The sequence below is a fragment of the Chrysemys picta genome, chromosome 7 (genome assembly GCF_011386835.1).
Source record: "Chrysemys picta bellii isolate R12L10 chromosome 7, ASM1138683v2, whole genome shotgun sequence".
NCBI classification, from domain to species: Eukaryota; Metazoa; Chordata; order Testudines; family Emydidae; genus Chrysemys; species Chrysemys picta.
The window spans coordinates 48,581,543-48,725,311 of record NC_088797.1 but is presented as its reverse complement, the minus strand read 5'-3'; the positions used below and the strand labels follow the sequence as shown (position 1 = coordinate 48,725,311).

Sequence of the window (143,769 nt, the reverse complement as noted above, 5' to 3'; positions counted from 1 at the left end):
GGAATTGGCATGAGACACTGCCAGCCTCTCACTTCTCCTGGCAAGGCAGAGTGGTAAAGTGGTAAAGTGGTAAAAAGTTTCCTAGCAAGTTGGCTTTGAGGTTTGCATCAGTGCAGGCCAGGCTTTTCAGCTCCAGACCAGCCTCCTATGGGAAGGTCGGGCTGGGGGTGGCACTGCTGGCTCCGGGTTGGTCACCTCAGGCTCATCTGCATAAATGGAGGCTGGAGCATTGACTCAAAGTATGTCTACACTGCACACAAAGCCTGGGCTCTGACTCAGGATTGAACCCAAACCCCCCTTCCCTCCACACACACAAATCAGCCTGACTTGAGTCACCAAACATTCAGGACCCAGGTTATAGGACCGTGATGGAGTGTTGGTCGGAACTCAAGTCCCACTGTCACTTGGGTCCATGCCCTATCATTTTGCAGTGGGGATGCAGCTGAAGCCGCAGACCCAAGTCAGAAGGTCTGTGTAGTGCAGTATGGACATGTTAGCATGCCTGTGAGACCCCAGTCCAGGTTTACAGTGCAGTGCAGACATTCAACACAGGCTTGAAAATACCAAGTTCACAAGTTCAACAGATCCAGGTTTACAATGCAGTTGCAGACATACACTCAAAGCATGCTCTTACAAATCTGTCAGACTGTGAATGCAGCCTGAAGGGACTTTGTTTCCCCATCTGTAAAATGAAAATAATGATGCTGACTTCCTTTGAAAAGTACTTTAAGGTGTGGTGAAAAATACTAGATAAGAGCTAGGCATTATTATTATTATTTTATTATGAAAGCAGAAGAGAGGCAGCACAGTTTATCTGTTAGTGAGGAACTAGGAGCCACTGGGACTGAGGTTTTTTTTTTTTTTTTTTTTTTTTAAGCAGTTCTGCCACTGACTCAATGTGTAGCCTTGGGTTCACCACTTAACATCTTGGTTCTCTTACTCCTTGCTTCCCTCTCCTCTATAAAATATGTCTAATGAGCCTTGCCCTCATCACAGGGAGAGTCTGAGGCTGTATTCATTAATGTACATGGGACACTTTGACATCCTTGGACAAAAAGTGTCCAGGAAAGGAAATTCTGAGAGTGTAACATGAAAAGGGAAAACCTTAGCCCAACAAGGGGCAAGACACAACACTGTCCCGCTGTTGTTGGCTCCACCTGTGCTATCCATGGGATATATGAAGAGCCCCTTTGGGATATGGGGAGATTCTCACAGAGCCACAGGAGAAAGCAGGCTTGGAACTAGAGTGAGAGTTGGTTGGACTGCCTTCCACCAGAGACATGAGGGGCAGGGCGAAACTTGGTGGTAGAAACCTGCTTTGCCGGTGGGGATGTTGCTGAGACAAAGCTCTCATCTTGAAAGGCTGTTCACTGTGTTCACTGTGTTCAATGCTCTGGATTTTAGGACAAGTGACTGTGACATTTGATGTTTCTTCTTAAACCCCCGGCTCTTGGAGTTACGTGATTTCCTGAGAATTGCAGCTTTCATTTAAAGAAAAATGAGTTTCTAGGCTGTATGGTCATGGAGGAAAGCTTGAAAACATGACCTGAGTGCACCATAAAGGTGCAGAAAAATCCCTTGATGTACTATCTCTTCATTTGGGCAGGTCTGACTCATGATCTGGGAATGCTTGGGCCTGGAATGCTGAATTTGGCTACTCCTACTAACACCTTAGATTATTAAACACTGGGACTGACAGCTGATCTGCTGTTCAATAGTTTATTATTTGTATTCCTATAATTTGGGCCCATTCGTTTGTCCTGCTTCTACCTCTGCTCTTTGCCATTTCTCTCTGCGTTGTGCCTACCTTCCCGTAGCCATGTTATTTGTCCCTGAACCCAACCCTTTTTCTTTGCCACATTATCTCTCTCATCCTCTCTGTTCTGCTTTCCTCACTGCCCCTCTTCCACCTATATTTTTCCTCCCTCTGCGGTGCTGCCTTCCCTCTCCTCTATCTACGCCCCTTTCTCTGCTCTGCTGCCTCTCTTCTCCATACCTCTCTCACTCTCTGCCTTTGTCTCCCACTGCCTCATTCTTCCTTCTCCCAAGGGCTTCTTTCCCAGGAGAAGCTAAGTTGAATTGATCTGCCTTTAATTACCTGATGTGTTCATTGCCTGTGTTTGCTTTTTAAATAGGCTTGCCTGTGAGTCTCTCTGGAGGGGGAGGATGTGGAAGGAGGAGAGGTGGCATATAGATGGGCTGGCAGCAGCAGCCAAAAATGCAGCTTCCTCTAAAACAAAAAACACCTGCTAGTAACACCTGTGCTTGTAAATGTTTGCTGCCTTCCTTGGTCAGACCCCAATGCCCGAGAATGAACGTGTCTATTCCATGGCACCAATCCTGAGATGTTTGAAAGCCTCTAACTAGCACTGTTGTCTACCACACTGTACTCAGGCAGGTAAACACAAGCCAAGAGGCAGGCACCCCTTAAACAGGGATGCGGGCACAGCGTGAGCGTTCATCTCATCTCCACTGCTTCTGCCTCAATAGATGGGTGTCCTGGCATCAGCCCTGTGGGTAGGCATGTAGGATGAAGATGTGGAAGAGGCCAGGCAACCAGACTTCACAACGTTCGAGAACCTTTCACCCAAGGGTTTCAAAGCACTCGGCCAGAATGAATGATTTTAAGCCTTGTGACCTCTGCTGTGAGATGGGCAAGTATCATTCTTTTCATCTGGCAGCTGGAGGAGAAACCAAGATACAGAGGGGGAGTGACTCGCCTGTGGTCACAGCAGCAGCATCAGGAATAGAGCCCAGGTCTGCATTCCCCCCTCCCAAGAAAGAAAGTGATATGAAAAAGGAGTGCATTGTGAGGGGCAATGGACCAAAGTAAGTACAGTGCTAAAGAATCCCCCTACCCCCAAGCTGGTTTTGATTTAGCACCATCAACTAGACACAAGAATCTGAAAGGAGTAAACACCAAGAAGGCAGAGAAATTGTCCAAGGTCATCCCAGGAGGGGTAACCAGGAGAAATGACAATGACCTATGGGATGGCAGCGGCGGATGCTCCCATCCTTTTCTATACTTTAAAGGAAATAGTTTACTTTAAGAAGGAAACATGGAGTACCTGTCCCCCTCCCCTCCCACACATAGATGGAGGTGGAGGGAAGGCTTGGGGATAACAGCTGGATACGAGCTCCAGGCTCCAGAGACTCAGCCAATAGAAATCCACTGCTCTCTTTAGACACCCAGTGTGGCTTCTTAAGCTTTAGGCAGCGGAGCATGTATGGAATGAGCTGGCCATTCACTAATACCAATCATGCTGATTTCTGTTGCTTTACTGTGCCATGGTCCATGCCAAACTTTGCTGGGAAGAACACAACACAAATTGGTGCTTGTGGCAGAAGGGGCAGAGACAAGGGGGGGCAGGTGTACAGTGTGTGTGAAGGAGAGAGGTATTATCGCTGCTTTGACCTAATCAGCCATAGAACGAGGAGGGAACCACAAGGTAAAAAAAACAAAACAAAAGCAGATGCTAGAAAGTGCAGGGGAGCATTTCCAATTTGCATCAGACACAGGAGGAGCTGGTCAGCTGTGTCCTGTGTGCAGTGATTTTATTATTTCCACCGCAGTGTCCAGCTAATGGGATTTGCAGCCATATTAAATGAATATGGATTTGGACCCTGCTGAGTCTGGTGTGTGTGCACACAAACTCGCATCTCTGGATTTATTGTTTCCACTGTGTTTTAAGGGTACGTTTCAGACTGAAGAAATGCTCTGTCTTTCACCGTCTCTCTTACTCTGCCTGTCTATCTCCTCTGTCTGCCTCTCGAACATTTCTCTCCTTAAAGGCCTTGATCCTTACCTGTTGTATCCATCTGTTCTCTCCCTCATCATACACTTAGACTGCCAGCTTTTTGGAGAGAGGACCATCTTTTTGCTGTGTATGTGTATAGCACCAAGCACAGTAGGGCTGTGATGCCCAACTGGAGTCTCTAAGTGCTATTGCAGTATAAATAATAATTCTGCCGTTCTGCATGTGATGCACAGCAGGGAGCGCAACGTTGCTCAGCACCATCACAAGCATGAGCTGAATCTACTCCGAGATGGAAAGGAGGAATGCTGGGGTCTGGCGATGGTAAGTCTGGAGCACCTTTGCATTCCCACGTCCTTACGCTGAAGAATGCATGACAAAGGGTACGTCTATACTTACCTCCGGGTTCGGCGGTAAGCAATCGATCTTCTGGGATCGATTTATCGCATCTTGTCTAGACGTGATAAATCGATCCCGGAAGTGCTCGCCGTCGACGTTGGCACTCCTGCTCCGCGAGAGGAGTATGCAGAGTCAACGAGGGAGCCTGCCTGCCACGTGTGGACCCGCGGTAAGTACCTTGTAGTTCGAACTAAGGTACTTCGACTTCAGCTACGTTATTCACGTGACTTAGCTGAAGTTGCATATCTTAGTTCAAACTGGGGGGTTAGTGTGGACCAGCCCAAAGAGGAGGAGGCATATGGCCAAATAGTGGGTGTATCGGAGGAGATGTGGTGTTCATCATGGAAATGCAGTACTGAGCTGGATCCCAATTCAGGAAAGCATCTTTATTCAGGAAAGCACTAAAGCATGTGCTTAAGTTCCTTTGAAGTCAGAAGAGCTTCTTCTAGGCACTCAGTGATGAGTAAGACCCAGAGAGGAGTTCAATCATTTTTGTAGTAACATGTGGCATTTGAAGCACAAAACATTTTAAAGGGGTACCCAACATCGATCGCCCATCACATGCCTTTTCTACATGCCTGACCGATCATAGTGCAATGGTGCAATCACTGGCTAGAGCTCAATTCACCAGCGGTCTTTTGTGTTGGCTTCATTTTACACGAGCCGTTCCCCAGCTTTGATGGCACTAGTGGTTAGTCTCTCATGGGCTGTATAAACCCCACCCTAGAATGGAAGGGGTTAAGGAGCAGCTGTAGGCCCAGCCAACTCCCTCCCTCCACACCTGCAGAGCCTGCTCTGGCTGGAAGGGGAACTTGAAAGGGGGGAGCCAGACTGCTCAGAAGGGGACAGACAGGGGAGGAAGAGAGACCTACACTCACAGCTCCTGAAGAAGAGCGCTGTAGAAGCCTTTCACTGGGAGGAAGACTGCCTGCAGAGCCTCAATGAGCTGGCAGTTCAGTTATTTTTTGCTCCCCCTTACTACCTTGTATCAGACTTTAAGACATATGCAGGGGGGGGGGGGGATGGGACGTGGCCCAGGGAGGCAGCCTCTAGGTTGTTTGATACTGTTGCTTCTTACAGGGCCCTGGGCCAGAGCCTACTGGAGTGGAAGGGCCTGGGCTCCCCTGCCATCTGCCCTTGTTACAGATACAACAAAACCCCTTACTTCTACCCCTCAGGAATAAGGAGAGGGTAGAGATTCTAAAAATATCGCAGCTGGGACGCGCCACCCAGAGGGGTCAGTAGATGGACTGAAGCTCCTTTCAGTCATGAGGGCATGGGAGCCAGTGTATATTCCTTGGGACTCTGTTACCCTGAGGAGGGGCTGGCCTAAATTGGTCACCTGGCCAGAGGACCAAGTTGTCACCCACCAAAATGTGGACCATCACAGGGGTAGTAACTGGCAGTGAGACACTGGAGGCAGGGCAAGTGGAGACCCCGTAACCTAACATCTAGGTGCTGCTGCCAGTGAGCCCAGTCCTTATCACAAAGCCTTGTTTCACCCACTCCCTTGTTCTCCATGTGGGGAAAACTAAATCTAAACAAAGCATCAGCTGGACTTTGTGTCCCTGAGGAGATGTTCCTCGTACAGGTCCAAGGGCGGGGGGTGAAGTTCATTGCTCTGGCTGCAGACAGGTGCTACATTTCTGAAAGAATTCCACTGATGGTATTACCTATGCCATTGTGACCCCACACAATTGTATTACTTCTGTGATGGACTGTCCTAGAAGATCCCTTACGTATTGCTGGTGCATCAGGAGCAGGGTGTGTTTGCCTGCCTGCCAGCTGGTGTTAATGGGATGGAGCCTACAGAACAACTTCACCAAGGCCAGGACTATTCACTAGTTTCTGGATACAATTCTAGGTGTTGACATTGCCTTACAAAGACCTATGTGCTGTGTGCCCTGGCTGCATCTGCCTGTGCACTGGGAATAGCTGGAGCAAACATGATAGAAGTCTCTCCACAGGAATGTATGGATGCAAGGGGCATTGTCACATCAAAAGTGCCACATACCAACCAATTTGTGGAGGAGCAGTACTGCTGTCATTGGGGATGAAGGGTGGTCTTTTGGTTAAGACACTAGTTTGGCATGCAAGACTTCTAGCTTCTGGTCTCAGCTCTACCCCAGACTTACCCTGGGTGAATCATGAAGTCTCTCTGTGCCTCATTTCTCTGTCTCGAAAATAGATTAATTGATTCCAAGGCCAGAAGGGACCACTGTGATCATCTAATCTGCCCGCCTGTGTAACCCCGACCAGACACCTGCCAAAAAATAAGTCCTAGGACAGATCCATTTTGCTTGGTTTGTTTTTTTTTTAAATTCAATCTTGATTTAAAAATTGTCAGTGATGGAGAATCTTCCACAACCTCTGATGGTTAATTACTCTCACGGTTAAACATGTATGCCTTATTTCCAGTCTGAATGTATCTAGCTTCAGCTTCCAGCCACTGGATCATGCTTTACATTTCTCTGCTAGACCGAAGAGCCCATTATTAAATATTGGTTCTCCACGCAAATACATATACACTGTGATCAAGTCACCCCTTAACCTTCTCTTTATTAAGCTAAATAGATTGAGCTCCTTGAGTCTATCAGTATATGGTAGGTTTTCTCATCCTTTGATCATTCTTATGGCTCTTCTCTGAACCCTCTCCAATTTATCAATGTCCTTCTTGAATTGTAGACACCAGAACTGAACACAGAATTCCAGCAGTGCCAAATAATCTTTCAGCTCCTACTCAAAATTCCCCTGTTTATACATCCCAGGACTGCATTAGCCCTTTAGGCCACAGCGTGTCACTGGGAGCTCGTGTTCAGCTGATTATTCACCATAACCTCAACCTTTTCCAGAGTCACCACTTCCCAGGCTGGAGGCCCCCATCATGTAAGTATGTCTATGTTCATTGTTCCTAGATGTATACATTTAGCCATATTAAACCATTTGCTTGCATTTGAGGCTGACTGTACTGGCCCACATCAGAGGTGTTGTGTGAATGACCCCATTAGTCTTTCTGAAGTGTTCAGATATGGTGATGGTGAGAGGAATAAGTACAGCTTGGGGATGACCACTTGCCCTTCTTCCCATTGGTGGGCGGTAATGGGTTTCCTTTTAACTTCTGACAGATCAGTGAATGTTACTGGGCTTGCAGGACTTGTCTCTACATGTTTGTCACCATGCTTATCACAGTGTCACTCCCTTTCACCCCACTACCAACATACGAAGGCTGTTTCCTCTGACAGCTGCTTTCCATGCTGGCTCCCTGGAGACCAGTGATACCTCTGTGCTACTGTATGTAGCTCATCTCCCATTACCAGAGTATCCCTGCTCTCCAGAAATGCTTTACTCCTTTCTGGTCATTTTGCCTATTGTGCACTGAAAAAAGCAATGTGTGAGCCAAACGTGCAATGATGTTTGGTTACTAAAATGTGTGTCTGCATTATTCTTCTCATTGGACATGGGAGAGCAAAGGCAAGGAGTCCTTGGCTTAAGTTACAATGGGGTACCTTTGGCTTAGATATTGGAGAGAATTTATTTTCAGTCACAGCTGTTCCAGGTGAGGTTGGAAAACCCCAGGTGCTTGGTGCAGGGCATTGCCACAAAGTGATTTGAACTCAGTCACCCAGAACACACTGAGAAACTTAGATCAGAGGTCATGGTAACAAGTGGTTGATTAGTGATGATTTCAGCAAGGGGCATTTGAACGGGGCCACACAGCTGTAGCACAAATGGAACATGTTTGCCACATTTCGTACCAAGTTGGAGCTGGTTCAGGGCAGGTGTTGTCCTTCTTGGTGATGAGCTGCTGCAATCAAGCCTGGAAGGCACAAATGCACGGATCACCGGCCAGGTCAGTGGCTCACAGGATGTGGCAGAATCTTCTAGCTCCTCACAGGTGGAAGTAGCTATTTTTGGCCACTGTGGCTCAGGGGAGAGGTTTGGAGTGGAGGGAACAGCTACCCATAATGCCCCTGTGGGTGTGGTGTGAGAGAAGGACCTGAGCCATTTCAAGGCATTTCCTGAATGATCAAACCTGAAGCCTCTTGGGTGTGGGAGAGGCGTATCTTGTGATCAAGGGCATCTGATGCTGCTTGATTGATTCACTTACAAATGAGACAGAGCGGATGTTTGTGAGGTCTCTAGCACTCAGTGATAGTTTCTTTAGCACAGGTTGGGCTGGTGCATGTTATAGGGTTGGGGTTAATGTTCCCTTGTCAAAGGAGAAATTGACGGGATCACTAGTCCATAGGTGTTCTTTTTTTCTCAACACAGGAAGGGCAGGGGCCAGAATCACAGGTGGAGACCTTGACTGCCATCCGTGCTTCTTTGACTACTTCTGTAGTAGATCCTGGACAGAGAAGTCTGGCAGCACCATGGTAAGCTCTCCATGCTTCTGTGGACCTACTGATGCTTGTGAGGAAGACAGTCCCTTGTGCTTGTTGGATACTGGGGATAATTGAACACTGAGTGTTGCTGTATTTCTGACTGTACAGGAGTTTGTGGGAAGCAGGTAGCATCAAACTTCTCTTCTTTTTCTTCTTCCACAGCATTTATTTGTAGTGATAGCCACAAAAATCTCCTGTGACACTGGATACACTAATAAAAAGAGAGAGTTTGTCTTCCACTTTGTTCTTCCTCTGACATATCCAGAATTCAGATGTTGTGGGCTCTGATTTGGATCTTTGGCAGCACAACACAGGAATTAGATAACTTGTTCTCCTTCCTAATACAATTAGATAATTCCGTGCTGTTTCACCAACCTCTTCTCATAGCTCTGAGTCTGTGTGTCTGGGATGAGTTTAATTCCTGGCCGCCCACATATTCCTCTTAAGTTGTCATTCTACCCTGTCATTTTATCAGACTTGCCACCTGAGTCTCTGACTGCAGTGGCATGCACTTAGTCTGACTTTCAAACTGAGCCGCCTCCGGCATTGCTGCTTTCACACAATTTTTCTGATGACTTACAGATGATCTCATGGACTTTAGGGGAGAGTAAAAGGGTGGCTAAGCCTCTAAAAGCTCCTGGCCCTGGCTGATTATATTTAACCTTAAAGGAATCCTTCTGTGCTGGATTTGCCTTTATCACTGGGACCAGATATTTTACCAGAGACTAGAGCTACTCTGCTTCCAAATTACCCAAAATGTATGCTGATAAACTCCAAAGGGAAGGGGAACACGCATCTAGTTTGTCCTGGTTAGTTCAGTGTAAATTTCATTCCAACACACCCAGTGGTGGTGTCCATGGCTGACCCTCTGTGTGTGCAGTGTCAGTAGAAGACAACTTGCCAAGTTCCAGGTGGTTATCAAAGATAGAAGCATTAGTGTGAGATTTCCCCACAAGGGTGCTGTTCTAGCTGGGCATGAAAATGAATTGATTCTGGTGTTGCAAAAAGCACACACCCAGACTAAAAAGGAATGATGGTAACTCTTTGGTCAGTTGTATACACTTGCATGTCCTCAAGGGGGTTTATTTCATAGGGAAACTAAAAATCTCGAAAGAGAGCTCTGAGAGGTCTCTGCAAGCTTTGATGCTATTGACCACAAGGTGTTGTTGACTTACCTGCAGAACCTGTGGGGATGAAAGGAATCACATTGCAGTGGCTCTCCTTTTCCTTCCTGCTGGGCAGGATTTGGCAATGGCTCATCTGCCACGACAGTTCTCTCGCAGGTTGCCCAGGGCTGGCTCACCTCTGCTGTTTAACCTGAACGCAGGGCTGTTGAAGGAGATGGTTACACAGCATGAACTGTGGAGCTGCTACTTAATTGATAGGAGTAAAATTTACAAACGTACCTAAAAGGTGCAGGTGCCTAAATCCCACTGACTCGGTCCTGGACAGTGCTGTCTGTTGCTTTCCCAAAGTGTGGCTATAATAGGAGCTTCTTCCAAGCCGACTGTAGCTCGTTTCAGACAAGACAGAGCCTCGGGCATGCTAATCCATGTGGGAAGCATTGGAGGGTGTGGTATTGTTCCCCCTATATAGCCTACAAGGGGCTTTATTAGCAAGGATATTAATTTATTAGTTCTTTTTGATCCTTGACTTCACCAGGTGGGCAGGAATGTCCTCTTCCACCTGTACCTGGCAAGGACACTGCCCCTTTCCTCTGCAATGCAGCCCTCACCACAATTACCCAGGCCTTTATGACCTGAAGTTGGGATTGTCATCATGTATGCTTCAGATGGGGCTATCTTTGAAGGCCTCTCAAGAGATTCTGGTAGTGCAGTGCTCTGTATATGGCATTAGCTTTTGAGGGCAATTCAAGGCATTGGATTTAGTGTGTAAAGCTGTAAAGGACCATCTTTCACCCAGTTTGCCTCCCTGATAGTTGAGATTAGCCAGGGCACTTGTCCTAGTGGGTCTGCTGGCAAGGCATTCTGGGGTGTGTAGATAAATCTCTGATAATTTTCATATGACTTTACATTGTGCCTCTTCATATAACCTTGTGGTGGGTCTACCCACGTGTGACCTCTGTTTTCATGGGACTTTGTATCAAAGCCTCATTTAGAAACTTTGCATTGCCCTTGGTATAATATTATAGCCCCTAAGGATAGAATAAGATAGAAGAAAAATTTCTTTTTGCTAGCAGTAGAACAATAGCTCTCCGCCCCCCCCCCCCCCCCGTTAATCAATTGCCCTGTTGAATGAATGAGGTGTGGATGAGCAAGGCATGGAAGGCAGCACCTCCAGACAGCCTCAACTGTTGGAGAGGGGCTGGGAGCCAGACCCAAGGACAATAAAACGTGTCAAGTGGGCTCATTAAAGACAAGCAGACATACCAACGGCCTCGGGGGTTAGAAGCAAGCACCTTCTTTTGGAAACACCCTCTTTGCAGCATTGGGACAACACTCAAAAGAAAGCAGCACAAAGGACCAATGGACACAGACACAGAGTTTGAATCTGGTATAGATGTGCATAAGAGGAAAGCTGCTATAAAAGTGAGGTGTCTTGCAGAGGACCCCAGGTCTCGTCTTGTCAACATGGGAGCATCGATCCGGATCGGCAGAAGCCCGGCTCCACCCCCTCCCCCATCTAACTCACCTGGCCAGTGAAGTTAAGGGGAGCAACTAATAGGTAACAACAAGACGGAGTGTGTTTGTGTGTGTGTGTGAGTGTAAGTGTAATATATTATATGCATATGATACAGTGTTAAGAAATACATGTATTACTAATAAATGTGACGTTTTGTCTTATTCCCCCTGAAAAGATCCTGTGCAGTACTTTAAGTACAACAGGTGGAGCATCCACGACTCCAGTATTTCCTCCCATCATTGGTCCATGAAACTCTGAGGTTACTGATATTCAGGGTGCAGTCAAAGGCTCATGCCTCTGTGCAGGCTTTTGCCTGAGAGGAGAGTTTGGGCAGACCAAGGCTTGCCATGATGTTTGGGATTTTTGGAGGTTTGGGGTGGGGAGGGCTGACTTTGATAAGACTGCTGGCTCATAAAGTGATGCTTTTTAAAATGCTTGTACGTAACCCCTGAAAACACTTCATTTCTCGCTTGGCCCAAACCAGGAAACATGGCGATCTCATGAGAGAGTCTGATATCGCAAGATTTCTCGCCCAGCTTCCAGATCAAACAGATTGAGAGAAGCAGCCAAACCTCCTTATCCAAGCCAAACTTCTAAACTGTCTGAGGCTCACACATGGCTAATTAGAACTGGTTGCTTTGTGCCAAGTTGGAATGGATCGGACCTCCTTGCTATATCTTGAAGTTTCCTGACTTGCTGATTCCCTTACATGTTACCATCTCAGTTCTCCTTAAGGCAAATCCGGATGAAACTATCGGGTGACCTTTGCCTATTTTATCACTATTTCCAAAGCAAAGTGCAAACCCACACAGCTGCTCAGGGAGCAGTCACAGTTGCACAGTTTGGTTCCAAGTTAGAGCTAGTTATGTGCTAGCATGCCTAGCAAATTCACATGGCTTCCTGTTGTTGGATAAGCTATTATCTAGACTACCACCTAGTATAACCTCCTTCCTGGTGACCTTTTGCAAAACAGTGTCACTAGCTATTTAAAGAATTTTTACAGAATTGTTGTGGCTGGGAAAGATGCCAGACTGACAGCTGTAGAGATTTAAGCCCTCTCTGTATTCACTGAACAGGTACAGCACATGCCAAAGCACCATAAGCTCCTATTTCACCTACACACATAACACTGTGCCTCAGTCCTGACCTGGGCAGGCCATTTTTAAAGGGGAGAGGGGAGTACATTCACTGTCTATTGATGTTACTGGCCTCATTGCCAGCAAGTGTGGAAATTTGTGCTTACTGTCTGTTCTATGATGTGGGGATATCCTGGGGTGACACTGGCTCTTTAAGATGGAAGAGGCCAATGCACCTGTGACTGGTCAGCTGACTCCAACTGGGCTTAAAAGAGGGCACATGGACCATAGTGGGGAAGAGACTGGGTGGGCTGGAGACCTGCCTAAGAGCACAGTCTGGAGAATTGAGAAAAGAGGCAGGGAGGGCTGCCTGGGAGAGACAGGGAAACTGCAGAGAGAGGGAAACTCTGCCGGTCCGATCTGGGGATAGGGAGGAATTGGCTAGGAGACCAGTGGAAGGGCTAGCCTGCCGACCTCCCTTCGCTGGAGAGCCAGTGGCAGGAGACTGAAAAGAACTGAATCATTGGATTGTGTTTGTGTAGAAGAGGCATGAGACTGGTTGCTCTCAGGTGGTTGGCCTGGAGAATGGGGCCCTGGAACATGGGCAGTAAGGTGCTGTGAACTCATGGGGTGACCCAGAAGTGATGTCCTTGGAGAGGGAGATAGAAAATAGCAGGACTTGTATATGTTTTACAGTGGGAAGTGCAGGACATGGTATTACTGTGGGGACCCTATGGACTATTGTATCGATAAACAAATAAACCATGGCCAGAGGTGGGCTTTTGTATTGAACAGTGAGAGACTGTGCTCTTTTTATGGCTAGACTGAAACAAAACTGAGGCAGGCACACTTGTTGGGCCGCACCTAGTGTTGGAGGGTGCCTCAGGAGGGCCCACCTTGTCTTTGGGTACCTTTCCAGCAGGACCAGGATAGAGACCATCAGTTTCACATAATGAGCATCTATCAGCAACTTTATCATAATGCTGATCTGAGCTGAATTAAATACCCCTATAGCTGAAAGATTTGGTATTCCAATCCTCTAAGCCATGCAGCCACTGCTGAGGCTTTTACAGCATTCTCTGGTTGTCTCTTACTGTCGTGGAAATCCTTACATCTATTAATTAGCCAATTCTTGCAAAACATGGCTGGATACTGTAATCAGCAGGATTAGGCTGGCTTTAGCCAATAGATCAGCATGTCCTGCTCGGCTTTTGAGACGGTAATTTGTTGTTGCGTGCTTTTGGGCTTGCAAAATGCTGAAGAAGTCACAGCTGACCTCTTGCCTTTTTTCTGAGGGAGGATTGTTCAGGGGACGCAGCGCTCTCTCTCTTTCCCTCTGTTTTTCATATTTCATGTGGAATTAGTGTTCACAAACGGGAGGAATGAGCAGCAGTTGCTAAGGTCAAGTAGGCATTGTGCAAGCTTCCCTCACTCTTCTGTGCCAATGCAATTCAGTCTCACCTGCAGCGCATTCTGCTTTGCCAAACCTGGACTTCCACACCATTATGTTAAGGCCCCTCAAGCCTGATCAGCTATATCTCAGGCCTGGAATAGCAGGGGTCTTCAGCCAGCTCTGCCTTGGTTCTGGCTTGGGACACCCCCTCCTATCCCAGTCTTTGTGCTTCTGCAAGCTTCTGCCAGGACACTCCAGTCTTGGGCTCCAGCACCCTGGTCCAGCATGGACCCCATAAAGCTCTGCCAATGCACCTTAGTTTTGACCTAGAGCAACCCTTGCTCTTTTAGTCTTGGATTTCTCTTAGGAGGAGACTGACAATTGTGTAATGGTTCTGTGATATGAACCAACACTCAGTCTGGACTACAGTAGATTGAGCAAATCAGAGTTGTTTTCACGTGTGACCAAAGACAGATTTGAACCCAGGGCTGCAAATCAGAGTTGTTTTCACGTGTGACCAAAGACAGATTTGAACCCAGGGCTGCAGAATGGGAACTCAAAAGGGACACTCTTACTAATGCCATCTTCCATTCATCTGTAATTCACTGTTAGCCAGGTGAAAACCAGTAGTGGAAACATATTTGAAGGTTTCACGATGGGGTGACCATTACTTGGCTGCAATTACATTAAAATGTGCCAGAAAAGACAGACCCTGCCTACGGATCATTTATTGTTGTTTTCTAGCTGCGCTTGTCTGGCTCAGCCTTGTCACCCTTCTCTGATGTCTGACTGTAACCAGATAAAATGCAGAAAGGGACTGTGAAAATGGGGGTTTGTTGCAGCCATGATGAAGGGGCAACTTAAGCAGTGTTGTACAGTATAAAATAGCTCATCCACTGTGATGGTACTGCAGGCTTTCTAACAACTGCACCTAATACTTTAATATTTATATTATGATTGGGCACAGTATCCCAGTCAGGATCTGGGACCTATCGTATGGCTGATATACAGACACATTCAAAGACAGGAATAACATCCAGATAGATACAAACCAAACAGTTTAGTTCTGGCTTAAAGTGCTAGGGAATAATATACTAATTTAACTTGTATTTACATATTTTACTTTATCCATCTAGAAATAGCCCAAAGTGCTTTACAAACTGTACAGAAGGATTACTTGCTCTCTTATCTGTCAGTCCATCTGTTTGTCTATTTTAGGTATTTGTTGAGTTCTCATCATTTTCTCAGGATATATGGAATCACAATCTGGTTTAAAGAGAAGGCATTTATTAAAGCAAGCTACAGCCACAAGCAAACAACCTTGCACATAGCTTTAGTTCCAGCTTAGTGTCTTTTGTTTACCAGGGATTACAGGCTACCTGGAACTCTATACAGCATATAGACAGCTAGTGGCTGAATAGCATACTGCAACAAAACATCTATCATTACAACACCTAAATACTAAGTGCTCCATGGGTTGCAAACTGAGAGATTAGGAGGAACCAGCGGAAACAAGGAGGGAGGGAGGGAGAGATGAGAGGTTGGGGAAGGAAAGAGACTAGGAGAGGGAGAAATGAATAGAGGTATTGGGTAGACACAGTAAGGAGGGGGTGAGGGAGATGGAAGGAGACATTGTGGTAAATAACAGACATGAAAACTCTTCAGAGGTAAAAACGACCCTGAGAGAAACAGCAAAAAGAGATAAAAGCAAAGAAAGTAAGTGACTGTCCTTTAGTGCTTTGCAGGAAGCAGCTGGTTGGAAAGTTATAAAGACTTTGCCAACATGTGGCCCACCTCTGATAACTTTCAGTTTCCCATTACTACTGAGGTGCTGGAAAAAATCTGTACCGGCTGATTTCCCCTAGGGTTACCATACGTCCGTTTTTTCCCGGACATGTCCGGCTTTTTGGTAATCAAACCCCCGTCTGGGGGGAATTGCCAAAAAGCCGAACATGTCTGGGAAAAATACCGCCGGCTGGGCACTTCCCCTCCTGCGGCTGCTGTGCTCCCTACCTTGACACTTTTGCTCTGTTTAAAGCCGAGCTGCCCGAGCGCTACCGGCTTCGGGCAGCTCCCATGCTTCCAGACCCTGAGCTGCTGGCTGGGCACTTCCCCTCCCAGGCTCCGGCTGCTGTGCTCCTCCCCTGACTCTTCGAGCTGCCCGAGCGCTACCGGCTTCAGGCAGCCCCCTTGCCTCCGGACTCTGAGCCGCCGGCCGGGCACTTCCCCTCCCGGGCTCCGGGGGCGCAGGCATGGGGGCTGCCTGAAGCTGGTAGCGCTCGGGCAGCTCGGCGCTTACAGAGCCCAGGAGTTCAGGGAGCACAGCAGCCGCTGGAGCCCGGGAGGGGAAGTGCCCAGCCGGGGGCGCAGGGTCCGGAGGCATGGGGGCTGACCGAAGCCCGAGCGCTACCGGCTTCACAGTTTGCCGGGCAGCCTCCAGACCCTGTGCCCCCAGCTGGGCGCTTCCCCTCCCGGGCTCCAGCTGTGCTGGGGAAGCGCCGGCCGGGGGCACAGGGTCTGGGAGCTGCCCGGCAAACCGTGAAGCCAGTAGCGCTCGGGCAGCCCTTTTCACGTGGCTGGGAGGGAGGAAGGGGAATGCAGGGCACTCAGGGGAGGAGGCGGAGTTAGGGCGGGGACTTTGGGGAAGGGGTGGGGTTGGGGCAGGGCTGGGGGTGGGAAAGGGGTGGGGCCAGGGCCACGTGGAGTGTCCTCTTTTTTTATTTTTTAAATATGGTAACCCTAATTTTCCCCCCCCCCCCATTTCCTTGATTTCTCCTTTGTTGGCGCACTCAGGGTTCTGGGGCAGTTTCACTCAAGGGGTCTACAGCCATTCAGGTGGGGGGGCTTGTAAGTTTACTAGCTGCTCTCATCAAAGCTGTTTCTTCTGCATTCAATGCAGGTTCCTGCAACGGGGCGTCCTAAATGGCAAAGCAAAAAAAAAACCTGCGGCGTGGCCGGAGCACGGGTGCAGGGGGACCGGCTGGGGGCGGGGAGGAGGGGGAGAGAGCGGGCAGGAGAGAAAGAGAAGGGGGCGGCCAGGGTTACAGCAGGGGCGCTGCCACGCGGCCCCTCCCGCTGCGCCGCCTCCTGCCGCGAGGGCTCCGCTCCGGTTGGTGGGGAGGGAAGGAAGAGGACTGTCCTGCAGGGCGCTCTGGTTCTCCGCTCCGCCGCCTCCTACAGGGCGGCCGATGCTGCCTCGAACAATCTGCCGCCCCAAGCACCAGCTTGCTCAGCTGGTGCCTGGAGCCGACCCTGCTGACTTGCATCAACTGTTTGTGTTTCTAGTAGTAGTAGTAACAGTGGCTCCTGGAGGCCTCACTCAAGATCAGGGCCCTGGTGTGTGGGGCACTATACATACAGAGAGGGAGAGAGTCCCTGCTTCAAAAATGTTATGGTCCTAATCAACCAGCATCTTCATCCCCTTTTACAGCTGGGTAAATGAGACAGAGAAAAAGATGGTGTGACTACAGTGCCCGCGTAGTTAGTCTTGCTAACACAATCACACTTCCACTGGCAGTGTAGGTGTATTCTAAATGACTTACTCACCATCACACAGAAAGTGTGTAGAAGACCTGGGAATTGCACCCCCCTCATTGTCACCTGTGTCACTTAAACCACAAGACTATCCTTCCTCTCAACATGTTTTAGAACCTCCTAAATGCACAAAACTGCAGAAATGTGTAGTCTGTCTAAGCTTTCTGGGGGAGGAGGCATCAAAACATCCTATTTTCATACTGTTTCCAACAGCCCCTCCTTAATTTATTCAACTAAAGGCCCCGTGAAGGGTGGGGATGGCAGGGGGAGCTGCAAAAAAAAAGAGAGAAAGAAAAAAAGGCAGGTTGGATGGATTCTGGCAGACATGCCTGTCTGCTACCTGCTGGGAGGCTCTGCCCTCTGCATCCGCGCTGTGGGTATGCTACCTCCTGAACCTTATGGTACATGGCTCGCTCTCCTACTCAGATGTTACTGAGCCTTTGCTGCTGAAGCAAAGGATGGGTGGATTTCCCTTGCAAAAAGAAATCAAAACAGAGTCTGTGACATGACCATTAACTGGCTCAATGGCTCAGTCCAGCTCTTCGTACAGAGGCTGTTATTGCAGTGGTTAGCACCTATTAGCCCCCTTTCTAGGAGCCTGAACAGAGGGGCTGAGGACTGAATGGCATTGCTGTGTCAGTGCCCATGCTGTACCTGTCCTGGGGGCAAACAGAAGAGCTGTCACTCCAGCACCTTCCACCCTGCACTCAACTCACTGATGTGTTTAGCCTTTTGTGGGCCTCTCCTGGATTACGCTTCCAGGTACTGTGAGGGATTGAACTGCTGAACCTGCCCGAAGGACTTCTCTTGTGCTGTTACTCACTTGCCCCGGAGTGAGAAATAGGGGGAGAATGCCAGCCTTGGCATGCCAGAAACCCAGCACAACCAGTTCTCCTCAGGACACAAGGTGAAGCTTTGCTTCTTCAGTAGAAATCAACAGGGGATAGGAAGCAATTACCTTAACTGGGGGTTGATCTGGAAGACACCAAAACAAACACCCCTATCAAAAGAACCCTGCAATATTTACTGGCTACAAGTAGTAAGAGACTTGGATTTATGTCCCTTCAGAAAGATATCCCCTCTGCCAGAACCAGGCCCCTTAACACAATGCTGGGGCATTGGCTCAACCGTGAGGGAAGAGCGCCACCTACAGAATTCCCATACCTGCAGCTCTTTCTCCCCACTCGGCTAGAGGTCTCCCATCCCAGTACTGACCAGGCCAAAGCCTGCTTCCTTAATGCTGTCTGGTAACATCATAGCCCAAGGTGGTGTGGCTGTAGCCTGTAAACAGAGCTAACAACTATTAAAGGGGTCAGTAGGCAGGCAGCCCAAACCTACAAAAATACACCCTCCACTCCCTAGTCCTCTCATGGAATGCACACACACTCTTTCTCCTTCTGTTACTGCTTTATGCAGTTAAGTCTTCGTGGTCTTTGGATCTCTCTTCTGCTATTATTGTCATGGGACTGGGGTTTAGTACTTCCAAATCATCTTCCAGACACTGACTCTCCAGCTCTCCAGAAGGTACAAAGTCCCATAGATCTCTGTGACCAAACCCATTGATCTGACAGGGACTCGGATAAACCTGCCGCAGAAAGTTAAAGCAATGGAAAGCTGGATTCAGAAGGCAAGATCTCGGTGACAGGAACAGGGAGCTGACTGGGACTCAGACAAATCCAGCCATGCTGAGTGACTGAGCATCCATTCCATGCCCAACTGCCTGCTTAAAGAGACAGAGACAAGAGATCCCCACACAGCATCTAGCATGACAGCAGCATCTGTTAGGAGATTAGTGCTGGAAGGAGAAATACCCAATCAAAGCGATATTATGCTGCCACTGGGGGAGTGGGAACGTATGCAGGGAGGCAGCCACAGTCACAGCAAACAGTTCTGGAGGAAGGAAATGAAAAGCACAAGGGAGGGGGGAGAAAAAGGGGGAAGGGGAAGAAAAGCAAGAACACATGCACAGGTGTGGGGCTATGGGGATGGTATCCAGTACCAGGGGAGGGAACCAGTCCCAGTCCCAGTGATGCTGAGTCTAATCATTTCAAAAAGGGGATGAAAACAGGGCAAAGAGCAGGATCGGCTGAAAGCTCCCAGTACACATGGCAGCTGGATTGCTCTAGATCCTGCTGGAGGGGCAGATGAAGAAATGATGGCAAAAGCTGCTGGGATATCTATGACATGTTGATGGATTTATACCTTCACTTAATAGACAGTGCTTAGAATGAAAAGAGGATTTGTGATTGGCCAATCTGTCACCATCATCCATCAGCCCAGCAAAGAAACTATCCATAGTGGGGCAGGGAAGGGGTTAAACCTCTTTACTCAGGTAAGGCAGGAGGTGATCCTGGCTGGCATAATAATGAGGACTGCATGAGCTATCAGGGTGGGAGAGAAGGGCTTTCAGCTGTGGCTAGTTAAGAGAAGTTCCTGCTCTAAAGGAAAATTAACTTACTTGTTTTACAGATAGATTCTTGTATTCTTTTTCCTTTATGGCTTTGCCTGGGGACCATCTGTCCTTGGGCATCTGTCAGTGACCCTCTTCCAGAAATTTGTAAGGAAACTCATATTAAAGAAGATCTTGGTGTTCAAAGGGAACCCTCTGCATGACCCGTCCTGCTGAGTCCATGAGGGTGCCGTATAGGACGCCAGCAACCACTTCCTCCCCGGGGGCAACTTCACCAGGTTTGCCGACTGGTGGTTCATCCACAGAGCCTGACTCAACTGTGTTCCCCTCAACGGAGCCATCCGCCACGGCAACCGGGACAAGCGCTGCAGAAAGTGCGTCTATGCAAATGAGACCCTGCCCCACGTCCTGTGTGGATGCAAACAGCGCTCCAGAGCCTGGCGGCACCACCACAATGCCATCCAGAACAGGCTGATGAAAGCCATCCCGCCGTCCCTGGGGAAGATCACCCTCGACTCCGCCATCCCCAGGACAGACAACAGACTGCGACCTGACATCGTTGTGACAGACGCAGAAAAGAAGAAGGTCCTCATCGTAGACGTCACAGACTACATGTCGGAAAATACACCACTGGCACAATTAGCTCCCTTGTTGGCATGCTCAATTCAAAGGTTGAGGCTTGTGAATGTGCCACGGAGCAAAGGTTGCCTGTGGCTTAAGGGACTGGGCTGAGACTAAGAAGAACTAGATGTAATGCCCAACTCTGCCACAGACTTGGTGTGTGACTCTGTCCAAGTCACTTAATCTCTCTGTGCCTCAGTACCCCATCTGTAAATTGGAAGAATAATCCCTCCACTGTGTTTAGACTGCAAGGTCTTTGGGGCAGGGATTGCATCTTGCCACGTGTGTACGATATCTAGTGTGATGGCGTCACAACTCTGGCTGGGACCTCTATTGCAGTATCTATTAGGCCCTTTGTTTTCAGTTTTCATTTTGTTTAAAACTTCCTGCGAATGTATCAGTGTTTATTACAAAAATGAGTGAAAATCAGTGCAAAAAATTAACTTCACAATTTTCTGGGTAAATATTGGGGTTAATACTGGGGGATGGGAGGACAGAAAAAAAGCAACACATAGAGAAAAGTCAGAGTAGGGAAAGTAAAGGCAGTTTAATGCTGCTGTTTATTTCATGAATTGTACATTAACAGTTCATACACATGCATGCCCATATGAGTACGTGTATGTATCTTCCACTGTATTGCTGTGCTTTAACAGACCGTCTTGCCATTTACTCTTAGACTAATTTATTAGTAACATAAACACATCTGCCTAATGTAATGGATTGGATTTTCTTAATCTAATCAGTATTTGCATGTACTTGAGTGGTCCAAAATTCAGGTGAAAATCAATTAACTCCTCCCCTCACCCCCCACCCCCAAGAATAGCTTTTGTAAAATCCAGGCATTTTTCAGTAAAAACTGGAAACAAACATTGAGTATAAATGATAATACACCGTTGGGTCGATTCCTTCTATGAGAGCAGAGAGGCAGTGATGGAGCATGTTGTACTGTTGTGTGGATAAACGGAGAACTTCACAGTCCAGCTGGCACCTTTCACCCACACTAGACTCACACAAAATGTGATTGCTTTTGGCAATGCTATTAACCACTTAGGCCCCATCACATGCTTATGGTTCCTCTGGCAATTGTAGCCCACCTTTCATCTTTAACACTATGAAGTCACCTTTCCCCACCTCTCTGTTTAATCTCACCACCACTATCACTGTCTGTTCCTACCAGTTGCTTGTTGTAATCATCTCTAGCAGTCATCAGGTTAGAAGCCAGCACCAGGAGAGACCTTCATCATATTTCTTCCTTGGAGCACTGGTTCTGTGGATAAACACAGGACATGGCCTAAGCTAAGTGATGCCTTTGAGAGGAATGTATAGAGAATAAAACTCAGTGCCGCTTGCACTGCATGGTGATGGAATTCCTGCTCCGGTTCCTTCTAGCTGAAGAGGGGAAATTTACCCATTATGATGAGGTAGAGGAAAATGATGATGCTGGAAGCAGGAAGATGGGGCCTCATTCAGCTTTGATATGACTTCATGGCTCTCAGCGGAGTTAGATCAGGGATGATTTGGGGCTCATTAACGCTGATGCAGAGGTCATCAAGCAGGTGACTTCAACATTTCATAAAAGCCTGATCGCATTGAGGTCCTTTGGCTGTTGTAACAGGAGGACACGTACTGCAGAGCTAGCTGTCTCATAAGGACATAAGCGCTTTAGTTCTGGGCCTCAGCTTTCACGTTCAGGAAGAAAACTGATTCTGAGTACTTCAGCATGGCAGCTTCAGCACAGTGAGGCCAGAAATATGGGGTGACTTCTTTTAAAATGCAGTGTAAGTTAATACAGAGCAAAGAACCAAGGTGGCTGAGATTTCATTGGCCATGTAAAGTGAACCTTGAGATACAGGTTTCAATGTATGATGTGTACCTTATCCACATCAAATTCTTCTTCTAGCCGCTTGTCTGTCTCAGGCTGTTGCTTGAGGGAAACCCCACAGTTTAAGGTGCCTTTGCTGCTAAAATATAGCTATATCAAAGAAGATGAGATTAGGACAAAACTCTGGATCTGAGGAAGGTGATGGGTGGAGGGGAGGTTGTGTCCTAGATTACTAGGAACCTGGAATCAAGATGACTGGCTGATGGCTCTTCACTTGGTAGAACTGATTAAACATGTTGGTCCAGAATAAGCTGGGTCTTGCATAAAATTACGGGTGGATTTCTTTGGGAGCCTCTCTGTTATTCCAGAGTCCTGGTCCAGAATTTGGAAGAAATCTTTCCAGGGCATTATAAGGAGGTTTTCCAAACCATCCCTCCAAACCTGTGGGAGCTATCTAATCATTCACTAGGTTGTTAGCAGAGGTCTGTGGGCTCTGAATTGGAACAGAAGGTTTAGTAAGTCACCCAGGCGGTGCACTGGCAGAATTGGGAGAACAAATGTGGGTCCAGAACTGGAATAGGGACAGGAGTTTGTACTTCAGCAGCTGTGAGTGGGAAGTTCTCAGAGTGACATCCCGGAGTGTTCATGTCTCTGACTCACACTATTAGTCCTTTATTTTCATGGGCACAGAAATCATAAGGGTTTTTTTAGGGAAAATTGTCTGCTTCTGGAATAACTGTACAGTTTCCACAGTAGAGGAAGGGGAAGATAATTTAGCTCCCTGAGTTATTTAAATCCAGTATTAATTGTTTCCTCAAAGCCATAGTACCTTCAGCTGGAAATATTTGGAATAGAAGCATTGATAGGTAGAGCTGGGCCAAACTTTTCAGCCAAAACATTTTTCCACTGAAAAATTTGGGTCAACCAAAATATATCGTGAACTTGTGTCAAATTCATCAAATTATTTGGGGGGGGGGAAATCAAACAAGAGTGTATTGATATTTTTGAAACAAAATGTTTTGATATTTTGACTCAAAATGACAGTTTTAAAATTTGGTTCAATTTCATTTTTAAAAGTTCACAAAAACTAAAACAGCTCAAAATCAAAATGAACCATTTCACTGAGAGTCAAAGAAAATGTTTTGTTTATACTCAAACAAATATTTTTGGTTCAGCAATTGCACCCCAAAAATCTGTTGTTTGCCCAGCTCTACAGCTGTGTCACAATGCCCCCGTGGTCCATCTGGACTAGGATTTTGTTTCTGAAAGCAACTGCCTCTGGAAGCTATGGAGAAAGGTGCTAGCCTCTCTCCTCGCCCAAAGTCACCGTTACACATAAAACAGAATCAGAACCCTTTGGGGGAGAAACTGAAGAAAAAAACTGGAAGTTTGTGAGGTTCATGCATGTCCCTACTGTAGTTAAGGTGAATGTTAACATACGAAAGGGAGGGCTAAGAGAAGCAGTGAGGAGGAGGGAAGCTACAGAGTGCTCTGTTTGTTTCGAAGGCTGTTTGGGTCCCTAACTTTGGGCAACTAGAAAAAGTTTCTATCCTTTCCCCTCCTGATGCTTGCCTGGAAAATGTCAACTGTTCTTGAGGTCCCTTAAGGCCAGATTTTTAATGCTATTAACTGCCTACAGCAGCAGATAGGTACCTACGCACTTTTGAAACCCCCATTAGTCTCTTAGGCCAGGTCTACACTATCAATTTACATTGGAATAACAACATTGCTCAGGGGTGTGTAAAATCCATTCCCCTGAGCAACATAGCTATAATGATCTAATCCCCGGTGTAGACAGCTCCATGTTGATGGGAGGGCTTCTCCCGTTGACAAAGCTGCCGCTGCCCGTGGAAGTGGATTAACTACACCGAAGGGAAAAGCTCTCCCATCAGCAAAGTAGTGTCTTCACTGAAGCGCTACAGCGGCGCAACTGGACCGGTGAGGCATTGTAAGTGTAGACCTGCCCCAGTCTCTCTGTGCCTCAATTCCCCATCTGTAAAATGGGAATTATAGCACTTTCTTTGCTCACAGGAGTGTTGTAAGGATAACTGCATTAAAGGGTGTGAGGTACTCAAACGCAATGATAATAGGGACCTTATAATGTAACATAGGTAGATAGGATTAAAAGGGATAAGCAACTGGATCTGGTTTTCTAATGCAGTAAATTCAGCTGTGTTTCCTCTGAAGCCTTGATACCGTCCCCAGCCGGGGGAGAGTTGCCATGCTAGGCTGTCTCTTTAAACATCTGGCCGACTGCTGATCAGTTTCCCTGCTAATGGTATCTGACTTGTGATTTCTGAAGCTGAGCAGAGGTCACTGGCTGCAGACGGCCATACCAGTCAGGATGCTGGCACCGAGTCCTCCCTTCACACACCACTGGGAGATTTACCAAGATTGAGGATGCGATTCCATTTTCAAGTCTCAGCTGGTGCAAAACTAGTAACTCACTGCGTGGCATCTGGAAAACATACATTTGCAGGTGCTGCTTATGGGACGTAGCTGTAGTCTGCTCTCTGTGGGCTTCCAGGAGAATCCAGTGCTGGATTTCCTTGTGACTCTCCCTACCAGGGGAGATGGGTATTCATCTTGCTTTCTCCCTCTCTGTGATGCCTTCCAACTGCCTGGCTGGCTTCAGGTTGCTCATCTGTTTTCATGTCTCTGAACAAGAAATAACAAAAGCAGTGCATTTGTTGAAGGCATCTTTCGGTGAGGAGTAGAGCACTTCTGGAGTCCTATGCTGTATTCGACAACCGATAACACAATCTCAGCATCCCGTTGTTGTTGTAACGACCAGTCCCTTTCACACATGGTCCACATGATGGCAAAATGAGAATTTCATTGCTCTGGCAACTGTCCTTTCAAGGAGAGTGCTGGGTTTGCTTGGGCTGCAAAACCCACAAGCCAAAACACGCTCATGTCATGTGCATTACATCCGTGGGTTGCTGAATGCAAGCTGCCTGTCACTGTAAGATCCTGTAGTTTCATGCTCTTGCCCTCCTAGTGTATTAGTGGGTTTTGTTGCTGAAAGCTGTTAAACAGCCATATGACCTTGCTTCAGACAAAATCCCATGACCATAATAAATTGTGATTTCTACAGGAGAGCCAGGCAGCATACCATCCTCTACTGTCTAGAAAGGGGCCTTCTACTAACCCCAGCTGAAAGAGATCTCCTTTAACTCAAATGTCAAAGGCCTATGTTTTAGATGTGACAGAGCAGTGTCCTAGTCTTGCTTCCCCAGAGGTGTGTGAGACTTATCTAGTTACTGTATCCAGCCTCCAGACATGAAGTCTTTACAGTATCACCCAGTGATATAAAATGGAGCATCCTCATCCTGGTGTCACGCTGGTGCTGCAACATGTGAGGCTAAAACCCTCTGAATTCGAGCTGTTTGTCTAGATGGGATGCTTGATATTAGTGGGGCTTGTGTGTGGAGAATGGCTGTTGGACTGAGCCTTTAGTGCAGCTTCATGAGCAGTGCTTTGTTTGTAATTAAAGAGATGCTCAAGCAATTTTTTTTACTTTAATATCTGACCTGCCAGACCTGAAGGTGTTGCGGCTTAGCCCTGGCACAAATGAAACACTGATTGTGAGGCAATGCCAGTATGCAACACACCAAAACAGCACCTCCTTTGTGACTGCTCCCCTCTGCCACGAGCACCATTGCAAGTTTGCTCTCTATAGGACCTTTTTCCCCTGCATGCCCTTCTGTGGCTGGCCCTTCAAATTTAGCAGAGTGAAGCTGCTTCAGCCCTAAAATGGCTGCTGCTTGCTTCATCTGCCTCCTGAAGCTGGTAAGTGCCCTTATTCCCCGTTATGCTTTCTCCTCCTTATTCCTCGGGAGATGGCACTTCTCATCACTTCTGGCGCTTTTTGGGCTTGTATCAGACACAACATAGGCCACAAAGCAACTTTCCTAGGCGTACAACAGCCCTCAGGCTCCTGTGTTAATGTGAATATGAGGGACATGAATTTTCTCAACTGAGGGAAAGGTTCATTCATCAAAGATGGTATGATCCGGAGCATGCGGCTGGATGTGGGGATGAGCTAAACCTGTGTTAAAACTGATGTAGCCACAGGGTAACTGCAGCTGCCTCAATTTCGGGCAGAAGACCTTTTTTACACTGGCATCATGAAAGCTTGGTCTTTTCCATTTGCAGGGAGAAGTAATGTCCTTTGTATGTGGGGAAAAAATGACGTCCCATGTGTGGGAATGAACCTCAGCCAGCCATACATATCAGTCCCTTTTTCCACTGGCAGAGTAAATCTATTCAACTGCTATCCCCAACTCCCATCCCCAGCATCAGAATGTTGAGAAAGGAAACCTGATGTAGAGTTTCAAGGCCATTTTGAAGTATTTAGGAATCAATGGGAGTTAGGGACCTAAATCCATTTGAGGCTCAGGGCCTCAGTTACTGTAGTGGGAGCCAGAAGCTTGAATTTCAATTCCCAGTTCTTCCACAGAATTTCTGTGTGACTTTGGGCAGGCCACTTGATCTTCCTGTGCCTCATTTTCCCCATCTGCAGCCTGGAGAAAACAACACTGTCTCTAGGGTTACCATACGTCCGTATTTCCCCAGACATGTCCGGCTTTTTAGTTGTTAATTGCCGTCCAGGAGGATTTTTTAAATATATAAAAATGTCCGGAAAATACGGACGTATGATAACCCTACCCACTGCCTCCTCTCCTCTTGGTGTGTCAGCTCGCTCAGCCTGTGGATTGCAACCCCCCAGTGCTGCTGCAACCCTGTGCCCCACGGCTAGGAGCGGTGGCGTCTCTGCAGCCAGCTGCTGGTGCGGGATACCCGCGGCCGCTTCTCCCTCCTCCGAGCATCCCCCGTGGCTCTGGCAGAGCCTCAGTCTCCCCCCTCCGTCCCGGCTGTGCAAGGAGCCCCGCCGCCTGCGATCCGTGCAGCCAGAGCTGCCTCCCCACTGGCGGAGCCGCTGCCCGGGGGCGGGTCCCAGCGCAGGGGAAAGTTTCTCAGCATGCGGCAGCGGCTCCCGGGAGCCCGAGCTCCCCCACCTGGGAAGGGCCCGCGCTGCAGCACCTCCCGCAGCCTGAGCTGCTGCAGCCTCACCGGGTCCGGCTGGGAGTGGGGTGGAGACTCCCCTGAGGGAGGTGAAGGGTGGGGGACTCTGAGGTGGGGGGGATTCTGAGGGTAGGGGGCTATGGGAGGGGGTGGGGGGCTCTGAGGCAGGGGCTGTGGAGAGTGGGGGGGGCTGCGGAGGGCAGGCTCTCAGGAGAGGGGACACTGAGGCAGGAGAAGGCTGAGGATGGGCCTTGTGGAGAGCGGGTGGCTCTGGGGTGAGGCCTGGGGGGTCTGGCAGGCAGGCAGGAGGCGGTTCTGGGGTGAGACCTGGGGAGTCGGGCAGGCGGGAGGAAGCGGCTCTGAGGTGAGGCCTGGGGGTTCCGGCAGGCGGCCGGGAGGCAGCTCTGGGGTAGGGTTACCATACGTCCAGATTTTCCCGGACATGTCCAGCTTTTTGGTCCTCAAATCCCCGTCCTGGAGGAATTTCCAAAAAACCGGACATGTCCGGGAAAATAGGGAGGCATGGTAAGGGGACTGCCTCCTCCCCGGGCTCCAACTTTCCCAGCTCCTGCTGCTCTCCACCGCAGCGGGGGCCGAAGCAACTTCCCCAGTGCAGCAGCAGCCGGGAGGCGGGAGGGAGGAGGGGGAATGCGGGGTGCTCAGGGGAAGGGGCAGAGTTGGGGCGGGGACTTTGGGGAAGGGGCGGAGTTGGGCCGGGGCCGGGGTGGGGAGGGGTGGGGTTGGGGCAGGGTCAAGGGCGGAGTTGGGGCGGGGTCAGGGGCCCGTGGTGTGTTCTCTTTTTGCAGTATTGAAATATGGTAACCCTAACTGTCTCTGACTCACAGAAGTGTTACAAGGCTAACCTTACTTAATGTTTATATAAAGTGCTATTTACTCCTTAAACACAAGGTTCTCAAGATGTGCAACGCATCATTATTTTTGTTGATTCTTTAGCTATAAGAAAAATCTCAGTACCAGCAAGCAACAGAAAGGTATTTCCCGGCTATGAATGTGATGTAGAGAGAGGACAACATTTTGCAGCTGTTATGGTATCTCATAACTGAGATCTATATGGTAGTCCCTCAGTTGCATTATAGCTGCAAAATATGACTCTTGAAGTATTAGAAATGCCAAAGAGCTTGGATGTAAATAACAAGCCTGTATAATGTAGACTCTATAAAGGCATGGCTGAGCTGTTCCTTTGAAAGCTCTTCCTGACCTGCTGCTCACAAATCGGGAAGAATTAGTAGGGGAAGCAAAAGTGGATGGGAACCTGGGAGGTAGTGACCATGAGATGGTCGAGTTCAGGATCCTGACACAAGGAAGAAAGGAGAGCAGCAGAATACAGACCCTGGACTTCAGAAAAGCAGACTTTGACTTCCTCAGGGAACAGATGGGCAGGATCCCCTGGGAGAATAACATGAAGGGCAAAGGGGTCCAGGAGAGCTGGCTGTATTTTAAAGAATCCTTATTGAGGTTGCAGGAACAAACAATCCCGATATGTAGAAAGAATAGTAAATATGGCAGGCAACCAGCAAAAAAGAAGCTTACAAGAAGTGGAAGATTGGACAAATGACCAAGGAGGAGTATAAATATATTGCTCAGGCATGCAGGAGTGAAATCAGGAAGACCAAATCACACTTGGAGTTGCAGCTAGCAAGAGATGTTAAGAGTAACAAGAAGGGTTTCTTCAGGTATGTTAGCAACAAAAAGAAAGTCAAGGAAAGTGTGGGCCCCTTACTGCATGAGGGAGGCAACCTAGTGACAGAGGATGTGGAAAAAGCTAATGTACTCAATGCTTTTTTTGCCTCTGTCTTCATGAACAAAGCCAGCTCCCAGACTACTGCACTGGGCAGCAGAGCATGGGGAGGAGGTGACCAGCCCTCTGTGGAGAAAGAAGTGGTTCGGGACTATTTAGAAAAACTGGATGAACACAAGTCCGTGGGGCCGGATGCACTGCATCCGAGGGTGCTAAAGGAGTTGGCGGATGTGATTGCAGAGCCATTGGCCATTATCTTTAAAAACTCATGGCGATCGGGGGAGGTCCCGGATGACTGGACAAAGGCTAATGTAGTGCCCATCTTTAAAAAAGGGAAGAAGGAGGATCCTGGGAAGTACAGGCCAGTCAGCCTCACCTCAGTCCCTGGAAAAATCATGGAGCAGGTCTTCAAGGAATCAATTCTTTAGCACTTAGAGGAGAGGAAAGTGATCAGGAACAGTCAGCATGGATTCACCAAAGGCAAGTCATGCCTGACTAACCTAATTGCCTTCTATAAGGAGATAACTGGGTCTGTGGATGAGGGGAAAGCAGTGGATGTGTTATTCCTTGACTTTAGCAAAGCTTTTGATACGGTCTCCCACAGTATTCTTGCTGGCAAGTTAAGGAAGTATGGGCTGGATGAATGGACTATAAGGTGGATAGAAAACTGGCTAGATCGTCGGGCTCAACGGGTAGTGATCAATGGCTCCATGTCTAGTTGGCAGCCGGTTTCAAGTGGAGTCCGCAAGGGTTGGTCCTGGGGCCGGTTTTGTTCACTATCTTCATTAATGATCTGGAGGATGGCGTGGACTGCACTCTCAGCAAGTTTATAGATGACACTAAACTGGGAGGAGTGGTAGATACGCTGGAGGGTAGGGATAGGATACAGAGGGACTGTAGTGAGGCGGTGGGATACAGCCTCCCCTAGCACCAACGTGGGTGGAGCCAGTGGGTCCTGCGCCCGCCCCCCAGAGATCACGGCGCAGGACAGGAAGTAGAAAAGCCCCGCTGCAAAGCTCACTTGAAAGCCAGCCGCCGGAGAGGCCAGATGCCTGTGGCCTAGCTCTGGGTTGGGGAACGCCGGCAGGCCGCGGCCGATCCGAGGACTGGCCGAGTCAGCCGAGCCTACCCCTCGCCAGCTATCCCGAGGAGCAGCCGAACCTACCTCTCGCCAGCTACCCTGAGGAGCAGCCAAGCCTACCCTTCGCGAGTTACCTGGAGGAACCGATGGTGCTGTAAACCGCCGAGGATGCCAGCCAAACCCAGGTACCTTACGAAGGGGAGTCCGGAAGTAGCCCAGGGGCAGCCGACCCTGGCCTGGCCGCAGCAGGGCCAGAACCAATGTCAGTATGTTGCGGTCAGGATCCCCACTGACACAGCAGCGAGTCTTCTGCCCTGGGCTGGGACGCAGTGGAGCAGGTGGGCCTGACTCCCCGCTGCCACCCAACTCACGGGTGGCAGTCTCCCCCTCGCACCAGATGCTCAGAAGCCTGAGCTCCTGACTGTGTGTTTGCTGCCCCGCCCTGACCTAGGGCCAAGGCTCATATTGAACCATTGGCTCAGCCCCTGCTTAAGGGCCCGAGCTCCTGACTGTTTGTTTACTGGCCAGCCCTGACCCAGGGCTTGGGTCCAGAGTGAACTATTGCGAGGCGGTGGGATACCCACAGCCCCGCGAAGGGATGAGCCTCGGTCGAGCCCTTCTACAGGGACCTAGACAAATTAGAGGATTGGGCCAAAAGAAACCTGATGAGGTTCAACAAGGACAAGTGCAGAGTCCTGCACTTAGGATGGAAGAATCCCATGCACTGCTACAGACTAGGAACCGAATGGCTAGGCAGCAGTTCTGCAGAAAAGGACCTGGGGGTTACAGTGGACGAGAAGCTGGATGTGAGTCAACAGTGTGCCCTTGTTGCCAAAAAGGCTAACGGCATTTTGGGCTGTATAAGTAGGGGCATTGCCAGCAGATCGAGGGTCGTGATCATTCCCCTCTATTCGACATTGGTGAGGCCTCATCTGGAGTACTGTGTCCAGTTTTGGGCCCCACACTACAAGAAGGATGTGGAAAAATTGGAAAGAGTCCAGCGGAGGGCAACGAAAATGATTAGGGGGCTGGAGCACATGACTTATGGGGAGAGGCTGAGGGAACTGGGATTCTTTAATCTGCAGAAGAGAAGAACGAGGGGGGATTTGATAGCTGCTTTCAACTACCTGAAAGGGGGTTCCAAAGAGGATGGATCTAGACTGTTCTCAGTGGTACCAGATGACAGAACAAGGAGTAATGGTCTCAAATTGCAGTGGGGGAGGTTTAGGTTGGCTATTAGGAAAAACTTTTTCACTAGGAGGGTGGTGAAGCACTGGAATGGGTTACCTAGGGAGGTGGTGGAATCTCCTTCCGAGAGGTTTTTAAGGTCGGGCTTGACAAAGCCCTGGCTGGGATGATTTAGTTGGTGTTGGTCCTGCTTTGAGCAGGGGGTTGGACTAGATGACCTCCTGAGGTCCCTTCCAACCCTGATATTCTATGATTCTGTGAATGCCATCTTCAGTTTTCACCTCACTGGAGTAAATAGCTGGTTGTTGTGTGTGTGTGTGTGTTTCAGAAGCATTAAAAGGTTAATTTTTACTGTGCTCAGCTACGAGAGTATTTTCTCCACAGAGGCTGAGCGATGCTTGAGGTAGAATTCCACACCGGTAACGGAAAGCTGCATCTCACCTGCTTCGTGAGGTTGGGTTTCTTTTAGCAATATTAGGCTGAAGTTTGTTGATGTGTAGGCAGTATTGCCAGCATCTAAACACAGTGAGTCAGGCCCCCTGAAATCATGACATTTGCTTAAAAATCATGACATTTTACAAAAATAATACATTTGGGGTCTTTTTATTCTCCTTCTGGCTTTTGAGCTGAAGGGTTACACTTGAGTCACATTTCCAAGCTTTTCTTAGCAACCACAAGGCTAGAAAGGTACTCTTGATTTTTAATGAAAGCTGAGATCCTCACCCCCTTACAAAACTCTATGAGCTGGGGCTTTAATGAAAGCATCAGATATTCTGAGATTTGCACTAAAATTGCGAGAGTTGGCAATACTGTGTTAGGAGTCTTTTATTTGGATTTTCTCTCATTTTTCCCTAATAAACCTGCTTGTAATTAAGACACTGGGAAGTGGACATTAGCAATTATTAAATTGGTGTCAGTCACTCAGGGGGTAAAGCTGGGCGAGTCATTGGAGTTTTTTTTTTGTTTTTGATTATTGGGTGGTGGGGGGTTTGGTTCAACCAGCACTCTGAAAAATCAGAGGAAAATGTTTGGAATTTGTAGCAAAGAGCATGTGTCCACCTGTCTCCCTTTAGCCTAATCGTTAGGGCATTTGTCTAGGATGTTAGAAGCTCCAGTTTGAATCCCTACTTTGGGGCAAGGATATGAACTCAGCTTTTCCCCCTGAGTATCCTATCCCCCAGGCTATAGTTACTCCGGGGTGGGTTACTCTCAGTCTCTCCTGTTGAAGCTGTTCTACTTTGTATAAATACTAGTAGGAGGAGACCAAAGCCCTGAGGTAAGTGGGGAAATGGGATCCTGGGAGGAAGCACAAGCAGGAGAGTGCAAGAGGGGAGGACTCCTGTCTCATGCTGAGAAAGAGGGACGATCATTGAGTTATCTTAAGTGCCTATACACAAATGCAAGAAGCCTGGGAAACAAGCAGGGAGAACTGGAAGTTCTGGCACAGTCAGGGAACTATGATGTGATTGGAATAACAGAGACTTGGTGGGATAACTCACATGACTGGAGTACTGTCATGGATGGATATAAACTGTTCAGGAAGGACAGGCAGGGCAGAAAAGGTGGGGGAGTTGCGTTGTATGTAAGAGAGGAGTATGACTGCTCAGAGCTCCGGTATGATACTGCAGAAAAACCTGAGAGTCTCTGGATAAAGTTGAGAAGTGGGAGCAACAAGGGTGATGTCGTGGTTGGAGTCTGCTATAGACCACCAGACCAGGGGGATGAGGTGGATGAGGCTTTCTTCTGGCAACTAGCAGAAGTTGCTAGATCGCAGGCCCTGGTTCTCATGGGAGACTTTAATCACCCTGATATCTGCTGGGAGAGCAATACAGCGGTGCACAGGCAATCCAGGAAATTTTTGGAAAGCGTAGGGGACAATTTCCTGGTGCAAGTGCTGGAGGAACCAACTAGGGGCAAAGCTTTTCTTGACCTGCTGCTCACAAACAGGGAAGAACTAGTAGGGGAAGCAAAAGTGGATGGGAACCTGGGAGGCAGTGACCATGAGATGGTCGAGTTCAGGATCCTGACACAAGGAAGAAAGGAGAGCAGCAGAATATGGACCCTAGACTTCAGAAAAGCAGACTTTGACTCCCTCAGGGAACAGATGGGCAGGATCCCCTGGGAGAATAACATGAAGGGCAAAGGGGTCCAGGAGAGCTGGCTGTATTTTAAAGAATCCTTATTGAGATTGCAGGAACAAACCATCCCGATGTGTAGAAAGAATAGTAAATATGGCAGGCGACCAGCTTGGCTAAACAGTGAAATCCTTGTTGATCTTAAACGCAAAAAAGAGGCTTATAAGAAGTGGAAGATTGGACAAATGACCAGGGAGGAGTATAAAAATATTGCTCAGGCGTGCAGGAGTGAAATCAGGAAGGCCAAATCACACTTGGAGTTGCAGTTAGCAAGAGATGTTAAGAGTAACAAGAAGGGTTTCTTCAGGTATGTTAGCAACAAGAAGAAAATCAAGGAAAGTGTGGGCCCCTTACTGAATGAGGGAGGCAACCTAGTGACCGAGGATGTGGAAAAAGCTAATGTACTCAATGATTTTTTTGCCTCTGTCTTCACGCACAAGGTCAGCTCCCAGATTGCTGCACTGGGCAGTACAGCATGGGGAGAAGGTGACCAGCCCTCTGTGGAGAAAGAAGTGGTTCGGGACTATTTAGAAAAACTGGACGTGCACAAGTCCATGGGGCCGGATGCGCTGCATCCGAGGGTGCTAAAGGAGTTGGCGGGTGAGATTGCAGAGCCATTAGCCATTATTTTTGAAAACTCATGGCGATCGGGGGAGGTCCCAGATGGCTGGAAAAAGGCTAATGTAGTGCCCATCTTTAAAAAAGGGAAGAAGGAGGATCCGGGGAACTACAGGCCAGTCAGCCTCACCTCAGTCCCTGGAAAAATTATGGAGCAGGTCCTCAAGGAATCAATTATGAAACATTTAGAGGAAAGGAAAGTGATCAGGAACAGTCAGCATGGATTCACGAAGGGGAAGTCGTGCCTGACTAACCTAATTGCCTTCTATGATGAGATAACTGGCTCTGTGGATGAGGGGAAAGCAGTGGATGTGTTATTTCTTGACTTTAGCAAAGCTTTTGATACTGTCTCCCACAGTATTCTTGCCACCAAGTTAAAGAAGTATGGGCTGGATGAATGGACTGTAAGGTGGATAGAAAGCTGGCTAGATCGTCGGGCTCAACGGGTAGTGATCAATGGCTCCATGTCTAGTTGGCAGCCGGTTTCAAGTGGAGTGCCCCAAGGGTCGGTCCTGGGGCCGGTTTTGTTTAATATCTTTATTAATGATCTGGAGGATGGTGTGGACTGCACTCTCAGCAAGTTTGCAGATGACACTAAACTAGGAGGCGTGGTAGATACACTAGAGGGTAGGGATCGGATACAGAGGGACCTAGACAAATTAGAGGATTGGGCAGAAAAAACCTGATGAGGTTCAACAAGGACAAGTGCAGAGTCCTGCACTTAGGACGGAAGAATCCCATGCACTGCTACAGACTAGGGACCGAATGGCTAGGTAGCAGTTCTGCTGAAAAGGACCTAGGGGTCACAGTGGACGAGAAGCTGGATATGAGTCAACAGTGTGCTCTTGTTGCCAAGAAGGCTAATGGCATTTTGGGCTGTATAAGTAGGGGCATTGCCAGCAGATCGAGGAACGTGATCGTTCCCCTTTATTCGACATTGGTGAGGCCTCATCTGGAATACTGTGTCCAGTTTTGGGCCCCACACTACAAGAAGGATGTGGAAAAATTGGAAAGAGTCCAGCGGAGGGCAACAAAAATGATTAGGGGTCTGGAGCACATGACTTATGAGGAGAGGCTGAGAGAACTGGGATTGTTTAGTCTCCAGAAGAGAAGAATGAGGGGGGATTTGATAGCAGCCTTCAACTACCTGAAGGGGAGTTCCAAAGAGGATGGAGCTCGGCTGTTCTCAGTGGTGGCAGAGGACAGAACAAGGAGCAATGGTCTCAAGTTGCGGTGGGGGAGGTCCAGGTTGGATATCAGGAAAAACTATTTCACTAGGAGGGTGGTGAAACACTGGAATGCGTTACCTAGGGAGGTGGTGGAGTCTCCTTCCTTGGAGGTTTTTAAGGCCCGGCTTGACAAAGCCCTGGCTGGGATGATTTAGCTGGGAATTGGTCCTGCTTTGAGCAGGGGGTTGGACTAGATGACCTCTTGAGGTCCCTTCCAACTCTGATATTCTATGATTCTATGATTCTAGTAGCTGAACTCCTGTGCTGTTGAATGGGTGTAATTCATAAAGTCAAAATGGTTGAGAACATAAAAACTGGAAAGTAACAGATTATGAATTCCAGCGATGATTGAACCTGGGGATGCTCTAAACTAAAAGAGCTCTCAGTCATGCACATAGCTGCTTCCGTCACTTCACACTGACCCCCCAGACATCATAGGCTTCGAAGTGACAGAGTGATAATCCTGGAGTATTATTTTATAGATTCATTGAGCCAAAGTGATTGAGGCACTCAACTGGGAGATAGGAGATGTGGATTCAAAGTCCTCCTCTGACACAAACAAAGAAGCTTGGGGTTGGTCAAAACTGTGTTTTTTGGTGAATAAACTATCTGTCTGAAAAGATTTGCCCAGCTCTACCCAGCTCCCCCTCCCCTCGAAAGAGAACCCTGTCCCTGCCTTTCCTACCTCAAGAAGCAGAAACAAGAGACAGATCGCAGGTCACAAGTTAGTTCCCTATCTCTGAGACCAATCATTCCCCTCCTAGTTAAAGGTGTCTTAAAGGTTAAAGGGGCGCTGGATGAGCTCACACAAAAGTTTTGTCTGTGACTGGCCTTGAATGATCCCCTGTGGCCACCTTGCTTTGAAGCTTTAAGGGCTTCTTTGTGGTCAAAGTCTAGAGGCTATTACCATAAGCAGTGCCCTCCCCTCCACCCCAAGGAATGGACAAAACTACACAGAAAGTGGTTCGCTGTTCAAAAAGCAATGGGAGAAAGTGTTGCTGCATCACAGGTTTATTTAAATCTAAAGAACATGTCACAAGAGAACCATGAGCTTTATGGTGCCCATGCAAGGAGAATGCTTCATGTTCTCATTCCATGTAGGTTTGACACCTTCAGCACTTGGTGACATGAGTTAATTGCACAGGGATCAGGAGATAAAGCAGTAATTGAAATGCGAGGTACCATGGAACATACAGCTTTCTCTCTACAGTCTGATCTTTGCTGCTAGCCCTGTCCAGCCCTCCAGATCACAGATGCTGGGTGCCTACTTTACAACACCCTGTTGCATGCAGTGAAGGGCATCAGTGGCTGTGCAAAGCACTCAGCAATTTCTCCATTGCAGGCTCTGTTAGACAGGATGGAGAGATTAAAGTTAAAACACGAGGCAGGACAAGCACAGAATCATTTTAGCATGATCAAACCAATATGGCAGTGGGTGCTTCTTGGAATGTGTGTGTGGGAGAGTTATACACTTATTTTATTTCTATCAATAATAATGACTAATAAACTAGCACGCCTGTAGACTGGTGATTAGGATCACCAGTCTACAGGCGTGCTAGTTTATTAGTCATTATTATTGATAGAAATAAAATCCTAATCACCAGTTGGGGACAGTCAGCCACATCCAGCAGATTTTCTGTCCCTCTCTTCAGGGCTATTTATTGTCTCCACAAAGAAAGAAAGAAAAAAGTGCAAAAGTAACACAAATAACTAGCTGGCAAAGGGTTAAGACTGGGACCCCCTGGCAGCTACCGAGCAGGGCCTGCCCCAACTTTGGGAAGGATCCACTTGCCTGCAGCCTCCTGCTCTGCTTACAGCAGCATATACAGCATATTTCACTCTGGATTCTCCCCTTCCCGGGGCTGGGCCCACCTTTCTACAGTCCATCTGTAGGCCATCTGTGGGCCAGTCATGAGGTACTATTCAGGTGCATCTGCTGATTCCCAGAATCTGCCCACTGGGCTGGGCTCTACAGCGGAGTCAGCTGGTCCCTGCTCCCATTTCCTGTGCCCCAGATTGCCCTGTTACAGCTCCCCTCCTCAAATCCCAAATCTCTTTACAAATATTAATTAATTCTCACAACTTCCCTGTGTGTGACTGTGCCATTTTACAGATGGGGAAACTGAGGTACTGGGCAGTGCCACAGCCAAGAATGGAACACACATTTCCTGTCTCCCAATACACTCCATTAACCACTAAACCTCACTCATGTTGTTTTACTACTAATATGAATTTGGATGGCAGTAGTGCCTAGGGTCTGCTGATCAAGGATCAGGTCCCCCATTGTTCTAGGCGCTGTACACACACATAATGAAAAGACAGTCCCTGCTCTAAGAGTTCACAGTAGAATATTTGGGCTACAGGGTTGGATGGAGTTCTAGCTATTTCAGAGTCTAGAAGCGTATAAGTAAAGCTTGTGTTTATTTAAGAAGGGTGGCACTGGATTCCATTTGTCTTCCAAACTCCTTTGACATTGAGCAGTTTGGTATCTAAGCTCTTGGGTGTTCAGTCATTTATCAGGCTAGGGTGGTACAAGAAATGCAGCCGACAGACCCAAATGCATCCTTGCAGTTCTACAGTGCACGTGTTCCGATCAGATAGAACGTTGGGCCATACCTCTGTATTAAAGTTGAAGGCGGCTGGAATTGAGCCATGGCTTTGGGGTGAAAGTGGCCTTCATCATTAGAGTGACCAAGTTTTCTCACTACGGAACTGAGTCAGAAAATTTCAGATACGTTGTTGGACTAGTACAAGTAAGAACATAATGTGTGATTTCTCATTCAGAGAATCTGCAGGAACTTTGCTAGCCAGTTGTCCCTTTTATTCTGTGAGCATGGGAAAGTCAGAAGCAAATGATCCTCAGAGCTGGTGCAAAGTCCCTGGCAAGTGAAGTTAAATTTATTTCTCATGTTCTATCTTGAAACATTCCAAGTATGGAGTACCTGGTGCCCAGTCACCAGTTGGAGCAATTAAGGGCTCCTCCTCCTGCGGAGATAAATATCAGAACGACCGCTACTCACTTATTGGATGCTGAAATGAAGTCTGTTCTTCAAAGCCCAAACTTAGCCGAATACGAAAAGGCTAAACTTTACAGTGCCTTGCTTCAAAGGTACCTAATGTACGTGAAGCAGAGTGATGCAGATAAAAGGAAAATAAGTCTGTTTCTTCCAGTACAGGAACAGAGTGTGACTGCCAAACCCCCAGAAACACCAAAGACCTCAGACTCTGTTGCTCAGGAGGTGTTGGATAACATGAATAAGTGTTATAAGAAAAATGCATTAGTATTGCTAAATAAGCTGGGCCAGGATAAAAATCTCTCTTCATGGAACGATAAAGGGGCTTTTGTGTACAAAGGCTCGGTCTCGGTGGTTAATAGTTCTAACATGCTCGACTTAGCCAGGGCCATCACTCAGACGCGCTCTGTTCCTAGAGGGACACGTATCTAAAGGATGGGATGTGTTTATGAATGCCATATCGGAACTGAACGTACCATCTTCCGTCATGGGCAACGCGGCCAACAGAGATCTTTTGGAATGCCTGAAGGCCTCGACCGCCGACACCAGGGTTGATCAAGAAACACTAACCCCTTTTTTGCCATCTAAAAAAATGAAAATTGGCTAAAAGACCCGAATGGCTCAGTGTGTAGTTTTTCATGTTCTAAAAAATAATAATAATAATTTAAAACTGGTAATGTTTTGCTTTAAATAAAACATTTCTATACTTTTTTTTTAAATGTATCTACATGTACTTTTTCTGAATTGGTCTTTTTTTTTTTTTTTTTTTTAAAGAACAAAAACCCACCAAACATCAATTGGATGTGAAATTTAAACCCCTCACCTGGGGTGCTTTATTGGGTAACGTGGCTATGAAAATTGTTACAAGATACACGTCTGGGTTTGTTGAAACATGTGTTGAGCAAGGCTAGGCATGTCTGAGAATTTACATTTAATATTTTTTTACAAAATTAATCACCATCCGGTCGTTTTGCACTAAGTCATTAGAATAAAATTTTAAAATCTGGTTAAAAGATAAACCCTTGCTACAGTGATGTAAGAAAAACACACAGTGATAGCCGCAGGCGACGGAGCGGAGGGTCTTGTAATTGTCTAGTGTGAAATGCAATGTCGGTGGCATTTTTGTTTAAAAATTTCATAATGCTTCTAGGAAACTGTTCAGGGGGATGCCTGTATGAGTCAAAAAACTCTCCACGGTTCCGATCCGCCAGATACAAGGCAAGCCAGTGTTCACCTGGTTGGTTGTGTGGATGCGTGTTGACCACCAAACCTAGGGGTCCCTGGGACAACTTGCTGCCAGGGAGCCAACCGCAGGGGAACACATCTAAGAAATTCTTTATTGTGTAAGGGTCTGCTGATAAGACACGTGAGAGCTGCATGGTGTCCATATTCACATGTAGTCAAACAGAACGTTTCTCCTCTGATTTATCTCTATGATGTTGTCAAAAACCCATACACGATCATATTGACGGTGACTGTCAAAGCCTTCCCAAAACGTATTTCTGCTCTCAGGTTCCTGGTTTAAATTAGGGAATAGTGATCAGCGCATTCCTGGTCAGGAGGCTGGTCAAAGGCAAACAAGGCCTCTATGGCCTGGTCTACACTAGCAGGTTATGTCGAATTTAGCAGTGCTAAATCGAATTAACTCTGCACCCGTCCACACAACAAAGCTATTTAGTTCGACATAGAGGTCTCCTAAATTCGACTTCTGTACTCCTCCCCAACGAGGGGAGTAGCGCTAAATTCGACATGGCCATGTCGAATTAGGGTAGGTGTGGATGGAAATCGACGCTAATAGCTCCGGGAGCTATTCCACAGTGCACCACTCTGTTGACGCTCTGGACAGCAGTCCGAGCTCGGATGCTCTGACCAGACACACAGGAAAAGCCCCGGGAAAATTTGAATTCCTTTTCCTGTCTGGGCAGTTTGAATCTCATTTCCTGTTTGGACATCGTGGCGAGCTCAGCAGCACTGGCAACGATGCAGAGCTCTCCAGCAGAGATGGCCATGCAATCTCAGAATAGAAAGAGGGCCCCGGCATGGACTGATCGGGAAGTCTTGGATCTGATCGCTGTGTGGGGCGATGAGTCCGTGCTTTCCGAGCTGCAATCCAAAAGACGGAATGCAAAGATCTACGAGAAGATCTCCAAAGCCATGACAGAGAGAGGATACAGCCGGGATGCAACGCAGTGCCGCGTGAAAATCAAGGAGCTGAGACAAGGCTACCAGAAGACCAAAGAGGCAAACGGATGCTCCGGATCCCATCCCCAGACATCCCGTTTCTACGAGGCACTGCATTCCATCCTAGGTGCGGCCGCCACCACTACCCCACCACTGACCGTGGACTCTGAGGATGGGATATTGTCCACGCCCGCTTCCTCTGAGATGGTAGTGGACGGGGAAGAAGAGGAAGGAGATGAGGAGGACGAGGCAGTCGACAGCGCTTACAACGCTGATTTCCCAGACAGCCAGGATCTCTTCATCACCCTCACAGAGATCCCCTACCAACCGTCCCCAGCCGTTAACCCGGACCCAGAATCAGGGGAAGGATCAGCCGGTAAGTGGTTTAAACATGTAAACATTTATTTATAAAAGAATATAAATATTAACTGTGGCTTTTTCATGATTAGATTGTCCTAGGCACTTAAATTTCTAGTCTTTGGCAGTGCAACTGCTGCAAAAAAATCTAACAATGTCCGGTAAATCTTGATTGGTTTGCCCTAGGCGCTGTACTGTTTAGCCCTTGCCAGTGCAGCTACAGTAAAATTCGGTCAATATATCCGGGGATAGAGCAGAAATCCTCATGGGACATCTCCATGAAGCTCTCCTGGAGGTAATTGGAAAGCCTTTGCATGAGGTTCCTTGTTGTGTCCTCCGTAGTAGGAAACGTTTCCGCGCCAGGCTACCATCAAGTACTCCGGGATCATTGCCTTGCACAGCATGGCGGCATACGGCCCTGGTCTTTGGAGGCTTTCCCGAAGCATGCGTTCTTTCTCGCTGTCAGAAATACGCATCAGAGTGATGTCGCTCATGGTGACCTGCTTTGAATTAGGGCAATGTTAGTATTGGGACTGCTTCCCTGTTCCTTTACAGAACTGTAACCGCCGGTTTACAGCCATGCGGTGGAGGCAGGAGAGGGGCAGCATAGAGGGATCTTTCCCGGGGACAGCCGCGAGGGGGTGGGACAGGGGCAGAGTTAATGCTTGCTGGATTGCTGGCAGCAGGAACTGGCCAACGCTAGGAGCATTGCTTTGAACGTGAAAGTAGGGCAGTGCTATTATGAAAGTTTTAAGCTGCCACATGTCTACGGCTTACCATGTCAGCCCGCTACCCAAATTCTGCTGTGCTGTTCCGATTCTGTGATCTGCACTGCAGGACCCCAGGGACTGAATGCGAAGGCCGAAAATTCGACTTTGTCCTGAGTGCGCATGTGATAGGTGCTGTGAATGGTCTTTTTCACAGAGAAAGACTATTTTCTTTGTTCACCCAAAAATTTATCTTTCTGAGGAATTCACTCCCTTTTTCCCATCCCACAGCTGTGGCTGTCTCCCGACCTACCCTGTCATCAGACTCCCAGAGGCTGTCGCAGATTAGGAGTAGACAGAAAAGGACACGGGACGACATGTTCTCAGAACTTATGGGCTGCTCCCGAGCCGAGTCAACACTGCAGAGTCAGTGGAGGGAGAACTTGTCCCAAATGCACCGATCACACATGGAACGGGAGGAGAGGTGGCGGCAGGAAGACCAGCAGGCGACTCAAACACTGCTTGGACTAATGAGGGAGCAAACGGACACGCTTCGGCGCCTTGTGGATGTTCTGCAGGACCGGAGGCAGGAGGACAGAGCCCCGCTGCAGTCTATCTGTAACCACCGTCCCCCGCCACAAAGTCCCATACCCCCCTCACCGAAAGTACCAAGAAGGAGGGGCTGCAGAGCCCATGAAAACTGTCACTCTACCCCTGCAGACTGCTCAAGTGGCAGAAGGCTGTCATTCCCCAAAATTTGATAAGTCCTTTCCTTCCCCCATCACCCAAGCCCCCATCCCAGTTTCATTGTCCATTTGCTAATAAAAAATACGTTTCTGTTAATTGCTGTTTCCATCATGTTTTTTTAGAGGACAGTCTGTTTTAAGGGGGGGAAAGGTGGTTGGTACAGACACGGGGGCAGGTTCAGCAGCAGGTCACACACACAGTGCAGTCACTAGGCACCCTGGTCAGTCTGGGAGGTGGTTTTCATTGTCTGTGGGGGCGGGGGCATGAGACTTTGTGGCGGGGGAGGGCGGTTACAGATCTTATGCAGCGGTCCTTATCCTGGATCACAGAGCCACGCAGCAGGGAATCTGTAACCGTCCTCCCCCTGCCACAAAGTCACATAGCCCCCACACACAGAGTCCCGAACAGGTGGTGTGGCAGGCTCCGTTCAAACAATCAGTCCGCCAGTGCGGACCACTGTAGAAGAAGGAGCCTGGCATTCCTCGAGTTTAGAAGTGTCCTTTGCATGAGTACACTACACCCGCTCCCCACCACAGTCTGCGTCCCAGTTTCAACACTTTACTGCGAAAACAGTAATAAATAAAACGTTGTTCATTAACAAATTTTCAGTGATTTTATTTTTAAACATGTGTTGGAAGGGGGGGGGAAGGGGGTGAACGGGGTATGAAACTGGAGAGGATTGTGAACAGTCACTGGGTAAAGAAACGGGGGCAGGTTCAGCTTCTCTGTAAACCAACAAAATTGTCACAGGTTACCCTGCTCACTCAGGAACCTAGCTTTCAAAGCCTCCCGGATGCACAGCGTGTCCCGCTGGGCTCTTCTAATCGCACGGCTGTCTGGCTGGGCATAATCAGCAGCCAGGCAATTTGCCTCAACCTCCCACCCCGCCATAAAGGTCTCCCCCTTGCTCTCACAGAGATTGTGGAGCACACAGCAAGCTGCAATAACAATGGGGATATTGGTTTCGCTGAGATCGGAGCGAGTCAATAAGCTTCTCCATCTCCCCTTGAGACGTCCAAAAGCACACTCCACCACCATTCTGCACTTGCTCAGACGGTAGTTGAAGAGTTCCTTTTCACTGTCCAGGGCACCAGTATAGGGCTTCATGAGCCATGGCATTAGCGGGTAGGCTGGGTCCCCGAGGATCACTATAGGCATCTCCACATCCCCAACAGTTATTTTGTGGTCCGGGAAGTAAGTACCTTCCTGCAGCCGTCTAAACAGACCAGAGTTCCTGAAAACACGAGCGTCATGAACCTTGCCCGGCCATCCGACGTAGATGTTGGTAAAACGTCCCCTGTGGTCCACCAGTGCTTGCAGCACCATGGAAAAGTAGCCCTTTCGATTAATGTACTGGCTGGCCTGGTGGTCCGGTCCCAAGATAGGGATGTGAGTTCCATCTATGGCCCCACCGCAGTTTGGGAATCCCATAGCTGCGAAGCCATCTATGATCACCTCCACATTTCCCAGGGTCACTACCTTTGACAGCAGTACATCAACGATTGCCTTGGCTACTTGCATCACAACAACCCCCACGGTAGATTTGCCCACGCCAAAGTGGTTCGCGACTGACCGGTAGCTGTCTGGCGTGGCAAGTTTCCAGAAGGCTATGGCCACTCGCTTCTGGACAGTCAGGGCTGCTCGCATCCGGGTGTCCTTGTGCTTCAGGGCAGGGGACAGCAACTCACAAAGTTCAAGGAAAGTTCCCCTCCGCATGCGAAAGTTTCTCAGCCACTGGGATTCATCCCAGACCTGCAGCACTATGCGGTCCCACCAGTCAGTGCTTGTTTCACGTGCCCAGAATCGCCGTTCCACGGCATCAACATGACCCATTACCACCATGATGTCCACGGCGCGGGGTCCCGTGCTTTGTGACAGGTCTGTGCCACTCTCAGACTTCATGTCCTCATCGCGCTGCCGTAGCCTCCTCGCCTGATTTCTCACCATCTGCCTCTGGAAAAGGTGGCTGATAAGGTGCGAGGTGTTGACAACGGCCATAACTGCAGCGATGGTCGCAGCGGGCTCCATGCTCACAGTGCTGTGGCGCCCACGCTGTCACTTAGCAGAAAAGTGCACGAACTGATTGCCCGCCGGCGCTTTCAGGGAGGGAGGGCGGGAGTGACGGTTGGATGACGACAGTTACCCAAAACCACCCTCGACACATTTTTTCCCCCGGCAGGCATTAGGGGCTCGACCCAGAATTCCAATGGGCAGCGGGGACTGCGGGAACTGTGGGATAGCTGCCCACAGTGCACCGCTTCCAATGTCGATGCTTGCCCCGTTAGTGTGGACTCACACAGTCGAATTACTGTCCTTAGTGTGGAAACACACGTTCGACTTTGTAATATCGATTCCACATATTCGATTTAAGTGACATCGAAGTACTCTCGTAGTGTAGACATACCCTAAATAAATCCATGGTACGCTCAGATCTTGAATACTGTGTGCAGATATGGCCGCCCCATCTCAAAAAAGATATTGGAATTGGAAAAGGTTCAGAAAAGGGCAACAAAAATTATTAGCGGTATAGAACAGCTTCCGTATGAGGAGAGATTAATAAGATTGGGACTTTTCAGCTTGGAAAAGAGACGACTAAGGGGAGATATGATTGAGGTCTATAAAATCATGACTGGTGTAGAGAAAGTAGATAAGGAAGTGTTGTTTACTACTTCTCATAAAACAAGAACTAGGGGTCACCTAATGAAATTAATAGGAAGCAGGTTTAAAACAAATAAAAGGAAGTATTTCTTTACACAACGCACAGTCAACCTGTGGAACTCCTTGCCAGAGAATGTTGTGAAGGCCAAGACCATAACAGGGTTCAAAAAAGAACCAGATGAATTCATGGAGGATAGGTCCATCAATGGCTATTAGTCAGGATGGGCAGGAATGGTGTCCCTAGCCTCTGTTTGCCAGAAGCTGGGAATGAGCGACCAGGGATGGATCACTTGATGATTACCTGTTCTGTTTATTCCCTCTGGGGCACCTTGCACTGGCCACTGTCGGAAGACAGGATACTAGGCTAGATGGATCTTTGGTCTGACCCAGTAGGGCTGTTCTTATGTAAGGTGTAACCCTGTGCAAACTACTCATGGTCGATTAACAGAGAACGATCTTTCATGTGTTTGACAGCCATCTGTACCAGATTCATGTATTCTCTCACGCAGCATCCAGCCTCAAAGGTTGAAGAGGCTTGGTTGGTATCTGTTCACCATCCACATACAAGGCCACAAAATTAGTATCGTAATGTTTAAAATGAAAGGGGTTTTTAGCATAACTTCCACTAAAGGCATCATTATCCACAAACCCTAGGACAAGCATTTTGGATAACTATCCCAAGAACAGGTTCTCCTGGTTACTGACCCTGCTGCCCGTGGGAATGCTAAACACTTTCATTTCCACACAGTCCACGGGGTATTTGGCATTAGCGGTAAGCAGGGCCTCCACATTCCCCAGACAGACACCTGGGGTCACCCGTACTTTCTTCACAAAAAGGGACGTTGAGCCAATGCGCAGTTTAAAGCCTTCGACTGTACTGCCCATTAAACAGACGGCGTCTTTACTGCATGTCAGTTTAATTTTCACATCCACACTGTTCAACAAAAGTTTTTCTTGAAAAAAAAAAAGAGGTTGCTGTGTAGATGACCCAACAACTCTATCATCCTGCTCAGGGCTGTCAGCTTTGCCTGCCTCACAAACCCTAGATTCCTGCCATCCAGCTCTGTTTATTTGTTTTGTCTGGCAGTGTCTTTATAAAGCAGGCTGGAGGAAAATTGCGTGGCGAGGGTGTCGTTGCTGTAATTGAGCACCGATTCTATAAAGGCCCTGTAAGGGTCATAGTTGTTGCTTTGGCTTACAAGGCAGTCTCCCAGCCTGACATCCAACTGGCTAACAATAGAGGCCACGGGGTAATTCACCAGGCCCACCTCGGCGTCCCCGGCGAGTTCAGTTCCACCTCCTTTTACAATCTTGCAACATAGGTACAGTAGCGTGTTGTTTAAATCCATATAATCTATGCCATTTCCTGCTATAAAACAGTCGATGGGGGCAGTCTCCGTAATGGACGAGAGAGGCGGCACCTCAATGTAGATGCTTTTCTCAATGTTGGTCTGCGTAGGGGCCAGGGCCGGCTCCAGGCACCAGCGGAGCAAGCTCGTGCTTGGGGCGGCAGATTCCAAGGGGTGGCATTCCATCTAATCCTTTTTTTTTTTTTTTTTTTTTGCACTTCACCGCTTTGGCCGCCCCTGCAGGTTTTTTCTTTTTGGTTTGCTGTTCCCGCCGCCATGTAGGGGGCGGCAGCGTGGAGGAGGGGAGCCCGCGTCCTTTCCTGCCTGCCGACCGGAGTGGCACGGAGCCCTCCTGGCAGGAGGCGCGGCGGGAGGGGCCACCTGGCAAGCGCCCAGCTTAAGGAAGCCCTGGCCGCCCCCCTTCTCTCTCTCCCCCCCGCTAGCCGGGGTGTGCACTCCACTGCCCGGGATCTGCAGGGCTGGGAGTCCCCCTGCATCCACACTCCCGCCGCCCACAGGTATTTTGTTTTTGTTTTTTCTTTCCTTCACCGCTCTAGCTGGCCAGTTTGTTTTCCCCCCGCTTCCCTGATCCGGCCAGGGCAGGTTTGTTTCCCGCCCCCTACCCATTTCGCCGCTCCGGACGGCCGGTTTGTCCCCCCCCACCTTTGCTATTCCGGCCTGCCGGTTTGTTCTTCCCCCCTCCCCCCTGTCACTCTGGCTGGCCGGTTTGTTCTCCTCCCCCCCCGCCGCTCCGGCCAGGGGCAGGTTTGTTTTCCTCCTCCCCGCTCCCCCCCCTTTGCTGCTCTGGCTGGCCCGGCGTTTTTTGCTTGGGGCGGCAAAAAAGCCAGAGCCGGCCCTGGTAGGGGCTATTTGGAACAAGTCGAGTTTGGATTTGGTGCAATCTTCAGACCCACAGTGAACAAAAGCCATGTTGATTAAAATATATCTCTTTTACCACGTAGAGAGTATCTCCTCTTTTGCCCAGGCTTCCTCTTGGACTTTCCCTTATGGCCGGCCCTGCACATCAAAGCCCTTCTTTTAACGGGTTTCGGGGGACCCGTGCGTCGCGGGTATGATGCATTTCTCTTTCTCTTCCTCCTTTTAATGTACATCATCCCCGATCCCTCCTGTGCAGCTGGATTCCCCACCTTCTCCAGAACTGCGTGGGGGACGTGGCCTGCCATTGCACATCCACATCTGAAACAATGGTCTTGTTTCTTTTAAAATGTATGAGAGCTGGTTTGTGTAAAGCATAAGTGTCCTGGTCTGAAAGTCAAGTTTTTACCTGTCTTCTATTTAAAGTTTTACTATGCTTTTTGGCTGCTTGAAAAAGAGGGTTCACCCCGCCAAAGCTCCCAGTTTCCTTGCGGTTTAATATATTTTCTTTAACAGAGCTGTCTGCATAGACATGACTGTTACCTGTACCATCTCTTACTAACACAACCATAGAGGGGACACATTCATATTGACAAATTTAAATAAGTTGTATTAATCACCTGGTTTAACACGACCTTTTACAGCTGCCTGTGAAAATGGACTCCATGACCCCTACCATTAGGGAGTCTGAGCTGGTTCATTCTTCCATTTTGTCCTTTTCTGGATTTTCCTCTTGAGATCTATGTGCAAAAACCGCTGATGCATGATAGATTTACTCCCACAGGACTACTTATGTACAAGTTCTCAAAGGCCTCTAGAAAGGCATCTTCAAGCTGTCGAGAGATTTTCAGAAAAGAAACAGTGTAAGATCCCCACTGCGTGTTTTTAGATTTACGCAACCCTGGGTTGGTTCCTAACCCCATTACACCCCATCCTCGACTGTCACTTCTTAATCGTTCATTCACCTGAGTGACATCTTTTCCATTCACCTTGTCCATGGTGACTCCCATGAGCCGTGGTCGCCTTCCTCCACAGGGGTGGATAATGAGAGGCCATCATGGTCGTCGATCTGCCTCATGAATGCTTGGGTTTCAAGATTGGGTTCCAGCATATCCATCAATGGCTGGGCCAAAGGGCTTCTCATGGCCTCTCCTTCCTCAGAACTGTCACTGATGTAGCACTTCCTCCAGGGGTCAAAGACCCTGAGAGCTAAAACAAAGTCCGAAGATCTCTTAGGGGTGGTGAAGGAGTCCATCTTTTCTCTCAGCGTTTCCACGATTTCTAAAACACACATTCTTGGAATGAAATGGCCTCTTCCACACGGTGCTGTAACTTCTGGGGGCAGTGCTGCACTCTGATTTGTAGAGGGTGGTAGGGGGAGCTCTTAGAAGGGTCACACAACTCGCTTCTGAGCGGGTTACCCCACCCTGCAACTCCCCCTAATTGGTCAAATCCACTCTCCAGGCTGTCCTACAGGGGGTGAAACCCATCCTGATTGGTAGAAGGCAGTGGGAGGAGTTCTTAGAGGGGTCACATGACACCTTTTGCTTCCAGTCATGTGTCCATCTTGACCCCAGACGTAGTACCCCGAGGGGGCAGGTCTTGGGGTGAAACGTGGGTGGTGCCTGAGGATGTCAGGGGTCGGGACCTATATTTGATTGATGGTAGGCCCCTTATACTACCAGCGTGAGTGGCAGTCTTTGCTGTATAGCAGAGGTAGCTGGATCTCTTGGCACATCTACTTGGGATATCTGCAGAGTTGCCCCTCGTTATTCCTGGGGCACAGTACCTACATTTTGCTCTTCAGCAGCTGTCTGCCTCTGTCTGTACAGTGCCTAGTGGGACCCCATCTCGCTTGGGGTCCCTAGATGTTACCATAGTTCACATAATAACAATGAACTATGCTTCTCAGACTAAGCAGGGCCCGAGAGGGCGTGCAGTACTAGCAGGGCTTGGGAAAGGGGCTGCAGTAGTGGGTGTTGAGGGAGGTCTGGAGGCTGGCATGCATAGGATTGCTTACAAGGCACAGAGGTAGAGCGCTCGTACACTTTGCTTGTTCTTGTTCCGCAAACCTGCTGTCTCAAAGGTCAGTTAAATGTCTTGCTCTACAGTGGCTAGCTGAGTTTATTTAAGCTTTATAGTGAATTCCAGGCCTTGTCTGATATTGAAAAGCATTACTCCAGATTTAAAACCTGCCTCAGCTAAAGTCAGATTGGCATGTCCCTGTTGTGATTCTTCCCGGGAGGGCTGAGACTGGCATAGCTGGGTGCTCCTCCACAGCGGTCATGCCTGCCCCACTTCCTATAATGCCTCTGGTTGAGACTAGCTAAGTGTGCCCTCTTAGCCAGAGCATCTGTCCCATTCACTGCAGCACCTCCTACTGGAAGAAGCTGGGAATGCAGTGGGGTGAGCTTCCTCACTGTAAATACACCTTAATTCTCTGAAATGACTCCTTCGGGGTAGACACCGGGCACAGAGCAGCTGGGAGCTCTCCTACAGCCCTCCTCACCATGCCTTCTGGAAGGAGAATCTGAGCAGGTGCAACTGGCATTTCCCCTTACATCTTGTGCTCTTAAATCATTCTCGACAGTGCCTCCTCCTGGAGAGTATAAGAGTGGAACAGTAGGGCACTCCTGTGTCGCTATTCCCCCTAAACCATGCCTGAGAACACCATCGGCTGGGAGGGACTGGAGCTTGAATAGCTGCAAGTACCTTACTTTAACATGTTTTCAATGCTGACCATCACCTGCTGAACTCTCTTGGTTTCTGAAGTAGCTGGGGTGACCCCTGTACTCTCATCCTCACTGGCACTCAGTCCCACATCTGCATCTTACTATGGAATGGGTAAATATTTTTTGTTAAGATGGCGCAGTGGGATACGTCTAATACTGTCCCCTAGGCCATCCAAGTGCCTTAGTGGAGGACATGCCCATTCTCAGGAACCCAAAGGGTTAAGTATGCATGGTTTCATCCCCTCCTGTGGGAAAAGAACAAGCCCCTCCTCTTTATCAATCCTTTTGGTGCTGTCTTCTTTTTTTAATCATCTCAGACTTTGAACGCCTGCTCCAAAGAGTGTGTGTGTCTCTCTCTCTTCCTCTTCATCTTCAGCAGCTGCCAGGTCCGGAGGCCTAATCAATGCAAGTTATTGATAGCAAATCAATTAACTCAGACAAAGGATCAAAATGAAGGCGCTTTCACTAAATTAATAAGTGATCCTAAGTCTTTTAACAGAGTGTTTCAGATAAGGAAAGCTCAGTCTTCTGGGACAGCAGCCTCCAGTCCTCTGTTTCCAAAGGCAATAGCAGCAGAGAGCGCTCTGCCTTAACAGTATATTTTTTCCTTCTTAAATGGCACTTTCTCAATAGAAAGTGCTTAAAATGTGACAGCGGAGCGGATGCCAGGCAGCAGGGCCTAGCTGAAAAGAGCGGATTTATTTGTACAAGCTAGCCAAGGCCTTGATCAGCTGACTCAGGAAAGATCAGTTATTTCAAAGGCCAGATATGTACAAGATACACCCAACATCAAAACAAACTCAATATTGATTTTCATAGTGAGTGTATGCGAGACCTGGCTTATATTGGTGGTGATGTATATCCTGGCAATTTCAGTTTCATCTACCCTGTGTCAGTTTATGTTGAGAGTACCTGGGAGTTCCTCCACAGCCAGCACTGCTGCCCCACTCTCTACAGTGCCTCCTGCTAAGAAAGGGTAGGACTGGAGTAGCTGGACATGTCTAGCAAAGCTAGTGCTCTTACCCCGTTCTTTATAGTGCCTCCTACTGGGAGAGGTTGGGACTGGATTAACTGGGAAATTCCTACATCTAGTATTCGTGCGTCATTCTTTACAGCAGTGGTCCCCAACCTTTCTCGTCTGGCAGGCGCCAGACAACAAGCCACCGCGGACCGTGACCAGCGGACGACCATCTGCCGAAATGCCGCCGAGAAGCGGCAACGTCAATAGGCGTCGCCACCAAAATGCCGCCGACAAGCAGCGTCATCCAGAGGCGTCCCCGCTGAAATGCCACGGCGATGCCTCTGGATGCTGCTGTTTGTTGGCGGCATTTCGGCGGATGCTCGTTCGCTGGCCAGTACGCGGGCACACATAGATGCCCCGGTGGGTGCCATGGCGCCCGCGGCCACCGTGTTGGGGACCACTGCTCTACAGCATCTCCTGTTTCCATTTTTTAACCTGATGACTTGGCCAAAGGAATTCCAAGTATAGCTTCTATACGGGGGAGGGAGAGTTTTACATCAGTTGTCGTATATGTAACTGATGCTGGCCCTTCCCTCTTATTTTCCTACCTGATAAGTAAGGGCAGGTTTCTATTCTTTGAAATGCCAGAAACTTTCCTGTGGTGACAATAATCAACAGAGATGCATATGGAGCCAAGAAGTGAATCACATACAAATACAGTATAGGGCTTATTCAAGATGAAACATGATTCAGGGTCAACCCATGATTCCCTCCTGTAATGCCCTGGATAGATCCCCTCCCTGCTCTTGACTAGGACTTTAGAACAATCAAAGTTCAGACCATTCCCAAAGAATCCATCTTAGGTTTTACTGACACTCAGAGGATGCTGGGACATAACCTCAAGATCTTTATTTAGCACTTTGCAAGCCTCTGTCTACAGGCATGCCATAAACCTGATGGGGTTTATATTAATGTTGAGCCTTAGCTTGTTATTAAATTAAATCTCCCAAAAACCTGAGGCACAATCTCTCCTGCTGTCCAATATCCCTGTTTTGCCACTCATGCCTCCCACTGAACTTTACCTGGCATGTCCCACCCTGACCCCATCTTCTGATCTCTGCCCTTCTATGCCATGTAGTTCCTTCCAGAAACCCCTCTTTCTTCATAAGAACGGCCATACTGGATCAGTCTAATGGTCCATCTAGCCCAGTATCCTGTCTTCCGACAGTGGCCACTACCAGATGTTTCAGAAGGAGTGAACAGAACAGGGCAATTTATTGAGTGATCCATCCCCTGTTGTCCTGTTCCAGCTTTTAGCAGTCAGAGATTTAGGGACACCCAGAGCATGGGGTTGTGTCCCTGACCATCTTGACTAATAGCCATTGATGGCCTGTCCTCTCTGAACTTATCTAATTCTTTTTTAAACGCACTTATACTTTTGGCCTTCACAACATCCCCTGGCAATGAATTCCATGTGCTGACTGTGTGCTGTGTTAAGAAATACTTCCTTTTGTTTCTTTTTAACCTGCTGCCTATTAATTTCTTTGGGTCACTCCTGGTTCTTGTGTTATGTGAAGGGATAAATAACACTTCCTTATTTACTTTTTCCACACCAGTCATGATTTTGTAGTCCTCTATCATATCCCCCCTTAGTTGTCTCTTTTCCAACCTGAACAATCCAAGCATTTATAATCTCTCCTCATATGGAGTATTCTGAGATCCTTTGTAACTCTTTGCAGTCTGCTTTGAGTACTATCTTGGGTAATTTTGTATCAACTGCAAACTTTGCCGCCTGACTGTTTCCCCCCTTTTTCCAGATCATTTATGAATATGTTGTACAGCAGTTGTCCCAGGATAGATCCTTGGGGGACCCTGCTATTTACCTCTCCACTGTGAAAACTGACTATTTATTCCTACCCTTTGTTTCCAAGCTTTTAACCAGTTACTGATCCATGAGAGGACCTTCCCTCTTATCCAATCACTCCTTACTTTGCTTAAGAGCTTTTAGTGAGAGACCTTGTCAAATGCTTTCTGAAAGTCCAACTACAATATGTAAATTGGATTACCCTTGTCCACATGCTTATTGACCCCCTCAGGAATTCTATTAGATTGTTGAGGCATGATTTCCTTTTACAAAAGCCATGTTGACTCTTCCCCAACAAATAGTGTTAATCTATGTGTCTGATAATTCTGTTCTTTATAGTTTCAACCAGTTTGCCTGGTACTGAAATTAGGCTTACAGGCCTGTAATTGACAGGTTCACCTCTGGAGCCTTTTTAAAAAATTGGTGTAATCTTAGCTACCCTCAAGTCATCTGGTATCGGGGTCGATTTAAGTGATAGGTTACATACCAGCGTTAGTAGTTCTGCAATTTCATATTTGAGTTCCTTCAGAACTCTTGAATGAATCCCATCTGATCATGGTGCCTTATTACTCTATTATTTATCAATCTGTTCCAAAACCTCCTCTATTGATACCTCAATCTGAGACAGTTCCTCAGATTTGTCACCTAAAAACAGTGTCTCAGGTGTATAAATCTCCCTCATATCCTCTGCATTGAAGACCAATGCAAAGAATTCATTTAGCTTCTCTGTAATGACCTTGTCTTCCTTGAGTGCTCCCTTAGTACCTTGATTATCCAGTGGCCCCACTGATTGTTTGGCAGGCTTCCTGCTTCTGGTGTACTTAGAAAAAAAATTTCCTATTAGATTTTCTGTCTTTTGCTATTTGCTCTTCAAATTCTTTTTTGGCCTGCCTAATTATATTTTTACACTTGACTTGCCAGAGTTTATGCTCCTTTTTATTTTCCTCAGTGGGATTTGACTTCCAGTTTTTAAAGGATGCCTTTTTATCTCTAACCTCCTCTTTTATTCTGCTGTTTAGCCAGGGTGGCGTTTGTTTGGTCCTCTTGCTGTTTTTTGGGGTATACATATAGTTTGAGCCTCTATTATGGTGTTTTAAAAAAAGTTTCCATGCAGCTTGCAGGCATTTCACTCTTGTGAATGTTCCTTTTAATTTCCATTTAAGTAGCTTCTTCATTTTTTTTTAGTTCCCCTTTTTGAAGTTAAATAATACTGTGGTGGGTGTCTTTGGTATTTCCCCCCTTGTAACAATATTTAAATTTAATTACATTATGGTGACTATTACTGAGTGGTTCAGCTATATTCACCTCTTGAGACCAGATCCTGTGCACTACTTAGGACTAAATCAAGAATTGCCTCTCCCCTTGGGGGTTCTAGGACTAGCTGCTCCAAGAGGTAGTCATTAACAGTGTCTAGAGATTTTAGCTCAGCATCCCTCCTGAAGTGACATGTTCCCAATCAATATGGGGACAGTTGAAATTTTCCATTATTACTGGGTTTTCTGTTTTTGTTTCTCCAATCTCCCTGAGCATTTCACCATCACCATCCTGGTCAGGTGGTCAATAGTATATTCCTACTGCTATGCTCTATTATTCAAGCATGGAATTTCTATCCATGGCGAATCTATGGTACTGTTTGATTCATTTAAGATTTTTACTATATTTGACTGTATGTTTTCTTTCACATATAGTGCCACTCCTCCATCCGCGCAAACTACTATCATTCCTATATATTGTGTACCCTGGTATTACTGTGTCCCATTGATTATCATTATTTCACCAAGTTTCTGTGATGCCTATTATATCAATATCCTCATTTAATACCAGGCACTTAAGTTTATCCATTTTAGTATTTAGACTTCTAGCATTTATATACAAGCATTTATAAAATTTGTCAATATTTAGTTGTCTGCTTTCATGTGATGTAATTGAATGGGACTCTTTTTCGTTTGACAGTTTCTCTTCAGTTCCAACCTGTACTTTATCAATTTCTATCCTCTCCTCTTTACTAGGATATAGAGTATCCCCTTCAATAAATCCTCCCCTCAGGGACGTGTCTGTCTGCAGTGCGTGCTCCTCTGCACCTGTCAGCTTTCCCTTACCCCTTAGTTAAAAAAACCCTCTATGACCCATTCAATTTTACATGCCAGCCATCTGGTTCCATTCTGATTTAGTGGAGCCCATCCTTCCTGTACAGGCTCCTCCTTTTCCAAAGGTTCCCCAGTTCCTAATAAACCTAAACCCCTACTCCCTATACCATCATCTTATCCACGCATTGAGACCCTGCCTGTCTAATTGGCCCTGCCCTGCACCTGGAACTGGAAGCATTTCACAGAATGTTATCAAGGACGTCCTGGACTTAAATCTCTTACGAAGCAGCCTAAATTTGGCCTCCAGGACCGATCTCCCATTTTTCCCCTATGTCATTGGTACCTACATGTACCACAACAATCAGCTCCTCCCCAGCACTGCATATGAGTCTATCTAGATGTCTCGAGAGATCCGCAACCTTTGCAACCAGCACGCAATTCACAATGTGGTTCTCCCAGTTATTAGAAACCCAACTATCTATATTTCTAATAATTGAATCCCCCATTACTATTACCTGTCTCTTCCTAATAACTGGGGTCTCCTTCCCAGGAGGGGTATCGCCAGTGTGAGAGGATACCATAACATCTGGAAGGAGGGTCCCAACTATGGGATCGTTTCTCTCTGCTCCACCTTGATGTTCTCTTTCCCTGAGACTTTCATCCTCCCATAGAGCACAGAGGCTGGGGACTGATTTTTATTGCCCTGGAGCACTGTGCTTCTCAGCCAGGGTGTCTAGGGTGGGGGCTTGCTTGAGCCAAATTTGTATTTAGGGTTTGTCATAGGCTGGTTGGTGCTCTAAGGGAAGGTGGGCCCAGCCTCACCTGTAATGAACAGCTACCCTCCCAGCTGGTCCTGATGGGCTGGGGATCAGATGGCCCTGTTTGTTAGACCAAGCTGGGAAGGGTCATGGGATGCCTGCAAAGAGCTGTCTGAACTCACTTGAGAGAGTGGCAGAGGGATGATTGTTCCTTGTGATGGGCCCTGAAGCAAGAGGGTGGTAGGCCGGGGCAAAGGCCAGTTCTGAGGCAGGTGGTTCTGGGAATAAGGATCCAGCCTATGGAGAACCAGAGTGAGGGAAGGATTCTGGGCAAGAAGCCCTGAGTGTCAGCAGCCCAGGTAGGACCTAGGCCTCCAGGGAGAAAGTCCAAAGGGATATCGCTCTACATGTGAGTGGGATGGAAGGGTACCCTGGAGACCTTGAAGTTTGTTACCACAGATGGTCCTCCACTGGGACCAGAATTGACCCGGTCTCAAACCAAAGCAGCAGTGGTGAGGAGCTGCCAGGTGTAGAGAAGCTTTGGCACAAAGCCCTGATACAAGGGTGATTGAAGATCTCAGGGAGGGTTGCCAGCAGCAGAGAGTTTTGACTATTTGTTTTGGAACTGGGATATTGTGGGAAGACCTGGAGGGAAACTGAGGCAGGCAGAGTAATGCCATGGTGGGCCACAAGCGGGTGCTGCAGAGCTGACCCTGCCATGGGGCTCCACTGTGTCTTCTGTGTCCTGACCTGAGGATGGTGCTGCACTGGCCAAGGGGAATTCCGGAAATGTTCTGCCTCATGGAAACAGAATCCCACTTGTGGCTTTTTGCATCCCTACGGTTACACTCCCCCAAGATGCAGCACGCTATCCCTGTGTAACCGGCGCATAGAGCCATCACCATGCCCCCTTTGGGGTGTCTGACACTCTGGAGGGGAGCACTTCTTCAATATCTAGGGGAGTCAATGGATACTGACCCCTGCCTTGTGACGGGGGTGCCAACTTTCCTAACCCTGACCCTGCCACATGAGTCTAGCCAGGAAATAAAAGTCAGTCTCTTGACAGCACTGCTGTGTGCAAGGCCTTCCTTTTGGGGGGGCTGCTGTGTGCCAGAGGCTATACAGAGGAGCAAAGGGTACAGGGAGCTTTCTTGATTTCTTCCCATGCATCTGGGTAGCGGCTGGACACTGCTACCATCTACCCAAAGAGAGAGTGTTGTGCCACCTGAACAGTCCTTTGTACTGTCCAAAGCACCTGACAGAAGAGCTGCATAACTCCACCATCCATTCCAGGTGGGCAGGTTCCTTCTATGGTTGGGTCTGGAGTCTGCTCATGAACAGAGTAACATTTGCAGAGCCAGTCCATAGGTGATCGCCTTCTGCGAAAATGCCAAAGTGTTATACAGCCAGGCAGCTGGTGGCCAGCTAATGTCCTACTCACCAGTCTGGTTTGAGATGGGTGCTGAGTCTGAGAAGAGCTGGTTTAGCACGCATAGACCACTGTCTGTCTTTATTATAACTGCAGCATGACAAAGTGGAGGAGTGATCCTCTCGCTCTGAACTCTGGGGTCTGTGCCAGGTTGCACGAGCAATGGCGTGATGTTACCGATGTTTGAGAATTTGTTTCTGTGCCTACCCATTGTATCGGGAATTATAGTCACTGCTGTGCTGTCGCTTGCCTTCTCCAGGAAAAGTTTGCAGTGCAGGACTGTGATCCACCTTCTCTTTCTACCACTACTGCTTTCAGTTTCACCCACAAAAGCCTCCACTAGTTGTAGTTCTCTGCAGCTGCATGTCCAGAATAACTGTTTAACCTCGAAATCGTCACCAAAAGGATTGGATGTCATAAAACCCTGGAAAAGGGTCTTCTGTCCCCTTTCCCCTCTCCTGTACCTCTCTTTTCTTTTCCTGGGATATATGAAAAGCTGCAACTAGCAAATCAAAATCTATTTGATTTTTGTACTCCCTTGATAACCGGGCAGCTGATGTCTATCAGCCATCTGAGGCTTATCTGCTGCCTCCAGTCTCACTGCTATAGCAATTGGTTCCTACGGGGACGGCGCTGGGTTATAGAGTGAGACTGATATCCTGGGCAGGCTCTTGCTTTTGAACTGCATCCATTGTCTGGCTGAGCTAGAGACGTTCCTGAGCAAGCAGCTCAGTGTTCCCCCTCCCAGCGCTGGGCCCATGTGTCACTGCTCCGCTCTGATTACTGTGGGATTGGGATGAGGAAAGAAATCAGAGGGATGTATTTTTAATTTTGAGCTGATCTTGGAAATCAACACCACAGGCTGGAGCCAAGGATAATGTGTTGTTATTATTAGCATTTCTTTGCTGCCTAAAGGCCCAAGTGAGATCTTGGCCTTCGTGCTAGGCACTGTACCCACGCATAGTCAGGGAAGGTCTCTTTCCTGAAGAACTGAGGGTATGTCCACACAGGGATAAAAGACCTGTGGCAGGCTGTGGCTGGTCTGAGTCAGCTGACTTGGGCTTGCGGGGCTTGGGCTGCAGAACTAAAAATCACTGTGTGGATGTTCAGGGTCAGGCTCTGGAACCCTCCACTCTCACAGGGTCCAGCCCAAGCATCTACACAGTGATTTTTCAGCCCCCGAGCCCAAGCCTCGTGAGTCCGAGTCAGCTGATCCAGGTCAGCCATGGGTTTTTTTAATCCCTGTGTAGACACAGCCTTAGAGTCCAAATAGTCAAAGGGCAGCAGGAGAAGTGGAGACACAAGGAGATGAAATGCCTTGCTTTGGGTCACATAGAAGGTTGATGGCAGAGTCAAGAATAGAGGGCAATGCTTGTTCTAGTCACTGAACTGCAATGCTCTCTCCATTCAGCGCTGCTCCATCCTGACTCGCATAACCCACTGCATAAGGCCTGCCCTGAGAGGTGCATGCCTGCCTGCTATGGTGAATTGTGCCTCTGACTATGGTAGGCTTTGTGATGTGGGGTGCAGTGAACTGGCATAAGAACATAAGAATGGCCATACTGGGTCGGGCCAATGGTCCATCTAGAACAGTATCCTGCCTTCCAACAGTGGCTGGTACCAGATGCTTCAGAGAAAGTGAACAGAACAGGGCAATTATTGAGTGAGCCATCTGTATTTGTCCAGTCCCAGCTTCTGGCAGTTGAAGGTTTAGGGGCACCCAGAGCACGGGTTTGCATCCCTGACCATCTTGGCTAATAGCCATTGATGAGCCTGTCCTCCATGAATTTATCTAATTCTTTTCTGAACCCAGTTATACTTTTGGTCTTCACAACCTCCCCTGGCAAAGAGTTCCACAGGTTGACTGTGTGTTGTGTGAAGAAATACTTCCTTATGTCTATTTTAAAGCTGCTGCCTATTAATTTCATTGGGTGACCCCTAGTTCTTGTGTTATGTAAAGGCGTAAATAACATTTCCTTATTCACTTTCTCCACACTATTCATGATTGTGTAGACCAGTCGTTCCCAAACTTGTTCCGCTGCTTGTGCAGGGAAAGCCCCTGGCGGGCCGGGCCGGTTTGTTTACCTGCTGCTTCTGCAGGGTTCAGCTGATCGCGGCTCCCAGTGGCCGCGTTTCGCTGCTCCAGGCCAATGGGAGCTGCTGGAAGCAGCGCGGGCCAAAGGACCTACTGGCTGCCGCTTCCAGCAGCTCCCATTGGCCTGGAGCAGTGAACCGTAGCCAGTGGTAGCCGTGATCGGCCGAACCTGCGGACGCGGCTGGTAAACAAACCGGCCCGGCCTGCCAGGGGCTTTCCCTGCACAAGCAGCGGAACAAGTTTGGGAACGACTGGTGTAGACCTCTATCATATTTCCCTCCCCAGTCGTCTCTTTTCCAGGCTGAACATTCCCAGTCTTTTTAATCTTTCCTCATATGGAAGCTGTTCCATACCCATGATCATTTTTGTTGCCCTTCTCTGTACTTTTTCCAGTTCTAATATATCTCTTTTGAGGTGGGGCGACCAGAACTGCACACCATTTTCAAGGTGTGGGTGCAGCATGTATTTTTATAGTGGCATTATGCTTTCTTCTTGGTAGTCCATCGAATCCGATGATGACAAATCTGTGCAGATCATCAGTTGTTGGTCTTATGATGTGCCCTCTGGTGACTGTACAAGCCAATTCTAGAGGTGCACATTTTGCTGCAGATGGTGCATGGGAAGTTCGCAGTCAGTGGATTGTGCGCTGCTGATGCTCTGTGACGTCGTTCGCATGCCTCTTGTAGACGCTGGCAGCGGTCTTCCTCAAAGGCGATGCAGGTATTTCTGACTTTTGCACGCCACTGTGTTCTGTCGCTGGTGGCATCCTCAAGGTCCCTAGGTTTGATACTGCTGTAGTGCAGATTGGCTTTGATGGTGTCCTTGTAACGTTTCCATGGACGACCTATATGCCGGATGCCCTGGGAGAGCTCACCATACAGAAGCTGGCGGGGGATTCTGTTGGCATCCATGCGGCTGACATGACCGGTCCAACGTAGCTGTGACTTCATGATCATTATTACGATGCTTGTCATCTGGGCTCTCTCGAGGACCTCGAGATTGGGCACTTTGTCTTGCCAGCGGATCTTCATGATGTTGCAGAGGCACCGCATGTGAAATGCTTCGAGCTGCTTGATGTGACGCCTATATAGTGTCCATGTTTCGCACCCGTACAAAAGAGATGAAAGAACAACAGCTCTGTACACAAGCAGTTATGTTGACATCCGGATGTTGTGGTGATTTAAAACTTTGACATGCAGACAGCCAAGTGCCTGGCTTGCTTTGGATATTCATTATCTATCCCTTTCCTAATGGTTCCTAACATTTTGTTTGCTTTTTTGACTGCTGCTGCACACTGAGTGAATGTTTTCTGAGAACTATCCACAGTGACTCCAAGATCTCTTTCTTGACTGGTAACAGCTAGTTTAGACCCCATCATTGAGTATGTATAGCTTGATTATGTTTTCCAATGTACATTACTTTGCATTTATCAACATTGAATTTCATTTGCCATTTTGTTGCCCTGTCACCCAGTTTTGTGAGATCCTTAGTACTCAAAGCAGACTGCGAAGAGTTACAATCTTGAGTAATTTTGTATTGTTTGCAAACTTTGCCACCTGACTGTTTACCCCTTTTTCCAGACCATTTATGAATACGTGGAACAGCACTGGTCCCAGTACCGATCCTTGGGGGGACCCTGTTATTAAGCTCTCCCCACTGTGAAAACTGACCATTTATTCCTACCCTTTGTTTCCAATCTTTTAACCAATTACTGATCCATGAGAGGACCTTCCCTCTTATCCAATCACTCCTTCCTTTGCTTAAGAGCTTTTGGTGAGGGACCTTGTCAAAGGCTTTCTGAAAGTCCAAGAACACTATATCCACTGGATCACAATGCTGCTTCATCTAGTTTAGCATCCTATCTCTGGCACTAGCTAAAGCTTGATGCTTCAGAGGAAGGTGTAAAAACCTGATTATGCATCTAGCCAGGGTCAGATTGTGGAGGAAAGAACCTGACTCTCATCTGGTGCTTTGCATCAGCAGATATCAAAGTGCTTTACCAAGGAGGGCAGTATCATTACTTCCATTTTACAGATGGGGAAACTGAGGCAAAAAAGCAGGGAAGTGACTTGCCTGGGGCAGAGCTGGGAATAGAATCCAGCGCTCCTGCTTCCTACTCCAGTGCTCAATCCTCTAGATCTACCCACAATTCCAAATGCCACCTAAAATCCCTGGCAGTGTATCTGGCAGTGAAAGAGCTAGCAGTGTCAACACTTACACTTATGCTTAAGAATTCACACCCCTGTGAAATTAATTTCGTGGTTATTGCTGTTGCTTCAATAAGCACAGATGGGCTCACCCAGCACTTCACTGGTTCCCATCCAGTAGGTTATCTTTCTAAGGCTATGTCTATGGTGTGGGCTAGGGGTGTGATTTCGTGTACACATTCTCACAGTAGCTTGATGAGTGCTAGCGTGAGTATGTCTGTGTGAGCTGGGAATCACACTCTTAGCTCATAGTGTAGATGTAGTCTAAATGAAAACATAATATCTGCACAAACTGAGGGGGTGGCCAGAGAAGTGTTAAGATGCTATATCTCTGAGCACCAGCTTAGTCCAGCTCCTGAATGTAGCCAATCCTATTTTGCTGTACACAGAGAAATTCCTTCCTGACCCCTCAGCCTGTGTTGTGTAGAGACACTGCTCAGGAAAAGTGAACTGTGGTATACATAGCTCCATCTATACAGCCAGGAGATGGCCGGACAACTCCGTACATCTCCTATGAGATCCATATTCAGGGATTGCACTGCATTCCAATATTCTTTGTTACTTATATTGCTTCACAGTGTACAGAGTTTTTGTGCATTGGGTTTGTTTCTGCAAAGCCCTGTGTCTCAGGCCTGGTCACACAGCTTTTGTCCGGGTGTAACTACTTTGGTTAAGGTTGTGCTTTTCTTAACCTCGTAGTTACATTCTCTGGGAATCGGCTATCCTGGTATAAGCACCTTTCAATCAGAAAACTGCATCAACCCTAGGGTGTTGTTGCAGCTTTAACTATACCAGTGCCATTAAAATGGTACAGAGAGAGAGAGAGAGGGTGTGGGTGGGGACAAGGCCTCAAAGTTGCTCCATGCTAGTTTTGCCCTTGCTTGGTGAAGGAGGAAGTGAGTGAGAGAGAGAGGAGGAGAAGCAAAACTGCCTTATTTTCCTTCCTCTGCACAGTCTGGATAGTTGGACTTTCTAATCTGTGATGCCATAGTTGTAACTAGTGTAACCCACACACCTTCTGGGTGTGGTGTTGTCAAGGCTGCTTCCCCACTTTGAACTTTAGGGTACAAATGTGGGGGCCTGCATGAAAACTTCTAAGCTTAACTACCAGCTTAGATCTGGTCCGCTGCCACCATCCCAAAGCTAATTCCCTTCCCTGGGTAGCCTTGAGAGACCTTCACCAATTCCCTGGTGAATACAGATCCAAACCCCTTGGATCTAAAAACAAGGAAAAATCAATCAGGTTCTTAAAAAGAAGGCTTTTAATTAAAGAAAAAGGTAAAAATCCTCTCTGTAAAATCAGAATGGAAAAATAACTTTACAGGGTAATCAAACTTAAAGAGCTCAGAGGACCCCCCTCTAGCCTTAGGATCAAAGTACAGCAAACAGAGATAAACACTCTAGCAAAAGGTACATTTACAAGTTGAGAAAACAAAGATAAACTAACACACCTTGCCTGGCTGTTTACTTACAAGTTTGAAATATGAGAGACTTGTTCAGAAAGATTTGGAGAACCTGGATTGATGTCTGGTCCCTCTCAGTCCCAAGAGTGAACAACCTCCCAAACAAAGAGCACAAACAAAAGCCTCCCCCCAAGATTTGAAAGTATCTTGTCTCCTTATTGGTCCTTTGGGTCAGGTGTCAGCCAGGTTACCTGAGCTTCTTAACCCTTTACAGGGAAAAGGATTTTGGAGTCTCTGGCCAGGAGGGATTTTATAGTACTGTACACAGGAGAGCTGTTACCCTTCCCTTTATAGTTATGACAGGTGTTCTGTCCCATCTAGTGGCACCGAGACTGAGAGATATAGATATTAATGAGCTTGCTCTACAGCCTTAACTAACAGCCAGTTGGCTTTTAGCTCATGTGGTAGAGGCTCATGCATTAAGCTCCAGGGGTCCCAGGTTCAATCCTGCGTGCCGATGACTGGGGTCTGTCGATGTTAGAAGTGGGGGCTCATCTGGGATTTCAACTGGGAAATCTCTGAAGCTCGGGATGCACTTCCTCAGCTCAGGGAAGTATGTAACCCACATCTCCTGGGTGTGGTGTTCTGTCCAATCTAGTGGCACCAAGACCACTTGGAGAGAGATTAATGAGTTTGCTCTACAGCTTTAGCTAACAGCTAGTTGGCTTTTAACTCAAGCGGTACAGGCTTATGCACTAAGGTCCAGAGGTCCCAGGTTCGCTCCTGCCCGCTGATGACCAGGGTATGTTGGTGTTACACTAGCACAGCCAAGGCTGACATAAGAACAGGCATCTTCTGCATTTGTTCTTCTTGGTGAGGCCAGTTCAGTTTCGTCCTCTACTGATCACAGACCCACCACCAACGGAGTACAGTAACTCCTCACTTAAAGTCGTCCCGGTTAACGTTGTTTCATTGTTACATTGCTGATCAGTTAGGGAACATGCTCGTTTAAAGTTGTGCAATGCTCCCTTCTAACGTCATTTGGCAGACACCAGCTTTGTCCACTGCTTGCAGGAACAGCAGCCTGTTGCAGCTAGCTGGTGGAGGCTTGTAACCAGGGTGGACTGGCAGCCTCCCTATCTGCTCCCCGCCCACCTAAGTTCCCTGTGCTGCAGCCGCCCAGAAGGCTACCAATTGCCGGGCAGTTCAGCTGTCCCTCCCCACACTGCCATGTCCTGCCCTCTGCCTTGGAGCTACTCCCAGAGACTCCTGCTTGCTGTGCAGGGAGGGAAGGGGGGGGCTAATGTCAGGGTGTCCCCCTCCCCCCTGCTCCTGCACCCTGCTTACCCCTTCTCCATATAGAGCAGGGAGGGGACACGGATGGAGAGAGACAGAGAGAGCTTGGGGCAGCAGCTGCTGTCTCAACTTCCTGATCCACTTAAAAAGGAAATGCACTTAAGAGTGGGTCAGCTTACTTAAAGGGGCAGCGTGCATCTCTCTCTCTCTCCCACCCACAAGGTGTGTGTCTGTCTCTGTCTGCTATGCTGTCTCCCCCTCGTGTTCGTGCTGCCTTGTGTGAGAAGCTACATTAACAACAGTGACACCTTTGAGGGCTCAGCCGAGTGTTAGTTCATCATTTAGGAGTAAGGTATTCCCTGGGAAATATCCCACCCTCTAACTTCACCACCTCAACCAAGCTTCACAATCATCAGAGTTGTAAACAGTATTAAATTGTTTGTTTAAAACATATACTGTGTGTATATCTATATAATATATAGTTTTTTGTCTGGTGAAAAAAAATTCCCTGGAACCTAACCCCCCCCATTTACATTAATTCTTATGGGGAAATTGGATTAGCTTAACATCGTTTCGTTTAAAGTCACATTTTTCAGGAACATAACTGCAACGTTAAGCGAGGAGTTACTGTACCTGTAGGCACAGGGATAGAAGTGACAAGCTTTGGCTCTAACGGTATGGTTTCCGTTTCAATAAACTAATAATGTATGCTTGCTTGCTAGCTTGCAGAAGTAGCAGTAGTATTTCCTTAACCCACTAGAAGGTGAGCCTGCCAGAGATTCAGGAGCAGATCTGGTTAGAACACAAGTTAAGTGATTAAAAAGGTAGCTCAAATATGGCTGATAACTGATTCAAATGAAATGTGGGTGTGGGTGGGAGGGGAAGTGCCTCAGGGCTTGCAGTATCTGCTCAGATTCACCCTGTAGGGAACTCACAGGGCTGAGTTATAAACCCCTCAAGCAGGGTGATAACTACTTTGGCTTTGCTCCTAAGCACTCACATTGACTGCTGAGACACACTTAGGGCTTGTCTACACTGGCATTAACAGCACTGCAACTTTCTCACTCAAGGGTGTGAAAAACCACACCGCTGAGCAGTGCAAGTTTCAGCACTGTAACGTGCCAGTATAGACAGTGCCCCAGTACTGGGAGCTATGCCCCTCATGGAGGTGGTTTTTTTAGAGTGCTGGGATCGCTCTCTCCCAGCCTTGTGCTGTGACTACACAAGCCACATTAAAGTGCTGGCTGGCAGCGCTTTAACGTTGCCAGTGAAGACATGCCTTATGTATCTTCACTTCCAAATGCGCCTGGCTAGTCCCGTAGGTGACCTTAGTGTTTTAACTGGCTGGAGCAAACCAGAGCCTGGATTTACTCTAGCTCTAGCTCAGGGGTATATTCAGACTCTGTGGCAGTGGCATTTGCATTAGCACTTGAAAACACCGAATCACTTCATCAGACTGTGTCTGTAGCAGTTCCTGCCGCTAAGCAGGCCTCTGGTCAACATCTCTCTACTGTCCTCCTGATTAGATACCGACAGGGAGTCATTGTGCTAATGACTTGATGAGGCCTGGCAGTTCTAAGTGGTGAAGCAAATTCAAGTTCAGGTGTTTGAGGGCTGAGCTGCAGGAAACCTGCATTCAGGGATAGTTATATCTAGTGCTTAGGCAGCGCTGTTCATTCGTTTAGAAACATTATCGAAGGCTCTTCCAGGGAGGGAGGTATGGTTCCCCTCTTTTATAGATGGGGGAAATTTAAAGCAACGAGGTTAAGTGACTTGGCTACAGTCACGCAAAAATTGAAGAGGTTTTTTTAAAAAAATGTGTATACAAGCATGCATGCACATTTGTGTGCATCAGAATTACGCACACAAAGCAGCTGGTGTGTACGTGCATGTTTGGGCTTCACGCCCACAAAAGGATTTGTATGTACAAATCCCAGGGTAATTATTGGGGTTACTCTGTACCCCAGACCCAAGGATGGCAGTAGCATGCCCAGTGTACTACATCTTGGAGGCAAGCACAACAGGTGCTTTAGCAGCTAGGCTTTGTAGGCGCTAGCCCTGGTGGGTCCAAGTAACCACTCAAACACATGGCTCAGGGCAAGGTTTTATTGAGGCTGGCAGGAAAGGGAAAGGTCACAAACACGCTAGGTACAGCGGCTTAAACCATTGCAGTTCAAGGTGAGCAATAGCCATTCCTGTGTGGGTTCTTGGGACAGACCCATGGAGAGTCAGGGTTCTGCAGGCCTGCTGCCTGGGGTGCTCTCTCCAGTCCAGTTTCTGTTCAAGCAAATAAGCATTTGTGGGTTTCCAAGCCAGACTCAGTTAGTCTTTCTCATTGGGGCCCCTTTGCACTGGCTCCCAGCCCAGCCGCTGCTGCTTCCCCATAAATCCCACCCAGAGCTGCACCCAGCTGTGACGTCCGGCAGTCACAGCCTGTTCCACCTGCAGCTTTGGCCATAGTTCTGGGGCCTCTCTGCAGCTCCCTGCTGCCATACGGCCCCCACTCCCAAACAGAGCCCTGGGCACTTCCTGTTTCAGGATCTTTCCCCATAGCTGACCACAAGGACTGGGAATTGGGAGGGGGCTGAAGGGAAACAGTCCCTGCTTACTCAATAGGAACCAGATGTAGAGTGGGGAAGGGGCTGATGGGAGTTGTAGTGCCCTGCTTTGCAGATCCAGCACACCAGTTTGCACATACACACATCAAGTGTCTTGTACATAGATAAGACAGAAAATATCATAATGCCACTATATGAATCCATGATACACCCACACCTGGAGTGCTGTGTGCAGTTCTGGTCACCCCAACTCAGAAAGGATATATTAGAACTGTAAAAGGTACAGAACAGGGCAACAAAAATGATTAAGGGTATGGAACAGCTTCTGTATGAGGAGAGATTAAAATGACCGGGACTGTTCAGCTTGGAAAAGAGATGACTAAGAGGGGATATGATAGAGGTCTATAAAATCATGACTGGTGTGGAGAAAGTGTTATTTACCCCCTTCACATAACACAAGAACCAGAGATCACCCAATGAAATTAATAGACAGCAGGTTTAAAACAAACAAAAGGAAGTATTTCCTCACACAACGCACAGTCAACCTGTGGAACTCATTGCCAGGGATGTTATAAAGGCCAAAACTATAACTGGGTTTAGAAAGAATTAGGTAAGTTAATGGGGGACAGGTCCATCAATGGCTGTTAGCCAAGATGGTCAGGGATGCAACCCCATGTTCTGGATGTCCCTAGTCTCTAATTGCCAGAAGCTGGAAATGGATCACTCAGTGATTGCCTGTGTTGTCATTCCCTCTGACACACATGGCATTGGCCAATGTCAGAAGACAGGATACTGGGGCTAGATGGACCTTTAGTCTGACCCAGTATAGCCATTCTTATGCATACACTCTTTACAATTTGGGCCTCTTTAGCAGAGTTGGAATTAGAGTTCGGGATCCCTGTCTCTCACTCTAGTTCTGGACTCTGCCAGCTGGGGACACAGGAACTTTGTGGAGATGATAGGTGGGGCAGTTCACATGACTGGAGCATTGTCATGGATGGATATAAACTGTTCAAGAAGGACAGGTACGGGAGAAAGGTGGAGGAGTTGCATTGTATGTAAGAAAGCAATATGTTTGCTCAGAGCTCCAGTATGAAACTGGAGAAAAGCCTGTTGAGAGTCTTTGGGTTAAGTTTAGAGGCGAGAGCAATAGGGGTGATGGGCGTGTGCTATAGACCACTGGATCAGAAGGATGAGGTAGACGAGGCTTTCTTTGGATAACTAACTGAAGTTTCCAGATCACAGGCCCTGGTTCTAGTGGGGGACTTCAATCACCCTGACATCTGCTGTGAGAGCAATACAGCAACGCACAGACAATCCAGGAAGTTTTTGGAGAGTGTTGGGGAAAACTTCCTGGTACAAGTGCTAGAGGAACCAACTACGGGCCGTGCCCCTCTTGACCTGCTGCTTACAAAAAGGGAAGAATTGGTAGGGGAAGTAGACGTGGGTGGCAACCTAGGCAGCAGTGACCATGAGATGGTTGAGTTCAGGATCCTCACAAAAGGAAGAAAGGAGAGTAGCAAAATACGGGCCCTGGACTTCAGAAAAGCAGACTTTGATTCCCTTAGGGAATCTTCAGTGATCTTAAACACAAAAAGGAAGCTTACAAGGAACGGAAATTTGGACAAATGACTAGGGAGAAGTATAAAAATATTGCTCGAGCATGCAGGGCTGCCATCAGGAAGGCCAAGGCACAATTGGAGTTGCAGCTAGCAAGGGATGCGAAGGGTAACAAGAAGCGTTTCTACAGGTATGTTAGATACAAGAAGAAGGTCAGGGAAAGTGTGGGACCCTTACTGAATGGGGGAGGCAACCTAGTGACACAGGATGTGGAAAAAGCTGAAGTACTCAATGCTTTTTTTGCCTCAGTCTTCACAGATAAGGTCAGCTCCCAGACTGCTTCACTGGGCAACACAGTATAGGAGGTGAGCAGCCCTCAGTGGTGAAAGAACAGATTAACAACTATTTAGAAAAGCTGGACATGCACAAGTCCATGGGTCCAGATCTAATGCATCCAAGGGTGCTGAGGGAGTTAGCTGATGTGATTGCAGAGCCCTTGGCCATTATCTTTGAAAATTCGTGGCAATCGGGGGAGGTCCTGGACGATTGGAAAAAGGGAAATATAGTGCCCATATTTTAAAAAAGGAAGAAAGAGAATCCCGGGAACATCAGTCCCCGGCAAAATCATGGAGCACGTCCTCAAGGAATCCATTTTGAAGCACTTGGAGGAGAGGAAGGTGATCAGGAACAGTCAACATGGATTCACCAAGGGCAAGTCATACCTGACCAACCTGATTGCCTTATATGATGAGATAACTGGCTCTGTGGATATGGGGAAAGTGGTGGACATGATATATCTTGACTTTAGCAAAGTTTTTGATACCGTCTCCCACAGTATTCTTGCCAGCAAGTTAAAGAAGTATGGATTGGATGAATGGATTATAGGGTGGATAGAAAGCTGGTTAGATTGTCGGGCTCAATGGGTAGTGATCAATGGCTCGATGTCTAGTTGGCAGCTGGTATCAAGCGGAGGGTAGGGATAGGGTCCAGAGTGACCTACACAAATTGGAGGATTGGGCCAAAAGAAATCTGATGAGGTTCAATAAGGACAAGTGCAGAGTCCTGCACTTAGGAAGAAAAAATCCCATGCACCGCTACAGGCTGGGGACCGACTGGCTAAGCAGCAGTTCTGCAGAAAAGGATCTGGGGATTACAGTGGATGAGAAGCTGGATATGAGTCAGCAGTGTGCCCTTGTTGCCAAGAAGAAGGCTAACAGCATACTGGGCTGTATTAGTAGGAGCATTGCCAGCAGATCGAGGGAAGTGATTATTCCCCTCTATTTGGCACTGGTGAGGCCACACCTGGAGTATTGCATCCAGTTTTGGTCCCCCCCCACTACAGAAGGAATGTGGACAAATTGGAGAGAGTCCAGCAGAGGGCAACGAAAATCATTAGGGGGCTGGGACACACGACTTACGAGGAGAGGCTGACGGAACTGGGCTTATTTAGTTTGCAGAAGAGAAGAGTGAGGGGGGATTTGATAGCAGCCTTCAACTACCTGAAGGGGGGTTACAAAGAGGATGGATCTAGACTGTTCTCAGTAGTGGCAGATGACAGAACAAGGAGCAATGGTCTCAAGTTGCAGTGGAGGAGGTCTAAGTTGGATATTAGGAAACACTATTTCACTAGGAGGGTGGTGAAGCACTAGAATGGGTTACCTAGGGAGGTGGTGGAATCTCCATCCTTAGAGGTTTTTAAGGCTCGGCTTGACAAAGCCCTTACTGGGATGATTTAGTTGGTGTTGGTCCTGCGTTGAGCAGGGGATTGGACTAGATGACCTCCTGAGGTCTCTTCCAATCTGAATATTCTATGATTCTATGATAGAACAGGTATGATTCTTCTGCTATTTGATTTTTCACTCAGGCTTGATTTTTTTCGCCTCCAAATTTTCCTTCCACACCAGGCCCATACAGTCTGCTGTGGAGACCAGCTCTACGCATAGGCACTGCTGCACGGTTGCTCAGCTGGTTGACCTAACAGTGCAACCTTAAGTGGTGCAAAAGGCCTTGTACCAGCCCTCAGAACCAGGGTATGACTTCAGCTTTCACCTCACTGGAGGGTAAGGTGCACAAATACTATGGATCACCTTATGCTAAGGGATGGGAAGGCCCCCTGAGAATTTATGCAGCAACCCAGGGTCCTGAGTGGAATGAATCATGCAGAAGTTCTGTCCGTGTCTAGACTCTAACTCAGCCTGAACTGTAAACAAGGTTGGATCAATGCTTGTTATCAGTTCTGATTTCCATTCCACACCAGAAGCAAGAATAGTAACATAGTGCGGGACCCTGTTCTCACAGTATCCCAACTGGGGCTGGTAGTGGGACCGCTGGAAACCTCATGAGACATTCTGTTCTTGCCAAATGCCTATCTGCAGGGCAATTGGCCATCCAGATCTTTTGAGGTTCCATATCACTGCAGGAAGGGAGGGGAGGCAAAGATTCTATTGTGTATTGTGCTACCCAGCTACATTAGAACAAGATTTTGGTTTGTCAGTGTACCAAACGGTGCTCCATCGATGGGAAGGGAAGGTGCTGTGAGCCTAGACAAAGCTGTACAGTGGTGACTTTTCCCAGTTGCACCAGCATTTCTTTAACATAGCATCAAACCACTTTACAACAATCTACACAGGCAAAGCCTGTTACAGTTAGTGACATGGTAGTGCATGGTGGCCTCAACCACAATGGAGGCTCCATTGTGCTAGGGGCTATACAAACACGACACGGGAGGCGACCGCTCTTGCCCCAAAGAACTTACACTCTATGTAGACAAGACACAGAGTTGGAGGGGGAAAAAAAGGACAGAGGAGAAGCAACTTGCCTATTTCACAGGGGAGGTTATTGGCAGAGTTGGGAAAAGAACCCAGTTGTCCTGGATCTGGGTCTAGTGCGGTTCCCAGTAGAACCTGCTGCCTCCTGCAGAGCCCTGTTGTTACACTATTGGGGCACCATGCTATGCCCCAGCATGACTGGAATTGTAGACAGGACCTAAAGAGGAACCCCTAGTGCAAGGGGCAAACTTCATTGCACCGCAACCCCCTTCTGACAACAAAAATTACTACATGATCCGACGATGGGGGACTAAAGCTGGAGCCTGCCTGAGTCCTGCCGCCCTGGTGGGAGGCCTGTAACCTGAGCCCTGCCACCAGGGCTGAAGCCTTTGGGCTTTGGCTTCGGCCCTGGGTGGCAGGGCTTGGGCTTTGGCCCTGGGCTCCAGTAAGTCTAACACCAGCCCTGGCGACCCCATTAAAACGGGTCTGAGAACCACTGCCCTAGTAGTTGAGGAAGGAGCTGTCAGCTGAGGCTAACCGCAAGTGGCCGCCCCACTTTGGACAGCTGTACCTCAATGCTGTAATAAAAAGTAAGAGTCTGGGTTCTTGTTGCTCCCCCTCCCTCTCCTTTTCCTTTGTATAAAAAACCCTAAAAAGCCCTTTCCTAGTGAAGGAGTCCATGCGGGACTGTCAAATAAACACATATCCAGGAAACGTGCCAGGCTTACATTTGCGTTTTGTTTTTCCTCGGGCCACAAGGGGCTGCTTTAATTCTCCGAGTTGAAAGCTCTCTGACTTCTTCATTTGCCGGCAGAAGACATCTCCTCAGCCCGCTGTCAGCAGCGGGGGAAGGCAGACAGCTGTTTTCAGCCTATTGGGCAGGAGCACTGGCTTGGAATCCTGTGCAATAAAAAAAAAATATACAAAAGAAGTAAGGACAGGAAAAAGCCCCGCCACCATCATGAATATTTCAAGGTGCCTGAGATGCAGCAGGAGCACGGCTGCTCCCCTGGGCTGGATACGCATGGAGCTATCAATAATGAATCTCGCATCTCCGTATATAAATGCTTTTAAAAATACCATTTCTCTTCTCTTCCCTCTCCCTTGCAGCAACATGCTCGCCTCACCACCTATAATCACACAAAATATTCTCTTTGCAAAGGGCAGCAGCTCATCCAGTATTTCCCACCCCCTAACCAACCAAACCTCCACCCCCAAATTTCAAATTGATTTTCTAGCAAAGGGAATGGAAATGCTCAGTGCAGTGTGGTTTGTTTGCTGAATGCATGTTCACCCACCTCCCTCTCCCCCTTGCTGTATTAAAGAAGTAATTAAAGGAACCAGCGTACCCTGACCATCACTAGCTAGCAAGAAAACTAAGCAGGTCTGTTTGTTTGGCAGCACTGGTATTTTGGGGGTCTGTCTTTTGCAAACTGCCTGTGCTGTTGCTTTTTGGTGCTGACCAGGTTGGGATCCAGGCTAAGCTTGGCTAAGAGCAAGGCAGAAAATAAAATGTTGGCAACTGAACATTTCTCTGAAGGGGATGCTGCTGGGTGGAAAATGCAGTGAGAGCGGAAGTTGCTGGTGCAGGGAGAGAATGAGGATGTAGCATTCTGGATGCTGACACTCCAGCAGCGGCCCACGGCCATGTAGAGCTGAAGCTGTGTCTTTCTGCTCCCTGTATGAAAATGCATGTGGGACAAACCTGTATCTCTTCCCTCTCTGTACGTAGCTATAATCTTCTGTTCTTCCACCTCCTCCAATATTGTGACTGTTCAGCAGTTTTCCCCTGGTGGAAGCTTGCCTTTTTTATGTGGAAGGCTTTCCTTTCTGTGTTTAGAAATGCCCTTCTCTAGCACTGGAGGATCCCAAAGTGCTTGACACACATGAATGAATTAAGCCTCAATGGCCCTGAGAGGAAGGGAAGTAGTATCCGCCTTTTGCCTGTATGGGGAAACTGAGTCACAGAGGTGCCGTGGTTGGCGGAGGTCATACAGAGGGTGAGTAGCAGAGTCAGGAACAGATCACAGGAGTCCAGCCTTCTAGCCTGTCTTTGTCATAAGACCATCCATCTTCCATCACATGGCCTTTCCTTCTTGTGTAAAAAATGTGATGGGAGCAAGAGAAATGCCTCACTTTCTGCAAAGTTGGGCTATTTATTGGGTTTGCCAGCGAGCTGAGAGTTTGGACACAACTCTGTGTCAGAGCAGGTACCTCACCTGAGGCCTTATCCAAAGCCCTTTTGTGTCAATAGAAAGACTCAACGTGCTTTGGATCAGGTCCTTGCTCCCCACTGGAGAGGCTACCTTGACCCACTAGCCCAAGGGCTGTACTCCATCTGCTGTTATGCTCCATCTGTTAACCTCCATCAATCACCGATTCCATCCTCCCAGTGTCTCCTGTTGAGTTCAGTCCCCTGAGCCCACTCACTCGACAGACACTAGAAATGTGGGCAGCTGCCCAGACATTCTTTGTGATGTGAGGGCTGGGAGGATAAATCCAGAGGAGACTATCTGGAGTCAGCCAGTGTGTCCCCTAAATGTTGTTGTTGGCATTCAGCAGGCAGTGGAGGGTTGCTTCTCCATCCTCTATCCCCAGAGAACAGGCTTTACTGGCTGGCATTGCCACATCTTCTGACTCCTTATGATGCCGTGTGACGGCCATGTGACTTGAACACAGGGATGAAAAGGACCTCTTGGGTTGCTGAGTCCAGACCCCTGCTAGCACAGGCAATCACATCAGATAATGTCCATAAACTGTGTCAAGATCCATCTTAAAAGTAATTAGGTGTCTTGCCCCCACACCTCCTATGGGAAGACTGTTCCAGAACTTCACTCCTCTGATGGTTAGAACCTTCCAATTTCCAGCATAAATTTATCCATAGCCAGTCTATATCTGTTTGTTCTAGTGTCATTGTTGTCCTTTAGCTGAAATAACTCTTCTCCTGGCAAAGAGTTCCACAGGTTGACTGTGCTGAATGTATTTGTGCCCTGCCTTCACAAACTTGCCAATACAACAAGGAGTCTGGTGGCACCTTAAAGACTAACAGATTTATTTGGGGCATAAGCTTTCGTGGGAGATGCGGGTTGGGGGAAGAGCCCAGGGCTGGGGTGGCAGGAGGTGCGGGGGGGGGGGGGGAAAGAGCCCAGGGCTGGGGTGGCAGAAGATGTGGGGAGGGGGAAGAACCCAGGGCTGGGGCAGCAGGGGGGTGCAGGTGGGGGCCAGAGGTGGGGCAGCAGGGGGTGTGGGCAGGGGAGAGTCCAGGGCTGGGGCAACACAGAGGTGCAGGGGGAGCCCAGGGCTGAGGTGGGGGACGGCAAAAAACCTAGAGCTGGCTCTGTTCCTACCATTGCAGCATGAGGTTTCAGTTCTACACTCCTTCCCCCTCCCTTTCCTGTTAATTGCGGCCGAGGGAATGCTGGGAAATGTAGTTCTTTCCCTGCTCCAGGGCTGGCTCCAAAGGCAGGGAGCTAACCAAGGAACTACAGCTCCCAGGGCTCCCTGTTGGTTCTCAGCTCTCATGCTGGATTCTTGTGCCCCTGCAAATTTGCCACCCCAAACACCTGCTTGCTTTGCTGGTGCCTAGAGCTGGCCCTGCCTCCGTCACTTCTATCCCTGCAAAACTAGATCGAAGTTGTGGATGAGCTGATCCTGTTTCTGCTCCGTATTGTGGGACAAGTGTCTATGCGGTGGAGTAGGTACTTGGCAAGATGACAGCTGACCCTTTTGCAGCATTTTCAGAGAAGTCAAAGATAGCAAGCCTTGAGGGAGGATTACTATCCATTTTTGGCACTGTGGACAGATACGTTGAATGCGGCTATTGCCACTGGTGTATTGGTGGTTCTGGTACAGGAGAACTAGCATGGTATGGTGGGCAGGAGCGCTGCCAGCTTTTCTGCTGCCCTAGGTGGCGGAAGGTCCCGCCCCGAAATGCCACCCCCCACAGGGGTGGCGGAAGGTCCTGCCGCCGAAATACCGCCGTGGTCGCCGCCCCCCAAATTGTAGCAACCGCTTAGGTTGCCTAATGGGTTGCGCCGGCCCTGATGGTAGGATCCCACCATCCTGCAGACTTGGAATGACCAGCAATGGCTCCAGATCTTCTGCATGAGGAACAGACCTACATGGAGCCATGTGAGAAGCTTGCACCAACCCTCCAGTGCCAGAACACTTGATGGAGGGAAGCTATACGGCTACAAAAGCGGGTCACTGTTTCCCTGTGGAAGCTGGCTACCCCTGACAATTACAGGTCCATGGCAAAACACTGTTGGAGGTGGAAAGACCACTATTGAGATAGCGGTTGTGGAGGTTCTATGAGGCGATGAACAGTGTGGTTTACCCACAGATGGTTGGCATAAGAAACATTCCTGCAATAATAGCTGGTTTTCAGAGGATAGGGTTCCCAAACTGCCCTTGGGACATCGATGGCACTCATGTGATCTTAGTTTGCCTGCCACAAGGGTGGCCAGTGGGGAGCTGTTCTCAACAGGGGTTGCTGGGATCGGTACCTCCAGATTGCTCATCACACCTGCAGGCCCAGTGTTGCCCTGGCCAGTTGCGGGGAGAGGGTTGTGCATGGAGCTGCCGGTGTGGTAGTACACTGTGCTGCAGATGAGGAGGAGCTGACTGACGGGATGGGGCCTCAGCAGCAGGTGGATACTCTTCTCTGTCCGATACCCAGTCCTATTAACCACTCCATGAGCTCATGCTCCCTGTGCCGTCTCTCTTCATCTAGGAAGCAATCCATCAGCCTTTCCTCCCACTGCAGAGCAGCTGCTCATTGGCCCTCAGGAACTCAAACTGTTCCTGATTCCTCCACTCCATCCCAGCAAGCAGGTCCTCCATGGACCTTGTCTGTCCTCTCCCTTCTCTGAGGTTCTCTGTCTGCCTCTTTGGTGGGCGGATTTCCATGTCTGCTGCAGAAGGTCCTGCCAATCCCATGAAGAAGAGAACATTATACTGTGTCTTGGCAAAACCTGAGGACTTCCCCTGCACAAAACATTGCTTTGCAGTAGAAGGCCACTCTTCTGGTGCATCTGACGAAGTGGGCATTCACCCACGAAAGCTTATGCTCCAATACATCTGTTAGTCTTAAAGGTGCCACAGGACTCTCTGTTACTCTTCTGATACTTTCAAACATTTAAGGAATGTAACTGTGCACCTTGGTTTTCAGAAAACCATTGCTGCCCATGAGGAAGGGCCAGACACACAGGAAGCGAGATGCTTATAATAGTATTTTTCAGAAACTCAGCTCTTGAGCATGTAGCTAGGTGGTAATGGGGTGGCGAATTTGTCCTCAGCCTTTGTTAGTAGTGTTACTTTCCTTTAAGGCTGGACAACCTATTGAGGATATACCTGTTGTGCAAGTAGCTGAGTGGGGAAAAAGATGCAGCTTTCCAGGTCAGTGGTGGGGATCCCTCAATTTAGACCAGGGAGAGTTCTATGCGAATGGTCACCACACACTGTGTCAAGGAATGGAGGGGTGTGGTAAGCTACCCAGGTGGCCCTAGTAGATGCACTCCTGGGGAACCTGACGGATCATCTAGAGTTCATGCTGCATGAGGAATTTTCTAAAATAAGCTTCCGGGATTGGGAACAAATAACAATGGAAATAGACAAAAGCCTGAGCTAGGATAGAGAGCTGGAACCAAAAAGAGAGCTGAACCACCACCAATCCTGCCCACTCCCCAGAGCCTTGCCTGTGTGACTGCTTGCCGGCCAATGGAGAGAGAAGTTCTGCAACTTTACTGAGAGTCCTTGGACCCAGAAATGCACCAGAAACCTCTCTCTCTCAGACATAACTTCAAATGCCCTTGATTTGGAAAGTGGAAGTTTTTCTCTACACAAAGGGAGGTATTGGGGAAGGGGGCATTTTAACTTACCAGCCAGGGTTTTGGTTCCAGTCAATCTTCAGGGTCCTCCTCAAGGGTTTCTGCAACCTAGTCCTCTGACTGCAATTGCAGAATTACTTCCTTCTGGTCTTCAAGGGTGTCCTCGATGGTCTCAGCTGCATCAGCAGTCTTGTCACTGTCCCTTCGGGCAGTGAGCCCAGCAGTGTTCGGCAGCACATCATGAGCGATGGTAGGCTCCATATTGGGGGGCTTGTACAGTCATATTTCTCCTAGAAAGGGCATGTGGCAGGTGCATTTTCAGACTGGGTGTTGGAAGCTCAGGCCTTCCTATACAGGTACTTTGGGTGTTGCATTCGCTCCCTGCACTGAATGTCAGTACCCTGAGTGTCCAACTCCTCTAGCCTGCTGGAAATTTGCCAGTACAGGTGCGTGTTCCTGCTGCTCCTCATGAAGTTGTGCCAGCTGCTGTACTCCACCCAGATATTACTAAAATCTGGGCATGCGCTTAGGGCTGGCTAGCTGCTCACTGAGCTGTTGCCATTGTCCTCTGTAGTAGCAAATTTTGCAGCCTGCAGCAGAAATCTAGCGAGATGTGCAGCACACGACAATGACTGCATGCTGGGGGAATGGGAACTTTATTCATTCAGGTCAGGAAGCAATGAGTACGATGCATTGTGAGAATGGGAGAGGAGAGGTATTGAAACTTGAGACATGGTACCTGCTGCTTACCCACATCCACACTGCAAAGCGGGCTGGGTACAGAGCCGAGCCTCAGCCCTTACCTACATCCCTTAGGCAAGCTAGCTGGCTCCGCATCCGCTTGCCCTGTGACATGCGCCGTATGGCTTTCAGGGTGGACCACAGGATTTTGTTTGGCACAACCAAGGAGAGTCACCAGTGTAGACATAGCCTTAGGGCACCCTCTGCTGGCTGCTCTGTGGAAGTAGCACCAACAGCAGTGGTGACAGGTCTCTGCAGATGTACGCAGGCTGACTCAATATCCCCTCCCCTCTCAGTGGAGACAGGAATGACCATAAAAAGTAGGAATCAGTAGGTATAGAAATGTGACATTTTTTTCTCTTCCTGCAGCATCTGGCTCTCCCTCCATGGTATGCGTTGCTCAGCTGGACAGCTTTTCAGAAAGTGGCTCTGCGACATGGACAGTCACCCCAATGCTGACACAGCTGAATTATGGAGAGCTGAGATGCTGAACTCCCCCTTCCTTCTGTCTCTGCTGGCTGTGCAGTCTGTGCCATGTGACTATACGTACATCTTCGCAAGGAGGCTGGCTAACCTAGTGAGGAGAGCTTTAAACTAGGTTCACCGGGGGAAGGAGACCAAAGCCCTGAGGTAAGTGGGGAAATGGGATACCGGGAGGAAGCATGAGCAGGAGAGTGCAAGAGTGGAGGACTCCTGTTTCAGACTGAGAAAGTGGGACAATCAGCGAGTTATCTAAAGTGCCTATACACAAATGCAAGAAGCCTGGGAAACAAGCAGGGAGAACTTTAAGTCCTGGCACAGTCAAGGAACTATGATGTCATTGGAATAACAGAGACTTGGTGGGATAACTCACATGACTGGAGTACTGTCATGGTTGGATATAAACTGTTCAGGAAGGACAGGCAGGGCAGAAAAGGTTGGGGAGTTGCATTGTACGTAAGAGAGGAGTATGACTGCTCAGAGCTCCAGTATGAAACTGCAGAAAAACCTGAGAGTCTCTGGATTAAGTTTAGAAGTGTGAGCAACAAGGGTGATGTGGTGGTGGGAGTCTGCTATAGACCACCAGACCAGGGGGATGAGATGGACGAGACTTTCTTCCGGCAACTAGCAGAAGTTACTAGATCGCAGGCCCTGGTTCTCATGGGAGACTTTAATCACCCTGAGATCTGTTGGGAGAGTAATACAGCGGTGCACAGACAATCCAGGAAGTTTTTGGAAAGTGTAGAGGACAATTTCCTGGTGCAAGTGCTGGAGGAACCAACTAGGGGCAAAACTGTTCTAGACCTGCTGCTCACAAACTGGGAAGAATTAGTAGGGGAAGCAAAAGTGAATGGGAACCTGGGAAGCAATGACCACGAGATGGTTGAGTTCAGGATCCTGACACAAGGAAGAAAGGAGAGCAGCAGAATACGGACTCTGGACTTCAGAAAAGCAGACTTTGACTCCCTCAGGGAACTGATGGGCAGGATCCCCTGGGAGAATAACATGAGGGGGAAAGGAGTCCAGGAGAGCTGGCTGTATTTTAAAGAATCCTTATTGAGGTTGCAGGAAAAAACCATCACAATGTGTAGAAAGAACAGTAAATATGGCAGGCGACCAGCTTGGCTTAACAGTGAAATCCTTGCTGACCTTAAATGCAAAAAAGAAGCTTACAAGAAGTGGAAGATTGGACAAATGACCAGGGAGGAGTATAAAAATATTGCTCAGGCATGCAGGAGTGAAATCAGGAAGGCCAAATCACACTTGGCGTTGCAGCTAGCAAGAGATGTTAAGAGTAACAAGAAGGGTTTCTTCAGGTATGTTAGCAACAAGAAGAAAGTCAAGGAAAGTGTGGGCCCCTTACTGAATGAGGGAGGCAACCTAGTAACAGAGAATGTGGAAAAAGCTAATATACTCAATGATTTTTTTGCCTCTGTCTTCACGAACAAGGTCAGCTCCCAGACTGCTGCACTGGGCAGCACAGTATGGGGAGAAGGTGACCAGCCCTCTGTGGAGAAAGAAGTGGTTCGGGACTATTTAGAAAAATTGGACGAGCACAAGTCCATGGGGCCAGATGCGCTGCATCCGAGGGTGCTAAAGGAGTTGGCAGATGTGATTGCAGAGCCATTGGCCATTATCTTTGAAAACTCATGGCGATCGGGGGAGTTCCCGGATGACTGGAAAAAGGCTAATGTAGTGCCCATCTTTAAAAAAGGGAAGAAGGAGGATCCGGGAAACTACAGGCCAGTCAGCCTCACCTCAGTCCCTGGAAAAGCATGGAGCGGGTCCTCAAGGAATCAATTCTGAAGCACTTAGAGGAGAGGAAAGTGATCAGGAACAGTCAGCATGGATTCACCAAGGGCAAGTCATGCCTGAATAACCTAGTTGCCTTCTATGAGGAGAAAACTGGGTCTGTGGATGAGGGGAAAGCAGTGGATGTGTTATTCCTTGACTTTAGCAAAGCTTTTGATACAGTCTCCCACAGTATTCTTGCCAGCAAGTTAAAGAAGTATGGGCTGGATGAATGGACTATAAGGTGGATAGAAAGCTGGCTAGATCGTCGGGGTCAACGGGTAGTGATCAACGGCTCCATGTCTAGTTGGCAGCCGGTTTCAAGTGGAGTGCCCCAAGGGTCGGTCCTGGGGCCAGTTTTGTTCAATAGCTTAATTAATGATCTGGAGGATGGCGTGGACTGCACTCTCAGCAAGTTTGCAGATGACACTAAACTGGGAGGAGTGGTAGATACGCTAGAGGGTAGGGACAGGATACAGAGGGACCTAGACAAATTAGAGTATTGGGCCAAAAGAAGCCTGATGAGGTTCAACAAGGACAAGTGCAGAGTCCTGCACTTAGGACGGAAGAATCCCATGCACTGTTACAGACTAGGGACCGAATGGCTAGGAAGCAGTTCTGCAGAAAGGACCTAGGGGTTACAGTGGACGAGAAGCTGGATATGAGTCAAGTGTGCCCTTGTTGCCAAGAAGGCTAACGGCATTCTGGGCTATATAAGTAGGGGCATTGCCAGCAGATCGAGGGACGTGATCGTTCCCCTCTGTTCGACATTGGTGAGGCCTCATCTGGAGTACTGTGTCCAGTTTTGGGCCCCACACTACAAGAAGGATGTGGAAAAATTGGAAAGAGTCCAGCGGAGGGCAACAAAAATGATTAAGGGGCTGGAGCACATGACTTATGAGGAGAGGCTGAGGGAACTGGGATTGTTTAGTCTGCAGAAGAGAAGAATGAGGGGGGATTTGATAGCTGCTTTCAACTACCTGAAAGGGGGTTCCAAAGAGGATGGATCTAGACTGTTCTCAGTGGTACCTGATGACAGAACAAGGAGTAATGGTCTCAAGTTGCAGTTGCGGAGGTTTAGGTTGGACATTAGGAAAAACTTTTTCACTAGGAGGGTGGTGAAGCACTGGAATGGGTTACCTAGGGAGGTGGTGGAATCTCCTGCCTTAGAAGTTTTTAAGGTCAGGCTTGACAAAGCCCTGGCTGGGATGATTTAGTTGGGAACTGGTCCTGCTTTGAGCAGGGGGTTGGACTAGATGACCTCCTGAGGTCCCTTCCAACCCTGATATTCTATGATTCTATGATTCTACATCAAAGCTCTGTGGGAGGCCATGGGTATGGAATGGGCTACTAGGAACCAAATTCAATCCATCCTTGTCTAGGAGACCATTCAGGGCTGGTCCTTGGGCTAGGGTTACTAATTCATATCTGGTCCATATAATGAAGTATACAGTGAACTACACACACATAATGAAGTACACAATACTTCTTTACAAACTGGTTGCCTTTTCCATCTTGTGCCTAGACTCTGTAGTGATTGGGTACCATGTAAATGCCAAGGTTAGATTAGACAGACTGCTCGATCTGGAGCGACTTGGGAGGGTCGGGTTACCTGTGCTATTGGGAGGAGGAAAATCCTTTACTAGCAGTTAGAGACTCTTAAGCATGAGGGGGGAGTCAGTCCTGCTCCAGCTGAAGTCAATGCGAGTCCTGGTATTGACATCAGTGGCTCATAGGGATTGTCAGCATTGTGTTGAGCTGAAAGGTAACCGGGCCTGGTAGGGAAGAGGAAAGGTAGCTCAGAGGTTCAAAGTGGGGAGAAATGTTCTTGGAGTGCTGGGTTCATTGGCAGAGCTGGGCATGCTTTGCTTGGAGAGATGTAGGCATGGTGTGAGAGAGAGGAAAGACGAAAGAGAGGGTACGTACTCCATGGGAGATGGAATTGAATCCAACTTCCCTTGGCAATTCTGCTGGGGAAATTAGCATTTCTTTAGAGCCAGGGCAAGGGCAGAGCCTGGTTGCACAGAGATAAGTGTGCGCAGCAGCCTCCCAGTGGGATTCTGTAGGTAGACAATGGGTAATGTGGTGTTTAACAGTTTCAATGCCAGCTTTTCACAGGGAGGTGACGTATGGGGTGTCACAGGTGGACGGGGGCGGGGTGACGAGGGCCTGTGATCAATGGCATGGCACTGACACTGACAAATGTCCAGCGGTGATTACCGAGATGGGGAAGGAGGAGGAAGGATGTGAAATAACAAAAGGTTGAACAGGACAAAGGAACATAGGCATAGAGGTTGTGAAAACAAGAATTCCTAAGCATGGAGGGGTGGTGAGGGAGTCTGACAGGAAGCATTCTCCTAACAGCCCTCTGCATACTGTGCTCGCCTCTCAGTCGGGCCTCTCCATAGTTGTCTTGCCCTGCAGGCCACGCTGGCAGTCCCACAGATTCACAGGAGAGATGCTCTGATGTATAGGTAACAATCCCTCGAAGGACAGAAGATCCTTTTCAAGCTTCTATCCCATTACACACAGAGACAGCCCCTCCTCCAGGGCCTGCCATGATGACCCTCCTCTGAGACTGCTGGCTCTCCAGTCTGGGATAGTCTTGCAGCAACAGTTTAAGCTTCTACTCTTTCCAACTGGGTGACTCCATGAGGCCTCACTTACAGGCCCTCTCCCTCTTTCAAAACCCCAGCAGGTTCCTCCCCACAGCCCCATGCTACTGATTGCTGGGATTTGGCCGTCCCTATGATCTATGATTTGTAGTTTTCTTCAGTTCAGCTGGGCTGCTTCTGTGATGGTGACCTTGGCTGCCCACTGACTTCCAAACTAAGTCCCATTCACTGGCCTGGCTTCCTCCGGCCTTGCATTTCCTTGGGCAGCCCCTGCACTGTCTGTTCAGATCTTCAAGCCAGGCAAGGTCCTCGGGGGTGGGAGGAGGTTTGCTTTCTGGCTGAGTAGACTCTAAGCGGGAAGATGTCTGCTGTGATTGAATTTTAAGGAGCCCTGGGATCTTAGTGGTCAAGAGACAGCTGATCCCCTTCTCTTCAGAGGTAACCTGGATAATTCAGTGGGTGGGGGAGCAGCAGGGCACCAGAAGACTCACTCCGCTGTCCCTCTGCTGCTGTCTCCTTTTTCAGAAGGACAGAAAACTGCACCCGCTCTTTGTTTGTGTGTCAATCCTGGTGCCTAGATAGAATTTCAGATGCCAGCCTCATGGTTACCTGAGGAACATCTCACATAAGGGCATGGATGTATCTGAGATGTCCCCTGCCACTTGGGTCATAAATTAGTCCTGGGCTGTCAGACAGGTATGCCATGCTGGTGGGACTGGCCCTCTCCTTCATCTCCAATTGTAAATGGCTGTAAGTCCTATTTCGTTCTACAATATGATGCTCCCAGACACCCATTATTTAATTACTATGAGTATTTGGAGAATGTCTTGGTTTGCTGCAATTAACCAAAGATAGCGGGTTAGAATTCTGTGAGTGCAGCCACTGACTGTATTAAATTACTATGGTTGCAGGAAACAAATATAATCCACAGAAACAGGGTTGGCCAGAATAAAATGAAAAGAAGTGGGGAGTGACTTATTGCGTCCTTTAGATTATCAGATGAGCTCTTTGAGGAAAGATCCCGAATGGGATGAACTGATAAAAGAGAGAAATAATTGATCTAACTTTAATAACAATGCTGTTCCTCCAAAAGTATTCTACCTCACCTCTGCTGTCTTCTCTTTTATGTCTGTGACCCTCTTTCAATACTTGCATAAGAAAATAACTTGTCAATGATTCTGTAGGTCTTTAATAACACGTGAATAATATTTAAAAGTTGTTTCTTGGAATGGTGCTTTTTCCAGCACGATTATTCTCTCCTTGACATTGAAATTCTGTGTCATGTTTACATAATTCACATGAGTTCTGTAAATTTCACGCCCCAACCCCCTGCCCCAGTGTCATTATTCATCTCCTCTCCACGCAGCTAAAAATGGATCTTAAAAAAATCAAACATTATTCTTCTGTTGTCTGGCCTGCCTGCGTACATGATCACCAATAATCATCTGCACAGTAGCAGCTTGTTTTCTGCTATCTGGCTTGTTGGAGATGATATATGAAGTATAAAGAATAGTGTGAGATGGTTTTCTTAAGCTACGTTAAGCCCACTATGCTGACAGCAGCAAAATAGAACGTGTTTTGACAGGGAGCTGAGCTAATGTGACACTGAAGCGCAACACAGGAAGGATGGGGCATCTATATCGGGCTGTGGTGGTTAATCTTTCATTGGTAGGTCACTTTAAAAGGTGCGTGTTTGTTTGGGTTTGGCAGTTGAAGGTGAGTTGAAAAGCTGTTTGCATGCTAAGGCTTGAGTTCAAAAAGCTGTTTCTCCCCGGACACTAGATAAGATTCAGTTTAGCTCAGCCTCAGGGCTGTAATAACTGAAAGTCACTCACTACCCCCTGCTGCTGCTTGATGAGGGGTGAAAGTCCAGTTCCCAGTGGCCAGATGTCCACATAATGAACAATCACTGCATGGGTAACTGGAGCCCCTGAGCCATCTCAGCAAAAAGGCTGAAAGGCTCTATGTGGTATGGAGGCCTCAGCCCTTTCTGAATGAAGTTGAGACGTGATGGGGGGCTGGGAAAATATGAGGGAGCGTCCCCATGTGCTGCACCTATACTAAGGCTGCCGGCCCAGCAATACATTTGCTAAAAGCTGTAGGGGAGCGGGGGATAGCTTGGTGGTTTGAGCATTGGCCTGTTAAACCCAGGGTTATGAGTTCAATCCTTGAGGAGGCCATTTAGGGATCTGGGTCAAAAAATCTGTCTAGCGATTGGTCCTGCTTTGAGCAGGGGGTTGGACTAGATGACCTCCTGAGGTCCCCTCTAACCCTGATAGTCTATGATTCTATGATCAGGGCTGGCTCCAGGCACCAGCCCACCAAGCATGTGCTTGGGGCGGCGCCTGGAGGGGGGCGGCGCGGTGGGGCGCTCCGGCCCGAGAGCGGGGCCGCGACTGGGCTCGCCGCCCTCCCCGCGGCGCTCCTGCCGCGAGGGGCTCTCCGCCCTCCCCTTGGCACTCTGGTCGCCGGAGAGAGCGGAGAGCCCCGGCCGGGCTCGCCGCCCTCCCCCCAGCGCTCTGGCCGCCGGGGAGAGTGGAGAGCCCCGACTGGGCTCTCCGCCCTCCTCCCGGCGCTCTGGCCGCCGGGGGCTCTCCGCCTTCCCCCCGGCGCTCCGGCCGGTCAGGGATTGCTCGGCGCCCTCCCCTGCCATGCTGGCGGGGGGGCGGTGGGGGTGGCGGGTGGCTTTTTTGCCTAGGGCGGCAAAAAAGCCAGAGCCGGCCCTGTCTATGATAAGCCCAGGGATGGGAAATATCTGGCTCTGATAGCAGTCAGTTTGGGCTCAGTGCTGGTGGAAAAAGACAAGAGCATGACCAGGTGGCTTCCCTTCTCTTGGCCATTGTACTGTGTGTCTGTTTTATGTAGTTCTAGTCTGGCTATTATCCTGTACCACCTGCTCCACAACACTATTTTGTAATAACAATCACACAAGCGCTCTGTGTTATGCCCCAAGTTTAGACACAGGGCTAGTATTTACCTCCCTCTGTCCTGTTCTCTGGCACACCAAGCAAAAGGTACAGAGATCAAGCTGAGAAATTTCCTGGAAATCACAGGCACTTTGCATCTGTGGTTAGTAAGCTCAGAGCTTTAAGAGAATAAGGTTGTTAGTAGCTCTTTGTGAGTGTGATAAGGACAGCTGATTCCTCCCCCTCCACCCTCCATCAGAATGATGGCTTCCCGGGGAGTTTTCTATCAGGGTTTAAAACACAGAAAGGAACCTAGCTGTTGAAGGTAACCTGGGTCCCCTCCAGCACAGAAGAGGTAACGTTGCTGGGATGCTACTGAGATCAGATGATATGGCCTGGCCCCAATCAAAGTATCGGAGCTGGACGCTCTTTGCCATTCCTGAATTTGTCCCAGAAATTGCCAAAGGGCATGCACACCAGATCTGAACTAGGCCTAGGGCATCCAATTCACCAATCCCCTGCACCGATGCAGATACAACCGGAGCAAGTCTACACCACAGGTCATGCACAGCAACCTTCACTTGATGATGTTTACACTTCATATTACAGATGTGTTTCACATTCACTATGCGCTGGTCTAAATGGCTACACAAGGGAAGGCAGGGCAATAGTGACTTGGGATCAGCATGTTTAATCTCTCCAGGGGTTTCCTTCCAGACTCTCCTGCATATCTGCATAAAGATCACCAACCCAAGGCTACAGACAGATGTTCCACCTTTGTGTTCCTATATAACAACCCTCCTATTAATCAGTCCAACGCGGGGTTTAAGAGCTGATGCTGACTCAGGTTCACATAGAGGATTACTGATCCCTCCTACCCAAGAGCCAAGTGGTTAGAGGGGTCCTGCTTTCACACTGATTCACACCCCTTTCACAGAAGCATTACAAACAGAGGCAGAGCCGAAGAGCATGTGCGTACAAGAACACAAGGCACTGAGTTGCATCTCCCGCCCCGCTCAGAGCTGCTAGTGCTGCACCAGAGTTTGACACTTTAATAATAGATTTCTTTTGTCAGCTGAAATTAATCTTGGATTATCTGCTTCACCAATCCAAACACGGGCTCCTGTATTAGCATCCTCTTTCCTTAGGCTTGAATCTTTCAGGGAATAGATGCAAATTGCAAAGGCTGCATCAGCTAACAAAACCTGTAGCATTCCCAGCTACATCACGAGCGAGTCCGGGAGGTGAAGAACGTTTTTCAAACTACTTGCTACAAATTGAGAATAAATGTTGCATTCCAGTGAATTTTATTAAAGCTACAGCTTTGAAAGCAAGTTTATTATTACAGGGGTCCTGTGCTTGCAACCAGCTGTATTAGTTCTGGGAGCAAAAGAAATGCTACCTACCTCCGCACAAGGCAAACCGAATCTGCTTGGCTTCTGCCCTTTGTAACTGATACAAAAAAAATCTTTGTTTTGAAGAACTTAGCATTGCTACACACACAACGCAAATGCAAGGAAATGTAAAGTTAAGGCAATTTTAGGTGTCTCTTCATTGTGCAGCTAGCCTGAGTGTTTGGCTCCGGGTCTGAGCACCTAGCCCAACAGCAACACCCACCCCACTCTTTTCAGTGCGCTAGCTTGAGCACCCCTAGCGCAAGTCTGTTTACGCAGGCTGGGTGGCTCGCTCTCTGTTGCAGTGTAGATATAACCGAAGAACATGTAGCCTCTGCTCCTCCACCCACCGGTGCAGATACAACCGAAGCAAGTCTACACCAGAGGTCATACACAGCAACCTTCACTTAATGATGTTTACACTTCATATTACAGATTGGAGTAGTCCTGTCAAGTGAGCGCATGCAGAAGTGTTTGCAAGACTGGACCCTAAATGCCATGTCATCTTTATTCCAGAAACCAACTGTGTTATTCTGGATTGAAGGTTCAGAGCACATGCCAGGAATGTAAGGGTTAAAAAGTATCACAGGAACATTTAATTATCCAAAGAACAAAACCTTAGAATCCCAGAAGATTTAGGATTCAAAGGAAGGATTAAAAGAAATCTGACTATGTTGGTGTATGGAAATGTGTCAAAGCATCCAGCCAAACCTCACTCTGCCCTGCAGTGATGCAATTATGAAAAAATTGTTTAAAAACTTAATCTATCTTTAGAAATCATCATAATCTAATCTGGTGCTTAAAACACTAGCATCATAGAATCACAGAAATGCAGGGCTCAAAGGGACCTTGAGAAGTCATCAAGTCCAGCCCCCTGGGCTGTGGCAGGACTGAGTTAACCTAGACCAGCCCTGACAGGTGTTTGTCTGAACTGTTCTTAAAACCCTCCAGTGACAGGGATTCCACAACCTCCCCTGGAAACCTGTTCCAGAGCTGAACTATCTTTATAGTTAGACAGTTTTTCCTAATATCGAACCTAACTCTCCCTTGCTGCAGATTAAGCCCATTACTTCTTGTCCTACATTCAGTGGACACAGAGAACAATGGATCACAATCCTCTTTATAACAGACCTTAATATATTTGAAGACTGTTATCAGGTCCCCCCTCAGTCTTCTTTTCTCAGGACTAAACATGCCCAGGTTTTTTTACATGTCCTCATAGATCAGGTTTTCTAAACCTTTGATCATTTTTGTTGTTCTTCTCTGGACTGTCTCCAATTTGTCCACATCTTTCTAAAGTGTGGTGCCCAGAACAGGACCCAGCACTCCATCTGAGGCCTCACCAATGCCGAGCAGAGCAGGACAATGACCTCCCGTGTCTTACATGTGACACTCCTGTTAATATGCCCCAGAATGATAGTAGCCTTTTTTGCAACTGCGTCACATTGTTGATCCATATTCAGTTTGATCCACTCTAACCCCCAGATTCTTTTCAAGGGCACAGCCATGTAGCCAGTTAGTCCCCATTTTGTAGTTGCGCATTTGATTTTTCCTTCCTAAGCGAAGTACTTTACACTTGTCTTTACTGAAGTTCATCTTGTTCAATTCAGACCAGTTCTCAATTTGTCAAGGTTGTTTTGAATTCTAATCCTGCCCTCCAAAGGGCTCACAACGCCTCCCAGCTTGGTGTCATCTGCAAATTTTAAAAGCATACTTTCCACTCCATTATCCAAGTCATTTATGAAACTACTAAAGAGTACCGGACCCAGGATTGACTCCTGCAGGATTGACCACTAGATACGCCTTCCCAGTTTGACAGCGAACCATTGATAACTATTCTTTGATTATGGTCATTCAACCAATTGTGCACCCACTTCATAGAAATTTCATCTAGACCACATTTCCCTACTTTGCTTTTTAGTCCTAACTGTGTGGTTATTTCAGAAACTCCAACCTGCTTTGCAGGCCTAAACAACTCACTGAATAATGCACACCTCTCACATTTCTGATTAGACAAATAGCTTAATAATGATGACAATCAGTGACCATTTTTCATTAAGATTCTGTGACCCACAATTATATAAGTGTCAGTTAGCAAAATGCAGATATACTGTGTCTAAATATACAAACCACCTAGGCTTAGATGAAAATAATTCCAAACTCTTATAATGTATTATGACATTATGGCTTTTACACAAAGAGTAAAGACAGTGTGGTGATTAAGCATCACCATTGCATCTGATTCATGTGTCTGTACAAGTGGCACAAATTGAGGCCCCAATATCCTACAAACTCTTAACTTGACTTCAGACCAATGGGAATTAGGCCCCTACATCGCTTTAAGAATCTGAGCCTAACCCACTTGCTTAAAATTAAGCACCATGTATAAGTGTTTGCAGGACCAGGGTCTCCTCAAAATTTCCAATTCCTTCATCTGTAGGACGCAAACACTGTTATGGGGAAACAACTGACAAAGATAAATTAGGAACTTGGGAGTTGGTTGCACACTTTTAAAAAAAATTTAGAATGTGCCCAGCCAGACATGAACTTGGTCTGAAAGTGTGTGTGTGTGTGTGTGTGTGTGTGTGTGTGTGTATGAGTGAGTGAGAGAGAGAGAGGGGAGGTTTGTTATCACCCCCACATCTGCCCACCCCCCTGCCTAGCAATTAATTTTACCCCAACCCCCAATCAGTTCTGCCTCCCATCCTGCCATCAATTCTGACCCCACATCTGTTCTGTCCCACCCCCATATTTCTTAAACAACATGGTTTTTAATTAATTGTCTGAGCAAAGCAAGGTCCTATGCTCAACTCAAAAGTGTTTCTCTGTCTCCAACGCAGTAACTTTTGAACATCACATCCGCCCAATTCCAAAGTTTTCAGGGAAGGCGTCAGTAGGCAGAACAGGCAGACGAGGGGGCAAAGGCTGTGGGAGAGTCAGGCAGGTCTCCTGGCTCCTAATCTAGTGCCCTGTCCACTAGGTCACCCTATTTTATAGGGGCCTCCTAACCATGCTCTGAGAGTTCTACCATGGACTTCCATGGGAGGAAAGTTAGACCAGTGCTGAGTGCTTTGGAGGAAGGACAGAAATGCTGTGTTCTACTAGGTGGCTATACAGCTACAAACATTCTTCCCAGGTTGCTCATAAGGCTTGGCCCTTTGCAGATGAGACACATCCGTACACCTGCAGTGCACAGCTGTACTGCACACCTGTCTTTGACCACGCTACAGGAGCTTTGTTTCGTTAGTGTCTGTTTTGCTCTAATCCAGCAACACTCATTTGGAAAGCATTCACCTTTCCTCTTGACAGCGTTCTGGGAGCCATATTTTTTATAGCTGGTATAATCTGGAAATTGAGTCCTTTTGGCAATTTTCTATAGTTCCATATATCCTCGGTGTTCATTCATGCCACTGCAATTGGCCTTCAGTCTGCCCAGATCCAATTATTTCAAGTATCTCCAGGTGAAGCATCATGTACCATGTGTCCTTTTATTTTAAAACCAAAAAAATCACCACCCAACAGTTTTATCTCTCAGGAGCTGTGGGTGCAGCTCCTGGCTTTGCCCCTCACTTGTTCTGTTACTTTGTCAGGCACATCATTGCTCTTTGCGTTGGTTACCCCAGCTGTAAAATAGCACTAGTGCTCGCCTGCCTTTGTGAAGTGCTTTGAGATCTGTGCTGTGCCCCCAGTGAGGAGGAGGGGCAGGCACACCTGGCCCCAGCCCAGTCATTGGAATAAACTCTGTAACGCCCATCATTTTCCATAGCCTCTCCTGAGTGTAAAAGGTTATCTGGAAAAGATAAATCACCACACCAAATCCTTCTGCAGCATGAGGAGTGAGCTCTGAGGCAAGTGATGCTGCATGAAATGGTGAAGAGTGGCCAGAGGGGCATGAAAAGTTCACTGTAAATTCACCATTTTCACTACTGCTGGGAATTCATAAAATCAGGGATTCCAAGGCCTGAATGTTCATCTAGGCTGACCTCCTATATGGCACAGGTCAAAGAAAGGCCCCAGAAAATAATTCCTAGACCAGATCTGGTAGAAAAACATCCAGTTGTGAGATTGCCCAGTGAGGTTTCCAACAAACTTTGTGACAGACACATGGGAGCCCCTGATATTAACATAATGGGCTCCTGCCTCACGTCTGAACTGGAGACCAAACCCCAGAGGAGAATTTTTCAAGGAGTTATGGGCAACTGAGTACAGGGTTATCCTGGAATTCGATAGATAACCTTAGCTGAAGGGTCTGCTACTTCCAAGGCTTCTGTGCCCTGCATGTTGCTGAAACTAGCTGAGTGGGCCTCCGCTGTATCAGGCTGGTGACCTTTTATTCTAAGTCACAAAATTTTGCGGCTCTATTACTTAGCCTATAAAAGTAAGCATAAAAAAGTCTGGATAACAATGATAAACCTATGTAATAGATCGGGGGGCGGGGGGGGTGTTCCGAGAACCTGACTTTGAAGGGCTTTAGATCAGTGGCTCTCAAACTTCTTTGATCGCACCCCCCCTTCTTTGTGTCTGTAGTAGTTTATGTGCCCCCTCCCTCCAAAGTACATATATCAGTATAATACACTTCACTTGAATCAGTTTCGGCTTCTTTGTTTTTCACTTGAAGTTTTTTTTTTTTCTGTTGCACGAATGAGCCAGTGATCCATTGTAATAAGAGCAAAAGCAAAACTGCAATTGCAGTCCGTGCTTACAATTAAATGAGCACACCGCATCGTAGCAGATTCACGTACTGATGGCCATGACTTTGTATAATGCTATGCAAGCTTAACAAATCTGTGAAAATGCACAGCGCCATCTAGAGTCGAATGCACAGTGCCACATGAGGACCTGATATATCTGGAGGAATCAGCTTTGGTAGTTATTCATCGCTGTGGGTAAAATGTGCACAGTACGTTTTTTTCCTAAAGCTTCTCAAACTCCCCCAATGCATTCTCCTCTCCACCCCCCAGTTTGAGAATCTCTGCTTTAGATTGTAATAACATTTTCAGTGCCTTACAACCCCTAAGCACCTTTTGTAACCCTCTGACCCACCAGCTGAGAAACACTGAACTACCTCATTACTGAGTCATGACTTCCTGTGAACATGGAGCTGAACAAAAACCCTGGATCTCAACATCTCTGACCCTTGGAAAAAGTCTCTCTCTCTCTATTGGATCAAGTCAAGTGCACACCCTCCCCCAGCCACATGTGAACATCCCCCAACCTTGGGGTAGATTGTCCTGCAGTTGGCTGCTTGGAGGATTGGGCTGAGGAGGAGCTGTGCTATTTGAGTATCCCGGTCTGCGCATCCCACTCTCTTGGCATCATCAAGTAGGCCACAGACAGTTTGGAAACTGCTGCCCTAAGGCAGTTGGTAAGATGTCAATCCTAAAGTGTAGCTCAGCATCTCCAAGAGAAATCAGACCTTAACATGTGTGTGTAAGAGGGCTGAACATTTAGGGATCTGATTCTCCACTACACTGCACCACATGTAGCCACTTAGCTCAAATCACCATGGTAGCATTTTACATCTAGTCAGCCCTGGTGTGAATGACTACACAAGGTGCAGGGCAACAGAGGATCAGGCCCCTCATCTTCACCTTGTAGACAGAGCTCTGCAGTGAGAATTGCACTAGCAAAACTGCAACCCATCCCAGTGAAAAGACAGCATCTTAAAATGGGCCTGGAAGTCAGAGCCTTTTTGGGGAGAGCTGGCGTTTCGATGTGAATGTTCCCGCTGGCGCTTGGGGTCTGTGCTGGGATGGCAGAAGCAGGAGGGACTGAATGGCTTGACACTGGAAATGGAATACAAAGGATTTCACCGCTCCTGGTAGGTCCTGGTTTTGAATGTAGCTGAGGTTAAGGTGACCATCTGGTGGCTATTTGCTGATCCTTAGGAAAGAAGTGTGTGGTCTCAGTCCATCACCCTGCAGACAGCTGCCCCTGTCACAACTGCGACTGCAGTTGGCGCTAATTGCTCCCCTACCCATTGCTGGAAGTCTCAGCAGACAAACGAAGGCTGGAACCGAGCCAGAGACACTCAGTTACTCTCTCACCCCTTGATCTAGTTCCTCCAAGTCTGGGGGGAAGCTCATTGACAGACAGTGAAGGGAGCCCACACAGCCATTGCCGGTGTCAAGAGAGGAGAACTGTCAGCCGGCACCTGCATTGGGAAAACAACATCTTTACAGAGTGAGGAGCATTGTGATGGGCTGGGACTGGGGAGCCGGGGGAGAGAAACTCAGCTACTTGAAACACTAGAACCTCCTGCTGGCTGATTTCACCAATGACACTTGCCTGAGAGCAACCACAAGAACAGCCCAGAGTAGGGAGCTACCTGCAGGAGACACCTGCCAGCCCTGAAAAGCCAAGGCCCACAAAGAGTTAATGCCAGCTGTTACAAATGAGCCAAGTATATTTGGCAGTTTCAGAGAGGCGAGGGTGGGCGTGAAGCACTATAGCATTCCCATTAACTCGAGACGGCTTCTCTAAGCCCACAAAGAAGGGCCCAGATTTTTTAGTCAATATTAATTTTACACTTGGCACCACAGGCCCGTGTGAACTGCTGGGTTCACAAAGGGGTTGTCTAATAAACAGACTATAGAAAATCAGCAAAGTGAAGATTGAGTTCATTTTCCCTGGCACTGAGAGTATAATAGCAGCGGGGGCTGCTGAGGGCAATTGAAACTTCAGAGCTGTAATGAGGGATAAGAGGGCTATGTGCAGCAGAGGGGAATTTGGGTCTCAGGTGGATACTGGTAAGGGGGACAAAAGAATATGGGATAGCTGCAGGTTTGTGTAGGGTGGAGGAGAATTTGGATCTGGAATGAAGGACAGATGAGAGGATTGATATAAAGCAGCAAGGGGGTGTGGAACTAAGAGACAAAAGCCCACTGTGCTTCCTGCAGATGCACCCTAACCCCAATTCCCTCTGAAGTAGGGTTCTGAATTTGAAATGGACCTGGCCTCCTGCTGCCTGTCTGTAGCACTGTCCTCTTTGTGTCACCTTCCTGGCTGTATTACACAAGAAGACCTTGTTTCCTGGTGACTGTGAGAGAGATTTCCCACAGAATCTCAGACTTCTGGCTTATCTCTTTCAAAACTACTGCTATTAGAAAAGCAAATACTGTACCAGGCAGGGCAGACTTTCTGCCAGAGAACCAGAGACTACTGGATCTCTAATAGATCTAGAGGAGGTTCTCCTGGCACTCAGGGTAACTGCAGTGGAGGATCACATTGGCTGACATACTTCTCCATTCACCCCACTTTTAATCAAGGGAGTCTGCAGGAAAATATCTTGCTTTACTCGGCCTTATTGCCAGCACTAGGCATTCCAATCATATGATTGATTAATTTCAATCTGCTTTTATTGTAACAAAGCTGCAGGCACTTAGGACCTTCATGGTTGTCACTGTGCTACACACTTTGGAGACTCAGCTTCTGATTACAGCAGAGATGGAACTTGTCTCAGAAATTATTGGCTCCCCCACCACCGCCGGAGAGGAAGGAGTCTGTTAGCAGTAGAGCTGGCTTAAAAACTGAGTGCATTTTGTCCACAACTTTCCCAAATAGAGCCATTTTTAATTCTTTGGATTTTTCTGCAGAAACGATTATCACATTTATTTTCATTTTCTGTTTTCTAAAGAAATCTTTTTTAAAATTTCATTTATGAACATTTTTTATTTGACAAAATCCCCCCCGGGATTGAATAACCATTACTGACAATGCAACCCTTGCAGAGACCGAGCTGTGCAATCCCAGGCCCTGCTCAGACCCCTCTGTCATCATCCTTGTACCTGCTTTTGGGGAAGATGTATTAAATTAATGTAGAATTGGAAAGAAACCTTTTCGAGGCCTGGCCCATATCAGCCCCTGTCAGGGATTGAACCCACAACCTCCTGATCAGAAAGTTAGCCATAGACAGTATATCAACTAGCCAGCTACTATGCTACTGAAACCTTTTGATTGAAAGAAATTTGTAAATTAGTTATCAAGCTTTCCTTTGTCTTTTGAAAAAAAGTTAACAGTACTATAATTTCCCCAGCTCCTTTACTGCTTTGAAGCTGGGAGCTTTCATAGCTAAAGCAAGCTGCCTTTTCTCTATGCCAATACCGTGAGCTCAGGCTCACTCATCCTGAGCATAACTGCTACACTTGGCATATTTTGTGACTCCACAGCTTTTAAAGTTCACCGGCACCTGGGTTCTCCCTATATTTCAGGAACATGTCCCACAGAAAACCTGAAGTCCACGGTGAATGAACAAACCTCAGACCATCTAGATAATTTCTCTTCCCTTCTGTAGCACTACTTCTCTGCATCTCTGTACAATCATTAATGCAGCCTCTCATTTTATTTCGGTATTGCCTTGAAATAGCTGTTTAAAGGTAATTTTATTTAATTGTAACTTTTTCCTGCGGTTCTATTTTTAACTGCGCTTGCTGCAGCATTAGCTTGGCGCCTAAGTGGTGAGATAATAACCAGAGGCGTGATCACTCTCGCAAAAGCCACACCAGCCATTCTCAGCTCCTGCGGGGAAAGGCCTCACCAATCATCCAGCCATTCACTGAACAACAGTGCTATTGCTGTCCTTCCAGAGTGAAGGCCTCATAACATAAACCCCGCTCCTGCCCAGCCCTCCTCAGCCCAATGCAAAGAAAATGCTTCTTCAATGCAAAGAAAAGGCCCATCCATCTGAGCCACTCACTCCACTGGCTAGGCAGAGTCCTCTCCCGCATGCAGAAGATATTGGCAGAACCTTGCCAGGCTAGGTCAAGGGTGAATTTGAGATCCATCCACTCCAATGACAAACCAGTGGGGCATTCACCGTTCCAGTGGAATGAATAGCTCATCCCTTTAGCGCAGAACTAGATCCCAATGACCATTCAGGGGCTTTGTTGGTGTCTATGGTGCCTGCACGGTTCAGTTCAGTACATGGAAAATGCCTCTTGCTTTTGCTGTCTGTCTAGCATCATTTGTCTTATGCCCTGGAGAGTTACTCCTCTGAGGGATGGATTCCCCTTCCGGGGTGTTCCTTGAAGAGTGGGCCCAAGACCTTCCCTAAAGTGGTTCTTTAGTAGCTGATGGAGTCACACTAAGGATAAACCTGTCCCAGTCTCTGAATTTCCACAGAGGTTTGACTGTGGAGGGAATGTAGCCACTCAGATGGGCTGCCCTCACTATTCTCTGTGGCCAACATCCTTCCTCACAGATATTTAGGCACCTCATTCCCGTTTAAATCAATCAGCCTTTGAGGAGCTGAATATGTGTGCATCACCGTCCCTTTGAGGTCTATAGCCTTCTGGAGCCCTTTAGCACTCGCAGTTAGCAGCCAGTCCAACGCCCCAGAATGGGTAGACAAAACTAGGAGATTCCAACCAGCAAAAGCAGTAAGTCTGCTGATGGGCCATGTGTCCTCCTTGCCCCATGGTGCTCCCATGCTTTATTTCCAGCTCCCTCATCCCCCTCTTTGCAGCCACCATTGTTCTAATAGAGACCTGTCCAGGAGACCCACCTGCACAGTTTCGGCTTTTGTAGAACAAGGCCTTTGTTGCGATGAGGGCAGGCTACAATGGGAAATGAAAGGAGTGATATGAGGAGCAGTTGTTCCCCAGGTTGGCATGGCAGTAGCATTTCATGTGGGACTCAACCATCAGGGCCAGCTGGTGGAAAGGGGTGTCAGGACTGGGGCCCTGTCTAGCCAATCCCTCCTTTACCATCAGCTTCCCTTGTCTTTCCCTCTCTTTAACTCCATCAAAGTCCCACTCGTACCCTCTTCTTTTGATCTTGGCTAATTCCAGTGGTGGGTGGGAGGAGCTCTCTTGGCCTTTGTCTATAGTTTTCTGATGTTCCTGGGGGGAAATCCTCTCTGTGGAAGCTCCAGAGGATAAACCCTTTGCCAGGGTTCGGTGCAGAGTTGCCTGAGGGACCTGTTGCCAGAGATTAAACCTATTCCCATGGATTCCTATATCAGAGCAGGGCAGTCATGAGGACTGAGGAGATGGATGGAGCCAGAAGCGTGGGGCAGGGGAGAGGTGATGGAGCCAAATGTGTGAGTGGAGGGGTCAAGATGGCAGAGCGATGAAGGAAGAAGACATGGAGACAGACACCTGAGGGCACAGCTCTGAGAAATTAAGGAGAGGGCCTGTGTTTTCACCGCAAATATCCTGGCATTTAGCCTCTGAGAGCTCTGAATTAGCTAATACTTGTGCTATTAGTGCCTGTGTTGGGATTCAACTAGCTGCACATCTTTTGCAGTGTCACTGTTTGCAGCAGGGGAGGTTTCTGAAGAACTGTGGTCATGTTTACACTTACAGGTATTATCTTGACAGCATATAGATGTGAAATTCACCTTTGCAAAATGTGGTGGGAGGGCCCCACCTCGTGGACAAAGGGAGAACTTCACTTAGTGTTTTCCACAGTGAGAGCCCCATGGGCTTTGGGTCAGGCCCTGGGTGACACTTCAAAGGGTAGATCAAGGGATCTGTTCAAGGATAAAGGAACAGGGAAGCTTCAAATTCTTCCCCTCTCCTGTCCTTCCCCCTTCCTTTGCTCTCTCAATACCCTTTAGCCAAATCCAAAGGCAGAGGAAAATGTACCCCAGGCCTTGCTCTACAGAGTCAATGGAGGGATAAATCTGGTATTGTGATGCCCTTTTTCAAGGGAAAAGGAAGATCAGAGAGAGAAGAGCAAAACAGTTGTTACGATCTGTCAGAGGGTACTCTGCCCCTGTAAGGGACAGCAGGTCGGGGGCCAGCCAGCCCTGTTCAGAGACAGAGCCTCTTTCGGAACAGTTATCTGGGCCAGATAGAGGGGATTAGCAGCTGCAGCTGGGAAGGGGTGAGGTGATTCCTATAAAGGCCTGAAAGAGGAGCTGTAGGAAGCAGGCTGAGTTCTGTGGCTGGTTCTCTGCAGGTCCCTACATCCTGCTCTGGCCAGGGGAATTGTTTGGGTTGGGTGTTGCTTTGTGAGTTGTTTGAAGAATGAACTGTGCTTGAAGGAAGGGCAGTGTGGTGGTAGCTCTTCCTGGCCTGGGGAGACAGGCTAGCAACGTGTAGAATCATAGACTATCAGGGTTGGAAGGGACCTCAGGAGGTCATCTACTCCAACTCCCTGCTCAAAGCAGGACTAATCCCCAGACTGATTTTTTTCCCCAGATCCCTAAATGGCCCTCTCAGGGATTGAACTCACAACCCTGGGTTTAGCAGGCCAATGCTCAAACCACTGAGCTATCCCTCCCCTGAACCAGCCTGTGAAGTTATACTTCAGACTTGGACTATACTGGTGTCTGCCTTGGTCCATTTGGGGAACTAAAGTTGTGCTGTCTATGGAGCCAGCTCATGTAAGTAGCTCTTGGCTCCCAAAGCTTGCCTCTCCAAACCAGCTCTAGGTCCTTAAAAATTCAATGCGTGGTTGAGGAATATTTTATTTGGCTTTGCCTTGGGGAGGGGAGCATTTTCCCCCAAGGTTCATTGGTTTGTTATAAGCCAGGGGTCGGCAACCTACGGCACGCGTGCCAAACACGGCACACGAGCCGATTTTGAATGGCACGCGGCTGCCTGCCGCGGTTCCGACCCCCAGCCGCACTCAGCCCCCCCGCCCACCGCTCTCCACTGCTGGGGCAGGAGGCAGAAGCTCTGTCCTGCAGCTTCTAAGCTCCCACCCTCCCCCGCTTCTTCCCCCAGCCGTGGTGCAGCCTGCTTTCCTGCCTCTCCTTCCCTGCGCTGGCCCTTGCAAAGGGAGGAGTGGCAGCGTGCTCGCTGCTCCGCAAAAGCCCTGCGGCCCTGCTCTCCCGGCCGGAGCTCCAGTCGGCACACGGCAGCCCCTTGCTAAAGCCGGCCCTGGGTAAAGGAGGCAGAGAAGAGGTAGGGACAGGCCTTGGGGCAGGGGGTGGAACAGGACATATCCCTTCCAGCCCTCTGCCATGAGCCGCTCAGGGCAGAGGGCAGGGGGCTGGGAGCACCCCCATGAGCCAAGCACCCCAGCCCTCTGCCCTGAACCTCCCCCACACCCAGCCTTCTGCCCTGCACCTCCACACACACCCCAGCCTTCTGCCCTCCCCCCCCAACACCCAGCCCTCTGCCCTGACCCACCCCACCCCCAGCCTTCTGCCCTGCACCCCCCCACTCCTCCAGCCCTCTGCCCTGACCTCTGAAGCCCCCGACACCTCCAGCCTTCTGCCCTGCACCTCCACACACCCCCAGCCCTCTGCCCTGACCTCAGAAGCCCCCCACACCCACCCTTCTGGGAGTGAGGGGGGCTTCAGAGGTCAGGCCCCACTCAGCCCGCTGCCGGTCTAGGCTGGCAGCGAGCTGAGCAGGCTGGTGGCGTAAGATCATCATTTTAATTTAATTTTAAATTAAGCTTTTTAAATATTTTGAAAACCTTGTTTACTTTACATACAACAATAGTTTAGTTATATAATATATAGACTTATAGAGAGAGATCTTCTCAAAAACGTTAAAATGTATTACCGGCACGCGAAACCTTACATTAAAGTAAATAAATGAAGACTCGGCACACTGCTTCTGAAAGGTTGCCTACCCCTGTTATAAGCTGATTCTGAGGAGAGAACCAAAGTTTGCATTAGCCACCTTCCCTGTCAGCATAGCCTGCAGTTGTAGCTCTGCTGTGAGCACCGTGCTGCTCGGGACTACGTACTTTGCACTGGGTTCCCTTCAGACTCTTCGTTTCTAAACAGCCTAGTTTTACGAGCTCTCCAGCCTGACCTCAAGAAACGAGGCGCAGTTTATTAGCTGCTCAAACTTACCTGGCTCTCTCCAGTTTCCTTGTCACTATTTTAATGCTTATAATAAAATATTTAGAAACTGAGTGTGGTGCTGTTTGCCCACTCCATCGTGAGAGACAGAAGCAGCAATGGCACTTCAACATGAGGGGAATACAGGGCTTTCTGGGAGCATGAATCCATCCAGCCTATATCTAAAGCAAACCTGCGCCATTTGCACCAGCCTTTGAGGTCTATTGTCCCTTTCCACGAAGACCAAGGAAGGAGACAACTTCTGCTGAAACCCCCAGGAGATTTGCCATGTAGTCCTCTGAATAGTCTCCTCAGGAAAGGGATGGGGGCAGGTTTGTCGTCCAGTGTGAGCCCCCGAAATCAAAAGTACCCTGATTTCCTCAGAGAAATCCTCACCATGTTGGGGCATCTCTGGATGAATGGATCAGTGTCCTCTTATGAGGTGCCGCTGTGCCTTCCTTCCACATATGCCACCTTAGATACACCCACTCTGTGCCTCTTCTGCTGGGTTAGCCAAAAAGAGAATCTGGTCCTACATCTGAGACCCCCAACCTCAATGAGTCCAGCCCCACACCAGGCACTCTATACCCACCTCCTTTATTCACAGCAACTGGGGGACCCCATACAGACCCGCCTAGGGCTCTTAATGATTTTTGTAATTTATTTTAAAGGTGCAGCTTTAATTCTATTAAACTATAGTCCCTGCCACGCTCAGATACTAAAGTGCCTGGAGGGTGCCTGTATAGACCCTAGTACTGGTCCCAATATAGGCCCCAGTACTGGTCCCTGTAAGACTCTAGTATTGGTCATAGCGCTGGTCCAAGTATAGACCCCAGAACTAGTCATAGTAATTGTCCCAGTATTGACCCCAGTATTGGTCTTAGTAAGACCTCAGTAATGGTCCCCATACTGGTCCCAGTAAGATCCAATATGGTTCCCAGTATAGGCCCTACAACTGGTCCCAGTTATGGTCCTAGTATAGAGATCAGTAGTTGTCCCACTAAAACCCCAATACTGGTTACTTTACTAGTCCCAGTAAGACCCTCAGAACTCATCCTGTGACCAGCACTGAGTTCTATACTGGGACCAGTACTGGGACAAGTAGTGAGGTCTATACTGGCACCAGTACTAGGGTCTATACTGGGAACAGTACTGGGGTCTTACTGCAACCAGTACTACCAACTATACTGGGATTGGCACTGGGTCTATACTGGGACCTGTACTGAGACCAGAACTGGAGTGTATACTGGGACTAGTATTGGGATCTTACTTGGACCAGTTCTGTGACTAGTACTGTACCACTACCAGGGTGTATACTGGGACCAGTACTAGAACCAGTACTGGGGTCTTACTGGGACCAGTACTCGGAACAGTACAGGGCTTTACACTTGGACCAGTACTGGAGTCATAGTGGGACCAGTATTGTGACAAGTAATTGGGGGTATTGCTGGGATCAGTGCTGGGATCTTTCTGGGACCAGTACTACAACCAGTACTGGTGTCTGTACTGGGACCAGTACTAGGCTCTATAATGGGACTAGTACTGGGAAATGTACGGGGTCTATAATGGGACCAGTACTATGGTCTTACTGGAACCAGTACTGAGATCAGTACTGGGATCTGTACTTGGGACCACTGCTGGGATCTATACGGGGATTAGTGTAATGGAGTTTTACTAGGACCAGTACTGGGGTATATTCTGGGACCAGTACTATGGTGTTATTGGGACCAGTACTGATCTCTTACTATCAGTACTGGGAACAGTAATGGGGTCTATAAAGGAACCAGTACTATGGTCTCACTGGGACAAGTATTAGGATGAGTTCTGGGGTGTCTACTTGGGACTAGTACTGGGGTCTGTATTGGGATCAGTCCTAGGGCTAGTGTTCTGGTTTTACTGGGAGCAGTATTAGGGTCTATACTGGTTCCAGTAGTGGGACAAGTACTGGGGGTCTTACTAGGACCAGTACTGAGACCAGTACTGGGGTATATACTGGAACCAGTAGTGGGGACTTACTGGAACTAGGAGTGGGGACTCTACTGGGGCCAGTGCTGGAGTTTTCCTGGGACCACTACTGGAACCATTATTGGGGTTTGTACTTGGACCATTACTGGGGTGTAGTGGGACCAGTACTGGGTCTGTACTGCCACCAATGGTGGGATCTTACTGGGATCGGTCCTGGAACCGGCGACATAGGGGTCTGATGAAGCAGAGCCGCTACCAGCCAGCACATGAGAGATTAAACATAGTCTCTGTCCTGGCCCAGATAGCCCCGCCCCCTTTTGCCCGCAGCCAATGGCAAGCCTGGAGGGATGGGACAAGGGGGGAGCCTGACTCTCTTCCGCTGGCTGGGGATGGGGTGGAGCTTCCTGCTCGCTTCTGTTGCGGTGCGCGCACGGCCGCTGCCAGCTTTCACCTCCCTGTGCGGGGGGTCCTGCTCTGCCCGGCCGCGGAGGCGCCTGATTGGCCAAGCCCGGGACGCTGTCGCCTAGCGGGGCTCCGCCCAGACGCTGGTAGGAAGTAGCCTGGGGCCCTGCGGTTGGACCCCCTGCCACGCGGGTCTCCCCCGCCCCGGCCTTACAGATGGTGGCCCTGCTGCAGCCGAGCAGGGTGTTGGGAGCCACAGGCTCAGGCTGCCTGGCCCTCCAGGCCCCCGTAACAAGGGACCAGTGCGGGGGACACCGGTTCCAGTATAGACCCCAGTACTGGGCCCAGTAGTGCTGGTGTCTGTACTGGGACCAGTGCTGCAGGCTTACTGGGAAGTCACTTAGAACGAATCTTTATCACGCCTACACTACAAACTTCAGTTGACCTATATTAGTAATTCTGTGATAGCTCATGTCTGCATTGCCCCTCCTGTCAGCACACCGCATCCTTACCAGGAGTGCTTCCTCTGACTTCAGAGGGGCAGTGAGGGGGCTGAGACAGGGCCCTCCCTAGGCATACGCAGAATGTGCAGCTGGGTAGGGTATCGTGACATTTGGGGCACCAAATTGCCACAAATTTCATGGTGCCCTAGGCAGCTGCGTGCCGCATACGCGGCAGCACCAGCTGTGGCGGCCAGCCTGATCCTCCGGCTGGCCCCCCCGCGGGCTGCGCCCACTGCAAGGGGCAGGGCTGTTCCTTGGGGGGTGTGGGGCCTGGGACAACTCCCGTTGCCCTGCTTTAATCTTCCCCCTTGCTCTGCCCCTGGCCTGCCCCCATTCCACCTCCCTCTCCCCCAGCCTCTTGCCCCAGCGACCCCGCACTCACCGGCAGCGGTGGAAAGCGGAGCAATCCGGTCCCAGCGCACTCCACTCCGCTAGCTCCCAGCCGCGTTGTTCCGCTTCCCACTGCCGGTGAGTGCAGGGGGTGGTCTTTCCCCTTGCCGGTAGGTGGGGGGGGGGCGGACCCCTTCCCACAAACCCCCTTCCCTGAGCAACATGTCTGGAGTGGGGGGAGTGGAGCGGGCTGGGTTGTTCTGCTTCCTGCTGCTGGTGCCAGGCCCCCCGCTAATCCCCCAGGCCACCCTGGGCCTGTGGGGCCCCTCAAAGTGGCCCCCCACAGCTCCTGCCTCCCTGACCCTGCAGGTCTTGAGCGCAGCCCAGACCTTCGGCGGAGGGGGACAGGTGTTCGGGCTGCGTAGGGCACCATAATTGGTAGGGATGGTCCTGGGCTGAGAGCTTGGCCTCTCAGCTCCAGGTGCCGATTCCTAGCTGGCCCCATCCCAGCAAGAGTCCCCCCACCGCCCAGTGGTGACAGCCTGAGCTGTGGGGCTTTCTTGTCAATTTTTTGGCTCAAGCACCCAGCTGTGAAATTGAAAAGAATGACAGCCAATGTAAGTAACCCGAAGTGTCTACACAGACACTGGGTCACCCTAACTATGCTGACATAAGCTCTATGTCTCTCATGGAGGTGAAGCATTATGTTAGTGTAGTAGGGCACTTACATTGGGGAGAGCAAGGCTGTAGTGCATGTGGTCAGATGCTGGTTGTGTGTGTGTGTTTATTTAGTGTGCTGTTTTAGCTCTGCAGAGATAGCAGACCTTAATTAAACTGCCCAATAAATTCATAGACTCAGTTTTCAATGAAGGTACCCAGCCAGGTTTATTGTCGACAAAGCATGGTAATAGCACCTGGCAGACTCGACAAGGATACTAAGATATGTATGCTCGTGAGAATGGACGCAGCTCAGTTAGTGGTGGGACTTTCCACTGCTCCCTAGGCTGGCTAAAGATACTCCTTTTGAGATACATTTTTATACTTCAGTACAACCAAGTTAGTACTGCTCCTTTGACATAGTTAGTTACTGCCCCCTGACGTTGCTAGGTATTGCCCATTATTTTGCACATGTTGGTTTGATCAAAACATTTTTATTACGTACAGGCAGTCCTCAACTTTACGACATTCGAGTTACGATGAATGCGCCACTTCTACTTTGACACCCTGATTCGACTTATGACTATAGGTTTTGAGTTTATGATGCTTGGTCCCACAATGGAGTAGACTGCGGTTCCGAGTTCCGACTTTATGACTTATGACACAATTGTAAGGAACCAATTGTGTCGTAAGTCCGAGGACTGCCTGTACTGTTATTCTGACCTTATTTTTTAGAAGTGGTGAGTGTGTTCCTGTTATCCTTGGGAAATGTTTTTGTACCATCCTTGATATTTAGATGTTTTGGTACCACTTGACATCGGGATGTGTTTGCATAAGCACTCTGTGACTAGCATTTCTTAGGGATGTGTATTTCTGCAATAGTAGCCCTGTTCTTGCCAAATTCTGTGAGCAGGTCCTGCCTTATACCAGGCCTCTACTACAAGGGCTTATATCTTCCTGGTTACATTGCATACACTGACATAATTAGGTCAACGTAAGCTGCCTTATGTCAGCCTAACTCTGTAGTGTAGACCACACTGAGACAGTTCCTTGTCCTATGGCAGAACACCCATGGTAGTTCTGGAAAAGGAGGAAATGTATCCTGATGATCCATGACTTCAGTGGGAGGAGGGTGTGTGATAGTGTATTTTATGCACCAAAGAAGAAAGGGGAGTAGCAAGAGTATGTAGGAAGCTCTAAATAAAATTAGACCATCCTCTACTTTAATTTACGCATTCTTACACCTTTGTCCAGTCTCCTAGGATGTAAATTACACTAGTTCACACTCCCTTAGACTTAGATTACTGTCTGTCTACCTAGCTATCTAATACTTAGCCCTGGTCTACACTACCAAATTACTTCGGTATAACTACGTCAGTCAGGGGTGTGGATTATTCACACCTCTGAGCAATGTAGTTATACTGATCTAAGCGCCAGTGTAGACAGCGCTATGTTGGCATGAGAGCTTCTCCTGCCAATGTAGATACTGCCTCTTGCGTAGGTGGATTAACTAAATTGACGGGCGTCTCTCTCTCTCTCTCTCTCTCTCTCATCAGCTTAGAGCACTGGCTCTCAACCTTTCCAGACTACTGTACCCCTTTCAGGAGTCTGATTTGTTTTGTGTACCCCCAAGTTTTACCTCACTTAAAAACTACTTGCTTATGAAATCAGACATAAAAATACAAAAGTGTCACAGCACGCTGTTACTGAACAATTGCTGCCTTTTTACCATATAATCATAAAATAAATCAATTGGAATATAAATATTGCACTTACAATTCAGTGTATAGTATATAGAGCAGTATAAACAAGTCATTGTCTGTATGAAATTTTAGTTTGTACTGACTTCGCTAGTGCTTTTCATATAGCCTGTTTGTAAAACTAGGCAAATATCTAGATGAGTTGATGTACCCCTGGAAGACCTCTGCATACCCACAGAGGTACGTGTACCCTGTGTTGAGAGCCCCTGGCTTACAGCGTCTTCATTAAAATGCTACCGCAATGTGGCTGCATCATGCATTTTAAGTATAGACCTGCCCTTAGATTACACTTCTTACCCTGATACCTGACTGCTGGACCCATCCACCTGAATCTGTCTCTTTGCTTGCAGAGTTTGGTTTGATTTCAATTCCTAGTTGTTATCTAAGTTAATGAGAAACAGTCTTTTGCCTGTAGTTTATCATCGCCAAGTCCCCTCCCTAGAAGATGGAAGTTGGGATCTGAGGTTTTTGGTGTCTTGTGTTGAGAAAGTTAATCATGGAACTTGAAGCTGGTGGGCAGCTGCAGATTGAGGAGCTTTATGAAGAGCGAGCGCTAGATCTTATAATGTTAACTTATGCACATTAATATGCAGATTGGGGACATCATTCATTAATGGAAGCTCAGGAAGTTTTCATTTAAAGGGGATTAATCTAAACCCCTTGCAATCCTCCTTCAATCCTCACTCAGAACAGGCAGTTCTCAGGATTGTTTTCCTCCAAAGTTTAATGTAGACTCTTGGACAACTTTCTGAAAGGATGCACACCAAATCAAACATTCTGCTAGGCCAGGGGAGGGCAAACTATGGCCTGCGGGCTGGATCCGGCCCATCAGGGCTTTTAAGCTGGCCTGCGGGATTGCCAGCCCCATGGGGCTAAGGCAGGCTCCCTGTCTGCCCTGGCCCCACGCCACTCCCGGAAGCGGCCAGCACCACGTCCCTGCGGCCCCTGGGGTGGGGAGAGAGGGAGGGGGAAGAGGGCAGGGAGCTTGCCTTAGCCCTGCTGCATGCTCCTGCCACCCCAGAGCTGCTTGAGGTAAGCGGCGCCGGGTTGGAGCCCACACCCCGAACCCCCCCTGCACCCCAACCCCTTGCCCTGAGCCCCTTCCCGCATACCACAACCCCTCCCACACCACGCACTCCCTCCCGCACCCCAACCCCCTGCCCTGCATGCAATTTCCCCACCCAGATGTGGCCCTCGGGTCAAAAAGTTTGCCCACCCCCGTGCTAGGCAGTGGGGACTGAGGAAGTCTGCAAGGTCTGGGCCATGGCAGGGCCTCGGGAATGTGACTTGGTCATTTCCACTCAGGCTATCATGGCTCTAATGCAGAATAAAAAAACAAAAAGGGCACAAGAAAAATTAATATTGGAGCGTTCTTAAAATGGTGCAAGAATAACATCTTTAGTATACTTGGACCACGCTTCTCGGCTCTATGATCTTTAGTATAAATCACCATCTTCTCCAAGATCCTCTCCATCAGCCCAGATGAGTGGGTTTATTTCCCCAACCAGCAGGTGGAGAGAAGAAAAACCAGATGTGCGATGGCATAACTTCCCTTATGCTAGGCATTGGCTAGCTCAAGCAGCTAAGTCATTTCCAGACCCATAGTTCCCGATGGTGCCCTAAATGGCAGCATTTAAACTCCCTTTTTATGCTGGGCTAACTCTGAAATAGACATACAGTTAAGTGGAGTTCTGCTGCCTTTGTTTCTAAAGCCCTGGTGAAATGAATAGGATTTCAAAGAATATCTTCTGAATCTTGTTACTCTGACTTGTAACTGATGTCCAATGACATTTAATAGCTGGTGGCTGGTATCAATAAATAAAAAATAAGTGGATCAATCAGCTCATTAGTAGCAACCACTAACTTGGGCTGATAGGAAAGGGTGTTACGCAGCGAGACCCCAATGCTACTGTGCCCGTGTTGAATTCTGCTCTTGGTTACGGTAGTGTAAATTTGGAGTAACTCTTAACATCAGTGGAGTTACCCTGGGTTTATACCAATGTAAAAGAGATCAGAATCTGGCCCATTATGGATTGTGCTTAAAAAAAACAAACCCTGTTGAAAGCACTGGAAAGACTCCCATTGACATGAATGGTCTCCTTGGGTCAGGTCCTTTCTTGCATAAACATAACCTGAGTTCAAAGTGCAGAAGACAGATTTACATCACTAGTATACCACAAATAGTATACCAAGCAATGTTAGCAATGTAATTACAGGTGCTCATAGGCAGATTGCTCTGTGTCTGCATTGTCTGTCATTGCGATCAGAGGTAGAAAGCCTCAGTGCTGTTCAGAGGAAATACTTCTTTGGTCTCTGCTGCTGCCTGATTGCATACTTCCAGTTCCAAATGAGGTGTTTGGTTGACTGGTCAGTTCATAACTCTGAGGTTCTACTGTAGTTAATTATGGTCCTTCCTTTGAATCAACAGGATGCTAAATGTTCTGCTGTCATGACTTGGGTGCCCTGTGCTGGATCTTTTGCCTTCAAAAAAGCTTTTACTGCTCAAACAGCGGAAATCATCACAATGATACTGGGTTGATCAGAGATAGGAGTCTCACCAGTGCTAAGGCTGCTGTTTAACTGGTTATAGCATCTGGCATAGGTGAGATCTTAGAGATTAACAGGGTGGGAGGGAAGGAAAGGGGGAAGCAAGCTCCCATTGCATTCTCATCCTCCTGGGTGACCCACCAAGGGAGCTCCTTTAGGCCCTCTTCCCTCCACCCCTGTTATTTCACTTTGAAATGCTGTTGCCCTCAGCACTGAGCAAATCCTTGTTATTTCTCTCAAGCCCTTGTTCCACCATGGGGTTCGATCAGCACGCACAGGCTGCTTTGACTATCAAAGTCTGTGGGTTTGGAGGCTCTTAATGGGGGCTCTGGGTTTGAGCTCCTCAGTGGTGGAAAGAGGCGCTGCACTGATCTGAGCTCAGAGGTGCTTTAGGAGGGCCTCACTCTCTTAATTATTAAACCTTTGTTACCTTGTGGGAGTGTTTCGATAAAGAGACCTCTGGACTCTTGAGCTCTCCTGGAAGAGCATTCACTTGTGCATTCTCTGGAGGAAGACGCAACTGGAAGGTAATTCTAACCCCCATCCCCTGTGACAGGGTGTACAAGTCATTTAGTGCCTCCAGCAGGGTACCTCAGCCTTACCACCTCTCGTCCTAGTGATGGCCCAGCTCTGAATCAGACAGTGGTGTGGTTTTCCTGGGTGAATTCCCAGCAGGGAGAGGCTCCGTGTGTCGAGGCAGCCAAGCGTCGCTAAGCCTGCCTGGGCTCAGATCCTCGAAAGGCTGAGCTACTCTCACGAGAAGCAGAGACAAGAGTTTTGCCAGCTGGAACCCAGAACAGGGCCTGCTTGAGACAGAAGAGCTGCCATGCGTCCATTGTTTGGTGTTTACTGATTGCTAAACTGCATGAAGGGAATTTGGCCAGAGACATGGCTGGGTTCTCTGGTTTTGTTTATCTGGGCCACCCGTGAATTCTCCCTCCAGCTGCTCACACCCCACTCTTTATTGTGTTGGGGGATAAAATGTCCTCTTTTTTTTTGTTTTGTTTTGTTTTTTTTCCCCTAAATGGAGACCATCTCACAAAATAGGGTGGCCATTTCCTCTGTGGGATCTGCCCTCGAGTGTATTCAGGCTGATGCTGTCTTGAAGAACTCTGCCTGTTATGTTCCCTGTTTAGTGGATCATTGTTATTTCTGAGCACTTGTTCACATACCACATTATTTCCATGGCAAGTGACGGTGTGACTCTACAGCGCGCCAGCGTGCTATGCAACAACTTGCCATGTGACCACTGCCACAGTGCAATGACGGTACCAGAGTGCTGCATTCTAGGACTTTCACTGCGCTGTAGGGATGTCCACATGGTGAGGTGGTGGAAGTGTGGTGCTGTGGTGCCGGACTCACACCCAGCAGAGCTGGGCTTATTTCTCAGCTTTGTCACAGACTCCCCTTTTGACCCTGGGCAAGTCACTTAGTCACTCCATGCCTCGGTTTCCCATGTGTAAAATGGAGTTAATAGCACTTCCCTGCCTCACGGGGATATTATGAGGTTACATTAATTAATGACTATGAGGTGCATAGCTCCTATGAAGATGGGGGGGGCATATATATATCTACATAGGTTATGCATGAAACAGGATACTCTCTAACTTCCTCAGTGTAGTGACGTTACAGTGTCCCTCTGGTGTTTGTCAGAGACACATAGCTGCTCAGTGCTGTTCTTGGAGCTCCGATGTCAGCTATGCTAGCAGACAGTGCAGCATATTCATTCAGCAGACCTTGATGTTTGCAAAGAAAGACCTTGGGCTCAGTTCGGTGGCGAAGGCACTCGCCCAGGTTTATTGTCAGCAAAGCACGGTACTTGTGCCCTGTCTACCGGGTCACAGGGTCACTAATTCATGTATGCCTGTGACAAAGTAAAGGCTCAGTCAGGACACCAGGATCCTGTCCCCTTGGCCAACATAAAGCTGCCCCTCCTATAACTTCTCCTTTTATACCTCGATACAAACAAACATCACTCCAGATGATGTTAGTTACCACCCTTACACCTTGTACCTGCTAATTCGAGCAAAACATCCTCCTCTGTTATCTCGTCATCCCTCCTTATCTTACTGGGGTTTCGGTGTGTGCCTGCAAAATCTCTTCGGAATTTGTTTATGTAGGTACTTGAGAATTCTCGGTGTTTTTGTACCATCCTCTCCGGTCAGGAATGTGCTTACTTGGTTAGCCGATACCTGGTGTGTTACTATTCTGCCAAGGCCAGGCCTGCTTTGTTTTATAGCCTTTGGTTCATACTGCTAGTTATGCCTCGGGCTCCAGTAAGGCCTACAAAAGCCAGTTTAAGTAGATCAGTCTGTTCAGTTTATCAGAGGTGTCGAAGTGCCTTCCCAGGGAGAAAATACCAGGTATTAAAAAGCTCTTTAATCTAGCAGAGAAAGGCACAAGAAGAACCCATGGTAGGAAGCAGAAGCCAGAAAAATTCATATTAAAAATCAGGCACACATTTGTAACAGTGAGTTAACAAGCTACCAAGGGAAGTGGTGGGATTCTCCATCTCCTGATGTCTTCAAATCAAGACTGGCTATCTGGAAGATCTGCTCTAGTCAAGCATACAAGTTACTGGGCTTAATACCCCTGTGCTGATGAGATGGAGTTTCCCTCCCAACTTGACTGTTATTGAATGTGACCCAAATGTTTATAGTAGGCTACTGTCTTTACACTGAACTGGCCAGGAGTTTTGCCTGGAGGCGGAGTGCAGGATTGGGCTCTGTAAGCATACAAGCCTGTCTGGTGTCTGAACATGATTTTAAAGAATGATGAGCCAGTAATAAAGCCAAGAAATTGGAGCATTTTTCTGTCTTCAGTTGATTTGCTTTTTATTGTGAAAACCCCCGTGACTGGCATCTTCTGACATAACCATCATCAAGGAGTTCAACCAGCCACAAAGATGCTGAACCTGTTATTTTACCATAGGCTCCATCAGACACTATAGGAAGGAAATGAGTAACAGTGAATGATCTAAGATGAGCTTTGGGATACCACAGTGATGAGGGGCTTTGCCTTAGCCAAAAGGTGGGCTGGGGGCTATGGTCTATCTGAATCTTCCCCCGGAAGGGTAGAGAACAGCCTGCAAATGTTGGGAACTCATTAAGAAATGAGTGAGTGAAAGTAACGGGCAGTGTTTGAAATCTACAATGAACCTGAAGTTAGCCAGCAGACGTTCAGCCCTCGCAGGGGTTTGATGGGGTTGTAGGGAACATTAGGGGGATGAGGGGAGCTGGGAGCCATCAGGTTGTCTGACTGTTAACCCCCCAAATGGCAGAAGTCTGAAAATAAAGGAAATACAAATGCTATGGTGCTGTCTCAGACTGCTGGGGAAGGGTGTGCACTGCAGATGTGGGTAGCATAGTGGATTTACCTGTGCTGGGAAGCCAGATTTCCATACTGTGGGCCAAATCCAGAGCTTCTTAGTTAGCTCCTACTCCAGGCACACACTCATTGGCTTCCATGGGAGTTTTGCCCGAGTAAGGCTGAGTCCTGTATTGGGTTCACAGCTTGCTAGCTCACCACTTTCCAATTGAAAGCCCCACCTCTTGCTGGCTGAGTAGTTAACTATTCCTTCCCCTCATTACAGGACATGGCTGGCTGGCTGACTGACTGCTAAGAGACAGCGTGGGCCAGACATGACCTCCGCTCTCAAGGCCCTGCCCAACATCCATAGAGCCTGCATGATCCCAGCCTATCGGGGCCAAGTATCTCACCCGCGCAGTATGTCTCTCTGGGAGCACGGGCTGCACCTCTTCCGCAGCGCCGTGGGTGTCGTCCTGCCGGCCCCCATGCTGAGAAGGGCCCTGGTGCTTAAAACAGATGGCTGCCCCAGGCTGGTCGTGAGGGACCGGGTTTTCCCTGTGAGGAGGAACCTGTATCTGGTGGGCTTCGGGAAGGCTGTGCTGGGAATGGCAGCCGAGGCAGAGGAGATCCTCGGGGACCACCTAATTCAGGGGGTTGTCAGTGTCCCCCATGGCATCCGGGCATGCCTGCAGCAGGCGGGAATGGAGTAAGACTGATAATGCCCGGATATTCTGGTGGGAGGGTGCAGAGAAGGGTGGGGGACAGGCAAATACGAAGACCCAGGCTCCTGCAGAAATGTCTGCCTGCCATATATTTTCCCCTTCGGGTCACTGCTGAATCCCTCTTGGATCCTCTCCACCTTTCCCAACTTTAACCCTTGACCATGGGTGCAAGACTCATGGCTCAGCTTGACTGGTCTCCATCCCTCTTTGTGGGCCATCAGATCTGTCCTTGGGGCTGTGTGTGCTGCCTCCATAGTGTACCCGACCCCATGGGGGAGAGACCAGGATCAGCAAAGGAACCTGGATAAACCTCAGTCACAGGGCCCTCTCTTGTCCCCCAAATCCCTCTTGTGGGAGTGGGGCTGCCAAGCGGGCTCTGGATAGGTATACGTTTCAGTGGCCTGATCATCTTTCTAACCCCTGCAGGGAGATGTTGCTGAAGCCTCACAGCAGGATCCAGGTCATAGAAGGAGCTAAGCACAACCTCCCTGACAGAGAGGCTCTGAGGGCAGCCAGCATGATTCGGGAGCTAGCTGAAGGCCTGACAGCTGACGACCTCCTCCTTGTGCTGATCTCAGGTAATGTCTGGAACCCCAGGAGCGGGGAGTGAGTTCTTGTGGGACCCTGTTGCTGCCATCAGTTGTTGCCCTCCCTTCTTCTGCCCCATCTTTCCTCCCTTTATCTCTTCCCTATCCTGGCTTCTTCCTTTCCTCGTGCATGCAGGAAACAGATCCAGAATCATGCCTGGCAAACTAGGTCAAGTTGCCTGTTACAAAAGAAGATGAGGAAAGGCGTAAAGTGGGTCAAAGCTGTTCCCATTGCGACTCCCACACCGGTGGCAGCTCACTGCTTTCATTCACATTTCAGTACCTGGTCTTCTGGCAGCAGCCGTGAGTTGGCAGCAGCTTGGGCCCCGGGCAGACACACTTCTCTCGAATCACACCTCTCAGAGGAACTTGTCACAAGGATTTCACTATTGATTCCTTGGTCTAGAATCTCCCTCCTCCACCAGCTGTTGCTTTGTGCCCTCCCAGGCAAGAGGTGGCTGCATTCCAGCAGGGCTGTGTGTGAAGAGTCGAATGCGTTCTGGGATGGGAGATGCTATATTATTCATTAGAGTGTTGACACACCAAGTATTGGGGCCAGCCAGTTGTGTTGCTGTTTCTCTCCCTCCGCCCACAGGCCTTGCCCTGTGGTTCGCTGCTGTCGTGCCTGCAATATCAATCCACAGTACATGCAGTTTGAAGCAGCAAGGCACCGTGTTGCCAGGTGGTGGTGCCAGGCAATCAGAAAGCACTGCTCTGCAAATATAAGCCCATCCCAAGGCGAAGCACTGAGGAGAGGCTGCCTGAGCTGTATGGAGGTCTGGATCCTGGGGCCCAAGTCTACTCTGAGTTACATCGGGTTGACACCATGAAGTCAGTGTAACCAGTGTCTTGTATTTCCATGTTTGTATTTGTAAAGACAGACTCTCCTGGGTCATCTGATCACACAGCCATGTAGATGCTTTCTTCCCTCAGAATGGGAGGTGCCCCGTGCTTAAATTTGGGCACGTAGGCTAGGGCAGTGGTTCTCAACCAGGGGTACACAGAGGTCTTCCAAGGGGTACATCAATTCATCTGGATATTTGCCTAGTTTTACAACAGGCTATGTTAAAAGCATTAGCAAAGTCAGTACAAACTAAAATGTCATGCAGACAATGACTTGTTTATACTGCTCTATATACTATACACTGAAATGTAAGTACAGTATTTATATTCCAATTGATTTATTTTATAGTTATACGGTAAAAATGAGAGTTGCAATTTTTCAGTACTAGTGTGCTGTGACACTTTTTTGTATTTTTATGTCTGATTTTATAAGCAAGCACCTTTTAAGTGAGGTAAAACTTTGGGGTACACAAGACAAATAAGACTCCTGAAAGGGGTACAGTAGTCTGGAAAGGTTGAGCCACTGGGCTAGGACAGCAGAGCTCAGAACTGCAGGTATAGGAAATGCAGGTGCTTGGGCATCAATGCACAGGTTGTAATGGAGGACTAACTTAGGTACCCAAGTTGGAAAAATGAGGCCCCATCTGAGACTCAGAGTCACTGAGGGACTGATCCTGCCAGGGGCCAAATAGCATGGCTGAGGTGCTCTGCATTCTCACCCAGCCACCCCTCTCCCGAAATCAAAAGGAGTCACTCAGTGCCAAGTAAGAGGTGCTCTGCACCTTGTAGGATCAGCCCCTAAGCACATGCATTTGAAACCCGCAGACTCCTCCAGGAGCAATTACCCCTTTTAGTGCCTTATTCCCCCATTCCCAGATGGGGGGCACACATTGAGGGGATGTGCTCTGCTTTGGGCGCATAAGCAATGCGGCAGTGCACTTGTGGCGTTTATTTGATTGGGTGGATATCCAACTATAGACATGCCCCTGTGAGTAGGTGTCTCCAGTTGTGCAGCTCAGTGTTAAAGAAACAAATGCACTTGGAGCTGCTCTTTAGGGATTTTGGGGGGTTCTTGATTGTGCTCCTCATCTGAGCGAGATCTAGCTCGAGATCCTCAGCTGCCTAGCTCAGCTCAGCTGGCTGCAGTCTATTCTGCCATGGTTCAGAGAGAATTTTGCAGGATTATCCAGACACGGATATAATTGGATTTGAATCATGTCTGGTGGGGATTCCCCTGAGTTTCCTCTTGTCCTTTGGCTACTGATATCTTCAAGAGACTCCTAGGCCATCCCAGGATTTGCTGTCAGCAGCAGTTCCCAAAGCATGCAATGCATACCTCCACACAGCCCACTCTGGCTGCTCCTGCCTCGCAGCCAGATCCCTACTGATTGACTGAAACTCAGGCACTTTCATTTGTTTTTCTTGTTCATCATATTTTATTGATGGTGCTTTTTCTCAAACCTCAGAGCAGGCTTTGCCCTTTTATGGTAGTTTTCTGATATACTTCTATACATACTCACCCTCTATTTTATCCATCTATTTCCCCCCCTCCTTTTTCACTGCATTTCAAGGGCCCAATCATGCTGTCAGTTGTGCTCCGCCACTCCCATTGATCAGATCACTAATGCACCCATCACCATAGTATCCAGCCTCATTTTGTTTCCCCTCTCTCTCAATAAGCTTTTTGCTGTAGTGCTGTTCTGTATTTAGGTTTAGACATTGCTATATTTTTTTAAATGCCGCTCATTATGAATGAGGTCAGTGAAATACTGAAGCCAGAAGTGTCTCTTTTGCCCTGCAGCTAAACACTGAGTGAGCCATGGAGTCTGCAGTCCCTCCTCTCTTAGACTAGCAGTCACTGAAGTCAGATTTGAGGCACATTTGCAGGGAAGTGTAGTGAGAACAATAGCACCTGGGCCTGTTTCTGCCCCACCTTGCACCCCACATTCTCATTTATGCCAGGCAAAGTAGGTGTAAAATGCAGGCACCGTTGTGAGTGAGCTCACTGAGCACAAGTGTAACTGACTGCCATGGAGATCCAGTCCTGCTCTGTGGAGAAACAGAAGACATCAGTCTCCAGGGCTATTAGTCTGGCATCTTTCACCAGCACTAAATTCCCTTACAACAAAATGGTGAGGGAAGAGAAGAAGGAAAACTCCAGCTGTAGGATGCCCTTGCTTAGCCCCTTATGTGTGAGAGGCCAGCATTTCAGTGCTGGGGGGTTCCTCCCACCCTGCTACACACGTGCATTCACTCACTGCGGTTTCTCCTGCATTATAGGAGGTGGATCAGCCCTACTGCCTGCTCCTACTCCTCCAATCCTCTTGGAGGAGAAAGAGAAGGTCACCAAGCTTCTGGCTTCCAGAGGCGCTACCATACAGGAGCTCAACACCATCCGGAAGGCCCTTTCCTTGTTGAAAGGTGGAGGGTTGGCCCGGGCTGCATATCCTGCACAGGTGAGTGTGGAAGACTTCGTACTTGCCCATAGCTTCTGCTCTAAGGCAGTTTTAAAGAAACACCATGAGATTAAAAGTCATGGTCAAAACAGACCTCAGTAGAAATGACCTGATGTTTAGATCAGTGGTTCTCAACCAGGGGTATGCAGAGGTCTTCCAATGGGTACATCAACTCATCTAGATATTTGCCTAGTTGTACAACAGGCTACATTAAAAGCACTAGTGAAATCAGTACAAATAAAAATTTCATACAGACCATGACTTGTTTGTACTGCTCCATATTCTATACACTGAAATCTAAGCACAATATTCATATTCCAATAATATGATTAAAAATGGGAGAGTCAGTAAGTTTTCAGTAGTAGTGTGCTGTGACACTTATATTTTTATGTCTGATTGTGTAAGCAAGTAGCTTTTAAGTGAGGTGAAACTTGGGGGTACGCAACAAAAGTCAGACTCCTGAAAGGGGTACAGTAGTCTGGAAAGGTTGAGAATGACTGGTTCAGATGACTTCAGCTCCGAATGAATTCAGTGGGAATCAGCATCTGTGGTAATCACACTGCTTCTATTTAGCTGCCTGAATATGCAGTTAGGAATCAGCCATAGGATTCAAAGATTTGGTCCATATTTACAAAAACCAAAAAAAATCATTACTTATCTTTTTCAATAGCACATGAGATTATTAACACAGTTGTGTTTGTGTTTTTTGTTTTTTTCAATCTGGTCACTGCATTTCTTTTGGTTTAGGGAATGAAAATTGGCTGGTCAGTTTCCTTTTACATTCTAGTGAGTGTCACTTTCTGGCTCTCTGGCACAATGCTGCAATGATTATTTGGGTTGAAAGCAGTACAGGCCAGCTTTCTTCTTTTTAAGAAAAACAATAACATTGTCAGTTTGTAGCAGAACAATAGTGGAAATGTTTCTATTTAATTTAGGTTTCATTCATCTTTTCAAAACCTACATTTTGGGCCAAATTTGTCCCCTTTAAACTGTCCAATGAATGTGTGCATAGATTGAAATGAGAGCACTAGCCATGCTAATGACTGTAGCCCCCAGTTAATGTGCACATGCAGAATGCTGACTCCCCACCACAATCTGGACAGATCAGCGTTGTGGTCTGAAGGAAATTCAGACTGATTATTTGTTCAACAGCAGCCTTTCCCTCACTACTCCACCACTATTATCTGATGGGGCCACTTCTTAAAAATTTTTTAAATTAAATTAATGGAGATATCCTATCCTATCCCTCCCTCTTAGCTGGAGTAAGTGGGCTGGAGCCTCCGCTGAAGTAAATCAGCAAATGCAGTCATCCACAGAGCTGTATGGATTTACACTAGCAGAGGATCTGGCCTCGTATTTTACTTCTGGGCTTTCTCACTGTATTTATCAATGGAGCTCCAATTCAATCTATACCAGGTTAGGAGCCGGAGAAGAGTCACCTAAAAACATGCTACTCTTTCCTATATTATAGTCCAACATTAAATGTCATTTTGATTCCATGGGTTAGAGCCTTGAGAGCTCTTATTGCGGGGGAGGGATAGCTCAGTGGTTTGAGCATTGGCCTGCTAAACCCAGGGTTGTGAGTTCAATCCTTGAGGGGGCCACTTAGGGATCTGGGGCAAAATCAGTACTTGGTCCTGCTAGTGAAGGGAGGGGGCTGGACTTGATGACCTTTCAGGGTCCCTTTTAGTTCTATGAGATAGGTATATCTCCATATGTTATACTATTATCTTAAAACAGAATGGGCCACATTTGCCATCATTTGCACCCATGCATCTCCATTGAGATCAGCTGGATTGCACAAGTGTAACTGAATGCAGAACGTGGTCTGATCACTCTTGCATAGGGTGACCAGATCACCCAGGTCAAATATCAGGACGCGGGGGAGGGGAGGGCAGGGCATGGCACGGCACAGGGGGGGCAAAAAAAAAAAGTGGCAGAGCTAAATAAATAAATAAATAAACCAACACCCCCCCCACACACACACAAGCGCTGGAGGGAGGCCCCAGAGATGCAGGGGGAGCGCGGGGCCGGGGTGAGTGAGAGTCCAGCCTGGCCCCGAGCGCAGGCAGGACTCAATCGGGCAGTACCTGGAGGGAGAGGAGGGGGGTGGCCCGCAGGGCCAGGCAGCGGCTGTTCTCCCCACCTGGGCAGCGGGACTCGGGAGCAGCCACTGCTGCAGCTCCCACTGCCGCGGGGGGAGGAAGCAGCCGATGGCCAAGCTCGGCGGCTGCGGCTCTGGCGCCTGGGCCCAAACCCCCCGAGCCCGGGCCTGTTGCGGGGACCTAGCAGCTTGCACGCTGTGCCCAGCCCCTGGCCAGTCGCGTCTGGGCTGGATGCCCAGCTGGTGCAATCCCGTGGGCAGCCCTGGGGCGGAAGCATCGGCAGCCCAGCCCCCTTCGTTCCCCTGTGGGACCCGAGCGGGACAGGGGGGCTGGGGCCTGCTGCCCCCACTCCGGGGCCGCCCGCGGGATTGCGCCAGCTGGGCAGCCAGCCCAGACTCGACTGGCCAGGGGCTGGGCACGTGCAGCGTGTGCGCTGCTGGGTCCCTGCAGCAGGCCCGGGCGCCAGAGCCGCAGCCGCCGAGCGCCATGGCCGCTTCCTCTCCCAGCGGCAGTGGGAGCTGCAGCAGTGGCTGCTCCCGAGTCCCGCTGCCCAGGGGGGAGAGAACAGCCGCCGCCTGGCCCCACAGGCTGCCCCCCTCCTCTCCCTCCAGTACCCCCTGACTGAGTCCTGCCTGCGCTCGGGGCCAGGCCGGACTCTCACTCACCCCGGCCCTGCGCTCCCCCTGCGTCTCCGGAGCCTCCCTCCAGCACTTGTGGAGGGAGGAGGAATGGTGAGCCTGGGGAAGAGGCGGGGATTTGGGGAGGGAGCCAATGGGGGAAGGAGGGGGCGGAGTTGGGGGGGGCACAAGCACTTCCGGGCTCCGGAGCATTTGCTTGTTTGTCCGGTGTCCCGACCTAACATTGGTCGGGACGTGGGACAAACAAGCAAATATCAGGACAGTTCCGATAAAATCGAGGCGTCTGGTCACCCTACTCTTGCATGTCAGTGAGTCTCTGCAGCAGGCGCTGCATTTATCTGTCATCCTTTCTGCTTCTAGGTGCTAAGCCTCATCCTCTCTGATGTCATTGGCAACCCAGTGGACATTATTGCGAGTGGCCCCACTGTCTACAGTTCCCCCAGTGCTCAAGGCTGCCTTCAGATAATGACAAAATACAATCTGATGAGCACCTTGCCCAGATCTGTGAAAACAGTGCTGTCCAGCTCCGTCTCAGATCCCAGTGGTCCGAAAGACTATTCCCACGTCTACAATGTTGTCATTGGTTCAAACAGTTTAGCTTTAGAGGAGGCCAAACGCCAAGCAGAGGATTTGGGCTACTGGACCCTGATTTTGAGTGCAGGGGTGTGTGGGGAGGTCAGCAGAGTAGCCAAACTCTACAGCCAGATGATTCAGTTTGTTTGCTTGAGCACAGCTGGACTTGGAGAAGGTCCTCTAAGAGACCAGGTGAGAGGACATCTTCTAAAGCTGGCAGCAGAGCTAGAGATCCCAGGTTTGAACCTTGTGGATTCTTTGAAGGCTTTGCAAGGATTGGAGTCTGAAAGATCGATTTGCCTGCTGGCTGGTGGAGAGACCACTGTCCAGCTTCAAGGAAATGGGAAGGGTGGGAGGAACCAGGAGTTGGCCTTACAGGTGGCATTGGAGTTACACCGCGCTAAGGCCACTGGGGCTGGCTACTACCTTGGGAAATGTGAAGTCCTGTTCCTCAGTGGTGGGACTGATGGACAAGATGGGCCAACAGAGGCAGCTGGTGCCTTCTCTAGCCAGGAGCTGGTGGATAAGGCTGCTCAGGAAGGTCTTGATGTGGAGACATTTCTGAGCAACAATGACTCCTACACATTCTTCAGTAAGTTCCAAAATGGACATCACCTTTTGCTGACTGGTTTAACAGGCACCAATGTCATGGACATCCAGGCTATTTTAATTAGGGCTAGAGACAGATAAGGAGAGCACCTCTGCGAACTCCTGTTTTTAATTAGAGGCATTGGTGAAAAATGAGGGTACCAATGTTCTGGAGAAATCCAGACTGCTTAAATTAGGGACAGCTGCCGAGGGCACTAATATCATGGCTGTAAAAGCTACATTAGTAAGGCACATGGGTGGGTAACCATGCCTATGTTCAATCTGTTAATTAGGATCAGAGTAAGGTAAGATAACACCAGCATTATGGGCATTGGGGCTGCATTAACACCTTCCTGCTGAAGAGCCAGTAACATACTGCATTTTGGTTGCAAGTGGGGTTGTTGGACATCTGACACCCAGCCTGAAGCTCTAGGTTGCCGTTGTGACTCTCATTACATACAAAGCTAACAAGGTATATTAGACTAGTCCATAGGGCCCTAAATCCAGTGCACTGCAAGTTCAGTGGAGATTAGCACATGGCATCAGTTTAACCTTTGGTCTTGGATACATGGCGAAAACACCCCCAGCTGTGGCATTAACACCATGTTAGGTGAAGAACGGTGTGAACCATGATTCAGATGCACTAGTGCAGAAACCATCTGAACGTGAGACCTTCTCCCCCACTATGTAACCTTCTCTGCCCTGGTGTGGTGACATTTCCACCCCATGGTTGGTATTTCGTGTGTGTGTGTGTTACATGCATTCAGAGTATTACCACCAAACCGGTCAGAAAGCAATACAGCCTCTAGCCTAAGTCATTGACCTTTTTACTGTATAAAGTCAGTAGTCGCTGTCGGTCTGATTAACTCCTCTAACGCCATAGAACAAAAGGCCACAAAATCTGTAAATTCAACTCTCCTGACCCCTATTGCTGCACTGATCAAAGGGCAAAGCAGCTGGGGCTGTTGCTCTGTCAAACAGCAGATCCCTCCAGCCTTTGGGACAATGCGGAGCACCAGCTACTTCAGCTTTGTCATAAATTAAAATCAGATCCTGCCTTGCCATACCCGCTCAGTTCCCAACGTGACACCTGAGGCCAGGCTTTCTAAGGGGCACAGCAGTCAACGTCTTCATCTCTTATGAAGATCTGGCCGCTTACTGCGGTGCCTAAATGGGAGCTGAGCTCACTTGAAATTCCAGCCCTGATTTAAAACAGTTGATTCAAAGGGTTTGCAGATGGATGTAGCTGTGCAGTGTGGCTGATCTAACTTTGCAACATAAGTATACCATCCTATTAATGCCATAAACAGTGAAATCATTGCACAGTCATGCTTAGCAAGATTCAAAGAGGGACTAGACATTTATAATAACAAGAATATCCAAGAATAGCTAATGCTAATAATATTTTTGGAGGGCATATAAAACTTCATGCTTTTTGGTTTTAAGTCAATCCCTATGCAATAGAGATTAGGATTGGATCTACATGTCTACTGAGGGATTTCTTGCACCTTCCTCTGAGGCATCTGGGCACTGGTAACTATCAGAGACAAGATCCTGGACTATATGGATCTTGAGTCTGATCCAGTCTGGCAGATCTTATGTTCTGATGTGTGATCTTGTGATTCAGGCATAGATTTGGGAACCAGACAAGCTAGATCCTATCCCAGCTCTGCTAACACTCCCATATATAACCTTGGGCAAATCACTAACATTCTGAGGCTCAATTTCTTCTATAAAATGGGGGTGACCATCTTTACTGACATCCCAGGGGTTTTGTGAGGCTAAATTTGCTGGTGGTTGCAAAGTGCTTTGAAACCCACTGCTGGAAGGTGCTAGAGACCTATGACATATGATAAACTGGAGGCATGAATACGTCAGGGTGCAGACTGTGGAGGAAAGTTTGTTCTGGAGTGTGTGTGTTTGAAGGTTTCTCAGTGGAGTGGAGAATGCCATTTGAATTTCCCTGTGTGTGTGGCGCCTACCATAGTGGGACCCTCATCTGATTGGGGTCCCTGTGCATGACTGCCGTGAAAATAACATGAATAAATGCAAAGGGAAAATGAATGTGTTCAAAGAGCTTGTTTATGGGGTGAGGACAATTGGTTGGACAGCCATGTTAGTTACTTAGCACCTAATCCTGCTCTTTGTTAAACCAGTGTAAATCTGGAGTCACTCTGGAGTCGTGTTGGGTTAACTACAATGAGTGAAAAATTTAGCCCTTAACCATTTTGTTGCTGGCACTCTACTGCACCTGCTCTGCTGTTCTTGTCCATTATCATTTAATAGACAGCAGTGGAAGGTAGGCTGTGCCTGGTACGTCTAACATCCAGATGGAGCACACCTACTCTGCTGCATCTGAAATGTTCAGCACTGTAGCCAGTGTATATGAGTTACGGGCCCCATTTGGCAGCACAGCAGGTGCTTTCTGCCTGGAGGTACCTGGTACATTCTGCAGTTGACCAGGTGCCTTCTACCTGAAGGGGCTTGGAATGCTCAGCAGCCTATGTATGTTCTACGTGGATGTAGCTAGTACATTTAGCAGCATAACAGATGTATTATACAGGAGATCTCTGAAACGTATGGCAACATGCGAGTGGTCAAAGGCACAGAAAAATGTTTGAGGATTTGTGCAAAATAAAAAGCGGGGAGGCAAACCTCAGAGCAGGAAGGAAAAACATTCTAGGCCGGATTCTCATCTGGTGTAGATTGACACTGCTCCTCTGACATCAATGGAATGATTCTCATTTACACCAGCTGAGAATCTAACCCCATATTCCCACCCTTGCACTCAGAGCCCTGGAAAAGATGCCTTTTTTAACTGCCAAGCATTGCTTGAGCCCTTGCAGATGCTGATCTGAGATCATTCGCAGTCGAGTTCTGAAAACTTTGGCTGGCATTCACTCCTCAAGGGAACTCCCTGAGCTGCTGTTAACACACCATACCACTCACATCGGCCCTGCTTTTTTAAACAGGAGCGTTTCACTAATGATTAAAATGAGCTCATCTTGTGGAGGGGGAAGGCTGATAAAAGGTCTGATGAAAGCATGCAGCTGTTTGAAGCACATTTCACATCTTCATTCACTTGGCTTCCTTTCCCTTACACGTTGTTCAACTCATCCCTTCTGTTTTAATGAGGAAAAAGCAGGATGGGGGGCATTGGTCAAGGACAGTGAGGTTATATTAGCATTTTTACTCTTCAAGCTGTGTAGTCTAAGCTTCATCTCTGAGCTAACCGCAGTGAGTGGCTTGCACGTCTTCACCATGCTGCCCTGTAGTGCACACACCTGGGTTCCAAACCTGGCTGCCATAGAACTGGAAAGAGATGTGATTTCTTCCTCCTGTGTTTAGCATAGAACTGCAGCTATCTGTGTTATAACTCAGATTATAAAAGCTGGGAGCAGAAGATGGAAAAAGCTCCCTCTGGCTCTAAAGTCATTCACCAGCAGCAGAAGACTCCAGCGGTAGCTTGCTCTCCAGCCCAGATCCTGCTCTTGCTCACATCAGCATGAATGTGGAGTCATTGGGCTAGATTCTCATCTTCATTAAATCTGGGGCCACACCCACCTTAAGGCCAGAACAGTGTAAAGGGGTCTTAGTGGATATGATAATCTGGCTTGCTCTATTTAATTCAGAGGAGCTACTCTGCATTTACACAAGTGTGACTAAGAGCAGAATCTCTTCCTAACTGCAACTTGTGTAGCTATCGGGCCATCCCTGCTGTCCTGGGAGATAAATATTCCCTGTGCTGAAAAGCAGCATGGGAAAGGAGACTCAGGCTCCTGAGTTCTAATCCTGGCTCTACCAGTAACAAGATCAGAGGTAAGTTATTTAACCTCTTGCTGCCTCAGCTTCTGATTTGTAACAGGGGAATAGTACTGACCTACCTCACAGGTTTGTTTCTGAAGATTGATTAGTTAATGTTTTCATCATGCCTTGAGCCACAAAGTGGGATGTAACTGCTAAATACTGTTATTACCTTCACCAAGTTCAAGAGAGGTTGGAGGTATCTCAGAGGTGTGATGGATTGACCTTCAGAGCCTTGAAGGCATCATTGCTGTTTTGGCAGTATAATGAATTTGTCTCCATGAACTCTGAGGGGAGGGGTTTTTTATAGCTGGGTTTTGCCTACGTAATCCTGGAGTGATATTAGAGCCACTTCAATCTAGTCAGACAACTGCAAAGACTGGAATCTGTGTTTATAATTATTTATGATGATTTTATTATTATAGTAACACCCAGGTTTTGATGATCTCCCCCCCCCCCCCCCACACACACACACACACATAAAAAGACATGGTCCCTGCCCCAAGGAGCTTACAGTGTAAGACAAGTGACAGAGAATGGGGGAGAAATTTACAATAAAATATATCTGTATCTATCGATATACACATACACACACACATTATTATATATACATTCTATGCACAGAAAAGGTAACGGATACTAGCCATCTGCAATAGATCGAACAGCCCCTCACCCTGTCCTCCCTGGGATCTGGAGGAAGTGGGTTTTGAGGGGAGAGATGCAGGTGGAGGCGTGAGGATAGTGCCTTTATGGAACTCCAGGGAAACGTGTATACAGCATATGTATGCAGCCAGGAACACTCCTAACCATAAAGAAAGTCCAGAAGTGCAAGTGAGAAGGGAAACAAAGCAGGGGTAGGAATAGGTACAACTGCTGGGAAGATTTCAGTGGCTGTACAGCCCCCTCCTGCCTGTAAGGAGGCCAAGGGGGAGAGGATTGGCAGACACAGCAGCTGGCCACATGCTTTCCGAGGGCCCAGCTCACTTCTGTAAAAGGAACACTTGTGGCCAAACAGTGATAATGTTCAGGATAAGTAACCACATTATTAACAGGGGAAGCTTTTGGCAGTAAATTAAAAATCTTGGCTCCTGGCCTTGGCATTGCTCATGCCTCTTAGGAGACATTAATATCCCAGCTCCCCAGCGTTCCCATTCTCACTTCATTAAGGAGCCGATAATGATACATGTTGATGGTTTTATTCTGCGTGGAAGCTGATTAATGGCTAATATTTCACAAGGTGTTAATGGGGTCCTTTCTTTATGAAGTGAGCAGAAGGGGTCCGCCTTTAATCTCTTCCACAAGCTGTGTAATTTTACCCATTTTCGCTACTGTGACAGATTTTACACAGACCTTTAAAGAGCCACGGAAGCCTTTTGAGAAACTTTGGAAAACAGTGTTTAGAGGTAATCCTGTGCAGGCATCATAGTCTGGATCTCTTTCCCTTTGTTCTGGAGCCCTAGAAACATTGGATTAGCTGGAACTCTGTTTTTTAAAGCCCTGTCTACGATGCAGGTACAACTGTCTTTACGTAACAAGTACAGTGTGTCTTCATTACTGAGTTAACCCAGGTGTTACCCATCACCCTGCTCTTCTGTCCACACATAAAACCCTCTCCCCTGGGGGTAGTGGTGCTTTCAACCCAGGCTAATTGGCCTGGCTGGGGATGTGTGTTAGAGCCCAGGTTCTGCTTTTACTCCAGCTGGCAATCTGCCTCTTTCCAGTGAGAGTGCAGGTTAGATTAGTCCTCCAGTGCCTTCCCACAATTCCCCCCATATGCCCAGAAGGGCAGTGGAGTTCTCCCACCATTCACTGGGAAAGAATTCTACACCGACTTGGTTTATTGCAGCACAAAGGACCATGGGAGGTGCCCCCAGAAGACCTAGTGGTGCACATGGAGGAGCACAGCCCCAGGGTTGAGGTAAAGGGTAGGGCTTTGGAGTGTGGTTGCTTGCACTCAGGTGTCAATCATCCAAACTAGCACCCCTTAACAGACCATCCCAGCCCCAGAGAGCTTCCAATTTAAATAGACGAGGTGGAAGGGAAAAAATGGCATGCAGGGTGAAGTGACTTGCCCAAACTCACAGAGTAGGTCCATGGCAGAGCTGGGGGTGCCCAGTTCTGCTGGCCCATGCTGGGACTGTCTTGCCTGAGCTGGTCAGAGCCACTCCAGCTGTGTCCACACAGTGTTTCACAACCTTCCCACGTGTGCCGACACCTACCAGGCTGGCCAAGGCCCTGATCTACTGCCATTGAAATCAGTGGGAGCAGGATCCAGTGTTTGTCAGTGTACTGCAGTCACCCCCCTTCTCCGACCCCCTGGTGGTGGTATCCTTTGGGTGTGGCCACTAGTCTGTTCATTTCTCAGGTGCATTCCCCAGTGGGTGGTTTGGCTCGAAACATTTACCCAAGTCAGGGACTCTGCGGGGCTGGCAGAAGCCAGGTATGGGGATACCATTAGAAGCAGGGCTGGGGTTGAACAGGCCTTGCTTTTTCCAGATGGGGATGACTGCACTGCAATCAGGGGTGTGACTGCAGCACACATAGATGTACCTGAGCTCCCTAGATCAACGGCAGTTCAAGTAACAGGGAAGCTGCTGCAGCATGGGTTGTACAAGCCCACCGGAGCCCCTGGGGATGTTCTCAAGCGGCCAGCCTGTACTGACATCCCCGGCGCTGGGGCGTCGCTGCTAGTGTTACTGTCATTTTGGCGATGGTGGCCCTTTAGTGGCGAGGTCCGCAGGAGCAGGCGATGTTCTCTGGTGGCCAGCCCCAGCGTATTGCACGGCTTCAATCCCTATATGAAATTAGCAGTATAATCACATAGGAATAAAAAGCCATAGAAGACAGTGGGACACAGAACACGTCTCCTCTGCTGACAGCAGACAGGCCTCTGAGTGGCATGCCATCAGGTGTGTCCTCCTACTGCAATCCTCCTTCCCTCTCTCTTCCTTGGGGAGGTTGCTGCTCTAATACCTTCTCACAGCACATCTGGCAGCAGAAGTGACCATGGGGCAGCCTAAGATGGGAGCCACCCCCTTGAACACGATGTGCAAAGGAGTCTTGATGGTCTTCGTCGGGTCTGTGCGGGTGGAGGATGCTGGGGAAAGAGAAAAACATTTCAAGAAAGGAACAAAGAGAGAGAGAGAGACTCAAGCAGAAGGGACCTAAGGTGGACTGGTTCCGGGGGCAGCGGGTGGTCTCCGGGGCAGAGTGCTTGTCCATATGCCCCTGAGCTCAGATCTCCGCTCCAGATTGTTTGGTAGTGATGAGTGTCATGCCCTTGTGGCATCAGCTTCTGGCTCCTGCCCAGAATTTTGGAACAACTAGAGAATTGTCCATAGTGTGTCCATCCTAGCTTTTACATTCACGCCACTGCACGCTGGACAGGTCTTAGCCTGGGGCACAGGGGATGGTGAGGCTGGAAGGGTCGGAGGTTGTTGGATACCAATCTAAACGTGCCCGGTTCTCTTTGGTGTAGGACTGGGATTGGCAATGCTGGCAGAGCTGTCTGCTCGGTCCAGTTTCTAGCACTGGTTGGTGGTGAGTCATTCACAGACACTGCTCCAGTAAGCCTGTCTGGTGGGATTGCAACCTCCGTTCCAACCAGGGCCGGCTCTGGCTTTCTGGCCACCCCAAGCAAAAAAAAAAAAAAAACCGCGGTGGCCAGAACAGCAAAGCAAAAAAAAACAAACCCTGCGGCGCGGCCGGAGCACAGTTACAGGGGGAGTCCCTGCCCTGCAGATGAGCCCTGCCTAGCGAGGGGGAGGGAGCGGGGGGAGAGAGAGAAGGGGGGTGGCCAGGGCTTTAGCGGGGAGCTGCCACGCGGCCCCTCCCGCCGTGCCCCCTGCTGGGAGGGCTCCACGCCACTCCGGTCGGCTGGGAGGGAAGGACGCGGGCTGCCCTGCCGGGCTTGCTGCAGGGCGCTCCCGTCCTCCACAGCGCTGCCCCCTACAGGGCGGCCGGAGCGGAACAACAACAACAACAACAACAACAAAAAGCGGCCGTGCCGCCCTAGGATTGGGCAGAATGCCACCTCCTACAAGCTGCCGCCCCAAGCCCCAGCTTGCTCAGCTGGTGCCTGGAGCTGGCCCTGGTTCCAACCCTGGCTGAATCTATGTGCACAGAAATGGGGTTTGCGTGTTGGGGGGAGTTAGCTGAAATGTCTGGTCCCCAGGGGTTTGGTTCAGGGCAAAGGTGTGAGATTCAGGTCTCATTACATCCTAGCCAGTTCACCCAGCCCTGCCTGATCTGCAGCATGCCCAGAGCAACGTTGCACTCTCTCCTCCCCGCCACTCCCCTCCATCCTGCTCTCCTCTGCCCCTCATTCCTGCTGCTTTCCTTCTCTCCTGTTTTAGCCTACCTTGAGTACACTGGCCCCAATCCTGCCATGTGCTGGGCATCCTCCCATCCCAGGGACTGTCAGCAGCATAAACCCCCTAGATCCTCAGAGGATCAGATCCTCTGCTTGGAATCCCAGGCGAAATCCTGGCCTCCCCAACGCAATGGGAGTTTTGCCATAGATGTCACTCGGCCCACGAATTCACCCTCATGCCTGAGAGCTGTGACGCTCTGGGCCACTGTGTCTGATGCAGGGTGACAGAATACACACACAGTCAGGGCCTGATTTCAGTTGAGCCTCTGCAGTTGTGCTCCTGATTGTGGGCTCAGTTACTACAGATTGGGTGTTTTCCTTAACTAGCCACTATAAACACATGCGTCTATTTGGGCGCACACCAGGCCCCGCATTGGGGTGCAAGCACAGTACCTGTGCATTCAAAGCGGACTCATACGCATGCATGCAGTTTTCACCAGCAATTGCGTTAAAAAAAACTAGGGTATTTTTTGTCCCAGTAAGGGGCAAATCCTGACCTGCATGTGGCTGCATGGGGGAGAATAGTGCATAGGGAGCCTCTTCCACCCCACACGTACCACAGGGTAGGATCTCAGCCTAGTGCTTAGTAATGGGTTGCAATGGGACATGGGCCTAAGCTTCTAGGCTGGCTTGTTCCATGGCCATGAGGGGGGTGGGGCCATTCTGCTAGGGGGTGTGGCCAGATGCCCAGTCAACTAGGGTAGGTGTTGCAGCCCTGGCTAAACAGGGGTGTATCCTTCCCCTTTGCAAAGTCTGCTTTGCTCTGCACTGCTTCCTCCTGCTCTGCACAGGCTAATCTGTGTTGGCATGAGGGCTCAGGTACCAGTAGGGTTACCATTCGTCCGGATTCCCCCGGACATGTCCGGCTTTTTAAGCTAAAAATAGCGTCCGGGGGGAATTTGTAAATGTCCGGACTTCCCCCCCATGCAGAGCACGCGCGGCTAACTGCAGCCGGCCGGATGGTGCCACTTACATGGGGCTCCGACAGCCAGAGAGAGCACGTCCTCCGCCCTGCAGCAGAGATCTCTCCCTCCCTCCCTGCATTTGCAGATCGGCTCCGGCAGTCTGGAGCTCCTCCCCCACTGCTGCCCAGCGTGCCGGAGGAGCGGCTCATGCAGTTCCTGAGCAAGTTCACCGAAACATTAGGCGAAGGCCAACAAAAAGGGGGGCAGGGGGTAGGAGAAGGGGCAGGGAGGTTTTGGAGGGGGCAGTCAAGAGACGGGTGGGGGAGGTCGGGAGTTCGGGGGGAGGGTTCTGGGGGGGGTGTGGATAAGGTTTTGGGCAGTCAGGGTACAGGTAGGGGGTAGGGTCCTGGGGGGCATTTGGGGGGAAGTCTTAGGAGGGGGCAGTTAGGGGACAAGGAACAGGGAGGCTTAGGTAGGGGGTGTGGTTCTGGAGAGCAGTTAGGAGCAGGGGTCCCAGGAGGGGTAGTCAGGGGACAAGGAGTGGGGGGGGTGTGGGAGTTCGGGGGGGGCTGTCAGGGGGCAGGAGTGGGGAGAGGGATTGGAGCAGTCAGGGGACAGGGAGCAGAGGGGTTTAGATGGGTCTGGAGTTTTGAGGGGGCTGTCGGGGTGGAGAGTGGTTGGATGGGGCGTGGGAGTCCCAGGGGTCTGTCTGGGGGTGGGGGTGTGGATAAGGGTTGGGGCAGTCAGGGTACAGGTAGGGGGTAGAGTCCTAGGGGGCCAGTTAGGATGGGGGGAGGGTCTCAGGAGGGGGCAGTCAGGGGACAAGAGGCAGGGAGGCTTAGGTAAGGGGTGGAGTCCTGGGGGGCAGTTAGGGGCAGGGTCCCAGGAGGGGGCAGTCAGGGGACAAGGAGCGGGGGGAGGGTTGGGGGTTCTGAGGGGGGGAGTGGCAGGGGCAGGGCTAGGGCAGGACAGGGGCAGGGCTCCTCCCGTCCTCTTTTTTGCTTGCTGGATTATGCTAACCCTAGGTACCAGTGCATGGCCAGCACACATCCTACCCACCCCCGAGGGGCAGGACTTTGCCTTACTCTAGAGAAGAATGCTCACGTATAATCAGGCTCATGTCATGAGGGCAGAAGGCAGCTGCTCACTCACAGCTAGGCTAAAGCTGCCTCCCTCCTCGCTAGCTTAGGCTGTGACTCATGGAGCAGAGGCCACGTTCCCTGCCCTGTGTGAAAAGGAAAAAGAAATGTTTGTAGCATGAATGCTGTGTTAATTTATAAAGATTCTCTCTCTCTGCCTCTGTGCTCACACTCACATTTCCACACAGCTGCCTCTGTGCTCACACTTAGCCTTCTGTACAGTGTAACACACCTGCATCTGTTCTCCTATGCCTGAGCACAAGCATGCCACAAACCTGTTGCATGCTCCCATGTACCTGTGCAAACATTTCTTCACACCTACTGATTTGGCTTTTTCAGGCTCCTTCAGGCCTTGGCTGGTGGAAGAAGCTCAAGGAGACCAGAGCTCATGTTAGCTTGGCCCCAGGATAAATGGCTCCCCAAAGGAAGGATGATGGAAAACACAGAAACAGATTTGCATCTTAAGACACTCAGCTTGATCCTGATGCTGTGCTGGTGGGTCCCTGTGGTGCTTGATTGCATAGTCCTAATACTGGCTGCGGCTACGGGAGATCCCTGATTTGAAGTTGAGGGGAGCAGAAGGTTAATTGCAGCTCATCTTTGAATGCTGCAGCCCACACTACACTGCAAGGCCTGGGGTACCATGCAAACTCCGCTCAGCAGACATGCCAGCCCCAACACAATCTCTTGGCCCCACATGGCAACAGAAAGCTACAGAAGAGCGCATCACGGTTCATCGTCCGCCACCTAGCTGCTCTGACAGGGTGAGAATGAAAGACCAATTTCCAATCCTGCGAGCACAGCAAGTCGTTCCAGCAAGCTGTCAGCACCTGGTACACACTCCTGTCAGAGAACAAATCCCCTGGCAGCCCATTAGAAGCAGCTCCAGGCTGGCTGCAGGATATCTTGACAGGAGGCCAGACAACAGAGTGAACAAACACAGATATTCTGTTAAGAAGGTGTACGTGGGTGGAATGAAATCTGGGATCTATTACTCTGTTAGAGGCCATTTGATGAATACTTACAGAGTTGCCTATTGGGAGGAGCGGAGCAGGGAAAAACGCCTCCTCTCAAGCATTTCTCCTGCCTCCATGGCATGAAAATCACATGCATCGGCATCTTTCTCTCTGCACCAAGCTTGGGCTTCTCGTTAGCGTAAATGGCAATAGTGGGTCACACGTTTCTCTCCTGTTATTCCAGGCCTGTAGAGGGGTCTAGTCAGCCCTCAGTGGTGTGCCCTGCCTGTATAATAACAAGAGCCATCCCAGAACCCACATTCCATGACTAGCAGAGATATGGGGCCTTGGCAGAATTGCTCAGGTTGTGTGCTAGGGCTGGTTCTATCTGACCAAATGGACCTGTAACTCACCCCTGCTGTGCCACCAATGGCAGATGTTGTAGTGCAGATTGGAATCAGAGTGTGGGTGGGGTTAGAATCATAGAATATCAGGGTTTGAAGGGACCTCAGGAGGTCATCTAGTCCAACCCCCTGCTCAAAGCAGGACCAATCCCCAACTAGATCATCCCAGCCAGGGCTTTGTCAAGCCTGACCTTAAAAACATCTAAGGAAGGAGATTCCACCACCTCCCTAGGTAACCCATTCCAGTGCCTCACCACCCTCCTAGTGAAAAAGTTTTTCCTAATATCCAACCTAACCCCCCCACACACTACAACTTGAGACCATTACTCCTTGTTCTGTCATCTGGTACCACTGAGAACAGTCTAGATCCATCCTCTTTGGAACCCCCTTTCAGATAGTTGAAAGCAGCTAACAAATATCTCCTCATTCTTCTCTTCTGAAGACTAAATAATCCCAGTTCCCTCAGCCTCTCCTCATAAGTCATGCTCCAGCCCCCTAATCATTTTTGTTGCCCTCCGCTGGACTCTTTCCAATTTTTCCACATCCTTCTTGTAGTGTGGGGCCCAAAACTGGGCACAGTACTCCAGATGAGGCCTCACCAATGCCGAATAGACGGGAACGATCACGTCCCTCGATCTGCTGGCAATGCCCCTACTTATAGAGCCCAAAATGCCATTAGCCTTCTTGGCAACAAGGGCACACTGTTGACTCATATCCAGCTTCTCGTCCACTGTAATCCCTAGGTCCTTTTCTGCAGAACTGCTACCTAGCCATTCAGTCCCTAGTCTGTAGCGGTGCATGGGATTCTTACGTCCTAAGTGCAGGACTCTGCATTTGTCCTTGATGGGTTGGTGCTGCGGCCGAGCCCTGTCCACAATACAGCTCCCACAGGTGGTGAATTGGGGATCTCAGCTTTGCTGGTGTGGAGAGGGCTTTGGAGGTGAGAGTGTGTGTGTGTGTATGGGGGGGAAGCACAGTGCTAGCCCCAGCCGGGTAAGCTTCCACTACCAGCCTGAGCCATGCAGAAACAGTAAGATTGGCATCCAAAGATGCCCTGGCCTTGGACATATGAATACGGGGCCCTGATGGCACTTTGTCACTAAGGCAGGACAGAGAGAATAATTTGGGCCGAGTGGGACTTAGTGGGGTAAGCACATGGCTGGGAACCAGGAGCTTCTCTGCAACTGACTCCTTGTGTGGCCTTGGGCTAGTCACTTGACTGCTCTTTGCCTCGGGGATAACACTACCTACCTGACAGGCAAGGATAGCCATTAGGTGCACAGCACTAAAGAGATGGGCCCAGGCTGCATTTCAAATTATCCCCTTGTTGCTTCCCCCAAGAGCATTTAGATCAGCCAATTACCCAGACAAGCATCAGCTGGCTCCAGCATGCTGGATTGGTCTCAGCTTGTATTACACAGTGGGGCACAAGGAGGCAGTGAAAATAAGGCTGGGTGACCATTTATTATGCAGTACCCTCATCCCAAATTCAAATGATTACAATTACCAACTCTGCCTGAGATCCTGTTGCAGAGGTGCTACTGCTGGCTTTGGGGAACCAGGAATGACCTGGGTTGGTAATGCAGAAGAGGTGAAATGACAGCTAAGGAAAAGCATTTGCTTCCTCTTTAAGAAAATAAGTGGCTGGTGAGTACTAGAGTGGTTCCAAAAATGTTCCTCCAGCTCTCATTCACAATTGCATTGTAAGTTATTTAGTGACAGCACAGCCCAGTTTGGCTTTTCCCTGAGTGGCAAGATCACAGACTAAGGAACGGCCCTCAGAGAAATGAAAAGAGAGCGAATTGGTTGGCACACCCCAGCAGTGTATGCAAGGAAACGACTGTCTGTGAGCTTTGCTTGTCCTCAGAGGGATGGGCACAAAGAAAGCTTTAAAAATTAACAGGACACTAAACCATATTACAGTGTCATGGTCTTTGTCCTTGTCCTTCTCTTGTCAGATTTTCCTTGTGAAAGAAGCTGTAGAAAACCAGGAGAAAAAATGCTTTGGTGTCTTTATACTTTAGGTTTAATTTCAAGAACATATGAAACTAGGTGAGTGGTGAGATTGGGCCATCAGAGTTAATTCAGTCAGTCCACAGATTTTGTTAGGCCATCAGAGATCATTTAGTTGATCAGCGTATGTGGCTGCTAATTTGCCATCAAAGTTTTTGACTTTAATTAAGGGCACATATAAGGATGAGCTGCAAGATTCAGACTGGGATTTCAAACCCCACAAAGTTCAGGGCTATTTGGATACCGGGTTTTGATTCATGCTAGTCTCTTGATAAAATGCTTAAAATATGCCTTGGGCTTTTCCCTACAGTTTGACTAGGTTTGTATTATTTGGTTATGATAGCTCAGCAGCAAAGAGCAGTCCTTTGATCACATCATAGATCTGCAACACAATCTCTTTTCTAACTCACTGTGGGATTTTCGCTACTGGTAGCTCCTCGTCTGGAAGTGACTGCCATCAATGTGATCACCTGCATGTATCATTCTACTTTGGCCATCTCACCTGCACTCTGCTGGAGCTATTTCTAGTATTCCAAACCTCTGAGCTGCTTCAAACAGCTTTCACAAAAATGTTTTTCTTTCTTCCAAAACATGATATTTTTGCCTTTTTTAAATTGTACTTGAGCTAAGGAACAGGATGGGTGATTTTCAGACACTCACCGACCAAGTAACGGTCAAATTTTGTGGACCACCAGGTTAGAAACATGTGCTAAAATATACCGGTATATCAGTGGAGAGCTGGGGAATTCTGAGGTTTGTTGCTAGTCAATGAAAGAATGATCTGGCCCTATATGAAACTTGGGGTAGCACCTCAGTTGCAAGGAATGATAGGTGGAATCACAGAAAGTCAATACTACGTCCTGGATCTGCTGACCATTTTATAAGACTGAATCCTCATTTATCCAATTTTTTTGTGGGGAGGAGGCATATCAAAAGCACAACCCAGTGGATAATTATCCAGAGTGATCTTACTGAAATTTGGATGAAAAGGGGAGTTTGATTTAAAGGGGCTGGATAAATGGGCTTGTATTGTCTACATAATTATAGGCCAATTAGAGAGCCAATGCTAAGTAGTGATGTAGCTGCATGGCTTTCTACACCCAAAGGCCCCATGTCATGCAGTCTTCCTTTTAGCCACGCCTACCTGGAAGTTGTTTTTTCCCCTAACTGCCAGTGCCACACACAAGTTCATGCTGGATCTAAGCCAGGTCTTTCCTTTCTGTGCACCAGTCCCAGAGCTGTCAAAATGGTTTTTTTGGTGGAAACAGCTTTTTGACTAAACATTGTGTTTTGTCTCCTGTTTGCATCAAACAGGTTCAGGTCTTCATAAAAAAACAAAGTGGAAAAACAAAAAAACAAGGATTTTTCCCCAGCTATTAGAAACTGAAATTGTTTTTGGTTTTGGATTGCCAGAAATAGAATATTTTTCAGTGGCTGGAAACTGAACATTTTTGTTTTTCAGGTTTCTGATTAAAATACACACAACTTCAAAGAAAAATTTGACAATGAAAAACCATTTTTTGTTTTTTTCCTCCCTTCCCCAAGAAAAAAAATCACTTCCTGACCAGCTCTAGTAATCACCAGTGACGCACATTCTGCACTCAGTGACCCCACTGTAAACAAATTTCAGACCTTGGCGACACCTATGTACCCCTATTACCATTGATGGGTTTGCACAGGGGTCACTGTCCAGAATTTTGTAACTAATTCTATGGATGATGCACTAAATTCCAGCTCCCTCTTCCATTATAGCTGGGCTGGCTTTGCAGGGTAACGGGAGTAAAAAAAGCAGCAACACATTATTATTATTGCTACAGGGCTCAAATATGACAGAATATACATCTACTGAGCAAGGAACGGCTATTTTTACTCAGTTACTTTTCAGAACAGAACTGCACTTGGAAGTAACAAAGAGAGTTGGATGGTCAAGGAAGGAAACCCAAAGAAGTATTTTCATTTAGAACACAGCAGCAAATCAGGGAGCAAGCCTCATGGTTTTCTGTTCAATGCAAAAATTATATTAGTGCAACTTGAGGGTTGTGTGGCTCATAACACAAAAAGACAGGAAAGCGGAAGGTTACCAAAAGCTGGATCCTTGGTGCTTTTACTGCCTACACGTTATGACATGAACAGTACTAAATTAAGTTACACAGGTAACAAAGAACCAGGACTAGGAAACAGGATGTTCTCTCTGCAATGTGCCTGAATTAATGCTGCCATTGAAACACTAACATATGCATCTCCTGATTGTGATTTTTTTAACTGCAAGCCTCATGCTGTGGCAATGCAGATTTCTGTATGTAATTTCTTTGGGTTAGATTGCCACCTTTCTTGCCCTCACCCAACAGAATGAACAGAAGTTTGGCCTGTGACCCAGGGATCTCATGGGATCTATCTGATGCCTTTTCCCATCTGTCCTGCGCCACTGTCCCCTTCAAAAGCTGTCTGTTGCCACCAAGATCTACAATTCATCAGTCTATTAAAGCTGAGAGAAAATCAGAATTGCTATCCCAGAGGCCAGTTCTGAGAGTTTGACATTGGTTTCCATCCTGAATATAGGGATGAAATGTCAAAATATCAATTTTTTTTCAATCAAAACCATTTTGACATTCTTGAATCAAAATGTTCCATTTCAGATCTGTTCAACATTGAACTGTGTCTGAGCTACTGGGTTGCCTCATAGGAGTTGTATGTCAAATGCCTCTGTTAGCCTCTATGTGCCGGGTTCCCCAGTTGGACTACATTTCCCATGATGCAGCAGTGTCTCTAATGATGCAGTGCTTCAGCTAGAGGAGAAACCATGATCAGAGGCGTAGCGAGCGCCCTCCGTACTCTCCGACCGCAGGGGGCCCCGCAAGGAAGGGGCCCCTAAAAGTGGCAAAAAAAAAGTCACTTACCTAGTTATACCTTATATTTATTGACGCTATTGCACAATCCATGTCGGTTTTACTGACAAAACCGTGAAGTTGTTATGATATATCATAATGCTATTGGCTACATCAGTTGTCTGTCGGTCAGTTTCGAATTTTAGTTGGACCCATTCAAAGAATGTGTATTTGCGTTCATAATGGCGGTTGGCGGATAAATGTTATTAATTTAGTTGTTTAATTTTTTTATCGTTTGAAATGATTCGTTTCCAACGCAGAAGCGTGCTTTGTGATGTCTAAGAGAACGTATAAGAGTGGAGCTAGTAAATGAAAGGCAGCAAAAGATGCCGAGAAGGAACTTGAGAAAATTCCAAAGTTGTCAACGTATTTTGCGCTGCAATCCAACGTACAGGTACAGGCACGTGAAACGGACAGCGCTAGCAGCGACGAATCGTATGCAGAAGTATCCAGAAGTGCTTCAAGTGAGGTCGAAGGTGAAGCCAGTTGTTCTACCAAACAAACTGTGACAGATATTCCAGCTGCTGCCGGGAAAGAAGTATCTGAATCTGAACCACTGACTGATGATCCAGGAGATTGGCCGTCTATAATATCGGACAGGCAAGTGTGTGACATTGTTGCACGTGGCCCACTGCAGCAGAATGAAAGTTACAAATTTCCATTTAACGAGGAAAGACGAATGTTCAGAAGTACTCATTTCTATCGAACCATGGCAAATGGCGAGAAAATAAGACGTTCATGGTTAATGTACTCAGTTCAGAAAGATGCCATTTTTTGTTTTTGTTGTAAATTATTTGGCACTGGCGACATACCGCTACGTTGTGGAACATCTGCTTGGAAAGCACTGTCAAAAAGACTTCAGCAGCATGAAACAGGCAAAGGTCATCAAGACTGTATGGTGAAATGGTTTGACCTTCGGTCAGGCATAGTAAACCATACATCTATTGACCAACTCGAATTGCAGGCTTTTCTGAAAGAAAGAGATTTCTGGAGAAATGTTGTCAAACGCATGGTTGATGTCGTTATTTTCTTGTCCGAAAGAAACTTGGCATTTCGAGGAAGTAATGAAAAGCTCGGCGATCCTTCGAATGGCAACTTTTTGGGACTGTTTGAATTGCTTGCAAAGTATGATACTGTCCTCAGCAAACTTTTACAGAGGATTAAGAAGGCAGAGACACATGTTCAGTACCTCAGTCCACAGATCCAAAACGAGCTGATTCAACTTGTTGCCAGTAACATTCAAGAGGCCAACATAGCGCAGCTTAAAAAAGCAAAATATTATTCAGTTATTTTGGACTGTACTCCCGACGTGTCACATGAAGAACAGACGTCTGTGGTGTTACGCTGTGTTGAATGCAACGGTGAAGATGGTGTCAATATTCGTGAAGCGTTTGTTGGTTTTCTTAATGTTCATGATACAACTGGCGAGGGTTTATTGGAAGCGTTTCTTGAAAAGGCAAACAACTTAGGAATAGACATTGCTGACATGAGAGGCCAAGCTTATGATAACGGCGCAAATATAAGAGGAAAGAATAAAGGAGTTCAAGCCCGCATGCTAGAAATAAATGACCATGCCTTGTATGTGCCATGTGGAGCTCACACTTGGAATCTTGTGATCTCAGATGCGGCAACGTCATCGAAATATGCCGTTGACTTTTTCGGTCTGATTAACAGAATATACGTTATCTTTTCTTCTTCACCTTCATGTTGGGATATACTTCAAGAACATATGCCAATATCTGTTAAAGGGTTATCGGACACTCGTTGGGAGTCGAGAATTGATGCTGTGAAGCCATTGCATTATCACCTTGAAGAATTGTACAATGCTTTGTCATCTTTGCGAGAATATGCACTCAAAAAGAAAGATGGCAATACAGCAACGAAAGCCGGTGCGCTTTTAGACCATGTTACTACATGGCCTTTTGTTCTGACTGTGTACACGTGGTACGATATACTATTTCACGTCAATAAAACCAGCAAATTAATTCAGTCACCAGATGTGTCAATTGACGTACTGCAGGCAGAAGTCGGTGCTACAAAGAAATTTTTGGAAGACTATCGAAATACAGGATATATCTCTGTGGTCACAAATGCACGTGAAATAGCAGAGCATATGGGTATTGAGCAGGTGTTTCCAGAAACCAGGGTGCGACGTAAGAAGAGAATGTTTGATTACGAATGTGCTGATGATTTGAGTCGTCTTTCTGCCGAAGAAAAATTCAAATCGCAGTTCTTTCTTGTTCTCACTGATCAGGCCATGTCTTCTGTTTCGTCACGATTTGACCAACTCGTGGAGTGGTATAAGTTGTTTGGATTTCTGTACAACACTAACAGCCTGAAGCAGTGTCACAGAGAAAATGAGCTGGAGAATCACAGCAAAAATTTTGAAAGAAAAATGGGAGACATTGATGCCAACGAACTCATATTGGAATTGAATTGTTTTATTTATGTCATCGAGAAAGAGAGAGGACTTGTCACGGCAAGCAATTTTTTAACGTACATATACAAGAACAGCCTTCAGGAAATATATCCGAATCTTTGCATTTGCATCAGAATTCTTCTGACCACACCAGTTACTGTCGCTGGTGCTGAAAGGAGCTTCAGCAGAATGAAACTGATCAAGAATATCCTGCGCTCAACCATGACAGATGACAGGCTTTCTGCGCTTGCAGTTATCTCAATCGAAAACAAGATTGCCAGATCTCTGGACTATGATGCATTGATCAACCAATTTGCGGAGAACAAGGCTCGAAAGAAGCGCTTTGCGTAAATACGGAATACATGTACACTGTAGGCCTATGTATACATAATATGAACCCTGAATATTGTATAAAATAAATACCGCATTCCAGTTTCTGCATTGTAAGGGGCGCCGCCCGGACATATGTTCGGAGGGGGCCACGTTCTTTGTTGCTATGGCCGTGACCATGATGCATCATGGGCACCCGAATTACAACTCCCCGAGGCTCTGTGGCAGCTCAGGGGGACCCATCATAGTGTCAAATTGACCTGAAATGAAATCTTCTGATTTGCTTTCAAAAAGGGAAATGTTTCAGCTGGGGGTGACATGTCACAAAACCGGTCATTTTGATTTTCCTGATTGCAGATTGAAAAATGTTGGTGAAAATCAAAGTTTTCCAAGGAAAGACTTTGCAGAAAATGGGGTTGGAGCTCCGGCCAGGGGAGCAGGGTCGCGGGGCTTTGGCGCTCCAGCTCAGGGAGCGGGGCCATGGGCTTTCCGTGCTCTGGCTGGGCGCGGGGCCTGATTCCGGGGAATTGGGGGAATCGGCCTAAAGCCAGCCCTGATTACAGCAGAACGTTAACTAGCCCAGCCAGGGATCAGGGCCCCATTGCACAAATAATGCAGAGCCAGTCCCTGCCCTTGGGCGTAGTAATCTAGGGCTTAGATAATATTCAGTGGGTAGATGCTGGTGGGCAAGAAGATAGGGTGACTGCAGGGACAGATGCTTTGTGAATCCTGTTGCAGTTGTAGTGGTCCTGGTAGCCACAGGTGGTCCCCAGCCTGAGCAACTTAATTGGAGCACAGGCTGGTTTTCAGGAAGGATTTAAACGAGGCTGGGAGTGAATCTGGATGTGGAGTCCTCCCAAAGTGTAAGGTGCAGCAAGGCCAGGATTTAGCTGATAATTCATGAGGCAGAAGAGAACTCAGCTGGCTGGCCCCTTCTCAGCTACGCCACGCCACAAGACTACAGGAGTAGGCATATCTAGAATGCAGCTGGCAGCAACCTTCCCAGCCTGTGCCCGCTGGGCTCCAGCTAATGTGCTAAAAATCGCGGTGTGGACACTGCGACTTGGGCTGCAACTCCCGCTCTGATGCCTTGGTGGGCTTGAGAACTCCAGCTGACTCGTCCGTGCTATTTTTAGCACACTAGCTGGAGCCCTGCTAGTGTGAGTCTGTCTCCCTGGGCTGGGAGATGTACCCTCTACAGCAGTGGTTCCCAAACTGGGGTTCGCGAACTCCTGGGGGTTCACAGAATGTTACAGGGGGTTCGCAAGAAAAAATTCATTAATGGCAGCCAGAGGACCCTGGCATTGGAGGCAGCAGGTGGACCTGGTTGCAGGGCAGACAACCAGAGCCCCAGGGAGAGCAGGGCCGTGCAGTTGGGGCTGGCAGCCCAAGCCCTGCCCCTGTCAGTGGGGGAGCCGGCAGCCCGAACCCCAGAGAGAGCAGGGCCATGCAGTTGGGGCTGGCAGACCAAGCCCTGCCCCTGTCAGTAGGGGAGCCGGCAGCCCCGAGCCCCAGCGCTCCGGCAGGGCTGGCAGCCCCGAGCCCCAGGGATAGCGGGGCCGGGCAGTTGGGGCCGGCAGCCCAAGCCCTGCCCCCATCAGCGGGGGAGCCGGCAGCCCTGAGCCCCAGGGAGAGCAGGGCCAGGCAGTTGGGGCCGGCAGCCCTGACCTGAGCCCCTGTCAGCGGGGGAGCCGGCAGCCCCGAGCCCCAGCGCTCCAGCGGGGCTGGCAGCCCTGAGCCCCTTGAGAGCTGGGCCGGCCAGTTGGGGCCGGCAGCCCAAGCCCTGCCCCCCATCAGCAGGGGAGCCAGCAGCTCTGAGCCCCAGCGCTCCGGCAGGGCTGGCAGCCCCGAGCCCCAGGGAGAGCGGGGCCGGGCAGTTGGTGCCAGCAGCCCGAGCCCCAAGGTCAGCGGGACCTGCAGCAGAAGCTCAGTGGAGCTCAGTTGACTGGGGCGGTCAATGGGGTCCAGCAGGAGGAGCCCCAGGGAGTGTGGATCCAGCAGCCCAGGCCCTGGCGCAGGGCCAGTAGCCTGAGCCCTGTGGTGGGCAGGGTGTCAGTTGAGACCCCCAGACCTGCAGGTGGCAGCTCGGACTCCTGTCTTTGTCAGACAGGGGAAGTTGGCATGGAGGGCAGAGTTAGCAGGAGCAATGCTGTACGTGGGGGATGGTCCAAGCTAATTTGTCCCTCGCAGGACACCCTCCTAGGGAGAAACCTCATGGTGGAAGAAAAGCTGTTTGGGAGCCAAACCAGCCAGAAGCACGTTGTAGCCATTGTAGCAGTGTTAAGGTGCCTCTGTAATTGTCATTCTCTCTGGAGTGCTGTTTTGCTTCAGTGAGACTTGAGTGAATCTTCTCGTTTTCTAGTTTGTTGGTTGTTAGCAGTCTCTCTGTGTTGTTTTTATTAGAACTTTTGTACACAAGTTCAATGGATAAGTGGCTGAAAAAGGAAAGACACAAGAATCAGCTAGTGTTTCCTCAAGTCCACACTGTGGAAAATCTACGTCTAATGATCATGATGGTCCTGGAAAGTCACTTACAAAGAAAAGAAAATATGATGATGATTATATAAAATATGGCTTTACATTCATTGGTGATCAAGAATGTCCAAAACCACTGTGTGTGATTTGTGGTGATGTTCTAGCAAACAGCAGCCTCAAACCTTCTCTACTTCGGCGCCATTTAGAAACTAGGCATCCTGCACAACTCGACAAGCCTGTTGATTTTTTTCAAGCGAAAATTAGCTGAGAGGAAAAGTGACATTACCAGTTTTATATCCAAAGCAAGTACTGATAATGAAAATGCACTTGAAGCATCATACCGCGTGAGCTACCGAGTAGCAAAAGCATCAGAAGCCCATACCATAGCAGAGAGTTTGATTGGTCCATGTATAAAAGACATAGTTCATTGCATGCTCGGAGAAAAGACTGCAAAAAGGATTGACATGGTACCTTTGTCCAATAATACGTTGTCACGAAGAATTAATGACATGTCAAATAACATAGAGACCGCAATTGTACAGAGAGTGAAAAATAGTCCATATTATGCTATACAGTTGGATGAATCAACTGATGTAGCTAATCTAGCTATTTTGCTACTGTTTGTACATTATGTGAATGAAGGTCTGGTTGAAGAAGACTTGTTGTTTTGACGACCACTGGAAGAACGTACAACTGGAGAAGATATCTCTGACTAATGCATATTTTCAAGAAAAGGAAATAGATTGGTCTGGTTGCCTAGGCATTTGCACTGATGGGCCCACATCAATGACGGGGAAGTATACTGGATTTGTAGCTCGAACAAAAAAGGTTGCATCAAAAGTCTCTTGGACTCATTGCAGCATCCATAGACAAGCCCTCGCAACAAAACACATGCCTGAGGGACTGAAGGAAGTGCTGGACAATGCAGTGAAAATGGTGAATTTTATAAAATCACGGTCAACAAATTCCAGAATATTTCACGTATTTTGTGAAGAAATGGGTAGTATACACGCTTGTCTGTTGACCCATACTGAAGTTAGATGGCTCTCACGGGGCAAAATCCTGGTGCGCTTGTTTGAGCTTAGAACGGAAATCCTAGGTTTTTTGTCAACAGCCCCCCTTTCCACCTTGCCAGCTGTATGGAAAATAATGTCTGGCTCCAGAGCCTAGCTTATTTAGCAGATATTTTCTCAAGAATTAATGACCTAAATTTAGCTCTTCAAGGTCTCAATATAACAGTTTTCAATGTGCAAGACCAAGTTGAATCCATGATAAAGAAGTTGCAGTTCTGGGAAAGTTGTTTGGAAAACAATCAAACTGAGTGTTTCAGTAATCTTCATGACTTCCTGGCAGAACATAAACTTCAGTTGGATCAGTGCACTAAAACCAATATAACTGCACACCTAAAAGGACTTTGCACAACATTCAGGGATTACTTTCCAGCTATATCAGGCGATAATGACTGGATTCGCAACCCTTTTGATGATCCCACTTTCTCAACACAGATATTGAACACTGAGGAAAAAGATAAATTGATTGAGATCTCCTGTGATTACGAACTGAGAAGGAGTTTCAGAAATCTGTCATTGATCAACTTTTGGCTGAGTTTAAGAAACGAGTACCCCCTTCTGGCAGAAAAAGCTGCTGCAGTTTTGTTACCATTTTCAACAACATACTTATGCGAGAAAGCGATTTCCTCGTATGCACATCTGAAAACGAAATACAGAAACAGGCTTGATGCCGAACCAGACCTAAGACTTTATCTTTCTCCAAAGGTTCCGGACTTCAAAGAGCTATACAGAGCAAAGCAAGCGCATCCATCACACTGAGGAAATTTAAATTTAAAACCCTGGAAATATTCATTTTTAGAAGGGGGTTCATGAGATTTCACAATTTAGAGAAAGGGGTTCGCGGGCTGTTAAAGTTTGGGAACCACTGCTCTACAGCTAGCACTGAGCGGCTCTGACCCTAATGCATATGGGCCATGGATCTGCTGAGGAGGAAGATGTCGTTTTTGACACAGGAGCCTTTTCTATCTTCAGCGGCGTGGTGACTTTGTTGTAATTAACGCAGCCTGTCTCTAAGCCGCTGCCTGCTGCGGGAACCTGAAGATGCGGGCCAGCAGTCTCATTTCAAGCCAACCGGCTGCGCCTTTGATGTCTGTGGAGATGATGACCCAGCTCAGGCCGAGGCTGTTCTTGAAAGAGAGAAGCTGCTGTTTAGCAAAGAAAATGTTTTTCTGCTTCTCTGTGGAGCCCGCTATGGAAATGGAGCAGGAAAAACAGATCTTTACTAAAAGAGCGGGAGGGGGAAAAGCCCAGCCTCGCTAGCTTCTCTTTTGAGAGGCGCCTCTCACAGCCACGTCCATTTCAAAGAGGCATCAAAGAGTTAGCAGCTCAGGTGCAGGCTTCGGATCTGAAGGGCCTGAAGCCCGGGCATTTTACACACACAGAATAGTGCCTGGCACTGTTTTGCCAGAACCTGCAGGCACTTAGCAAATCGCACTGGGACTGAAAAGCAGTTGGCCACCTAGCTCCAATGTCTGTGCGCTAGAGCCGTGGCATGTGGCCCTCCCATGTGCAGATGGGAGAGAGGGAATCACCTGCTTGGGCTGGGGGCTGTGTGACTAGTTGGCCTTGGGGTCCTGCTGAGCTGCAATCCAGGGGGTGGTTTGGTCTCCCGCTCTGGCAGCAAGGCTGGACCTGGAGCCAAGTCACTGGCTGATCTGGGAGTGGAAGGGGAGACTTGCTCTCTGGGCACCCGTTCTAGCAGCAGGACAGGAGGGAGAGGAGACTGAGGCCTGGATTCCCACCCCCTGCCCTATGGCAGCTCAGGGCTCACAATGCCCTGCGGTGGGGGCGAGGCTAATCTGGAGATAGAACAGCTGTTCTCTGCTGTG

General features: G+C 48.4%; 1 protein-coding gene across 5 annotated transcripts; it reads left to right on the top strand.

The window, feature by feature from the left end:
* Positions 1-101,508: 101,508 nt before the first annotated feature.
* Positions 101,509-138,500, top strand: GLYCTK (glycerate kinase). Of its 5 annotated transcripts, none has more exons than XM_008172078.4 (5): positions 101,509-101,696; positions 110,940-111,362; positions 111,805-111,956; positions 115,089-115,264; positions 129,728-138,500. In XM_008172078.4, exons 2-5 carry the CDS (start codon positions 110,989-110,991, stop codon positions 129,797-129,799), a joined length of 774 nt encoding a protein of 257 aa, XP_008170300.1. In that variant the 5' UTR covers positions 101,509-101,696; positions 110,940-110,988; the 3' UTR covers positions 129,800-138,500. The 5 variants fall into 5 exon arrangements, with proteins under 5 accessions (XP_008170300.1, XP_005285305.1, XP_065407450.1 ...); XM_005285248.5 differs by lacking the exon at positions 129,728-138,500 and adding an exon at positions 118,368-122,213 and having other exon boundaries at positions 101,510-101,696; XM_065551378.1 differs by lacking the exon at positions 101,509-101,696 and adding an exon at positions 107,471-107,874.
* The last annotated feature ends 5,269 nt before the right edge of the window (positions 138,501-143,769 follow it).

Excerpts from the sequence above, each read along its gene's own strand:
- GLYCTK (XM_005285248.5), top strand. The coding sequence starts at position 110,989 with ATGACCTCCGCTCTCAAGGCCCTGCCCAACATCCATAGAGCCTGCATG. Across the intron at positions 111,363-111,804 it reads CTGCAGCAGGCGGGAATGGA|GGAGATGTTGCTGAAGCCTC; the intron begins GTAAGACTGATA and ends TAACCCCTGCAG. Across the intron at positions 111,957-115,088 it reads CCTCCTTGTGCTGATCTCAG|GAGGTGGATCAGCCCTACTG; the intron begins GTAATGTCTGGA and ends CCTGCATTATAG.